This window comes from Typopeltis vanoorti, chromosome 7, assembly GCF_054136105.1.
Source record: "Typopeltis vanoorti isolate ZY-2024b chromosome 7, IOZ_Tvanoo_1.0, whole genome shotgun sequence".
NCBI classification, from domain to species: domain Eukaryota; kingdom Metazoa; phylum Arthropoda; class Arachnida; order Uropygi; family Thelyphonidae; genus Typopeltis; species Typopeltis vanoorti.
The window spans coordinates 148,382,344-148,526,522 of NC_143555.1; the positions used below are offsets into that span (position 1 = coordinate 148,382,344).

At 35.8% G+C, this 144,179-nt stretch overlaps 2 protein-coding genes and 1 pseudogene across 2 annotated transcripts in view; 2 read left to right on the top strand and 1 right to left on the bottom strand.

Moving 5' to 3' along the window:
* The first annotated feature begins 23,465 nt into the window (after nucleotides 1-23,465).
* LOC150105181 (U2 spliceosomal RNA) lies at nucleotides 23,466-23,627 on the top strand (annotated as a pseudogene).
* An 8,135-nt stretch (nucleotides 23,628-31,762) lies between these two features.
* LOC150105182 (general transcription factor II-I repeat domain-containing protein 2-like) lies at nucleotides 31,763-93,615 on the bottom strand. The gene is made up of 2 exons (XM_090395133.1): nucleotides 93,173-93,615; nucleotides 31,763-31,820 (listed from the first exon to the last, which is right to left on the bottom strand). The coding sequence occupies exons 1-2, from the start codon at nucleotides 93,613-93,615 to the stop codon at nucleotides 31,763-31,765; spliced, it is 501 nt and encodes a 166-aa protein (XP_090251259.1).
* A 7,671-nt stretch (nucleotides 93,616-101,286) lies between these two features.
* Nucleotides 101,287-144,179, top strand: part of LOC150105183 (uncharacterized) — a 53,398-nt gene continuing 10,505 nt past the window's right edge. Inside the window, exons 1-2 of the mRNA XM_090395134.1 lie at nucleotides 101,287-101,488; nucleotides 124,198-124,378. Coding sequence (XP_090251260.1) covers nucleotides 101,287-101,488; nucleotides 124,198-124,378 — 383 coding nt within the window. The remainder of the gene's footprint in view (nucleotides 101,489-124,197; nucleotides 124,379-144,179) is intronic.

The following is a 144,179-nucleotide window of genomic DNA, read 5'->3' on the forward strand; positions in this document are numbered from 1 at the left end:
CTAAAGAATGGATTTAAATGTAGCTAAAGTTTTACTTTACCACTTATGCAAAATTTATTTTTATTTTTTTATAGTCCTTATAAGGACTAGCTTAAAGGGGCGAAGCTTAGGGATAAGGTGTTATTGTGCTATTAAAGCTCTGATCATGGCAGGAGGATAACAGCAATAGCCAAGCTTCGGTTAGAACTTCATTGGCTACAGCGTTGCCATCCATTGCCCTCAAGGGTATTATTAATCACCACATCTCACGATCGATTCTTCTACCAGTTTATATATATATATATATATATATATATATATATATATATATATATATATATATATAAATATATATATATATATATATATATATATATAAATATATAAACATAAACATGTCAAATAGTTCTTAAAAGAACTGGGCGATGGACTGAGTCCTTGACTCTTTATCCCGTCATCTGAATGAAGAAAAACTGTGTGGAGAGTCTTATTGAGCTAAAAAGCTCTAGTCATGGCGGTAACGGCAATAACCTATAACCTAGCCTCAGTTAAACTTCATTGGCTACAGCATTACCATTTGGTTGCTTGGAAGTCCTAAAAAGGACTTTTTACATAATCTATTTTAAATTTCTTTATTGATTTTAAAAAAAGGTGTACTTATAAATTTGCATTATCAGCATTCTTAGTTATTGTAAATGATAGTTTTATTTTTTTTTATAGTTTACAGTTTTTATTTTTATATTTTTATTAACCTAAAAATTATAATAAACAGATTACTACTTTAGACTTTTCTCAAAAATTCCAAACTTTTTCCAAAATTAGACTTTTCTCCAATTGATTCTAGCTTAAAATAAAAATGCATTCTGGGAAACTGTCCTTAAACTGTAGCGTGAAACAACACGAGATTTCTAAAGGGAAAATATCTAAATATAATTTGTCTCTAATGTGGGTTTTCTTTATATTTGTTATTCTGCAGCATAATTTGATACATTTCTCTAAAATGGTTTATTCGCAATGACATAAAACATTAAAGAAAAAATTCTTTCTTAAAATACGATTTATTTATTTATTTTTAAACAGTGAGTGACCTGAATCTAGAGTCATTATAAATAAATAATTCGTAAAATAGGGATGTTGATATACGATGCACACTACAATGAAAGAATTAATTGTAATGGTCGCTTTATATATCATCTTTGTGTACATTACGGGAAGCCACAGACAATTAGCATTTATTACGAGGGAGTTTGCATAATAATGTTGTAGATTAAAAGGACATGATGACCTATTCGTCTTCACTCCACCGCTAAGTGAGATATATGCGGCAATTTAATTAGTCGCTTGTTTCTTGACTGTCCAGTTGTTGAGCGGTATTGCCCTATGCCTTTATTTAATGTTGCTTGGATTTAAATGAAACGTTAACTATTTACGTAAAGAACGTAAATCGTTAAACTAGTAACGTTGAACGTAAATAGAGAACGTAAAGAACCCGCATATTGTTTGCTTCGGAATGTTTTCTGCGATCGGTACGTTGGCTTTACGGCGCATGCTGTAACTGCATCGTATGTTATTTATTGATATTTTAATACATAACAGATTTACGAGATATAAGAAAAGCCTAAGGTGCTTTCTTGTACGAAGTGACCCACCATTTTATGAGGTAACAGTTCCCTTTTAAGTCTTAAAATGCATCAAAAATATGTACGAAGTGATCATAGACGATTCTCAAAGTTTGGTTTATTTTTTTCTACGGCGAGTCCACTTCCGAATGTATACGCAACCGTAAATACGAAAATTTATTTGAGTTAGGTCTTCATCTTGACTCATCATTGTCTTGCTGAATTGGCCGCGTGAAGATGGCTGCTTGGTTGACTGTCAAAGCAAACAGTGTCCATTTTTCGGAGTCATGTGTACAGAAATTCGCATGTTAAACACAACACAATATGGATCCGGGATCTTACCTGAAAAAAGAGTGTACGAATCAATTCTCATGTTCAAAATCGGTACAAACACATCCACATCAACGGCTGATAAGTACATGGGCTTTTCAATGTTCTCACTAGGCGTCACTATGACAGAGATCAGTGCATGCGTATCACTTGTCGGCACCCGATATTTATTTCATTTCATTTATTTATTTTTATTCTTACAAAAATTCGTCATTTTATACTCAAGATTGGACCAAGTGTATTCAAAACGTGGGAGAAGGCGGGGGGGGGGGGATTTTTTAAAAATGATAAATACATTCCATATAGCTGTTATGCTAATAAATGCATTGAAGATATTCTGAGGTATCCTCATATATATCGAGCTGTGTATTTTAAGAGCAACTACAAAAGAGAAATAAACCTCAACGAATGAACTCAAAGGACTTAACTGGAGCTAATTCTATCTCAAGAACTGATAACGCTAACACTTTTACTGGAAAATCTAGATTAATTAGTTTTGGTTGTCCGTAGCACTAATTTATATCATGGGATTGTTCATAAACTAATAGAAAGAGCGTTGATAGAGTTATGCATGATTAAACTCATACAAGGAGCTTGTCCTCTTATGGTTTGAAAGTCACGCACCCTTTCTTCCATGCTGGCGTAACCCCCGGAGTCCCAACTTGAAAGCTATACTAAGAAAAGCCTTGGCTGTAGAGATAAAACGTACACGCCGTACGGATGGGACTTTGTATTCTCTAGGAATTAAACTGTACCTGAGGGATACTCATCCGTTTGGTGAAAGACCGTGGAAGAATACGATAAATTAAAAAAAAAATGTAAATCTATTAGTATATTATAATATATAATATGCTATGATTTATATAATATGTTTCTTTCTTATGTCTCCCATTTTATTTAAAGTTGACAATTTACAACTTAAACAGCAAATTAACGCATGCGCATAATGCTTAATGGAAGTAGAACCAATGGTGTCTTAGCAACCAACTTTCCTTAGCAACCACCGTTGTTTTTTTAACCACAGTTTTGTTATACTTTTCATATTTCGCTTTACTGTTAATTAATATTTATTATTATCTATCTATTTATGTGTTTAAAGTCTTTAAATGTTAACTGCCTGGGTTAATAAGTAGTATAGAAATAGAAAACATGACACAACATAAATAAAAATAATAATTTTAATTAGGAAAAGATTTTTGGAAAATTTTCTAGTGTTTTTTCCTTTTTTTTGAGGGGGGTCCAGGCCCCCGTTCCCCCCTCCTGGGTACGCCACTGCACTTATATATCATGGTCCTTAGGTTTTTCAGTTTTTACTTTCCTTCAGTCTTTCGTGTATATACCAAGGTCAAATACAATTGAAGCTTCCTAAAAAATAAGTATTCCTTTGTGTATCCTAATTTAAAGGAGTTAACCTTCGTTCGTCGTTTCATCTTTGGCCTCCTTGAGAGAATGGTTTAAATTTAAGTCCTTCAGCGGCAGTATTTAGTAGGAACTAGCAAGCTGTCGCCTAAAAAACAAGCTTTGTAGATAAGAAAACCCTAATATCGTGGTGCTTACAGATTTCCTTTGGAGACACGGTATTTAGAATTACGAGTTAAGTTTAGCTCAGAACTTAACAGCTGAGTTAAGTTCAAGTCTGAATGAGGCAGATTCTCTACAAAATTATGGAGTGTTAAGGGAATTAACATTAATGACAAAAATATCGAAAACAGTGCACGATTTAGCTAAGCCTACTTACTGCTTGTGTTAGGGTGGTCCATCTTATATGCTGTCTGTAAATTGCGTGTGTTCTTCTGGCTAATTTGACTGTTTTATGGAAAGAAACACTCGAGTTTCAGTAAAGATAAAACCCTTCCAGCTAACTCACCTTAATTGAAATTGTCATGATAAATGTTCTACGCCTTCTTGACTGGATGCAAACCCGGGTTTTCGCATCCAAAGTGCATCCTTGATATTGACTGATCTACGGAGACTCCCTTAGGAAACTTAAGTTTGGATAATTAGCCTACCTTCAACATAACCGCTCAAATCTTGACAAGGGCTGCATATGGGCTTTTAGTGGCCTTCACAACTCCAATCTGAATCCGACAAAATACTTTGAGAAGGACCTGCCTGATTATGAGCAGAGCATAATTGCTTTTTCCATTAGTACGAAAAAGAAGTAGAATACAATATAACCACTTATTACCACCGCACTTATTACCTCCGGAGAGGACATCATATAATTAATTTCTGTGAATAAGAACATTTTTTGTTCACATCTTCACGTGTCCTGTAACTTTTGGTAGGATAGTGTGTGTATGATTCACTAGAGTGCCGTTTCAGGTCTGTTTGAACGCTTATACGAATTCGGGTAAATGTATTTAGTATTTTCTAAATTTGCATTTAAAAACAAGTTTATAATCTATTACAAATTCATGAATATTTCGATCTATTTTTCTCTGTCATGTTTCATCTTAAGCCTAATCTATCCAGAAATGGAGTCTTACCTTAGTCTGCCGCACACAAAAGCGCATTCCTTCCTTGTGTTTCGCTAACAAACGAATTGCACGAGGAGTTCACCAGTGTTGATGCTACAGGTCTATTAAAGGAAAACCCGCACGCATTTATTCGGCGAACATCCTTCGCCCCCCCCCCCCCCCCCTCGCAATCAGACACTGGAAGAATTTTAACCAAGCTTGCGTTTCCCGGATTGTAAGTTTTGTTCCGATGTTCAGTTTGCGGTTTAAACCCGTAAAACGGAATCTAAATTCTCATTTAAAATACTCTTCTCGAAGAAAGGTAACGATTGTGTCCTAAAAGATTTTCCATCACCGAACGCGGCCGTCGGAATTTCAACTGACACGAAGTGCGGCATAAATATTTCGCTCCGTAATATGGACATAATGTTCTTTCCCCAATCTGGCTGCGGAATATAAAGCTTACTCGGCTTCTTCGAGTCGTGACTAAAATATAAACAGTGACAAGAGGTCATTAATGTGTCGTTTTGTCGATGCTGTCACGCGCCGAGTTCGCGTTTCTCCACTCCGATACATTCATCGCTTGTATTTTGCCGGAAGAGATTTGAATATTCTTGTCACCCGTCTGGCATTAATTTCCACTTATAAACACCAAACGAAAGCTGAACTGACAGAAATAACATAAATTCTACTTGCATGATAGCGAAAAAATAATAATAATAAAAAAAGATCGTGTGAGCCTTTCAGTGAATGAGATCGACTGCATGGAATACTCGGAAAAGATTATTAAACAGTGAGTAAGAATGACGTCATACCTTGGATATTTCTTAATGTCACAAGTCAGGTGACAATTTAACTAGCATAGTAATCTTTATGTATTAAAATTCTTAAAAATTATTTGCCAACTTATTACTATAATAAATATTTTTAAATATTTTACAGAATTATTAGTTAATTTTATTATTAATGCTAAATAAATGAACACAGTATTTTACTTTATTCATACTTTTTTTACTAATTTTAAATAATTAATTTTTTACTAAAGTTTTAAAACGTGATAGATAAAAAAAATAATAATAATAGCTAGCTAAATAATAAATATAAAAAAATAATAATAGCTAACTAACTAAATAAATATAAAACGTGATAAACGTGAAAAATATTTTAAACGTAATAAATAGAGAATTTATAATATAATAAATTTTCCAGAATATTATTTTTTTAAAAAAAGTTATTAGACTGGAGACAGCGAACTTTTAGCAATGGGCTAAATGTGGCCCACTGAATATTTTTAATCGGCCTTGAAGAATGCATACATAGAGAGAGAAAGTTAAACACGAGCGTCAAACAATGAATTGGTTGTTCTGTTCTTAATTTTTATAACTGTTTTTATTCATGAGCTATTCACTAATAAAAACAGTTAAAAAAAGAATTAAAAAATTATTTAATGAGGGACTGCAAATAATTTAAAAAAAAAAGCTTATATGTTGAGAAACTGACATTTTATTCTAGCTTGCATTAAATAATTATAGTCATTTAATAAATATCACATTTCGACTTACAATGATATTCTGCTTTTTAGAGGTCAAGATAAATATGACTTTTAAAGAAAATAAACAAGCATTTCATAAATAACAATAAGTAATCTGAAATAATCTGAACAATTTTCATTGATAATAAAGAAAATACATAAATTGAAAAATAAAACTGTAATTATAACAATTATGTAAAAAATATTTTACATAATTAAATTATATGTGGGTTATCGACCGTAAGATGCGGTGATTGATTCATTCAATCCAATTGATTCATTCAATCCAATATCCTTGGAGGGTAATGGATGGCAATGCTGTAGCTAATGAAGTTCTAACTGAGGCTCGGCTATTGCTGTTACCCTCCTGCCATGATCAGAGCTTTAATAGCTCAATAACACATTATCCCTACACTGTCCGCTACAGATACAGATAACGGGGAAGATGAAAAGCATTCTTACTTGGCCCCTTTAAGCCAGTCCTTATATAAGGACTATAAGTAACCTTATAACATTTATATGTGTGAGATTGCAAATTTAACGTTATTATTTATATATCAGATATTTTGATAAATAAATTGTATTATATTATATGATGGGCAGTTATAAATAATTTGTGAATTTGAAGCTACTACTTTTTAAATTATTTCGTACTTTATAGATTGTACTGCTACTGATCATACAATTAAATATTATTTTATGGATACCACAAACGGACTTTTGCGATGAAATATCGTGTTTCAAACCATCTTTTTTAAGGGTGGATGGGGAGTACGGGGTGTGTTTCACTTTTAAAAACTGTCTCTGGGTAGTGACCTCTGGGAAAACGATAAAGCAAATTAATAGCGCCTCTCGTCGTTGTCAGCCAGGTTATTTCAATTAATTAGTAACCACGCGCCAGATTCCTATACATTCACGATGGCATTTTTTAATAGCACCTCGTGCTATAATCGCCTCGCGAAGCGATAACCACGCTTGGCGATAAGGATAATTAGTCGTAGCACAGTTAAAGGCGAGGTAATTATGGCTGTGAATGGCCAGGAAAAGAGAAACTTTATGGCCACAATTACACACTGATAACTGTCCTACGGCCTGGAAATATTGAAATAATCACGCTGAGACAGGTGACAGACTCGTCGTCGTACCATTACACTGGATGACTGCGACAACAATGGCTGTACAACTGGCGCGAGACACTTTCAAACCCCGACACACGCCGGAGAGTTGTGGAATGTCATACAAAGAAAACTTCCCATCACTTGTTAGCAGTAGTGTCGGGTGCAAACTTAATGTGGCGTGCACTGTTCGTATGCCTACATAATATTGCGAGTCCCATAATGCATTGCGCCTCAATGCAGGAAATCGTTTGCGACAACAAACCTTCAGAACATGCAGTTTATAGTGTAATGATGGTCATGGCTTCCTCTTTAATGCGAAATAATAAATTAAAATTCACAATAAGCGGTTATTGTCTGATATAAGTAATGTCACTACTATTTCAATCGTCTCTCTCCATGTCTGGATTTGTTATCGATTTAAACTATCTAAAATATACTTAGTATTTATAAGTATAGATATACTCTGCGTTACTAAAATATCATTCCATTAGCTTTAATTTTAAGAATGTCCTTGTTAGGTCTTGAAGGGATATGTGAGTCCTTTGATCAGAGAATGTTGCCTTGACTTTTCATGGGTCTGTTCTGTTCATATTTCACAGGCCTCTCCAGTTTCTATATTTACTCGAATATAACTCGCGCTTTTTTCTGCAAAATTAAACTTAAGAAATCGTGGTGCGAGATATATGGGGGATTTTCGAAAACTAAAGTTTTTAAAGGGAAAAAAAATTAAATTGACGTTTATAATTAAATCCTTAGTATTCATTATAATTTACAATTGCACACATTATTTATAAAATTAATGTATTTCAATTTTATTCAGCAATGTTATTTATGCGATCGGCGGCTCACCTTCATCAAGCTATATATTTGAATCATTTAGCGACACTGCTTCTGTAATTAAATTAATTCTGGCGAAATCTTGTCCCAAGCTCTTAAAAATCCATTTGCGAAACAGTTCTCGTGATGGTTTCTTAATCTTAATCCACCCCCAAGTAATCCAAGATCGAGAAGAAGTCAATGCTCTCACTCCCACATTTCCTCTACTGGTTGCTTTCATCTCTATTGGTATTAACAAAAGATCGCAAGACTCAACGACAAAGGCAAGCCGACGATTGTTGAGTTGAAATGCTGATTCTCTTCAACCGAATTCCAAAATATATTCTAAAATATCTGAAACTGCCATAACGACATTCACTATCTATTTTTTTAAAGTTTTAAACTTTTTTCGTGTGTGTACTATATGCGAAACCTTTTAATTTCTTTTTTTCGTAAAGTAAAATCAGGGGGTGCGAGGTATAATTGAGCGAGAATTATATTCGAGTAAATACAGTATATGAAGTTTGTGTTCCAACAAGTAATACCAGTTAGCCGAACAAATCAAATAGTATCTTTAAACCAACCTGTTATTGCTGTTAATAATAATGTCAATTAACTATGGGATATTTACAAAAATATATTTAAAATATATATTCTAAAAATAATATTTTTATGTAAGTAATAATATATTGTGAAATTTCTTAAAATAATTAAATTTATTTCTAATATTTTTAAATTTGGTTTAAATATGATAATATACCACTTAGATTTTTGAATTAAAATTAATTAATTTCTTCCTGTTTTGCTGTTAGATTTAGGAATCAATCGACCGTGAGATGCGGTGATTGATTTATTCAATCCACTATCTTTGGAGGGTAATGGATGGCAATACTGTAGCCAATGAAGTTCTAACTGAGGCTCAGCTATTGCTGTTACCCTCCTGCCATGATCAGAGCTTTAATTGCTCAATAACACTTTATCCATACACTGTCCTCTACAGATAACGGGGAAGATGAAAAGCATTCTTGCTTCGCCCCTTTTAGCCAGTCCTTATAAGGACAATAAGGTTAAATGGTACGAATTTTATTTTGTTTTAGTGTGTTATCCTTAATGTTTGAATAAGTATATTTCGTTTTTGATGTTTGATACAAAAGTTAAATATACTTAAATATAAATCCTTAATGTTCGAATAAGTATACAGTAAACCCTCCTATAACGTGGTTTCCATATAACGCGGAGCCAAAATTGCGACAGCCCTCCCATAACGCGGTTTCCGTTCAACATCATTCCATCAACTTAATTGGTTTAAGAAGATTCTCTATAGCATGAATTTATCTATGTGTTAAATTTTTACGGTTGAAATTAACGGGGAATTCCCTTCTTTTTGGTGAAGGTACATCACCATTTTCCAATTTCAGTTATCAGGGAATTCCCCTATAAGAGAAGAAACGATGCGAGATTGTTCACAGTGCTCTGTTTTAATGCTTAAAATAGACCGTATGATTGGCTGTTGCGTATTTGCGTGAATTTTTTTTTTTTTTTATCCAATAGCGCTGCCGAACTTTCGCTGTTGCAACCACCCACTTTGTCATCAATTTTAAGTGCAACTTAGTAGGAAACTGTCTGTAAATCCGTGCAGACGTACATATCACGATTAGTGTTCAATAAAGTGCCTTTTGCTCGCTTAATTTGTGTTATCGTAATTGGACAACATTACACAATATTGTAGGTAATATTTTTTATTTGTTGTAAAATAATTGTTAACCCCAGGTTTGCATAATGTCAGACACAAAAGAAACAAGAAAACAGTTAAAAAGAAAGTTTATATCTCTTGAATACAAAATCCAAATTTTAAATCCTTTAAAGGGTGGAGAAAAAATATCGTCTGTTGCAAAATCGATAAATTTGAATGAATCTACAATTCGAACCGTAGAGAAAAATGCGGAAAAGATAAGGAAAACTATGGCAGATAGCTGTCCGTTAGGTGCGAAAGGTGTCACCCGCGCGCGAAACATTAATATGGTTAAAATGGAACGAGCATTGATGATCTGGTTGGAAGACTGTATTGCCAAAAAGATTCCAATGAGTGGAAATCTTATCAAATCTTACGCAGAACGAATCAAACTGATTAACAAGTGATTTTACTTACTTCCGAGTTTCACTTCACGCGGTTCCCATATAACGCGGTACGAATCAATCTGATTCGTACTAATTCTGAGTTTCTTATAGCGCGGTTTCCATATAACGCGGTACGAATTAATCGCGTTATAGGAGGGTTGACTGTATATACTTAAATATTTCGTTTTTGATGTTTGATACAACAATTAAATATACTTAAATATAAATCCTTAATGTTCGAATAAGTATATTTCGTTTTTGATGTTTGATACAACAGTTAAAAGTACTTTATATACTTAAATAAGGAGCCAATAGGCTTCATTTCGGCGATATAAACATTATTTAAATTAAGGGGATATTAAATCCCACATTGTTTTAAAACCGAATAAGATTGTAATCAGAGAGTTTCATGCAAAAGTATCTGCGACTACTAGCGTGAGCTAATGCACGTAGTCAAAGTACGTAGTACAAACATAGCTCACGCTAGTAGTCGCCGATATTTTTATAGTTTACTATATTCGGCATGAAACTCTCTGATTCCAATCTTTGAGTTTCTTATTCGGTTTTAAAACAATGTGGGATTTAATATCCCCTTAATTTAAATAGTATTTTTTATATTTCGTTTTTGATGTTTGATACAACAGTTAAAAGTACTTTATGATGTATGCAAAAATAAAAAGTACATAACACTGATCGCGCATTAGCATACTAATATATATCTATCATTTTTATTTTTATTGTGTACATTTTATTTTATCAGCGGCCTCATCAGGCTGTTAAAATGGGGGATGGTGAGATACTTATCGGTTTGCTCAACATAACTCTGAAAACTTCTATCCGTTGCAATTGATCCCATAGTCAGTGTTACTGGATATGACAAGTGGCCCACATATTTCGCCATCCGGAAGTGGCAGTGACACACTTCCGGAAATAAAGAAAGCCTAGACCAAACACGTTAAAAGAAATATCCCTTGAAGAAAGTACTTAATAGTAGCCATCGCTTTACCACGGCGAATTTGCCAAGAAGAAAGACCACTTAGTTTAATGTACGTGTGCTTGTGTAGCGGGCAAAGGTCACCGGATAGTTTCGCTCCAACGATCCGACCGTCGTGTGGTGTGCAACTCAATGGTGCGAGAAGTAGAAAGCCGGCCTTCCAAGCACTCCGAAACGCATAATTCAATGGGTGTTCAGAAAAATCGGATAAAAAGAAAGTAGGAATAAAATAGGTCGAGACAAATAAAGGTTTCTCGAACGGTGTTTAAAATTACTTTTGCGTAATTCTAGATCTTATTTACAAACGTGTGTGTGTGTGTGTGTGTGTGTGTGTGCGTGTGTGTGGTTGAATGAACGGATGGGTCAAATAAACGAATCATTTGTAAAAATATGGAAAACTAAACTGTGTCGGTTGTTTGATAGTAATTTTCTTCATTGTCGTTTCCATGACAATGAAGGGAGCGCATGCGCTGTTCGTCCATTGAAAATTTTCACCATATCAGAGGTAGTTTAAAACAAACTTTGTCACTCTCAAGTATGAAGGATTGGAAAGGTGAAATTTTCTTTTATAATTAGTAATTATAAGAGCGTTTTTGCTATTTTCTATAAACCTATAGTACATTAGTAGTATGGGTGGGCTCAGGATATTTCTTTTCACTTTTATCAATTATATATAAAGTAATACTCGGTTTACGACGTTCTGCTCATACAACGCTTTTCAATTATGACTAGTGCCCAGTTATACGACGTTGCGCTCGTTCATACGACGGTTTTAGCAACATTCCACTGCCGTGAATTCAGTTTATTTACAACTTCGTTGATCGTTAGATATTTTGGTCAAAATTATAAACTGTTTATAACAATTATTTTATTTTATTGGTAATAAATGGCCGATAAAATTCAAATAGTGACGATGGCGTATTGGACACTGAGATGGAGATAGCAGGCTTAACCTCATGTCGCACTGTTGTTACAATTGTATTGTTAAAAACAAAGATATTGAAAAGTGAGTTAATACTACAGTTATCCGTAAACGAGACAATAATATTGCTGAAATGGAAAAAAATTTAATGGGAGTGGATTGATGGCCAAACTTGAAGTGTTCCTTTAAGCCAAGATATTCAGAACATCAAGTATTTTCGTTTGCGAAAGTTATTGTAAATTTTTGTGTATTGTAGAAGTTAATCCCATTCTGGTCAGCGTACTAGAGATGCATCTCTCACAAGCCACCACTGACAATCGCAGCTGATTATCGACATTACTTCTCCTGATCTTGTTGCATGAGCGATGTCTTCCCATACCTAAAACACAACGTGGCTGTACCTATTTTCTCGGATAATGACGTCATATATGCTATGGAGGAGGGTTTTTGACATGCAGGATGGCAGCTTCTTACCGATGTGATCAGAGCACTGCAGCATCGTTAAAAGTGTTTCGACATACAAGGGGATTATATTGAAAAAATAATAGGTTACCATTCGGTTTTATACTTAGGTTACGAATTCTTTATTTACCATTAAGCTGTTACGCTGGGGAGAGAGAAAAAGGGTTCACAAGAGTAGTTAAAATTTAAAAACATACTGAATAAATATATTTTATCCTGCTTATAAGATAGGAAAGCGATCTGCCTTGTTTCTGCTTCCAGGATAAATCACCACGGAAACGGTTCAGAATACAAATAACTGAAGTGATTTCATGAATTAATCGAATCTCACTTAACACTCTTACTTTGTAAATAAATACAGACACACAAATTAGAGACAAGTATTCGAATACTAAATTAATAATTCTTAAACTAAAATTATGTAGAAATAAAATAGGTGTATTAACACACATCTAGTATTTCAAAAAGCCTATTAATTTTCTCAAATTTTACTAACAATTCTATTTCTAAGTTTTTTTTTAATTTATTTTTTAAAAAAGTATGATAAGATCTAAAAATATAGCTCTTTCTATATATATTCATATAATTCTAACATTAGGATAAGAGTAATTTTGATTAGTATCAAAGAATCTAGCTCCACGTAGTGTACCTCTTATGAACTAAAATAATGAGTTTACTCACTCGTATTACAAGGTCCTTTGTGTGTGCGTGTGTGTGGCTGTTTGTTGTGGCGGCAATATTTTTAACAATCCTCTTTGTTTGTTTGCTTGCTTGCTATTAGCTCTTACATGGAAAAATTGCTGTGGAAATGACGCAGATTACTGAAAATTCAGCTTTTACGTTTTCTTGTGTTTCCAATACGCTCTTTAATAATCAACGGCCATCATTGCTATGCAAGGAGGCAGGAAGAGCTATTTTAGCAGCAGAGAAAAGCGAAAAATTATGCATTCAGCAGGCACTGTAAGACAATCCCACGAAACCTACTCGGTTTGGTACTTTATTTCCTTAAACATACACATTACCCTTCCTCCCTCCCCCGTACTTCTGAGAACGTCTTGAAGAAGCACAAGAGCAAGGAAGGTATTTGCACAAGCTTCAGAGACATCCCGGAACGAGGAGATTGTACAAAATCACTTCTGTTCGTCCATCTAGGTGTCCTTAAGTTATACAGACAAGGCACTTACGGAATGTGGGCTCCCAAGCCTTTCTTGCGTCTCTCTTTAAGCGAAGATTTACAAAAATACCTTCCTTTCAGCGTATTGATATTCCGCACTCATTGAATAGTCGGTCGTTCATCACAGACTCAAACCAGCCTCGAATGTCAGCGATGGCCCTCTTTTGTATTAACTAAAAATAAATAAAATACGAGGAATTTGTTGGATTCTCGTCTGTTATTTTAGAAGTTGTTTACCGTGGTTTTAACGATGAGGCACAATTGACGTCATTCATAGGGTTGTGGGGGTGTTCGCTACATAGTTAAGTGGAGGACGATTAATCTTGAAACGCGAGCAAAACGCTCACGGCAACAGTAAGGGAGAAGACGGTGTAATTTTGCCCTAATGAAAGTTCAAGCAACACGGAAAGATAATTTAACATCTCACGTCTGCAAGGAACCGAAGAATATAGCGGGCCACCCACGACAGAGAGCGTGGATTCTGTTTCTAGTGTTGGCAAAGATGACGGGCGCGTTTTCAGGTTCGCAAGGATTAAAACTTGTAATTAACACAAAATGTATTCCATTCTGAGTTCTCTCTCTCTCTTCCAAGAACGCTTACGAGGAGATCGGCAACTACAATTAACTGGGCTGCCATCTTCATTAAGCCAACGTGTGCACCTTAATTAAAATCGGTTGAAAGGCTCTCTTTTCGGGGCTTTTGTTCGAAAATAAAATATTTATCTGCCTCGCTCGTGCAAGACAGAGGATTCGCCCAAGTGCGCATGGAAATGTTTTTCCTAACGAAGATTTAAGCAACACTTGCAACGAAAATAGTTAGCATGAATGTCACCAGGGGTCTAATTTGTAATTTCGTTAAAAGATTAATTTGTTGTTTCAATAAGTTGCTTGGCAGCAGGGGAACTCATGAAGATAATTCCAAGTGTTTAAAGATTTAGCTCTTGCGAATTGTATATACACTAGCTGCGCGCACACACACATGTACAATGAAAGCCTCTTTTGTACTAAAATGTTTGCCTTAGTAGTTAAATTAAAATGGGTGAAGTGACATGCAGGGCTGTTCAATGTTTCAACGTGGAATAGTTGCTGAAAATGCTAATTATTTGGATTTAATTGAAATCATGTGAGTTTCTACGTCTCGAAGGATTTCTTGAATTGTTTTCTTTTTTAAAGAATTGCATTTATATATACAAGCTGTAAAGGATGTTGTTGAAACCATATTAACAACGGGATTAGCACTATGATGGTTTCTTTCACTTTTGGCACGTTCAAGTCATGATAACATCCTGATAAAAAATTTTATTATTATTTTATATTAAGGTATTATTATTATTTATTTCTTAGTTTATATTATTTTATTATTATTTTTTATTAGTTTATATTAATTACTATTATTTATTTACTATCTTTTTTTTTTCAAGCAAAGGTGAGTTTCCGGTTTCGTACAGAGATAGCGGTTTCAATCTTTCCTTCCGTCTTTTTTTTTTTCTTTTTTTAAACCCCAAAACACCATTTTCCTTCCGTAAAACAGACAAATCTGATACTGAACACAGGGCGCAAACAACGTAATATATTACGTAATACAGTCTTAGTTCCTTTATTCTTAATTCCAATCAATCCAGATTAAATTTCATAATAGCTCATTTATTCTTTAACTTGAGAAGAAAGCAGTGTTCTAATTCAGCTGAACTAATTAGCAAGTTCATTTTTGAGAAGATTATCTAATCAAAACAAACCTATATAGCCGCTCCACTCATATTTAAAAACATTTCATGAATATTTTCAGCCGTAAAAATATTAAATAATTTTTAAAAATAACTATAATTTATACTTTGTTTATTTAAACTATATTAATAAAGTAAAATGTTTAGAACTAATGTTTATTAAGATTTTCAAAGAAAAATAGCTCACAGAATTAATACACCATATATTTTAAAGACTACAGTAACTATAAGAACTGCTTTTTATATTCGTTGCTATTGCGACATTATACGGGTTGATATCCATACCCTTGGAGGGTAATGTATAGCAATCTGTAGCCAATGAAGTTCTAACTGAGGTTCGGCTATTGCTGTTACCCTCCTGCCATGATCAGAGCTTTAATGGCTCAATAACACCTTATCCCTACACTGTCCTCTACAGATAACGGGGAAGATGAAAAGCATTCTTGCTTCGCCCCTTTAAGCCAGTCCTTATAAGGACTATATAAGGACGTTGCTATTGCTATATAATCTATATCTATATAATCTACTATATATCTATAATCTATCTATATCTATATAATCTATCTATATCTATATAATCTATCTATATCTATATAATCTATCTATATAAGCTATATCTATATAGGATATTTATATCTATATAGGATATTTATATCTATATTTATATTTATATCTATATAGGATATTTATATCTATATAGGATATTTATATCTATATATCTATATCTATATAATCTATATCTATATAATCTATAGATATAGATATATATATATATATATATTTTTATTCAACTTGTTAAAATATACATTAGACGAGAGGTAACACGGACTATTTACATATTATAAGTGTATAAGTATATATATATATATATATATATATATACAGTATATTACAGAGAAAGAAAACATTTTCCTTTCGGGTATACAATAGAGAATGCAATAAATTAATTCAAAGTTAACAGTTCAGTTTCAGTCTGAGTTATCTTTCAGATGAAGCGTATTGTCGCCGTCAGTCCAGAGAAGGGTACCAGTTGGATTCCACTCCTCTATGAATTTAGCGACATTTCTTGTTTCTTTGAAGTATTCAAGTTCCAATATAAGCCTGCTTTTTAGTTTCCGGCGGAGGATATACATGAGGGTTTGTGCAGTTTCAGTGATGGATGGGTACTGGTTATTTCTTGTGTGTTTTAGGTAGAAGCTGTAGATGACGGCCTTAGCGCAGATGAAGAGGAAATTGCACATTCGGTGTCTGTTTTCTTCTGTGTGGACTAAATTCCAGTAGTCTTCTTGGCTGTGTGCGTAGTTACAGGCGTTGGAGGCAGTATTCAGGACGTAGGTGATCATCGCTTTGTTTGCGGGACAGGTCAGATATGTATGTTCCAAGGTACCTGAAACGTCACAGAATAGAAACAGATCCGTTTCTCTTAGCTGAAATTTGTAGAGCTTAGAAGGAGTTGGCAAGATGTTATGCCATAGTCTCCACTGTATGTCGGAATCTGGTTTGGCACACTTTGATTTATATGGCAGATCCCACTGAAAAATGAGTGGCATATGCAGCCTTGTAGATGAGAGGGTTAAGGATGAATATAAGAAGGGCGAGGATGGAGACCTTGACATGAGGAAGTGGTATATTTTCTTGTAGTTGGAGGGAAGAATTGGAAGTGAAGCTTCAGATTGTACAAGATGAAATATCGGCCCCAAGCAGTTTCTAGAAGGAATACGGATTTCCTGAGGTGTAGCGATATCTGGATAGGCTTTTATAATGGAAGCTTGCAGCTGTTGATATTGCTTTTCAGTTTTGGGGTTCTTCATTGGTAGGCTTGTGAATGCTTCCCACTTTAGGGTCTGGGTTAGGAGGTCCCCTATGACTCTTATTCCTTCCCAGTTTCATAGATATAGATATCTATATAATCTATAGGATATCTATATCTATATAATCATATACAGGGTGTTCGGGATAAATTTGACAGTTTCGTAAGGAAAAAGAAAATCTTCTTTGTATCTATTAAATTTAATGAATTGACAAAAAAACATTACAGGCAGAGTTAATTACAATACTATCAACAAGATTTACTCAAAATAACCACCATTAGCATCGATCACAGCTTCAATTCTGCTTCGGAACCTCGAACAAGCTGATGCTACAGTCTCCCTGGGAAGGGCCGCAAAAACTGTTTTAATTTTATCCATTAACTGGGCTTTTGTATTACTGGAAGTGCGATTGGTGTCTTTTTCAACTGCGCCCCATACAAAATAATCCATGGGGTTAAGGTCTGGGGAGTTTGGAGGCCAAACATTTGGACTGGTGAAGTCGTAGAAATTTTCAGACAACCATTTTTGACTTTTCCCAGAGGTGTGGCAAGGGGCCGAATCCTGCTGCCATACATACGGCCTACCATTGGCTACCCTTGTTATCCAGGGCTTGACTACAGTTAGCAACTCCACGAACAAAGCCCGAATTCCAATGCCAGGGTTCTTCAACACCTGTTCCTGCAGATTTGCGAGGAATTCTGCTGTACGAACGCAATCAGATCGTCTGCTAGGGATCTTTCTTCTTGCTACATCCTCGTAGTCACCATTGCAAGTCTCTAGTTCATGCCTGATTGTTTTCACTGTATTCAGGGAGCATTGGGCAGCAGTCGTAATATCCTTATTTTGATGGCGGGCACGAATCATCATGATACAAGTTATTATCTTCCATGATTCAGGTGGGTTCCAGCTATCCATCCTTTCTGACATCTTGTATATGAATGAAGAAGGGTCCAAACTTTTAAATGAAGAGAAGTGTGTGTTAATACATGTAACTTACGGAAAAATATAATTAATTATAAATATGTCAAATTTATCCCGAACACCCTGTATATATATATATATATATATATATAGTCATATCCTGAAGAATTCCTCTACCACATTCAAAAGGAAATCAAACGTTTCCTCTGGAACAAAACTCACTGAACAACATACCCTCAACTCTGCAAGCCACTCAGCAAGGGAGGTCAAGGCCTGATTTCCCTTGAAAATAAGATTAGATCTTTCAGGATAATCTTCCTCCTATAGACACTTCAGTGCAATCACACTTATGTAACCACCTTCGATTACATCACGAAATCATCCACCAGAGGACTTACACTTTCCACAATCCTCCGAATGGCCAGTCCTGCACCATCTCCTCCGAAACTACCTCATTTTTACAAAGATACTCTACAGCGGTGGAAAAACACAGGACTTCATCACACACTTACAGGATCAACAGAGTCAGCTGTATACTTACAGAACCACTCTTTTCGAACAGAAACATCACAAGTCTCACAACTGGCTAGCCTTTTCTTTTCCCTACATGGAACTGGGCAGGAATAAGAGTCATAGGGGACCTCCTAACCCAGACCCTAAAGTGGAAAGCATTCACAAGCCTACCAATGAAGAACTCATTGGTAGGCAAGCTGCTATTATAAAAGCTTATCCAGATATCGCTACACCTCAGGAAATCCGTATTCCTTCTAGAAACTGCTGGGGGCCGATATTTCATCTTGTACAATCTGAAGCCTCACTTCCAATTCTTCCCTCCAGCTACTAGAAAATATACCACTTCCTAATGTCAGTGTCTCCATCCTCGCCCTTCTTATATTCATCCTTAACCCTCTCATCTACAAGGCTGCATATGCCACTCATTTTTCAGTGGGATCTTCCATATTAATCAAAGTGTGCCAAACCAGATTCCGACATACAGTGGAGACTATGGCATAACATCTTGCCAACTCCTTCTAAGCTCTACAAATTTCAACTAAGAGAAACGGATCTGTGTCTATTCTGTGACGTTTCAGGTACCTTGGAATATACATATCTAACATATCAAACAAAGTAATAAAAACAGACTATATCTATAGATATAGTCTGTTTTAGGTAGAAGCTGTAGATGACGGCCTCAGTGCAGGCGAAGAGGAAATTGCATGTTCTGTGTCTGTTTTCTTCTGTGTGTCTAAATTCCAGTAGTTTTCTTGGCTGTGTGTGTGTAGTTCCAGGTGTTAGAGGCAGTATTCAGGGCATAGGTGATTATCACTTTGTTTGCGGGACAGGTTAGATATGTGTATTCCAAGGTTCACTGAAACTGCACAAACCCTCATGTATATCCTCCGCCGGAAACTAAAAAGCAGGCTGATATTGGAACTTGAGCACTTCAAAGAAACAAGAACTGTCGTGAAATTCATAGAGGAGTGGAATCCGACTGGTACCCTCTTCTGGATTGACGACGACAATACGCTTCATCTGAAAGATAACTCAGACTGAAACTGAACTGTAAATTTTGAATTCATTTATCATTCTCTATTGTACCCGAAAGGAAAATGTTTTCTTTCTCTGTAATATATATACTTATATACTTATTTATAATATGTAAATATTCCTTCTTACCTATCATCTAATGTATATTTTAACAAGTTAAATAATAATAATAATAATAATATATATATATATATATATATATATATATATATATATATATATATATATATATATATATATATAGGATATCTATATCTATCTATATGATAATTTCCACTATCTATAGGATATTTCTTCGGATTACACTACGCAACGTTCCACTTCATCGTGAAAAATATAAACGTTTGATGTTGCATTCCAATCTATTTCGTGTTGGCGGCCTTCATCGTGGAACGTCGCATAGTTGATTCCAAAGAAATTATCTTAGACTCTTCTCACATGAACAGCAACCTCAGTTGTAGTCTACCTGACTCGCATAGTTCTGCCATTAGATACAGGCGTACGCGTGAACTCACATTCTCGCGTACGAACAACAATAGAACTCTAATGACACGGACTATAACGTCAATTCAAACTTAACTTCAGTTTACAAGTCTGTTATTATAATGGTACAGTGTTTTTATGGTTTTTTTTCATTTGCTTTAAGTGTTCCCACACCTGAAGAATTTATTTTTGACGAAACATGTTGTGTTTCTTCATTAAATTAACTTGTCTGTTTTCTCGGTTTCAGTCAGTCAAAAAAGCCTGAATATATATATATATATATATATATATATATATATATATTTTTTTTTTTTTTTTATTTTATTTTATTATTATTATTTTTTTTTTACAGAAAGTAAGAGCCTCCGTAGCTCAGTCGATATAGACGAAGTTCTTTAGTCGGAAAGACCTGGGTGAGGAACCTTTATCTGGTCTCTTTCGATTAAAGGTGAGTTAGCAGTCTCATACGGACGGGAGAGGGTTTTTCCTCCTTCAGGCAAACCGGCCCATGAACACACTGCTACAATCACAAAATACATATACTTAATCCCTCATTAAGAGAATTTAACCAGTCCTAAGGGATGGTCGAGGAACGGGGGGGGGAACCCCACACGAATAAAATTAAAAAAAATTAAAATGTTAATATTTGTTATATATTTATAATAAGCAATTTACTTATTATTAATATAATTACTTATATTCATACTAAAATTATATTCAATTTTATTAATGATTTTTATTTAATTATTTTATGTTTATTTATTATTTTTTTATTATAATTATATTTGCCACAGAGTCAGGTGCAGACTAGTTTCTTAAGATCGTATAGTCCTCGAATGGAAATATTTTTGTTATATCAGAGAGACTAAAAACATCGTTTTCAGTATAGATTGATATTTTTTGTTATTTTTCATGATTTCCTAGTTCTCCGCGTTCCCATTTTTGCCCACTCAACCGCTGGAGGAAGAAAAATAGATCGAAGTTTCAATATATATTAAATAAGCTTTCTTTTTAATTTTGCTTTCTCATGCTGATATAATTGCGAACGGTGGATAAAAAATGAAAGATCCACGCTCTTAACTGAACGGCTGAGGGGAGAGAGAGAGAGAGAGAGAGAGAGAGAGAGAGCAACTGCCTACACTGTTCAAAACGACTTTCACAATCAACATACCAGAAAAATATAACTGTATTCTGCTTCCTATCAAAACCCACATCGATGTCTGGTGTTTCTCATCCGTTGTTACTTGGTTTATTGCTTTTTCTCACCATTGTAAAGAATTTTTATCCTTTTGCGTAGTTTACTTCCATTAAATAAACATGTATGTGATATTTTCGTTATTGGCAATATGTTTATAATATAATATAATGAATAAGAAATATATAATTTTTAATTTATTTATAAACTAGTTGCAAAGATCGTCATAAGTACTATTCTAGTCTCAAGAAAAAGAACCATATTGTGAGGGTTTTTTTTTTTTTCCCTGTTTTCCGGCGGGAAAAGTACAAATATTTTTAGGCTTTAATATATATATATTAAAGCCTAAAATATTTATTATTATATATATATATTATATATATATTATATTATATATTATAAAAATATATATTATATATATATATATATATATATATATATATATATATATATATATATATATATATATAATATATATTTTTATAATATATAATAATATATATATATATATAATACATTAAAGATACCCAGAAATTTTATACTTGGTTTTAATATTTTTCCCAAGTAAGCAAAATAAAGTTTTACGCGTAAAATATATTCACGTCTGAGCTACTTGTATATAGAGGCTGATGACTTCATATCACTTGCCTTAGTATGTATCCCATAATGCAAAGCACACCGAACAGACCTCTGGCTCCCACTTAAAAGGGTTAATTGAGATGCATAAGTTCAGCTAAATTCTAAAGAAAATAGTTCTTGAATTATCATTCGCATTATTTATATTGCTTGGTGTCATTTCAGTTTCATCGATTACAATATTTTATTTAATAATGTTGTGTTTAATCTTTAACAAAAAATAAAATAACCTTTTCGAAGCTCTACAAAAAGTTTTTTCTTAAATGTTTTAATTGTTTTAAAAGATATTTACAACATTATATAAAATATTTTATAAATATACATGTATCAATGTTTGATGCAAAAAAACAGTGGGAGGGGGGAAGAAGGTATCGCTTACTCACAGCTTAAGATTCATTGGTTTAGAGACTCATGTCTACTGCTGCCTTCTTGTGGTCATTATGGAAAGATTTAATATACTATACTTACAACAGAAATGGGCAATTTATGCTGAGGACATGAACAGCTCGGGTAAAGTAGGATAATACAATTTGACCTATATGAAATTGAATATTACACAACATCTATATATATATATATATATATATATATATATATATATATAGATGTTGTGTAATTATATATATGTTGTGTAAAAAAAAAAAAAAAAAAATATATATATATATATATATATTTATTTATTTTTTTTTTACACAACATATATATAATTACACAACATCTATATATATATATATATATATATATATATATATATATATAAATCTGTTATACAAATTTATGTAATATAATATTAATAATTTTACTTAATATCTATTAAGATTAAAGAATAAAAAACAGTGATATACACCTATAAAAAGAATTGATGTAATTTATTTATATAAATCAATTCATTGCAATTTGTTGAAGCGGAGGTAGACATTGGGAATCAATCGACCGTGAGATGCGGTGATTGATTCATTCCATCCAATACCCTTGGAGGGTAACGGATGGCAAGGCTGTACCAATGAAGTTTTAACTGAGGTTCGGCTGTTGCTGTTACCCTCCTGCCATGATCAGAGCTTTAATAGCTCATTAACACCTTATCCCTACACTGTCCTCTACAGATAACGGGAAATATGAAAAGCATTCTTGCTTCGCCCCTTTAAGCCAGTCCTTATAAGGATAAGATTTGTTGAAGCGGGATCTCAATTGGGAATTGGGGTTTGTTGAGGTGAATAAATATTTTTATCTCGTAAAACGAATAATTATCTGACGTTGAATAATTGCTCATAAGCCTTTTGGCTATCTGGCGTTGAATAATTGCTCATAAGCCTTTTGGCTAAGGTTAAAGTGTAGTTGCTGTTCTTACAAAGTTTTCGAGCTAAGCGAGAGAGTGTAGCGTTGAATAATCGTTCATAAGCTTTTCGGCCTTTTGGCTAGGATCAAAGTGTAGTTCTGTTCTTACAAATCTTAAAATGAATTTTAATTAATATCTATTAAGAATAAAAAAAATAAGTGATACATCTAAAAATAATTGATGTAATTTATTTGTATAAATCGATTCTTTGCAATGTCTTGAAGTAGAACATTGGGAATTTTATTTTTATCTAAAAATGAATACTTACCTGGCGTTGAATAATCGTTCATAAGCTTTTCGGCCTTTTGGCTAAGATCAAAGTGTAGTTTCTGTTCTTACAGAGTTTTCGAGCTAAGTGAGAGTGTAGCGTCTGTTCTTTCCAGTTGATATCAGATACGGGTCCCATAGGGGCTCGAGAAGATATCAAACTATCTAAGTACAGGCACTTTAAATCCCAGACTGGGGTAAAAGTAAACACGAGATAGGGATAAGGACCTTATAGGCCCCACCCTCCAGGCCATCTTCCAACGATGATATCTGTGGTTCCTCGTGTCCGGACCCTCGGCTTTGAGGTGGATGCTTGAACACTGGCAAGGAAGATAGCAGGAGCTATTATGAACTATGTAGGCGCTGAAAACATATTTGGGTTTACCCCTATGGGGGCGGAAGGTACCAAGTAGTTGTCAAGAACATAGTAAACAGAAATAAGCTACTTGGCGGCTTCGAATGTGGAGGAAAAAAACTGTCCTTTCATGGTAGGGAGCATCTTAAAAATGCTCAAAATACAAAGATTCCCCCTAGAATACACGGAGAATGAAGACATCATTCGAAGTGTGTTCTCAAAGTGGGGCGATGTAAAGGAAATTCAGATTCTTAATGATGCTGACAACCCAGAGTGGAAATCAGGGGAAGTAAACATCTCCCTTGAGATGAAAACTGAAGTCCCCAACTTCATTCTCATAGGATCTGCCAGGGTAATGGTAAACTACCCTGGCGTGAAAAAGCAATGTTTCAGGTGTGGTGCCTTCAGTCATCTTGGGGCAGACTGCCCTCGACTAAAATGCAAAAATTGTCTCAAAACAGGCCATAAACTAGATAAATGTAAAACAGCTTGCCTCAAATGTGGTGCCATAGACCACAAAGTGGCCACCTGCCCATTCAGAACCCACGCAGAAAGGATGGGAGGTATCATAAGGGCAACAACAGTTACGACAGAACAAGAGTCGGGAAACCCAGACTTTCCAATTCTAAAAGAAGCATATGGCAAAACAACGGCGGAAGAAGAAGAGAAGGCAGCCTCCACAGAAACCTCACCATCCAAACCTAAGGAAGAGAAGAAGCGAGGCACACACGAAAAAGAAACAGCCAAAAAACAAGCTGCCACAAATGATGAAACCACTGCAGAAGAAGAAGAGAAAGAAGATGAAACAGAAAGCATGGAGACAAATAACACCCCTTTCAAAAGACCAATCAGTCCAGAGGAAATGGAAACAAAAAAAAAAAAATCAGATGAACCTTAAAAAGCAGATATTGCCCACCAAGATTCCCCTCATGGGAAAGCAGGAAAGACGCCAAGGCATCTGTTTAAAGAAACCCCTGTGCTCTCAGAAAAGTTCCAGAATGCAATAGCAAAAATAGGAGACCCTGTACTCATGCTCACAAGCCAAAAAGGCCCTAAAGTTGTGAGTGTGAAATGGGGTGACCTATACATAGACGACATAAGTGAGATCACTCCAGAACAGATAATTGGAGTTCTGGATATAGAGGAAGAAGCAGAAATAGCGTTCTTCAGAACTCTCCAAATGATAACTTTGGCCAAGGGAGGTAGGTTGGCAGATGAAATATTGACAACACGCAACAAGAGGAAGTAGACCTTGTCAATTCCTTGTACAGTCTTTAAGTCCACACAGGAGGGGGTGGACCTGAGAACCCGAGCGGAGAAGGCTTACAGCGAGGCAGTGCAGCTCCTTCTGAGCTGCATCACTCGGGCCAGGTCCTTCCCCCACTTTTAAGTTCATCTTTCCATTCTCTTTCCAGACCTTTCTGCAGGTTTACTATCTCTGTACTTTATTCATGTTAAGTTTTCTAGTTTTTGGTTCCTTTTCAGGATTTTTCCTTTTTCTAAAGTGAAAAATCAACGACCGTTTTAGAAAGCTAAAACAGGTCAGCTGAGGCCTCTTTTACCTACTCTACCACTATGCACTCTATCTTTATTTCCTCTTCTACTATCTGCTGAATCTCAGCATCTATTCTCACTCCACAGGCCGATGATGAGATTTTGTTGAACTCACAAAATATCTTGAATCTTGAAATGGAACATTGGGAGTTTTATTTTTATCTTAAAATAAAAAGGTGTGAGTTTTATTTTTAAAGAATTTTTTAAAAAAATCTCCTTTATTTATTTAATGTCTTTATGCAATTGAAAACAAAATTGAATTTATAATTAAATATTGAAGAGTAATTGGTTAGCATTTTTCATAGCAATCTCTACTCCAAACAAAAAGCTATTTTGTGAATTTGAACTTTGTGGGAGGTGGGATAGAAGTGGGGGGGGGCCCTACTTGCAAACATGGTACTGTAGAAAGGCTCTTAGCAGAGACTCAATAGAATGGTGTCTTGGAAGAGCTTATAGTCGACACACGGAAAGACAGTTATTCTTGTATGAACATCGATTTTTCCATTTGTTTCTGTTGGCGCTGTCTCCAGACAGCAAAACCACTCTTTTCCCATCAAATGAAACGACAGTCACGTGGTACAATGAAATGGACAAATTTTTTTTCTGTCCTCATGATATTAACCTCAGTCTATCAATAAAAAAAAATCAATTTATATAACAAGGCGTATGAATATTACAAACATCTGCTGGGAGCTTCTAAAGTGAGCAATAGATTGCTAAAAACAAATATTATTAGTACGAGAATTTTCTATGCGTTGTTTTGGGAAGTTTATTATTTCAAAAACAAATACGGAATATTTCATGTCACAGCTAATCTTTATTTATTTTATTTTTTTGCTGGCTGAATGTTTTCCCCTTTGGCTGTCTACGTAATGATAGATCAAAATATGCTCACCTGTTTCGAATGAGGATATTATGTTACGATTTTTTCGTTGGACATCAGCATCTAAATTAATTAAGGTTGTCACTAATCTCGAGGCTGCATACGTTAATTAAAACGCACGCACAAATTTGCATCATCGTTTAAAATTGACTTAGGGAGAGTTGGAATGCTTGGTTTGTTTTCTCTTCTGTCGAGTCCCTTGGTGGGTCTCGCTGATTAGCAAAATAATCGAAGCTAAAGCCATAATTTATACGGAAAGGTAACTCCGTGTTTTGTTTATTTTTTTATTTTTTAATTTATATCCGCGTTTCCTACCGCTTCCTGAAGATGTGTAGAACGAGTTAGACAGTTGGGGACGTATCCACGAATGCGGACAGCAGATGTCCACTCTCGACACCTGGAAATCAATTGAATGGTCACTACCAAGAGGCCCACTTTTGTCCGTGTCGGCTATTTTTAGAGAAACAACCGATCGGATGAGATCGATTTGTAATTAACGCCTTTGAGGAGAACACACCCTGCAGGTGTACACTTCTTGGTCAGATGCAGGTGACACGCAATCAACATGAACAGTAGAAAGGATTGTTCGACTTTTTCTACAATTCTAAAAGCAATTCTCCACTTCTTTAATATCATCTTTTGTATAAAGTCAGTTTTTTTCTTTTTGCCTCCTTCGCTTGTATTTTGAAGAAAAAAGTTGTACCTTGTCTCCTGTTCATTAACATAAATATATAGCGAATAAAATTCTAAACATTATTAAAATATTCTATTTAAAAAATCCAGTGAGCTACCTGCAAATTTGCATGTTATTAACCGGGAAGTAAATCAAAAGCATTCTGTTGTATGAACGTATTATTTTATTTGGGTTCGAATCCCGGTATGAGCATCGATGGTCTTTAGATGGAAGATGAATATCATCGTCAGTTGTGAGACCACCTCCTCGCTTACTGGAGGCCTGAAGTGGTTTGAAAAATTCCATGTTTCCTCTATTGAGCAGTTTCAGTACTATGTAAAAATGAATGAAAAAATATATAAATTAATAAAAAATGGAAAAAATCGATAGCCCACCTGCGATAAGAATGTACTATAAATTTATATTTATAGGCCTTTCATGAGTGGAAGCCACATAAAAAAATACATTTTTCATATAAATTTATATATAAATTAATAAAAAAATCGATAGCCCACCTACGATAAGAATGTACTATAAATTTATTTCGGAAAGAGTGTAATGTCGCTCTTTGAACGACATTACACTCTTTCCACATAGGCTTTCAGAACGTCTGCAGACGGACTCAACATGATCAATTCACACTTTTAGCATTTCGAAAAATCACTGCACTACTAAGCTGTGTTGGTGACGCGATGCTCAAGTCTTGCGATTTTGAATGGGACAGAGGCTTTTTAGACGTTTAAATAGTAAACTTATTACAATGGAAGTAATATCAACACAAATTGGTTATAATTACTTAACACTATAATTATCATGATCTGTTGATATCAATAATAAACAAGATATTAATATTATTATTTTTATTAAGACGGTTATCCCAGCATTCGTTTTTCAGAGACAGCGCCACTCATCAGGCTAACATAAGTTAATCTTTTATTTCCTTGGGGTTCTAAGGGATTTTATGCCTATTTTAATTCTATTTAACTTGTACTTTCCTACCAGTGTTTCCTGAATCCCACGACAACAATAAGCAAGACTATTGAATGATAGTCTCACCCATTTGTTAAAACTGTCTGTCTGGTGCTTATATAAAAAGCATCTGATTTGCATTTCTCCACTAAGTAGAGAGAGGAAGTTAGAGAACTATTTAGCTACATCGATAAGAAACATTTAAAGTATACGTTTCGGTTTACAGCCACTTCTTTAAGTAAGTTATCGGTATTGATCTGTCAATCCTTTGATAGACAGATCAATGTCGTTTTACAACCAACAGGCTGCTGGTTTCGAATCCAGTGGGGACTTTGGATGTTGTGGATGTCTTCAAAGCCCGAGGATGGAAAGAATACGATGTTTAATCTCTAAGGCAAGGTCGCTGATTTATTTCATCTTTAGTCCACCTACGGTTTTAATTGGAAATAGGTTACCAACCTTTCGTGTGGCGAGATTCATTTAAAAAATTAATGCCAAAAGATCATAACCACCTAAACCATCTAGCATCCTAGATGATAGGGTTTTTAGAAAATGACCTGATTTAGCGGTTCTCATTTGACACCAGTTGCTAAAGTCATTTATTTATTCTTCGATATCTAAGATGCAACTTAAAGTCGTTTGGCCAATAGACCTTTAAGCTGTTTTCTCATACCATGAAACGGCCCTGTCGTCTTTAATCATCTACAATTAGCAAGTGCCACAAGCACCTTAATACAAAGAATCTTTCTATTTCCTCTACGAAGCAAATCTTGTTAAAAATTCTCAAAATGAAATTGGGGTTGCTTTTGTTTTCTGGCGATCTAGTTGCTTATTTAAATACGTTGCTGGGATGGAATTGAGAACTGTGTCGTCCATCCAGGGATTTTCATTTACTAATGCGTCTTCGAATTTCTTTTCTTTCCTTTCTTTGTCTCACTTCCTCGTGGCTGGTTGGGCAACGCACGCGCTAACACCAAGAAAGCCCGAAAAGAACGCCAGGTCATGCGTCTCCTCATCCCTCACCCCCCAATTCATCGAAGCCTTGGAGTGGACGATAATGGCGAACGCCTCCGACTATACTCCTATCTACAGTACTTCCGCTGATTGACAGTTTACAACAGTTGCCGAGTCTCAGATACTGTCGACCGGGTGATTGATGAACTTTGGCAGTAGGTTAACGTATGGTTTTAGAATCCCCATCTTCCAACCCCCCCCTACCCCCCTCCCATAGCCAGCCAAGCTGCGAGCAGTTCCTTGAGCGTGCCGATTGGGTTACGGAGAGACCGCGTACGATAGCGATCATTAAGTGAGCCCAGAAAAACAGTCATTATCCAAAGCAGATATGAAGCCATGTAATGAGCATACAGAAAGGACATGGTCACGTGATCCAATTAATCACCGACTTACATTGTTGCAGCGACTCAGTGATAAATGTACAGACCAGAAGGCAATGCGCGCGCAAGGGAGTCCTGGTGTTCACAAAAAAAAAAAAAAAAGCATGTAAGAGGGAGAAATGCTTTAACCGAAGGAAACACATTTATAAAGATCGCTACCTAGACACAAAAAACAGGAAAGAAAGGCAGGCAGTGTGCTCCGTTAACCGCCTTTGTCATTGTAAAGTACGGATGTAAAATTATCCTAGAAACGGTCGAAATTCTGCTGTTATGAGAGCGAAAAACACGCACTACTGATCTCTTTCAAATCTGCTCGAATTATGCTAAAAAGATACCTATGTAGTTCTAGGTTTCGTTAGTTACGTATTATAAAAAAGTATTTTAAAATCTCTAAATAAAGAATATAAATTTGAAAATGTCAAATATCTATAAAAATCGTTTGGCATTTAATAGGATTGATCGGGTGCAAATAGACATTAACCATTATTTTCTATTGTTTTAAGGATGTGTAGTTTTTATTGTTGCAGTTATCACGTAGTTGTTTCATTGTTAACTTTCTATTGTTGCAGACTACCATTGTTAAAGATTTGTTTTCATGCTTGCCAATTGAAATGTACTATTGCTCAAAATGTTCACTTATGCTCTACTTGCAAGAGTAAAAATGGACGTTGTTAGATGCGTAGATTTATTTTTTGTTCATTGTTGGAACACTCATGAGCAGTTTTTGGTTCATTATTACAATGTCAAGCAAAGTTATGTTGTAGCTGAAAGGAGTTATGTTTCCATTGTTGTGGTTGAAGGGCATAGTTATGCTTCCATTGTTGCAGATGAAATGTACATTTCTATTGTCGCATTCCAAAATGTTTATTTCAACGTGTTATATTTATCAAACAGCGGCTCCTCTGTCAACTAGATATGCGCACACACAAAAAAAAAACGTCTAATTTATAGAAGCGTGACCGAACTCTCCTATTAATTGCATTTACGTAAATCCAAAGGAACTATGCTTAATTCTGATCCAATCAATAGAATACAAGTAGGATTTATTAATTTACAGATCGCCAAAATCATCGAAGATTCAGAATTCTACGCAATTGTTCATTGTCATAATATGGCCCACCACAAAAGATCTCTATTTTATCTTCCGCAAATGAGAGCCTACTTAAGGGAGATTGCTTATGTATTCTATCCTCCACAACAATGGCATCATCAGAGATACGTTGGGTGCTCGTATTGAATAGAAAGAGTGATTATTTTTGATGCCTACTGGGAGTGTGGTGGAACATTTCGAAAGCCTCAAATACACAACAAAACATCGCCACGCATTTGAAAGAGTAATTTATATTAATTATGTTATCGCCAAACCATGTGACGCAAGGGAAGGCTAACTAGGAGAAAGGCACGTGTTAGTCATTTTGCTGGTTAAGACAAGCCACAACATCTGTAATTTAGCATCTAGAATGCAGTTTCAGCAAACTAATCCATGCAGGAGGAGATACTTTCTCTGGTTGCCATGGCGTTGCAAAGAAGCGATTCGTCATCATTAAAGTACAGATAGATTACTTGTCTCCGCAGTCACACAACTTCAGCCGTCAGCTCCTTTGTAATGAAGGTTCGCAGCGGATTTGCAGAAGTAAGTCGTTGTCATCAGAGACTGATGCAGGGATCTCGACAGCCTAAATACCCCCCTCCAACTCCCCCTAGAGGTGCCGTAAGAACTCTTTGAACACCACGCTTGCTAACTTACAGGGAAATTCCATACTTGATGAAATAAAATGTATTTGGATGCTCAGCAGGCACCTTTTGTGGGTGGGGGGGAACTTTTGAGGAGTCTGTCAAAAAACGTTTTTGACAGATTGAGGAAGAGGTACACGATACTACTTCAATCCATTATCTGACTGGGAATGCTGTATTTTTTTACGTTTTTTTTTTTGTGTGTGTGTGGGGGGGGGTCATTGATTAATTTCTTCGTCACTGTCGTCATAGAAACGCTAATGAAAATGGAAATACAGTTCCAATTGAGATTATATTATTTTAAGAATTGCAAAGATAACTCTGACATCTACTGAGTAACAACAGATCTTTCAGAATCTTTGTTTATTGAAATAAACTTCGGTTTCATCTTGTTTGATTAAGCTGATTTCATGTTGTAGTTCGTATACTTTTTTTCTTTATGAGTTAGTGATAGAAAATTATTCCACGTCAATTGAGGGCTCGAAATTTCAAAGGTTTCCAGACAAAACGATATCTTTAAGTGATAAGGCACAGCAAAATTAACACTTTGTATTCTGGCTTTAGGAGCACTCAATAAAAACATGATGACTATCCAAGGGGGGGGGGGGGGTATCTAGCTAAGAGAATTCAGACTTCTATTTTTCTAACAGAAAGAGCACAAAGTATTTAAAGTGCACTCAAAATACTTTGTGAATCACAAACAACCTATTTTAAAAGTAAGACAGAAAGCACCATCAAAGATAGGAACACGCCTGACTTAGTCTATATATTTATCCTTTAAAATATTTAACTGCTCTGGTGAATAGCTGTCTTCCCTAAAAGGAAAAATATAAAAAATAAAAAAGAAGTGATTAATGTTAGAGATATTTCTTAAGATTCAAAGATACCGCAGAAATCTTTAAAAAATCTCTGAAGGAAACAAAGCTTGGGAGGAGTCCTAACTCAGAAGGACAACTCACTGTGGTCGTTAGTCTGTGATCGAGTTATGGTCCTCTCGAGGGAGACTAACGCCCTGAATGAACTGACAGAACAACCCAGGCGTTGTCTAAGGTTTCTCCCATTAAGTATGCAAGGGAGGAATAGAAAGATAATCGTGTTTAATTTCGAAAAGACAGATCATAATATTAATACATTTTCCAATACTGCGAAATAGTCTTTCAGGGTTCGTCATCTAATTCTAGTCAAAAGGATTTTGAGAAAATATTGTGGATTAAAAAATCTTAAAAAGCACTTCTCAATCTCTGTTTCCCATGATGTAAAAATAAGAAATTAACTAACGACATTTCAATTCCAGGTCTTACAGAGGTACTAAAGGGAATTAAAATGAGACAGGTGTACAGAATTAGGCCAGAACCATTTTCTTTATTCTAACTAGTTCGTAGCAAATAAGTGTTTACATTTTTAACACGGTTGATATTTAAGTTGTGGTAACATGGATCCTTTCTAAGGATTTTTGTTGGAAAGCATAATAATCGCATAAAAATTGCCTTTTTCTATTTACGTCATGTCTCCAAAACGTAGCCCCATAAAGCAGTTGGAAAAGGGATGGGATATTTATCTTTCGATTGGAAAAGACATAGCTTTGATTTACATCAGAAGTACATGTCGTAGTCCTTATAAGGACTGGCTTAAAGGGGCGAAGCAAGAATGCTTTTCATCTTCCCCGTTATCTGTAGAGGACAGTGTAGGGATAAGGTGTTATTGAGCAATTAAAGCTCTGATCATGGCAGGAGGGTAACAGCAATAGCCGAGCCTCAGTTAGAACTTCATTGGCTACAGCATTGCCATCCATTACCCTCCAAGGTATTGGATTGAATGAATCCATTTTTTTTTTCTCATACATGTCGTAGTTATATAGGTGGATTTATTTATGGTATGTATGTACGGTTAATTAAGTGGTGTAGACGATCGTTTGTGTGGTAAAAAGTGCCCTCCCGCGAAGAGTGCTTGGACTCCATGGAAGTGTCTCGTAATAATACTAATAATATAATTATAAAGCAGAATTTTACAAGACAATGTCAATCCAAAGATCGTACAATTCTTGCAAGACTCTAGGCAGACAGATTTTATTCTAATTGAATAACTTCTTTTTAAGTATTCTGTAATTAAGCAGGTTCTTCTTTTAGTAGCAGAAACTTTCCTTCCACTCTCTTCTGTTCTGAGCCTCCTCTATCAAGGTTGTGTCTCCATTGAGCATATCATCTATCGTTGTTTTCCTTACTCTTCCTTTGGGTCTTTTTCCGTTTATTTTTCTTTCGATGGCATCTCTGATGATTTCATTTCGTCTCAGAATATGTCCAATCCAGTTTCCCTTTCTTCTTTTTATCCTCTTTAACAGACTTCTACTCTTTTTAAGACCTCTTCATTAGTTATTTTATCGTTCCATTTGATTTTTTCAATCCTTCTCCAAATCCACATTTCCAAGCTTTCCAAAATCTTAATTTCTTCTTTCTTCAATGTCCAAGTTGCAGCTGCATAGAGGGCAACACTCCACACATGACATTTTATTAATCTTTTCTTTACGTTTCTATTCATTTTACTTCTGAATAATTTCCATTTTCTATCAAAGGCATCTCTTCCCATCGCTATTCTTGCTTTTATGTCACTTTTGCATCTTCCATCACCTGAAAAAATCTGTCGATTCATTCCCCCCCCCTTTTTTAAGACTATTTGCAAGACTATAAATTAGCAAAACTTAAAGAAATTTTATTTTGCAATAACTATGCACTGGGTGAATGAACTGTAATCAGATTTTGTTTTAGAATACATAATTCTATTCAGATTTTGAATACACATAATGTTAATGTGATCCAATTTTGGTTTCGGTCGAATTATTTATTTATTATTAGTGCCCAAACTGGGCAAACATATCTGGAAACTATTATATGTATTCATATAATATTGAAAAAAAAACGGTTGCCAGAAATAAAACCCCTACGCCCACGAATGACAGCAGACGTTGCAGGGTTTTCCTTCTTACCAAATGAGATGCTCCCATAAAGTTCATCTTCTTCTAGAGAGTACCGGAAAGTAGATTTTCCATTCAAAAGGCATCAACAATTACAACCATTTGATGGGTAAACACGCTAATATTTAAAGTATTCGAAAACACGATTAGTCAACTTACAAAAATTAGTTCTAATAAGAACTGGGCGATGGACTGAGTCCTTGACTCTTTATCCCGTCATCTGAATGAAGAAAATCTGTGTGGATGGAGTGTTATTGAGCTAAAAAGCTCTAGTCATGGTTGGGTAACGGCAATAGCCGAGCCTCAGTTAAAACTTCATTGGCTACAGCATTGCCATCCGCTACCTTAGAAGTCCTAAAAAGGATTATATCCCCTCTTGAACTTCATCAATAATATAGCAAAAATAAAATTAAATAGCAACTCGTATGAAGTAGTAGTAATGTATTTATTAAATGGTGATAAAAATAAGCCAATTTATTGAAAACGTTTTCTAAATTATTAAAACTTATTTTCAAAAAATTAATAAAAAATTAAAGTTTATAAAATATTATATTATTATTTTTGTAGTAATTTAAATTTATAAACTTTTCATAAATATTTCGCCTACTTTATTTTTAGATAGAATTTTTTTCTAGATTAAATAGAATCTAGAAAAATATACTGCAGCTCATTTTTATACTGTTTTTTTTTTTGGATGAAGAATACTTACCTTACCTTTTTCCAAGCTAAAAGCAAACAAAAGTTTGTACTTCTGAAACAAAAGTTAGTTTTTTTTTCTTTATTACACAGGCTTAACTTTCATGGCCACTCTCTTCAGAGGAATGTCTTTAGATTTCTTGAAATATTTTTTTTTATTCTAACTAAATCTTTTGTTTCGAAAACTTCCTTTAGCTTCAAATTGAGAAACCAATTCTTAGCAGTGACACAAATATTAAGTTATACTCAGTAAATTCGAAGCCATGTTTACGATGACCTTGTTTAGGTCACGAAATGTTATAGCCATCAAGAATAAATAAGAAAAAAACGCATACTTGAATATTATCCAATATTCAAGAGTTAAATCGATAGAAATGATGGGTATTGATGGATCGAATCGGTGAGCATTTTTGATGAAAAATGACAAGGTTTACGTAATAGGTTGAGAGGGATTTCTATACTTTCCTGCAGCCAAACAAGGTAAGGGCTGTGGATTTGCACGCTCTGACATCAATATTTCTCTGTTCGGAGAAAGATACAGCAGATGGTGTTTGCACAGGCCTCGCTTAAATAGCAGAAAATTCGAGCAAGAAGGCAAGGGATGCCACCAGAAGAGGACTATAAGGGAGGGATGTTCGTGCTTCTTTCACAGGCTCACACGAGGTTGGAGTCTATTACCTCCACCGTCTGGTTGCCATGGAGATGATCCTTATGTGTGTGCGTATCTTAATGAGTGTAACACAACTTCAATCGTAAAGGGAGATTTCCCTTATTTCGCTTTACGATTTCGTAATCCCGCCATAGACAAAGCTTACCGGGGGAGAACTCATTTTTCTGATAACAGCATTCCCCTGTCGCTTTTCGGCACGGTGTGAAATATTAACGCGGCACTCACCACCCCTAGAATACCTTCCCATCTCTGTCATTAGCTGCTTGTCCGGAAATAGGAGGAAGTCCGCCTCACGCGCAGAAGACTTTGTAATAGCGTGCTTGCTTGCGAATGAACTGGAGTGCAGAGGAGGGGAGAATTAGCTGTTGGGATAGATAGGGTGGAAGTGAGTTCCCTTAATATTACAATCCATTAGGGGGGTGCCACCATCGGAGTTTGAATAATCTGGTAAAACAGATACGATTTAATGCCTGGAGCGAGAAATAGCTGCTTACCCATTACATTAGCTAGCGAAAGGGAGATAGGAGAACAAAATGTTGACCAGGCACATCAGATGCTCTCTGAATAAAAAACAACGTTGTCAAAGTAAAGGGCTGATGCACTTGCAGGAAATGCTCTGGCCGAAGAAGAAAAGAGAAAGAAAGATCGAAAGAAAAAACGACATTTGCTTGCACTTTTCGATGGATATTTCCTTTAAAAAGTCTCATAAAGTTTGGAAAGTTGGTTAATATTTGCAAACGGAGTTTTCGGACTATTTGAATCACTTTTTCTTCATAAATCAAAGTTCAAATTGCACATCAATGTTTATGTACCTTTACTACCAAGATTAAAGATTATGAACCGAATAACATTTTTTTATTAAAATGTGGTTTCTCTTAGAATTTGTCTAAAGCAGAAGTTCTCAAACTTGCATATATTACAATCCTTAAAATATTTTAAAAAGTGAATTTAATTTAGGGAGGGAAACTCATTTTTACCTATATTGTTGTATATAACGTATATATTACTTCCTAAAACAGCAGAGATTCTATGATTCTAAAAATAAATAAATAAACGAGAAATTTTAAGGAAAACCTGTATTGAATGAAAAAGAACGTTATACAATAAGTTAGAATATTATAGATCCATTCATATTTTATAGCTCAATATAGAAATAAACTTAAAGCCTTTGAAATTACAGATAGCTTATGGGCATATTAACCTTCGATGGAGTTTCCCGGTTTTCTTGATTTGCATTAATATCAAAGATTACATTATCATAAACTTTCTGGTAAATTTCAAAAAAACTTAAGACTTTTTTAATATTACACTATAAAATATGAATGGATCTATAATATCTTCCATTATGTTATCTTAATTGTATTGCGATATCAGTGATATCTGGTATAAAACACAAAAATGTTACAAAATCATTTCTTTATCTACTCTGAATCATTTAGCTCCCAAGCTGGGCAATGGAAGAATGAGTACAATCACCACTTGCTGAATAATATCTCAAACACAGAAAGACTACATTCAAAATTTATTGGAAGGAAAAATAATTTTTTACAAAATTAAACAATTTATTCTATACATTTTAATATTATTCTAAATATATATTACTATTATAGATTTGCAGTTAATTCAGAAATAAAAACACTAAACAAATTTTACTCTCTATTTCCAACAGCAAATTTTATAGTATATAATTTCCTTACAATAAAGAAACACCGTCTAATTTTGATGTGATGATATATGTTACTGATTTTCTTGTCACTGAGTTTCTGTGTAATAATGTTTTAGTTATGTTCATTTCGACGGAGGTTCGAACATTCGCGAAGGGCAGTTTCATATCATTTGCTATACCACTTTTAAAGGATGAGAATAATTTCTACTGCAAATGTTATATTTCCCCCTTCCTTTTAGGTAAGTTTTGCAAAATATATAAACAGACACAGTTCCATCCATTAGGAGACCCGCTATTCTTGGATTCTGTGTAGGATGGATTTTATTCATATTTAACACTTGGAATTCATACAAAAATTGAGGAACTGTTTTTATTTTAATCAGACCACGTGTGTGATAAATAAATAAACATACCTAGTGATTACATATATCACCAAAATACTTCTAAATTTCGATTTCAAACCAGTCACTTTTAATGAGAATTGGTCAACACAATTCGTACTAATAGTGAATAGTTTCTTACTGACTGGAAGAGGTTAACGAAATTTGTGATTTAGGATCGTTATTTAAATTTGTTGAATCGTTTTGATTAACTTTGCCAAACTGAAGTCTCTCAGGCGAATTAAAGTTAGATCTTTACAGTATGCAGTACCAAAACGAGTTGAAGTTTAGCAAAATCTGTTATTACGTTTGATGCACTCGTTCAATAGTTGGAAATGTAGCATCGTTTGAGAGAGCAGTTTCATTAGAGAACTTACGATAATTCCAGCATAAATAAGAAATGTTTGCAATCAAACATTAACAAATTCAAACTGCACACATTTTCGGTGTTTGGATCTAGACGATGAACGAATTTTTTGTACTGTTACGAGTCAGTTAGGACTTAGTTATCTATTTAAATTTAGTCATTTCAATCGGAACATTTTAATAATAAATTTACTCTGCAGTAGGTAATCCTAAAAAACAGATCTACGTTTAATTTTAGTAGTAATGGATGCTCATTATGCAGCTACAAAACGCTATATTCTATGATTGTCTATTCCTTTATCTAACTATAGCTTTGTTACATATTTTAGAAAGAACAATCGTTTAATTTCACATTGGCAGAATGTCCTGAACATGCATTAGTCCATATAGTCCTTATAAGGACTGGCTTAAAGGGGCGAAGCAAGAATGCTTTTCATCTTCCCCGTTATCTGTAGAGGACAGTGTAGGGATAAGGTGTTATTGAGCTATTAAAGCTCTGATCATGGCAAGAGGGTAACAGCAATAGCCGAGCCTCAGTTAGAACTTCATTGGCTACCGCATTGTCATCCATTACCCTCCATGAGTATTGGATTGAATGAATCAATCACCGACTATGTAAGTAAAGGTGAAATCTCAAAAAATCGGACGATCTCTAGGCCACTCCATAGTGGGCGAAAGACCGTCCATATCTCAGCGTTGGCCACTCAATGACGGGCTCCCCACTCACCGAGCAGAACCGCTCAAATTCCGAAGAAAATAATTCACCGACAAAGCCCCTCAGTGGGCCGTGCCGGAGAACACTTTCCCCGGAGACTCAAATTGCTCCCTTAAGGCAAAAACCTTAAGAGAGCGAACTCAAACTCTCGAATCTCTGCATCCCAGAGTGGATAACAGCAACAGCCGAACCTCAGTTAAACTTCATTGGTACAGCATTGCCATCCATTACCCTCCAAGGGAATGAATCAATCACCGATTATTTAAGTAAAGGTGAAATCTCAAAAAATGCTGTACCAATGAAGTTTAACGGAGGTTCGGCTGTTGCTGTTACCCCCCCCCCCCCATGGGGCGCTGAGATGAGATTCGAGAGTTTTGAGTTCTCTCTCTTAAGGTTTTTGCCTTAAGGGAGCAATTTGAGTCTCCGGCACTGCCCACTGAGGGGCTTTGTCGGTGAATGCTTTTCTTCGGAATCGGAAAATATGAGCGGTTCTGCCCGGTGGTGGTGTGTAGTGGAAGGCCAATGCTGAGATGGAGTCTTTCGCCCACGATTGAGTGGCCTAGGGATCGTCCGAATTTTTAGAGACGGCTTTACCTTTAAATTTAAATATGGCAATGCTGTAGGCTCGGCTATTGTTGTTACCCTCCTTCCATGATCAGAGCTTTAATAGCTCAATAACGCCTTATCCCTACACTGTCCTCTACAGATGACGGGGAAGATGAAAAGCATTCTTGCTTCGCCTCTTTAAGCCAGTCCTTATAAGGCCATTTATGAAAATGGTTTTCAGAACATCCATGCTTTCTGAAACTTCAATTTGAAAGTTTGTTTATGACTTATGTTTGTTTGAGATATGCTCTAAGGATAAGGATATTATTTTAACTCCACGCATCCTACCAACAAGTCACTCTACCCTCATTAATTAAAATTCCATTAAAATCACCCAAGCACACATTCTTCCTTTACTGTGATAAGTCGTATAACTCCTTGCAACTATTTGTAGTTCATTGTGCTATTTGTTGTCTCCTCTTCAATTCTAGGAGTTGGCAGGAGCTCTCTTTTCATGTTCATTGCCACTGTTCGTAAAATAAGACTTCTAATTAATACCCGCTTTCTGTCTCGATGGAAACAACAACTCTTATTAAAATAATGTGGTAATAAAGTGAAACTAATATCCATCAACGATCCCTTTCATATTCAAACCCCCCTTTTTCGCATAGAATTATCACTCTTCATCCCTACGGAATGTTCCAATACGCTCATAAATCCTACAGCCATGCGTTCCAAAACAGCAATCTATTTAATCTAAGTTATTCGCTCCTTCCTAATTAAATTGTGATGTTGCAAAAATGAATTCCTATTCAGGGGAAATTATCCGGAGATATTGTGTGCTACGCCTGCTGTTAAGGAATCCTCCCAAAGTTAATTCTCAGTAAATTTAACTGTTCCAATGAAAGGGGTTTCGTTCCTGTTATTAATTCACTGTCTGATGCACAACTAGCTCGAGTTATTATTCTGTTTGGTAATCTGGACACATAACATTTCCCCCCGAACTTAGCATTGTTTACATATCATACGTCTGAGTCTTCGTGCACTTCGTGGCGCGCGTGATGTCTTGGGTAATGTCAATTTCCTGCAGATAATGGGCGATCGCATTTGCTCACACAATAGCGCATGAATTTGAAATTGAGTGTTTTAGCTTTAATTTGCCTCGAGTTTTTGGTGAGTGCGTTATTTAATTACAACCGTAATTTATTTAAAATTACAAAAGGAAATTTGATGTTACATATTAACTTTATTACTGTAGCAACAACATAGTTACTTTCCCTCGGAATATCTCTTCTCTGTAAAGCACAGTTGAATGCAGAGAAGCCTTCATTTACTTTACTAAAAATATCTATATTAAATAGTTTTAAAAGTTAGGAAGAAATGCAATTTTATTTTATCTTATTTGTCGTAATATTTATGTGATATTTCTTAAGAATATAAATTAAATTTATATTAAAATAAATGTTTTAGAATTACTAGCTTTTTTATACAAAATATTTTTTGTATAAAAAATTTTAAATTTTTAAATAGTAAAACACCTTTATTTTTTTAATATAACTTATTTTAATTAAGTTAAGATCAAAGAAAGTAAGATATGAATATGAATTTGAAATCACAGAACTTCTGTTTCAGTCAAATATGATTGGTGCTTTTTCTAACATGAGTGAGTTGAAGTTATGACAATGGAACCTAAAGAATAAAAGATTAATAAAAAAAAGCTCATTAGGCAGGAGAGGTACATGATGTCAACGTAAAAGAGACAGAAAAAATTTGAAATCTTTAAAGACAAAAGTAGGGGGAAAGGAGAAATTAAGACAAAGCGAATGATAGAAAGAAATAACGAGAGAACGAACAATGCGACTGGGAGGAAGGAAAGAACCCAAGACTGTCATCTCCTGGCGATTGAGAAGAGTCCTAAAGATGTGTTGGAAGATTTCCAAAGATAACGTAGTAGTTATGGCAAGAGTTTTTTTTTTCCTTTCCAAACGTCACCAGCACACAATGTGAAGGAGGAGAAGGGACAATAAAACAAACCTCAGACACACCCCTGATTGCTTTCTCAAACTTCCAAGTGTCATCATTCATCCCATTTGGATCCACACAGCTGGCCACCAGCTTAGAGATGAACTTAATGAGCTGTTTAACAAAATCTCCCCTCGGTGATCGGAGCTAATTGGCCTGGTCCACAAGCGCTTTGTCACACAATTGTGGAGATTGGAAAAGAAAGAAAAATGTCCAAATTACGACTCTGGAAGGACGTTCAAATTCCATTTTTTTTAAATAATGTGTAGGATTGATGTCCGGCTGAAGATTTCCTAATGTCTTTCGCGGCCATCTCTTTATTTGTGCACAGTCAAACGTGATTAGATTTTATTAAATGAGAATCCACAACTTTTGTCTGCTGATGTCGTTCATTTGTGGAGTTCTGTATGTCATAAGAAAAAAAAAATTTTTACATAGAAAAAAAAACAGATTATTTTCCCCTTGAGTACCGGTTTTAGATAATTAATAGCAGTAGGAAATCTTATCAGTCTGTTTAGAGTAGAAAATTTAAAATGATGAATTTAAGATAGAAAGATATTCCAAGGCACTTCTTTCACAACACAATAAATTAGTTTTGCTTTCATAAGGAGACTAAAACTATGAACGTTTAATTAAATTATGTTCCTGGATACGGAGATGGTATTTGTCTTTAATACGAGCATCTACACACCTCCTGCTGATCCGCTCGCAGAGTCTGAACTGAGTGAAACCATGTTGTCCCACATCCAATAAGGATTTAACGACATTTTGATCGGGAAGTTTTTTTGTTGTTGTTGTTTGTTCGTGCGTGTATATATCTATAGGGACGAAGCTTACTGGTTTTTCCCGGCTGTTTCCTTTCTGTCATCATTCATCATGTCTGTGCAGTATGCTCATAATTTCTGTCGCCTTCCTCTGTTATTACTTTGCTTCATCAGCAACATTCTCATCTCTCATTATTATTCGATCTCATTCTCATTTGTGTTCTGAATTCTCCAGTCAGCAACCATCTGAATTTGTTGATTGCAAATCAGCAAGTTTAAGGGTAGATGCAGACTTGGAAATTCAAACATCGTATTGGAATTTGTTAATTACAGTGACCAGCACTTTAGAGGGAGTGTTTGTTATTAAAAAAATCTAATCAGCAAAATACAACCCACAACATCGAGAAAAAAAATAAACATCTAAAGAAAAATAGTTTTATATTTGACAGAAACAACGATGTATCATCAACATCCTGGTATCATCAAAGTTAACAATATCAGACTTGTGTGTGACGTGTAGGTGGCAGCAGTTGTTTGGCTGGCATCTATCGTCATGCATAGAAAGTGAATAGATAGCTTATTTATATGTGTGCGGTGGTGTAGGACATCACAAAAGATTAGAGTTTAATCCAGCAACTCAAAAAAGGTCGATAGTAGAACTCACTCACAATACAATATCATTACGAACCGAGATGGCGGCAGTTGTCTGCTTTAGTTTCTTCACCTGCAAGTATAAATAGGGATTGGCTGCGTACAAATCTCCAAAATGTTAGGGCCAGGAGAATTCTACCTACTTCCCTTAGATAAAAAACAGAGACGTAAATGACTTATTTATTTAATATTAATTAGGCAGGTGTTTACCTGTGAAGAGAAAATAAAACCGCTTATAAACCATGGAAAATAAAAGTCCCGATGATATTACAAAAAAAAAAAAAAAAGAGTAGCATCAAGTCGTTCATCTTTAAAACAACAGGATGAATTTTAATGAAATTTCTCCTAGAGAAAATTATTATTAAAACATAATCCTGCATTTTGGTTCACAATTTGATTTATTATTGCATAAAGTGAAAATTATCTGCAATATGCCATTTATGCAGTTGAAATGTTCGATATTTAAAGGTGTTTTGTGTTTTTTCTTTTTCTTCACTGTTTCAACGTAGTGCTTTCAACATTACCTGAAAGCTAGGTCTAATCCCTGTACAATAGAGTAAAGAACAATATGTGGTTTCTTTTGTATTGTACTTTTGTTATTATTGTGGATGGCTTAAACATAAATAAAAATAAATCCTCTAACGACTTCCATGCCCGATGACATGGAAGCCGAAGGCGCTTCTACACCCGAAGTGGATAGAGTGGAGCTTCCTTAGCAGCTAGTCTTCAGTCATTAATGTTAGCTGAGCTCAAGTCTATCACAGAATCAAGACTTAAGGGAAACATTACAGCAGTCGAATGCAGCTATCTCGTGGCCTCAAACCATAACGTGTATTACTTTGTTTGGAAAGGCGTGAGTTCTATGATCGAATTTTTTAAGCGATGAGATGAGCCTCCATAGCTCACTTGGTTTAGATGAGCTCTTTGGTTGGAAAGACCCGGGTTCGAGTCCCGTCTATGACTTGGGAAACCCTTATTAGGCGTTATCAACTAAATTGTGAGTTAACCGGTCTCATAGGGGGATAAGGGTTTTCCTCCCAGAAACTCGGATTTTTCTTCCTCAAAACAGGTAAACCGGTCCCTAGAAAACACACACACATCTACAGACATAAGACTCTCCTAGAATAAGGATTAAGCAACCTATTCCGTAGGATTTCGGTTTCGAATGCCTACACGCGGGTCAACTAAGCGTAAATCAGGAAAGAAAAAATATGACGTAAACCTGCAGTTCCCGGAAGGAAAACTCTACTTGTCTGTAGCAAAGATTGACTAACTTTGAACTAACTAATTAAGGAGCGGATTTTTGGAAGTGGAGTGAACAAAGTTCTGATATTGTATTTTTTTAGAACCTTGGCTAATTTTTATGAAACTGAACTTATGTAAGGAATATATATATTGCCTTTAAATGTATTTATTTCTTCTGTGTGATGAATAGGAGGATTAAGAAGGAATTTTTCAATAATTCGTTTAGAATATCCATTACGTAAGAAAGAGTTTTGAGATAGTTGATTTCTTTACGAAGTTCATCTGGGTCATCAAGAAGAGAGCGAGCTCTGTGTTCCAAGCTAGAAATTATTCCAAGTTTTTGGGGAGGGAAGTGATGGAACTGACTATGAAGATACCTGTTATTATGTGTAGGCTTTCTATACATCGAAATTTTAAGTTTACCAGAAGAGCGGGTCGGGTTTACATCTAGAAAAGGCAGGAAACTATTATTTTCAAGCTCGGCTGTGAACTTTATACTTGGGTGTCGACTATTGAGATGTTTAAGGAAATCCATAAGGGAATCATGTCCATGGCTCCAAATGAGGAAAATGTCATCCACATAACGTTTCCAAACCTTAGTAAATATTTGCAAGAATAGGGGATAAAGGATTACCCATCGCCAGACCAAGGTTTTGCTTGTATATAGTATCTTGGAATCTAAAGTAACTGGATTTGATGCAATGGGTAAGTAAAGCCAACATTGTTTTCGATAACTTACCTTTGAGTAATGTTAGGACTTCGTCTGTTGGGACATTAGTGAGCAAGGAAACTATGTCGAAGCTAGCCATGATTTCATCTTCATTAACTGTCACATCTTAATGTACGAAACAAAGTCCGCTGTGTTATTGATAAAGGATGAAGACTTGCCTGAAAAGCATTTGAGGAATTTTGCAAGATGTTTAGAAAGTTTGCAGGTTGGGGAATCACTACCTTCCACAATGGGACGTAGTGGGGTGTTTTCCTTATGGATTTTTGGAACTCCATATATGCGCGGAATAAGAGGATGGAGAGAGCGTAGAGACAGGAGAACGTTTCGAGACAGTTCAGTGGTTGTTTTTAATAAGATGTTGGTACGATTTTCAAGTTCTCGAGTTGGATCTCTCTCAAGTATTGAGTAGGTATCACTTTGTAGTAATTCAAGCATCTTATTTTGGTAATCTTCAGAGTTGAGGATAACTGTTGCATTGCCTTTATCTGCGGGAAGAACTTTTAATAGCTTTGCGTTCTGTTGAAGAAATTTTATCTGCGGGTGGTTTTGCGTTGTTGATAATAAAGATGGATTCAATACGCAGAAGTTTTGCATCTTGTGAAGGGAGGAATGAAGTAGCTTTGTCTATTTTGGTAAAGAGTGATTCTTTTGGGATAAATTTTGGAGAAGATATAAAATGTAGACCTCTACTAAGGATGCTTTTTTCTTCGTCTGAAAGTATGTGAGAAAATTTGTTAATTACGACTTTGTCAAAGTTGACGTGGGATTTTGAGAAGTTTCTATTATTTTGTACTCTTTATAATGTTTCAAATTTCCTGATAAGATTTACTTTATCATATTGTATTTGGGCTGCTTGAGATTCCCAGTTCATATTAAAGATATGTCAACTCTCATTATCTAGAGATTCTTCTAGTATTTGAGCTAAAGTTCTTTTTTTGGTGAACAGAAAAGCGAGAGTACGTTTTGTATCGGAGATTCTTTCAACCAGTAGGTCTAATTTAGCTTTATGATAGACTCTCCTCGCACGTTCTGTTGTTATATTCTCTTTAAAGGAAAGAAGGCTGTCATAAGCCGAAACTAATCGTGTTTTACTATTAAACCTTTTTTACTACATTCATGTCTATTTTTACAACATGTATTTCATTTCAACCGAGTCAATGAATCTCCATTATCTATATCCTTCATGGCGAGGCTTCTATTACTAATACAAATACAAAAAGAAACTTCAAAAACCAATATCCCCGTTATCTGTAGAGGACAGTGTAGGGATAAGGTGTTATTGAGCTATTAAGGCTTTGATCATGGCAGGAGGGTAACAGCACTAGCCGAGCCTCAGTTAGAGCTTCACTGGCTACAGCATTGCCATCCAAGGGTATTGATCACATCTCATGGTCGATTAATTCTTTCCGAGCATACATACATATATAATAATAATTTGTGAGTTCAACAAACTTCATCATCAGCCTGTAGAGTAAGATAGACCGAGAGTCAGCAGATAGTAGGAGAGGAAATAAAGATAGAGTGCATAGTGGCAGAGTAGGTAAAAGAGGCCTCAGTTGACCTGTTTTAGCTGTTTGCCCCCCAGGGGCGTTTCTAAAACGGTCGTTGATTTTTCACTTTACAAAAAGGAAAAATCCTGAAAAGGAAATATGTAGCAAAATCAAACAAAAAAAAGTACAGAAAAAAGCAAAAATTGAAACGTAAACTTAGAGGTGGAGGAAGGATCTGGCCCGAGTGATGCAGCTCACAAGGAACTGCACCGCCTCGCTGTAAGCCTTCGCCGCTCGGGTTCTCAGGTCCTCCCCCACCTGTGATAGCTGAAACCGGTGAAGCTGTGTATAGAAACCCCACAAGGTGGTTACTGTGTCTTTCCTGTGTCTTTCTTTTGTTGTAGGCTGTTATGATTCTTTTTGGCCACCTCACTTCCATTGGCCATGTCTAGTTTGCAGAGAGCTATTTAGAACGCCGAAGCTGCCTCCTCGTCTAAATCCTGGGATACCTCTACTTTCTCAGGGGTGATTTGGCTAATGTCATTAACGAAGATGTCACCCCATTTTGCGCTGACGATGTCAGATCCATGTTCCCCTGTGAGGAGGAGTTCAGGTTCTCCTATTTTTTTCATCGCATCTTTGAATTTTTCCGCCACCCCTGGAATACCTCTAATGAGATGGCTTATAGTCTCCCCTGCTTTAGCGTGAGGTACTTCTGGCTGGGCGGTGTCAGATACTTTTGCTGTTTTGGGCATTACCAACTCTTCGTTCTGTGGGTTTAATGGCCGTTTGGAGGTGTTGGTGTTCACCTCTATCTTTCCTTCTTCCCTATCTATATCTGTATTAGTATTGATGGTTTCAATAACGACTGTTTCTTCTTGTTGGATTTTACTGCTTGTGAAAGTTTTTTCCCCCTTACAGTTTTTCTTAGACGTGGAGGTATGGTTTTCTGTTATATCAGGAGCAGCTTCGGAAGGAGGAGAAGCTTCCTGTGCTGTGTCATTTCCAATGCTTGGTGGAGTTGCTGGCATGATTGCACCACCCATCCTCTCAGCAAGGGTTCTGGATGGGCATGTGTCCACTTTGTGGTCAATGACCCCACATTTCAGACAAGCTGACTCACATTTTTCTTGGTTATGGACTGCTTTGAGGCAGTTTTTACATTTCACTCTAGAACAGTCTGCCCCAAGGTGAGTGAAGGCACCACATCTAAAACATTGTTTTTTTACACCATGGTAGTTTATCATTACTCTGGCAGATCGTTTTCATCTCGAAGGAGATGTGGACTTCGCCAGACTTCCATTTTGTGTACAACGCCCCATTTCCTGAATATTCTTTACATCGGTTTCAATATATTCTAAAGGAATCTGGGGATTCTAAGTAGTTTGGTAATGCTCCCTACCAAAAATGGAACTATTGTTTTTCCATTACACCATTACATTCGAATCCTCCAAGTAGTTTGTCTCTTGTTTGCTCACTCCTTTTGCTCACTCCTTATTACTACATGGAAGCAGCCACCACCAAAGGGAATAACCAAAAAATACATAACCTACATAACCAAAAAATCTGGCAAGCGCCGACGCTTTCGATGAAGGCTTTAGCCAATTTTCTTAAGGTTTTTTTTTAAGTTGTAATATTATGATACAGAATATTTATTGGTGTTTAATGTATATATTTTAAAATATATCAAATACTTTTGATAATTTAAATAATAATTTTTTATTTTAATTAAATAGTTATTTACATTATTATTTCTAAGAGAAAAATAATTTTTATCTCATATAATCTTGTAAAAAATAAAATAAATAAATAAATATCATTTTTAAATAGCATGCAGACGTCACATCCTCCGGAAACGAATTTTGTATAGATTTTGAGCCAATAATCAATACATATTAATATACACACTCTTTTAAATCGTGAATATATTTGTATAACTGGATTCAGCTGATATTCATATTCAGGAATGTTTAAAAAATTTTTTAAATGTCATATGCTTTTCATTTAACCTGAAAATGCAAAATACTTTATTTTTATGACGTGTGAAATTCTAAATATATTCCTACTTCTACCTGCATCATAATACCCACCTCCAAATAATTAAAAAAGACTTCTAGTCATGTTTCAGAATTTATTTAAAACTACACACTCTTTCAAATCTAGATAGTTGCTATTATTCTTTTGAAAACATTTCTCAGATAAATGTATCGCATAGATTTACAAAATTTGTGATGAGACAGATGAGCTATTAGAGATGTTCTCCCCTCCCCCTAAACACTAATTAGTATATAAACGAAAACAAAAGAAAGTCCGCATAGAATTAGATTACCAACGAAGTTATAAGCACGGAATGAAAGTTTGTAGTAACAAAGCGAAGAGACAGAATTTTGCTAATTCTGCGTAGCTGAGTCCGAATGTATTGAATTCAGTCAAATAACTTTTCCCAAGATGGCTTTTAACCTGTCAGCGCTGGCTAGCGTGTGGGAGTACTTAAACCGTTGCTAATACACTCACTACGTAAAGATTCCAGCAAATGATAGTCCGCAACTCTAATTATGCCTTCCGTTCGAATCTCAATTTTGTACAAATCGCCACAAGGGGGGGTAAAGGAAGAGAGAGGGGGGGGGCTTACATACACCAAGTTTCGTAACGAACGCAGACTCGTGCACTCTCTAATGATTACCATAAATCATCCGTAGCTACCAGCGTGCGAGAATGAAGAGCCTTAGTCTTGCTGTTCATCAACGGCCGCCTCGGATATAGACGGACGTTTGAAGGAGCAATCTGAAGTACGCCGAAGATAGGTGGACGATGACGTCACGATGACGTCATCGAAACACACTAATGAAGTCTGTTAAGCCTCAACGAAGTACATTTTCGGTAACTATTAGAAATATTTAGTAGGATGCGTAGGTGAGAAACGATAGACACGACAATCACGTCGCTGCCGGCACTTTATGCGGAGAGAGACTGGAATTATGAATAGAAAATGCAGGTTATCGATAGGAGGGGGGGGGGATCTCGTCTTTAATTAGGTAAACAAATGGTGGCTTATGAAAGCGAGTAGGATGGACAGGGATTGGCGTGATTGCGAGAGATTAAGTCCCTGCACCCTCCCTCCCCCCTCGCCTTCCTTCCGAGGAGAAGTATCTTAAACTAGCTCACTCGCAAATAATGGGATTATTGAGTCACTGAAGCGATCCTTGATTACATTTGCTGCCACTGTCGGGGAACTTTAAATGCTGCTCCGCCACCAGAGGAGCATGACAAAGCGTTCCTTCAAAGGTAGATTTTTCGTAGAGCGTTAGCTGCTCGTATTATCTGCACGTTTGAGGGAGAAAAAAAAACTCTGCAAAGACACACCATCAATATTCTTTATCACGTTCCCTCCTCTGTCATGCTGTTTTTCTTCCACATCTGAGCACATCAAGCTTTGTCGTTCTTTTTTTTTTCGTTCTTTCTTTTCCCCAGCAAATCGAACTACCCCTGGAGGATGCTAGCAGACAATTTGGATGCTTTGAATAAAAGCAAATTATGAGAATCGGTAGGATGTCTTTCCCTGCTTCACATAAGTTCTGAACATTGCTTGAATAGCTGTGAACACTTATTCCTCACTATTCACTCACATTAGACTATTGGTAGAATCTCCCTTTCTTTCTTATATTCAAAACGTTGGATCTAGCGAATTCACGCGCTTATTTCATGTCCCACTTCCTTCGAGAAATTCTGAAAGGATTTACTAACCCTAAAGTTTCTATTTGATGTAGAAACTGACGACTGCGCATAACAATATCCATGTGAATAATGCAACAATGCTATGACACGCGCACAAAAAAAAAAAAAAAAAAACACATTTGAACGGTTAACAATGACCAAAGATGAGCAGACGAATGGAAAAGCATCAGATATTTGAAACATAAAGTGCATTATTTCAGATAATTGTTGGTAGCGAATTTAACACGAAAATGACTATTAGATCCTCATTATTCTTAACTAACAAACAGTGCTCCTCAGAGATTAAATCAGACAACTTGTTTCTTCTAAATTGTTACTTACCTAAGAAGACAAACATAAGTTGAACAAAATACTTCTTGACGAGAAAATCAATACAATTTTTAAAACTTTAAAGAAATAATCATAAAAGTAAACAACTCAGTGACATGTGGGCTAGCTGAATGCTTCAACTGTGTACAACGCAATTTTACGCAGCTTTAATTTTCACCTTTAAGACTAATGACTAAGGAAAACTGTCATCTGGTGGATTTTGATTTTCTTTTTGAAATTCAACTTTCTAAGAATTTAATTCAGATATTTAATACACGCACGGCCTCTGGAGATATAAACGTGTTAAGATCTTTATAAGTATAGTTTTGAGTTATTTTCTTCGTGTGGTCGACATTCCCACTGTTGGGAAATGAGCAGTGCGGAGTTTACTTTTAATGGGTACGAAATAAGTTTTGACTATTTCTCTTTACGGTGCTCACCTTTAAGACAGATGCGAATCTTAAATTTCTATTTGAAAGCTAAATAAAATTTCAAACTACTTCTTAGTGGAGTACTGGGAAAAACAAACTGCGTCTATTCTATTGTAACAATAGCTAACATTTAATTTAAATCGGTCATAATTTAAACAATTTTCAAAGGAATGGCAAAATTAATTTTACATTCTAATATTTCTGTTCGTGTATAGGATTTCTGTACTTGTCAAATTGACAATTTCTTCTCTTTTAGTTCATCACGAGATGGGAACGGTGCTCTGGTTTGTTATGAATCGAGTGGCAACAGTCATCTCCGACCAACAACATTTAGACAGAACTTGAATTTACAGATAGAGACACTGTTTAAGTAAAGATCTCACTCTAAAAATTAGGCGATCCCCCGACCACTCCCTAAGAGTGACTCGAAAGATCGTCCAACTCAGCGCTGGTTCCTCCCCAGTGACAGGCTCACCCCACCACTGAACAGAACCACTTATATTCCAGGGAAAAGCACCCACCCCAGAGACTCAAAATGCTCTCAAGGCAAACCCACCAAAATCCGAACTCCCCCCAGCAGAAACCTAGGGAGCAAAAATTCTCTGTTGTTCATTAGAAGGAAAAGGGTGGCTGCAACAACAAAGTCCTCTGGAACCCCAGTATTAGTTGCATGGTTAGAATATAAGAAACCGCTATTATCACTTGTACTATGCGCGCCCTCAGAAAGGTGACAACCTCGTTACAGAATCCACGGATACAGACCAAACGATGGAGCTAGCTATTTAATTCATGTGTATTCCTTTCATTTAGTGTTACACGGTGATCAGCATTCATTTTACACAAATTATGGACTCTACAGCCGTGTTATAACTAGTTATTTTAATTTCCCGACGTTTCGACCTTCATATTAAGGTCATCATCTTCATCGCACCCGCACACACACACACATACACACACACACACACACACACATATACAGAGTCTCTTCAGCATATTGTGTGAAATGTAATTTAGCTTTACTCTTTATATATGTGTGTATACTCTAGATGATGACCTGCATATGAATGTCGAAACGTCGGAAAATTAGAATATTTTTTTATAAAACGGTTGTAGAGACCATAATTTGTGTAAAATCATGTTTGTTGCAGACTCAATCAAAAGCCTTGGAAATGTGGAAAGCAACCACTTGAGATTCGCTACTTTTCCATGATATTTGTTCAGAAATGGTGACTTAAGTAAGTAGATCCCCATTCCCCTGCACAAATTTTCAGTCCTCTGTGATGTTTCCGACCATTATCATAGAGAAGACTGAGATAAGAAAAATTGAGGGTATTTCGATGGTAAGGATTTGTTACCCCTTCTTAGGAAGGCGTTATGCGTAGGCTAATTTCCAGGCTGTGGAATAGATATCACTTGTTACCAGAACAGGACTCGACTGCGGTGTGTAAACCTCCTGAACAATCGAAGAAATTATGTCTGGAACAATTAGACTTTTTAGGATCTCGGACAAGATTCTTCTGATGTCTTTTTGACAAAGCTTTTTGGTAAAGCGGGTTTGAGACATAGGGTGTTCAGTTGCGAACTGAACACCCTATGTCTCAAAAAAAAAAAAAAAAAAAAAAAAAAAAAAAATATATATATATATATATATATATATATATATATATATATATATATATATATATATATATATATATATATATATACAGGGTGTTCGGGATAAATTTGACAGTTTCGTAAGGAAAAAGAAAATCTTCTTTGTATCTATTAAATTTAATGAATTGACAAAAAAACATTACAGGCAGAGTTAATTACAATACTATCAACAAGATTTACTCACAATAACCACCATTAGCATCGATCACAGCTTCAATTCTGCTTCGGAACCTCGAACAAGCTGATGCTACAGTCTCCCTGGGAAGGGCCGCAAAAACTGTTTTAATTTTATCCATTAACTGGGCTTTTGTATTACTGGAAGTGCGATTGGTGTCTTTTTCAACTGCGCCCCATACAAAATAATCCATGGGGTTAAGGTCTGGGGAGTTTGGAGGCCAAACATTTGGACTGGTGAAGTCGTAGAAATTTTCAGACAACCATTTTTGACTTTTCCCAGAGGTGTGGCAAGGGGCCGAATCCTGCTGCCATACATACGGCCTACCATTGGCTACCCTTGTTATCCAGGGCTTGACTACAGTTAGCAACTCCACGAACAAAGCCCGAATTCCAATGCCAGGGTTCTTCAACACCTGTTCCTGCAGATTTGCGAGGAATTCTGCTGTACGGACGCAATCAGATCGTCTGCTAGGGATCTTTCTTCTTGCTACATCCTCGTAGTCACCATTGCAAGTCTCTAGTTCATGCCTGATTGTTTTTACTGTATTCAGGGAGCATTGGGCAGCAGTCGTAATATCCTTATTTTGATGGCGGGCACGAATCATCATGATACAAGTTATTCTCTTCCATGATTCAGGTGGGTTCCAGCTATCCATCCTTTCTGACATCTTGTATATGAATGAAGAAGGGTCCAAACTTTTAAATGAAGAGAAGTGTGTGTTAATACATGTAACTTACGGAAAAATATAATTAATTATAAATATGTCAAATTTATCCCGAACACCCTGTATATGTATATATATATATATATATATATATATATATATATATATATACAGAGTGGTTCAAAATTCCACTTACAAACTTTGAGGGGGGAGGTAGAGAACATCGAAATCAATCATATTCACATAGGAAACCATGACCGGAAACGCCACCGGAAGGTACTAACAGGGACACAAAGATACAGAAATAACACAAGGCAGTAAGTAGTGTAAAACACTTTATTAGTTAATAAAAAAAACTTTATTAACTGAACAGTTCAATAGTAGTTGGATACATAATATGGTAAACGAGGTGCATGTTTGACATCTCAGCGTTCGTAAAACGACGCATGCTCTTTGTACGACGTCGAAAACTTGAATGAGGAAGCCCCAATTGCTCACCTGGAGCGCTGGCGAACAGCGCCACCTATCACTTTCGGTGGGCGCTTCCGGTCATGCTTTCCTATGTGAATATGGTTGAGTTTGATGTTCTCTACTTCCCCTCAAAGTTTGTACGTGGAATTTTGAACCACCTTATATATATATATATATATATATATATATATATATATATATATATATATACATATATATTAAGGATGCCAAGTAATTTTATAAACTTGGTTTTTTTAAAGCAGCCATATTTTGTCTTGCCATGTTATTAAATTACCTCGAATTGAACGAACACTTTTCTGTCTGATCAATCGTTAAAATCAAAAGAGTTCCAGAACCGCACTCATTTGGAGAGGTTCATTAGGAGGACAGGAGAACTCTTTCCATCCATTGTTCGCATTTATTTGACTAATTACCCGTCATGTTTTCTTTTTCTCAAAAGCTCCAAACCTATATTCAAGTCCAATAAGGGAAAATTCCCATAATTCCAATTAATAATACGTGCAGTAGAATCCAAAGACACAAGGGGTGATTAATCACCCCCATTTTGTCTCTGTCTTGTCACATTCTCTGTTTTGTTATGACATTACTGCATTCGCCAAATGATTAATAGCTGTGGTTGTGAATTGCCAAGTGTCTGAAACCGTATCTAAGCAACAACGTTCTGCTTCTCCGTCCGTCCATTTAAAGTCTTTGATCGCCTCCTGTGTTAGAGAAAGAAAAATATCGGCGAAGAAAATGGACGTTTGTCCAGCTGCAGTGACGTCATCACAGCTGGACCTGTTGCCTGTCGAAAGACAGGGAGAGTGGACGCAGGATTATATCGCCCTACTTGTTTTCACAAGAGCTTATAACCTTCTTAAAGCACTCGCATCCCAACAAAGATGCTCGTTTTAATAGATGCATCAAGCGGAGTCTGTTTTTGCAGGCTAATTTTCCGTTCTTTAAACTACGCCGTATTCCAGCTGCTTCCCAGATCCCTAGACACTTTGATTTTTATTCCCTTCTCTAATCCTTATACATGGCAATATGATGCGTTCATAATTTATTATTAAAGTCATCCTGCAGCCTGTTCACATAATTAAGTTAAGGGAAGGTAGACTCGTTTGAACAATTTCCAAAAGTAGGGAAATGACTCTTAGGATTTACGGAAGCCTCAAAGTGCTACGTGCCGCTTTTAAATAAACATGGAAACTCACACTCATCCATATTTAAATAGCAAGAGGGGAGAAAATCCCTCGGACTTTTCCCCAGTCTTTTAAATACGATAAATAACTCCTTCCTTCTCTCTCTCTCTCTCTCTCTCTCTCTAGTCTCATTAGCTATTCAACAAACAGAAAGGCGAATGTTGTAAATGAATTAATTTTGCTGCAACTTGAGCGGCGAAAAAACTTACTAAAAAAAGGGGCGAAAAAGGCTTGCAAAGACTAATGAACTCTACAAGCCCACCAAGCTATCACCTGCCTCTGTGCAGGGTGACTCACAATGTTCCTGTCTATGAAAGAGGATGTGTAAGATACTGGATCTTTTAAATAAACGGGCAAGTCAAAATAAACGAATTACGATAGCTTTTTTTTAAAGTTCTCATTAAATGACAGATACGTACATTTGTAAAGCAAACACTGTGATTGAGCACGGGGAGGTCCACGGAGAGCCTGAAGGTGCAAAAAAAAAAAAAAAAAAAAAAAAGAAGGAAAAAAAGAACACTCTTGACTTTTCACAGCAGCCTAAGGCAGTTTTTGTACTGTGAAATAATGTTGTATCTTTCGCCAATCGCTTTGACTTCGCCGTTGCCAATTATGCAGTGGTACGTCCAAAATTTTCTTAGCTTCAAGACATTCTAGTTTGTGTTAATAAAGCCTCTTTATCTGATTAACCCTAACGCTTTGTAAAATTCACAACTGGGTGTTTTCTAAAATATTTTACGCGTTAATTTTATACAATTGTGTCCAGTTTTAGTTAGACATCGGATGGAAGGCGTTAAATCGCGCACTCAGCAGTGCATTTTCCAAAGATATTCGGTTGGCTACCAGGTCAACACCACCGAACCTACAGACTATCAGAATGACCCTGGAGACTCCGTAAATCATCTACGAGGAGTACGTTTCACACGCGTTTCACTCTCTGGCGATTAATATCGCTGGCCGGAAAGTAGGCGAGTAAATCAAGAAGTTAATAAGGGTGCTAAAAGGTTCAGAGAAAGCCATAACGCCAACTCAAAAGACTCGTCAGCCACAACACAATATTAGGTCAACATGAATGAATTTGGAGAAATTGAATTGATAACCCTCATAAACCAGTCTTCATTCTTATCATACTCTTCCTAGATCAGTTGCAGTGGAATTTAAATATTATGGGGATGACATTATAAATCGGTACGATTTAAAAATAACTATTAAAATTAACTAATCTTACACAACAATCTTTCTTCCCCTCTCCCGGCTCATAAATCAGGCATCCATTCCTTCTTCTTCTTTCTTTTCCCCTTGTTGCGGGATGAAAAACCCCAGATAAACTGGAAAGAAAAACCCTGCTGTCCACACCAAAGACCGGCTAACTTGGCTATGTCCGAGAAAGATCCTAAACTCCTCGCGTCAGTTACGGGAATCGAACCCTGGATACTCCTTCCCCAGGCATATAGTTGCGAAGTGCATAGAGACTCGGCTAACCGCGCGGACCATGTATTCCTTTAACATCAATCTTTTAAACATACGAGGGATGGGTGGGAAGTTCTGATAAACACCTAGAACAAAAATGATATTAAAGCAACCGATATAACCACAAGATATAACATACGAGGATATAAGAATATATGAACATAAGTTACCTTCATAACTCTACTACTAGTGTGTTCTTTATTGTGGTTATATCAGTTGCTTTGATATCATTTTTGTTCTAAGTGTTAATCTGAAATTTCCAGTTTCCTCGTGTATGTTAAATGAATGTATACTGGAATTGGTAATACCTTTGCCAGTTATTTGTCTCTGTCACAGATACTATGTGTGTGTGTGTGTGTGTGGTGCCGTGCTCATCAAAGTGAAAAGGGAGTGAGGTGATCTCATTACACGAGACAGATGCCAAAGTGTAGGTAACAAGTCACAGTCCACTTAAGCATTTCTAAATTGATCCCTTTCTATTTGGCATCGGCCTTTTCACATGATGCGACTTTACGCGCGCGATCCCAACCGACTTGTCGCAGAGCCTGACGTTTATGGGTTGGACGGTATTTTTGTCTGTAGAAGTGTGTTCAAGGCCTGTTTACCTGTTCTGGGAGACAAAAACCCCGAGTTTCAGGAACAAAGAAAACCCTTCTACCTCCGTAGGAGACCGACTAACTCATCTTTCGTCGAAAGAGACCAGATAAAGGTTCCTCACCTCACGGACGGGAATCGAACTCAGTTTCCGACCAAAGGGCTCCGTCTATACCGACTGAGCTACTACAGAGGCTCTAATGTAACTTTAAAAAAAATAATAATAATAACCTTCACATATATTTTTTATTTTGCACAGCCACAAACAACGTCCAAAATTGTTTTTCTCAAATTATATATAGTTGTACATAGCTAAGTGTTTATTTTTTCGTCCGTCTGTTTTTATGTCATTTCTGTGGTTATTACGATGAATTTCACAAAATTAAAAAAGACATAATTTAGTGGAGATATGTACAGTATATATCTCATTTTACATAAATCAGTGTGGTCGTTCTATTAATACAGCAATTTCTATGCATAAAACTATGTCAAAATAAAAATTAAATTAAATTTGTTAATTAGGTAGTTAGAATTTGAAAACTGAGCTCATAAGATTAGTAGAAATAGAGCTATTCCAGTGTAACCAACCTGAAACGGTATTAATTGATGAAATAAATTAAAATTACTACTTAAAATTTAATTTGGAAAGGATAGCGATAAAAAAACTTGCATGAATATTAATAGAGGTGGGCAAAAGATTGTCATACTTTGTAGAACTTCAGATTGAGTTACTTCAAAGATTTATTATTATTATTTTATTTAGTACTGAATTTATTATGGAGATCTGGAACCCCGTAAGTAGTATTTTTCCTTCCTTCTTCTATAATTTGATGACCGATTTTTCAAAACGGCCAGCACACCGTACTTAACATTGCTGGTATGCCATGAATATTCATAGATTTTTCAGTTCTTATTTTTCTGTACATTTTATATTCACATTTATTTTAAAATTTAGTGTTTTGTTCTCTAATATTCTTGCTACTCGTGTTACTATGTAGATTTCTTGTTCTTCACTTTCTTTTCCATATAATGTTATCTGTGCCATTATAATTTCAGTAGTAAATATAAAAAAATAATAATAAAGAAATCCTTTTATTATTTTGTTGTACAGAGAATATATATATATATATATATATATGTCTACTAAGCGTGTGTGGTGGCGTTCTTGCCACAGTGGATACATTCTATGGTGCTCGCTATATGCGCGGAAACTGACCACAATGGCTTTTAGAACAGTTGTTATCGTAACCAGAAACCGTGTAGGAATGTCTGCAGCTCATTATAGTCGAGTAACAGTGGAAATTCTCTGATCTCAGCGCGTCAAGCAACTCGCTAGGATCATCGCTTCCAAACATTCTTCATAATGCATAGAAATGCCTTCGACCGATTTATTACGTGCGATTAGGAAAAATATATGAAACAGTACAATTTTCATTTATTACTTAAAATGAATATAAAATATAAAATAAAATGACTTTATTATATTATAAATTATATAGTCCTTATAAGGACTGGCTTAAAGGGGCGAAACAAGAATGCTTTTCATCTTCCCCGTTATCTGTAGAGGACAGTGTAGGGATAAGGTGTTATTGAGCTATTAAAGCTCTAGTCATGGCTGGATAACGGCAATAGCCGAGCCTCAGTTAAAACTTCATTGGCTACAGCATTGCCATTTGTTACCCTGGAAGTCCTGAAAAGGACTTTTTTAGGCTCACATTTTAAATTGTAAGCTACTTTTATTTATATTTTATTTTATTTACTTATAGGTGTCTATTTATAATGAATAATTACGAAGATTTTTCTTCATATACTATAATATTTTAAAGAAATTTACTTAAATATTTTATAATATAAAGTTTTTATATCAATAGTTAAACATTTTCTTAATTCTTAATAATATAAAACATAAATTAGGACCAATGTGCAGGGGACTTCTGGATACGAACATACACATATGAAATCCCTACCATCGATTTTTCATTTACAGCGAACAGGATGTCCATTTTCGACGGATATTTGTTAGTCTGTCGAAAAATTCGTACGTGCTTTGTTCCGGATATCACAGAATGCTATTTGCATTAATCTGCATGCTTCGGTTGCTGTACTACCGATTTTTACGTAAAACTTGATACGTCCACGTTATTCCTGATTCCCGGACATCAATATTAAGCTTAGAACTTCTGTGAAATCTCTTCCAAAAGCTGAATAAGAAATCGAAATCCCGATATTGGTTCAACATGCAAAATGTTCCGACTCAATAAAACACTCGCGAAGTTACTACTGGTTTTTTGAGCTCATTATATCAAAATCTTCACAAAGCATAGTATATCGTATTACCTGTTTAGTGCAGAATAATCTTATAAATATTGTTATTATTAATTTTCTGTAGTAAAATATTTTCTTGCTCGTATGCATTTTGAGTCCGCTCGGTTAGCTTAGTGACTTTGCGCCTTGCAACCATATCCCTCGGGAAGGAGTGTCCTAGGTTCGATTCCCGTCGACGACGCGAGGAGCTTAGTGCTCTTCCATAGCCAAGTTAACTGGAGTGGGCGGCATGTTTTTTTTTTCCAGTTTATTTGAAGTTTTTCATCCCGCAAGCAGGCAAACTGGCCCGTGAACACACATACTACAGTCATGGGATACCTCCAGGAATAAGGAGTAGCCAACCTATTCCGTAGGATTTCGGTTCCGAATGCCTACACGGTAAAAAGTGAAAGTCAACCGTGGCCGTAAATTAAGAAGCAAGGAATGCACTCTGAATGTTTGACTTTAAACCTACTTCACAGTAAACAAAATCATGAAGTTCTCTCGATTTATCACGAACAAAACGAGAAAACGTGTGACTTTTCTTTCTCATAACATCAGTAAAAAAAATCTAAAGCTTGTACGTTACAATAAAATTAATTTTATAAAAATTTGAAAACATTTAATAATTTATAGTTTATAGTTATAATAATTTATAGTTATAAAAGGTTGATATTTTATAATTTAAACATGAAAATGAAAGTATAACTTCTTAAAAAAAGATTAAATAATATACTGTACTATTGTTTATTTTAAAACTTTATTGTCTTAACTTACAACAAGAAATAAAATCTATAATAATATTGCATATAAAAATAATTATCAAATATTTAAAAATAATCTTTTGATTCTGGGAATTCCAAAGTTTATTTAAACTATAAAAACACACCTTTTTAATTTTTATTTAAGAAAATTTAATTATGCTGTTTTCAAAGTGTTTTTCCGAATATAGATTTGCTTCATATATATATAATTTCTAATTCATGTCGGCGCAGAGAACATTTTTGGATTTACCCCTTATGGGGGAGGAAGATACCAGGTAGTGACCAAAAATATCGAGACCAGAGAAAAGCTTCTCAAAGGGTTTGACTGTGGCAAAGTAAAAGTATCTCCCTTCATGGTTGGGAGCATCCTCAGAACCCTTAAGATACCACGATTTCCCCTAGAATACGCAGAGAACAACAATATAATTCACAGCGTCTTCTCTAAGTGGGGAGTTGTACGGGAAATCCAGGTTCACAATGACTCAGACAATCCTGAGTGGAAGTCAGGGGAGGTAACTATATCTCTTGAAATGAGGACCGAAGTTCCTAACTTTGTCCTCAGAGGATCTGCCCAGGTAATGGTAAATTACCCAGGCGTCAAAAAGCAGTGCTTTAGATGTAATGCCTTCAATCATCTTGGGGCAGACTGCCCTCGCATAAAATGCAAGAACTGCCTAAAAATTGGCCACAACCAAGAAAAATGTGATGCAACTTGTTTGAAATGTGGGGTCACTGACCACAAAGTCGACACCTGCCCATCCAGAACCCTCTCAGAGAGGATGGGTGGTGCAGTCACATCAGCAACAAAACCAACTAATGAAAAGGTCACAATACAGGAAGAGTTTCCGCCTCTTGAGGCCACTCCTGATCATACCGCCATGTCTAAGACAACGAAAAGGTCCCGTAAGGGAGGAAAACCTACCAGAATTGCAGAGACCAGCAATACGATCCCAACAGAAGAGACTGACAATGCAGAAACCATCATGGTAACTCCCACGGACGAAAGCGAAGCTACCACTGCCAATATAGACATCGCCAATTCAGATACAGTAGAAGAAGCTGTAGTAGAGATGGAGACGAACACCAAAACTTCCAAACGGCCATTAAGTCCGCAGGAAGAAGAGCTGACAAATCTCAAAACAACAAAGGTATCTGAAAACGAACACCCAGAAGTCCCTCATGCAAAAGCAGGGGAGACTCTAAAACATCTCCTTAGAGGTATGCCGGGGTGGCAGAAAAGTTTAAAGAAGCAATAGATAAAGTAGGAGAACCTGAACTCCTCCTCACAGGGAAATATGGACCCGACATCGTCAGTGCAAAATGGGTTGACCTCTTCGTTGATGACATCAGCAAAATCACCCCTGAGCAAGTAGAGGTAGCCCTGGATATAGACGAGGAGGCAGCTTCGGCGTTCTACATTGCTCTCTGCAAACTAGACATGGCCAAGGGAAGTGAGGTGGCCAAAAGAATAATAACTGCCCACAACAAAAGAAAGACACAGTAACCACCTTGTGGGGTTTCTGTACACAGCTTCACTGGTTTTTAGCTCCTACAGGTGGGGGAGGACCTGAGAACCCGAGCAGCGAAGGCTTACAGCGAGGCGGTGCACTTCCTTGTGAGCTGCATCACTCGGGCCAGATCCTTCCTCCACCTCTAAGTTTAACTTTCAATTTTTGCTTTTCTCTGTACTTTTTTGTTTGTTTGTTTTGTTACATGTTTCCTTTTTAGGATTTTTCCTTTTTTAAAGTGAAAAATCAACGACGGTTTTAGAAACGCCCCTGGGGGGGGATAAACAGCTAAAACAGGTCAACTGAGGCCTCTTTAACCTACCCTACCACTATGCACTCTATCTTTATTTCCTCTCCTACTATCTGCTGACTCTCAGCCTATCTTACTCTACAGGCCGATGATGAAGATTTGTTGAACTCACAAATTATTATTCATGTTAAATCCATGGATTTCCCTTTCTTATTCACCGGTTTTATTTATTTATTTTTTTTGTTTTCTTGTAAATCTCTGTTTTCTTTCTAGAAATAGCTTCCGCATAGTCTTTGTGATACTTATTCCTGTTAAGTTTTTGCCTAGTTTTTTTTTGGGGGGGGGGGATCAACAGCTAAAACTTGTTAACTAAGGCCTCTTTCTCTCCTCTAGCACTATATATCTCTACCTTTTTATCTTCCTTCCCTACTATCTGCTGAATCTCAGCATCTTTCTTCACTCCAAAGGCCAATGATGAGAGACTTGAACCCACAGATTATTATAAGTGCTTTTTTGCTTAATGCATAATAACCAATCAAACTGCTTCATATCCAATTCATGGAACAAGTGCTTTTTTGCTTAATGCATAACCAATCAAATTATATTCGATTTTTTTCGAATATAATTTGATTGGTTATTTCGATATATATATATATATATATATATATATATATATATATATATATATATCGAAATAACCATTATAATAACCAATATATATATATAATAACCAATATATATATATATATATATAATATATATATATAATATATATAATATGTTAAAGATACCAAGCAATTTTAACCTTATTAAATAAAAATCTCTGGAGGAGATATAAATGTAGAAAGTATTTTTACCTTGGGTATAAATATGTTAAAGATATGTTAAAGATACCAAGCAATTTTAAACCTGGTTTTACTCCATTTCCCAAGTAAGCAAACAGACTAAAAGTCAAGTTTGCGCCTGCAATTGATGCAAGTCTAACTGATCCCACAGGTAGTGCAGGACCAGGACAACTCGTGGCAAAGGTGGAACAAGCTCCGATCACTAATCTTAATATTTACCCTTAATGCCAAAACACATCTCCAAGAAGGGGATGTATGATGTTTTGTATTAAAGGCAAAGGGCCACTACCCAGAACGGTTTCGACCTTTATTGAGGTCTCGTCAGTGGGAGCTAGGCTTAGAAATACCAAGACTTAGTAATACAGAGCTTGTAAGTATTTCGCCAAAACAAGTTACCATAAGGTGTTTTAACCTTATTAAATAGAAATCTCTGGAGGAGATATAAATGTAGAAAGTATTTTTACCCTGGGTATAAATATGTTAAAGATACCAAGCAATTTTAAACCTGGTTTTACTCCATTTCCCAAGTAAGCAAACAGACTAAAAGGTGTTCCACCTTTGCCACGAGTTGCCCTGGTCCTGCACTACCTGTGGGATCAGTTAGACTTGCATCAATTGCAGGCGCAAACTTGACTTTTAAATAGAGTTGCCCTGGTGTTGTACCATCTTTAGACTTGAACTTTGTTTCAGGCGCAAACTTAATTGTTTGCATACTTGGGATTAGGAGTAAAAATAACCAAGCTTATAAAATTACTTGGTTATCCTAATATATATATATATATATATATATATATATATATATATATATATATATATATATATATATATATATATATATATATATATATATATATATATATATATATATATATATATATATATATATATAGCGCATATTGATTGGTATAAACCACATGAGGATCAAATACACGTAAAACAAGCGCCACCTGGCGATAATCAATGAAAACTAGTATTATGGTATTAAAACAACAGCATGTACCTTTTTATGATAATTTAAAGCACACTTTATTACTTCTTTTGAAAAATAATTTTATTCCTCAATATAAGTGAGTTACGACTTGTCCTTGAAGTCAAGAGTTTTAATGGGTAAAGTAAGAAAATATTCCTAGCAAGAATTTTTCAATTTTAAGTATCTTTATGTACTCGAGCTGTGCATTAGCCTTCTTATAGTTTAACTACCCCCTGGTGTTTCACCTTTCTATTTAAGAAAGAAACACATTTATACATGTGTTTGAAATTCCCTTTAATTAGTGACTGGGGACGTGGTAGCGTCACCTATTTTTAACGCAACGAACAACACAAGGCTCCGATGAGTCTCAACACGGTCTGCACTTTCAACAGCAATTACCAAGAATTCCCATGTACTTCGTGTCTGGTCGGAAAGAAAAGGTACAATCATATATCAGCAGTAATCTTCACTGTTTCGGGACCGAAACAAAGATGTTCAAAGTAAAAAAAAAGCAAAATTTATTTTTCTGAAGGTAGAGAAGTCTTCTTCCACTGCAACCGTACATAAACACAGTTTATTTATTTAGTATACATCTTACAACATTTTAATTCATAAAATATGTAGTTTTTGGTTTTTCTTACAACATAAATAGGCATATTACAATTAAGTAAACTTAAGAAAAATTTGAAGAAAAGTTTAGAAAAAAAAACTGAAATAATACTGAATCTAATATCCACTTGATTTTTATAAATTTTGCATCGCCGAATTGAAGCGTTTTGGCTCTTTATTTCGGTAAACACTTTTACACACCCACCGAGAGTTCGCTTTTTTTTTTTTTTTTTTTTTTTTTTTTTTTTACGGATGGCAATGCTATAGCCAATTAGACTATCGAAAGAGAGTTTCTGCTCTCTCCGGAATTTCGCTCCCGGTGAGGGGGGGGGGGGGTGCTTAAGATTTCGGAAGAGTTTTACCTTGAGTGAGAGCATTGAGTCTCCAGAGAGAGTGCTTTCTGGCTTGTTCCGTGTGTGGTGTGTCGGTGGGTGCTTTTCCCTAGAATATGAGCGGTTCTGCTCGGTGGTGGGGTGGGCCTGTCGCTGAGTTGGACGATTTTCGGTCACTAGTGGGGAGTGGTCCGGGGTATCACCTTTTAGAGAGGGCTTTACTTAAGTATCTACCTGGTTTCTGACAAGAACTAACCAGCTCGAAACAGCTGTCAGGCCAGTGAAACCTTTAAAAAAATGGACCAAATTAGAGCCTGGGCAGCGTGCATGTTTTTTAAGGTGGCCTGCGCCAGGGCGACTAGTAAATGCTGGCGGCGTATTCCTGTATGCTCTGTGGTTAATTTATTTTTACGAAACTTTCATAGTTTCTACATTCGGCTTTGAAATAATGCTGGATCTAATGTCCGCTTGATTTTTATAAATAAAAAAACCATTTATATCGTTACGAAACAAGTTGAAGTTTTTTTTCACTGATAATTTCGTACGTTAGTGTATTTACTGGTCTATAATAGACTTCTCAAGAGAGAGAAAGCTGGCGATAAAAAAAAAAGGTCGCTTTTGTTTATTTTCACCCCCTCTAACTGTCCATCACTAGCCACCACACGAAACACACTAATGCGGAGGTAGAATTCCAACTGGGAGAACGCACTACAGCACGAGATAAACACACTCTTTTAATCCCGCGTATCTCTAGCTTTAATCAAAATGCTATCTGTGGCTTTAATCGTGGTGTTATCTCCTCGTCTAGCGTGCTTTTTTTTCCCTTCGTGCAATCAAAGCTCAATGAAGTAGATGGCATTAGCCAGGATAAAGGGAATAGATAGACAGAAGGAGGAAGAAAAGCCTAAGAAAGATTGACGCGTTAGCAGAATGGGAGATGGCAAAATCCTCTTAGTAGACTTTCATTACATTAAGACTCGCAATGAGAATATATTAGCGAGAAGCATAACAAAAGATTGTTTCAAAAACCCTTTAATTGTGATTTATGTGCATTCTCAGAACTGCGTGTTGTGAAAATTAAAACGATGTGTTCTAAGCATATATGTACGCTCCTCCAGTTGAAGTTTTCGCAATATGCAAATATTGCGTTAAGCTAACAGAATATGCAAATAAACATAGTCAGTTGGTTTAACCTAAGCTTCCAGAATTTATAATTAATTAACACGATATAAATGATTCTCTCTCTCTCTATATATATATATATTCATATTTATATATACTAACTATAACCGAGACTAGAATAACAATTAAATTTATTCAAAACGCAACATGTTTCATTGGATTGTCCGACTTCTTCAGGCGTGGGAACATAGAAAGCAAGTAAACACTATAAGAAGTCGGACAATCCGATAAAACATGTTGCGTTTTGAATAAATTTAATTGTTATTCGGTTATAGTCAGTATATATAAATATGAACATATCCCAGTACCGAGTTAATACTACAAATTGCTATATATATATATATATATATATATAGAAATGGAATTACCACACATTCCTGCGGAATCTTCCTGTTCTGAGACATCCTCGTCAAAGGAATACCTAGTTCAGCAGAACACTCTTTTAGCACACGTGCTGATATCCCACCAGTCCCAATTGCTGAATTCTTATTCAGTTTATGCAACAGCTTAATACCTCGTCCTCATATACCTGAGTTCCTTCATTCAGTGAAGAGGTAGCAGTGAATCTAATGTTGCATACACGAGGTTGATAGCTTTTAGCAAAATGGACACTCATTAGCTGAATAGTCTCTTGTGCATCTGTAACCATCTGCATTCAGTCAAGTTGTTCTTTCATATTCCTCTTTTTTTTTATCAGCATATCGATAGAATTCTTGTGGGTTGTCTTTAGCACGCAGAGTCAGTTTCTTTTCATATTCAGACTTAGTTTTCTGTACAACAGTTATGGCCTTTGTGGCCTGCTACTTATAATTTTCTTAACAGACATCATTCTCTTGCACACGATATTCCTCCCACATCCTCCTTTTCTTACGAATCTGTTGCTTAATAAGATTACACATCCATTTGACTCCTACTCTATTTATTCTTCGAACTCTCGGAATACATTCTGATATTGTATCAGTTAAGTATTGTTTAAATGCTTCCCATGCATTGTCGATATTCTTTCCATCCAGCAATGGACACTATTGGAGGCAGAATAGTTACGTCTTTAAGTGAAACACCTTCTGACTCTATAAATCTAAGACTCTTTGACCTCGATTTCCTTCTGTCACATGCAGTTTGAGAAACTTGTCTTGCAACAGCTCAGTTTCACTCTTCTCATGAGATTCTACTGCTACCCAATCAATATTTAGACAATTAATGTCCCCATTATGATTACTCTTTTTGCACGCACGTCTTTATTTGGTGATGAATTTCTTCATCACTAGCAATCGATTCACCAGATGTGTAACAACACCCCACTATGCAATTGATCATGTTAGATTCCATCTCACACCAGATGGCTTCAAACTCACTGCCATGTGAAAAACAGTTACTAGAATTACAATCATGGGTCTCAACGCTAACTGGATTCAAGCCATCCGATATTCAAGTCACCAGTACGATTGCTGAAATTTGCATTAATAAATATTCATATGTAAAGATGAAAAAGATAATGTTTTTTTAGAAAGAAGTAAAGTGTTTCTACATTCTTGCAAAATTTTGGATTTAATACAGATAAAAAAATTTCTTTACTGAACATTAAAATTAATAAAGTATTAGAATAAAGTTAAATAAGAATTTAAACATTTCTCAGAATCAACTTCCAAAATAACAGATATTTCACTTTTTTCAGAAGAATATAAGGTAATTTTCAAACTTGTCAATACCACACTTATTTCCCTTAAAGCTTAATTTAATTAAAACTTGCTAATTTATTTTAATGAAAATGTTAACGTATAACGTGTACAGAAATGTGAAGACACGAAAACTCGGACCTGCCTGGGAGAGACAGAAAGTTTTCAAGTGACAGTTGGCTTGCATCAAGGGTGACGCGCCTTGGACTGTGTTGTATGCAGATGACATCGTGCTGTGTGCAGAATCAAGAGAAGAAGTGGCAGCTAAACTGGAAAGATGTAGGAAAGTACTGGAAGAGAGAGGTATAAGACTGAGCAGAAGTAAGACAGAGTATATGTGTTGCAAAGTGGATGGCAGCCAGGAGACAGATCTGGAGCTGGAAGGAAATGTCATCAGGAAGGTGACATTAGGTACATTAACATTTTCATTAAAATAAATTAGCAAGTTTTAATTAAATTAAGCTTTAAGGGAAATAAGTGTGGTATTGACAAGTTTGAAAATTACCTTATATTCTTCTGAAAAAAGTGAAATATCTGTTATTTTGGAAGGTGACTTTAGATACTTAGGTTCAACAGTGAAAGAGGATGGAAAGATTGAGAAGGAAGTGTGATGCAGGATACAAGCGGGGTGGAGGAACTGGAGAGAGATGACTGGAGTGCTATGCGATAAGAGGGTGCTGATCAAACTAAAAGGCAAAATCTACAGAACAGTACTGAGACCAGCTATGGAAACTGTGGCCCTGAGGAAAAATAACATCAGCAGGATGGAGGTAGCGGATATGAGAATGCTTGGGTGGATGTGCGGTGTGACCAGAAAGGATCATCTGAGAAATTACTATGTAAGGGGAACGGTGAAAGTTACGAACTTAGAGCAAAGATACAGGAGACAAGGTTGAGATGGTTTGGTCATGTGATCAGTAGGGTGGACGATTATGCGGGAAGAAATGTCATATAGATGGATGTGCATGGGAAGAGAAAGCGCGGATGGTCAAAGAAGAGATGGGGGGAGCTGATAAGGATGAAGAACTTAGATGTGGTCACAGCCCAAGACAGGAGGATGTGGAAGAGACTCACTATAAACAGAGATCCTACTTATGTGGGAAGAGCTGCAGAAGAACAAGAAGTTAACGCATACCAAGCTCTATTAAAAACTTTTCATAAAGATTTTTAAAATTTATTTTCTCAGTAGACAGTAAGGTAATTAACGTTTACTGAGAAAACATTATTCTCCGTAATTAACAGACAAAAGACATAAAAAAGAAAGAAAGAACATCGCGCAGTTACCATAGCCGTTTCTGAATTCACTACACTTTTCAGTCTTGTAAGTGTCACAAAGTAAATTTGCTAGGATTTATTTATTAATTTATTTATTTTTCACTATCAGCCTGTTTATTGAACCGAGTAAAAAATTCTGTAGTAGTTCTTCAGTCGACCTGCAAATAATGCTAAGGATTTATTATTATTATTATTATTATTATTATTATTATTATTATTATTATTATTATTATTATTATTATTATTATTATTATTATTATTGCGTCCGTTGTTCAGTCGGTTTCGATATTACCCTTTCGTCGGAAATACTTGGGTTCGAATCCCGTCTGGAAAGCAAAAAAAAAAACACTTTATATGGACTTTTCAATTGAATGTGAGTTAGCCAGCCTCATACGGGGGATGGAAGATTTTTCTTCCAGAAACTCGGGTTTTTCATTCCGTAAAACAGGCAAATTGGCCAGAAGAACACATGCAATATCTAGAGATAGGAGATTACGGGATTAACCACCTTATTCCGCCAGACTCGGTTTCGAAAGTCTACATTGTATGGTGTAGATATATACGAGTAAGCGTAAAACAGAACAGAATATTATATAATAATAGTAATTATTATTATTAACATTTACTTCTCATTTGCTAAGAAAAACTCAAATCACAAGCCCCTAACTTCGATAGAATAAAGTTTGCCGAGCATCTTCGCTCATCAAGTACGTGTTTGGATCCACACAACTGGAAAAATGGAAGCAGCGAAAGAAGAACGCAAACATCGCACCATTCACGTAGCATTCGAAGCAGACTGTCTGAAGGGCCACTAATGTAATCTTCAAAAGTAAACCTAGCGACTTTCAGTTGGCTGCTAACAAGACACGGAGTAAGAAGTGGTAACAGAAAGAACCTGTATGATGGCTCGAGTATCAAGCACAAGTCACGTAGGTCAACTAAGTAAATCACTGATAAGTAATGGTGGGCTAATGAGCAAAGTTACGAGTGCACTGAATTTTTATTAAATGCAATACCTTAACCAATTACATCGCAAGAAGTACGACAGAAAAATAAGACGTCAATGCAATTCACGCTTGTAACTGCTGTTTTAAAATGTCATTTACAAAAAAGGCATAAAAAAAAAGATGACTTTCTTATGGGAGCAGAATCTTTAAAATCGAGACTTGTTGGTAGCATACCTGAATCGTGTAATCCAGTGCGCAAATGATTCGAGGAATAGATGAATCCAGCATCGCATTTCACTATTTAAAATATTCATATCAAACGCTATTTTGTAAAAATAAATTAAAGTCATTTTATACTAAATTTATCTTTATTTACAATATATGTTAGGGTTCAGGAAACAGATGTTCGCAGCCACGTTCTCTCCTCCTGATGCCTATTAAGTCATCGATAACTTCACACTTAGCTTGCTTTCAGTGATGGCGAAGGGTGTAGATCGGCTGCCCGTCGATCTATGAAAAAGTCGTTTAGGACTAGCAGAACTTAGCCTACTCCTGGTCAGTATAATTAAGGTTGTACAACTTTATTCATAGTGAAGATGCAGCCAGATGATTATTATCTTGCTGAAGGCAATGCGAATGAAAAATATCTGAATGATTATTACAGAATAACATTTTTTTTGGTTAGGTGGGCGAAGCAAGAATGCTTATCATATTCCCCGTTATCTGATTCTGTAGAAGAAAATGTATGGAGTAATATAGAGCTATGGGCTCTGTTCATGGCAGGAGGGTAAGAGCAATAGTCAAGCCTCAATTAAAACTTCATTGGCTACAGCATTGCTGAGTTTCGGCCAACTAAACAAAGAAAATAATAAAAAATATTATATTTGAAATTTAATGGTGTTGCTTGAGTTATCCTTCGGATTTATTTGTTATTCTATAAGCTTCGGTTTCAATTGTTTATTAATTAGAGAAGTTTTTCAGATTATATATATATATATACTGTATATATATAATATATATATATAATATATACAGGGTGTTCGGGATAAATTTGACATATTTATAATTAATTATATTTTTCCGTAAGTTACATGTATTAACACACACTTCTCTTCATTTAAAAGTTTGGATCCTTCTTCATTCATATACAAGATGTCAGAAAGGATGGATAGCTGGAACCCACCTGAATCATGGAAGAGAATAACTTGTATAATGATGATTCGTGCCCGCCATCAAAATAAGGATATTACGACTGCTGCCCAATGCTCCCTGAATACAGTAAAAACAATCAGGCATGAACTAGAGACTTGCAATGGTGACTACGAGGCTGTAGCAAGAAGAAAGATCCCTAGCAGATGATCTGATTGCGTTCGTACAGCAGAATTCCTCGCAAATCTGCAGGAACAGGTGTTGAAGAACCCTGGCATTGGAATTCGGGCTTTGTTCGTGGAGTTGCTAACTGTAGTCAAGCCCTGGATAACAAGGGTAGCCAATGGTAGGCCGTATGTATGGCAGCAGGATTCGGCCCCTTGCTACACCTCTGGGAAAAGTCAAAAATGGTTGTCTGAAAATTTCTACGACTTCACCAGTCTAAATGTTTGGCCTCCAAACTCCCCAGACCTTAACCCCATGGATTATTTTGTATGGGGCGCAGTTGAAAAAGACACCAATCGCACTTCCAGTAATACAAAAGCCCAGTTAATGGATAAAATTAAAACAGTTTTTGCGGCCTTTCCCAGGGAGACTGTAGCATCAGCTTGTTCGGGGTTCCGAAGCAGAATTGAAGCTGTGATCGATGCTAATGGTGGTTATTTTGAGTAAATCTTGTTGATAGTATTGTAATTAACTCTGCCTGTAATGTATTTTTGTCAATTCATTAAATTTAATAGATACAAAGAAGATTTTCTTTTTCCTTACGAAACTGTCAAATTTATCCCGAACACCCTGTATAATGCAATGTATAATGGGAAGGGCCATTACTCAGACCAGATTCGACCTTTATTGAGGTCTCTTCAGTGGGAGCCAGACCCGGGGGAGATACCAAGGTTGAAGTAATGCAGAAGTCATATATATCTCATATACAAGTAGACAAAATGTGCTTGATATTATTAATAAGATCAAGCACCTTTACGTACTAAGGCAAGCCTTAGTATGTGATGCACATACTAAGGCAAGTGATACGAAATGATTATCCTCTACATACAAGTAGCTTAGACGTGAATATATTTCACGCGCAAAACTTTTTGTTTACTTGGAAAAATAATTAAAACCAAGTATAAAATTCCTTGGTATCTTTAACATATAATACACCCAAGGTAAAAAACTTTCTACAAATATTGGATATGTATGTGAATTTACGTAGACAGAAGCTTAGAAGTAGGCATACTTCACGGCGCTGGTTTGTTTATAGGACTAATGGAGACATTCCAACATCATCATCGGAATAACGACAAAGGAAATGCTGGCCTGAAAGAAGTACAAACTTATTATAATAGTAGACTGTTCATTCTGTTATTTACAATGTGTAATAACTTAATATTCTTTTTAATTTAAATCTAACTGGAAGAGATGAATCATGTAACATATTATTCTCTTGTTTCAAGCTCTTTATTTGTTAGAGGTTTTAAATCTTGTGACTAGACGTGACCAATGCGTTTCGCGTGCTTATATGAAACACAAAAGTTGTGCAAGAACCTTGAAGAAGCAACGACCATATATTATAATACTGCGTCTGTGCTTATCTGGGCACAATTTGCAATAAAGATATCTCAGTGATACAAATTCCTATCAGACCCAAATTAGACATTCTTTCTGGACCAGGCAGATAAGGCACACGCTAGATAAGGCGCTGAAAGCGAAGGAGAAGAAAAAAAAAATGAAAAAAAAGAAGGTATTTATTTTTGCACTCTCAAATAAAATCCAAATAAAAAGCCGGAATGAAGGATGTTGCACAGTGGCTATTATTCACGCCAAATCGTTCTCTTTATTCATGAAAAAGCGTTGACTTTTGGCACGTTTCCAACACTGTAAGCAATAAGCACATGTGTTTCTTGTTCTGCTTTCTTAACCTTAAGTAAGTTACACGAAACTGCTGACGGCGTAAAGACTCGGCTTCACCTGCTTTTTATCCACCCCTTCTGTCTCGCCCCCCCCGCCATCCTCTGCTTCTTCGCTGAGGCGTACCAGTCCACAGACTAGCGTTAAGTCTTAAGGTGATAAAGAGGTTTGCGACTGTACACGTTTCTATTAGATATCAACTCTCTCGTAGAGTCAGAGAGGCTTTGGGAACATGTGATCTTCACTTAGAAGAAGATTGCTGATAAAAAACCTTTCTAACAAGAATCGAGAGTTAGGAAGGATCTTGGCACCAATAAATACAGCATTATTCTTTTAGTTGTCATAATGTCCCTCAATATGTCTGCACATGGAGCAGGAATATTTGTTCTGCTACTTTGTTTGCAATCGTTTGTTATATGCTAGAAAGAAGGCTCGGTTTAATCTCTAAGAAAACTGACGAATAGTGTGTCGTTGCTAGGATAAATAATATTTGGAGTCTGAACAATAATAATGATCTATATTCGCAATTGCAACATTTGTAACGTATTAAATTAAGGGGTTAAAAATCCCTTATTATTTTACAGCCAGTATGCGAAAATCTAAGATCGAAAACTACGATCTACGAGTTTCATGCCGAAGAACTATCGGCGAATCCATTTGTAACGTATATTGTTTTACTTCAATAGCTTACAAGACTATAGTAGGAAAATAAATTCTAAAATAATTGCTTGTCGTTGTTAGAATACATAGACATCTTTTTTGGTAGAATATAACAATGAAGAGACCAACTAAGTATTTGTATTATGGTTGTTACTACACGAAGAATTACTTTGGGAAAGATTTCTTTTTTTTTCCCCTTTTTTTTACGTCAGACCAAACTTTGGAGAAATAAATCGGATTTTTTTTCTTTTTTTTGCGTTTACTTATCTTTTTTTTTACTACTTTGTGAACTGAGAAGGTTCTTAACTTCGTTAGTTGTTTATATGATTTTTTCCCCTTACTGATCTGTTTTCTGTCTTTCAGGAAAAGTTCTTGGACTAATACAAATAAAATTATCTTCAGAAAAATTATTGCGTCGTTTAATTTAAAATTTATAAAAGCGAGTTAATATTTCACTAAATTGTTTTGGTAGAAGGGAAAAAAATATAAAAAAAACTTCAAAGGTCAAACTTCGTTAAATTTAGAGTTCTAGTTAAAGAATAAAAACAGACCTGCACTATCACTCATGGTAAAGTTTGGTTCGCTTTTGACTGTAATAGGGGAAAAAACGATAGAAAAAAAAACAGTTCTAGCAAAAGGAGGAGATTTAACGTCAGTTTAATATCCGAAGATGCTAGGCTTCGGGCAAACATAGACTTACAGAGATAAAAAAATATAATAATAAAAATTCTCGTGGTGCCATCTTGCGGATTTTTTGAAAGTTACTCTTGTCGCTTATTTTCTTGTTTCAAAGGTAACTGAAGGACAGCATTTATTGCAAAAATAACCAACAGCCTCATAAGGACTGGCTTAAAGGGGAGAAGCAAGAATGCTTTTCATCTTCCCCGTTATCTGTAGAGGACAGTGTAGGGATAAGGTATTATTGAACAATAAAAGCTCTGATCATGGCAGGAGGGTAACAGCAATAGCCGAGCCTCAGTTAGACCTTTATTGGCTACAGCATTGCCATCCATTACCCTCCAAGGGTATTGGATTGAATGAATCAATCACCGCATCTCACGGTCGATTGATTCACCCAACCCCTAACAAACAGCCTTATCCTTATTCTTATAAGGACTGACTTAAAGGGGCGAAGCAAGAATGCTTTTCATCTTCCCCGTTATCTGTAGAGGACAGTGTAGGTATAAGGTTTTATTGAGCTATTAAAGCTCTGATCATGGCCGGAGGGTAACAGCAATAGCCGAGCCTCAGTTAGAACTTCATTAGCTAAGCATTGCCATCCATTACCCTCCAAGGGTATTGGATTGAATGAATCCTTACCCACATTTCACAATAAAAGTTAAATCATTAATTAATCATTATGGTGTTTTATGTTATGCTTCCAAAAAATATTTTAAGAAGAAAATAAATAAAAAAATAAGTGTTTATTAACATAATATTAAATTTTCTTAATAATTATTTAAAAATAGTGACGTATTGCAAAAATCTTAGGGAATAGAGTAAAAGCTCAGCCTAAATTTAAATAACCAGGATTATCAGAATTGTGATAAAAGTAATGATTTAATATATAAATTCGATTTTTTAATTGGAAGAAACTGGATGTTCCTTTTCACAATAAATTTTAAGAAAGCTGTTTGGAATTTTGTCGCAAAATTCCAAACAAATACAATTTTTAGAATTCCCTCATAAATTTTTCGTTATTACTGGATCCATATTCATGAATCCCATTCCCGTTTACTTTAGTGCCTTGAACCCAAAACTATAGTTTTTTGTAGTCTAAATCTCATGAAATAATGTTAGTCATAACATTATTTCATGAGATCTAGACCACAAACAACAATATATCAGTGCTAAAAAAGACAGAGAACGATAAAAAAAAAAGAAAGAAAGAAAGAAAATAGGTTCCAAATGCCTTCGATGGTGAATTCCTGTTTCTATCCATCTTGTTCGAAGGAAGAGAACTCGAAATATATAAGTTATGAATTTACTTTTGTTGTTAAATACGAATTCATGCCAACTTATAAGCAGTATGTATTTAAGTCGTGATAACAAATCATAAGATTTACCAAAAATTAAAGAAATTAATTTCAAATAAGTAAATACATTTATTTATTTAAATAAAGTTTATGTACTTATTTACGTAATAATTTCATAAATAAATTTATATATATATATTATTTATAATTATATATTTATATATTATTAAATATATATATTTAATATTTAATATATATTATTAAATATATATTATATATTATAAATTATATATTTATAATTTATTTGTATAAATAAATTATAAATAATTTATATATAACTAATTATTTAATTTGTAAATAAATTATAAATATTTTGTTCCTTATAATCCTTATAAGGACTGGCTTAAAGGGGCGAAGCAAGAATGCTTTTCATCTTCCCCGTTATCTGTAGAGAACAGCGTAGGGATAAGGTGTTATTGAGCTATTAAAGCTCTGATCATGACAGGAGGGTAACAGAAATAGCCGAGCCTCAGTTGGAACTTCATTGGCTACAGCATTGCCACCCATTACCCTCCAAGGGTATCGGATTGAATGAATCAATCACCGCATTTCACGGTCGATTGATTCCGACAAGCCTCTCGATCATTCAAATATTTTGTTCTTAAAAGAACTGGGCGATGGACTGAGTCCTTGACTCTTTATCCCTTCATCTGAATGAAGAAAATCTGTGGGGATGAGATGTTATTGAGCTTAAAAGCTCGTAGTCATGGCTGGGTAACAGCAATAGCCGAGCCTCAGTTAAACCTTCATTGGCTACAGCATTGCCATTTGTTACCCTCGAAGTCCTAAAAAGGACTTTGGGATCATTCTCATACCCATACCTAAATATTTTCTTTATAAATAAATATATTATTTATATATTTATTTATTTAAGATTAAAATTGGTATATAAAAATTTTCAGTTTTTTAGACATTTAATTAATTTAATTTTAGCTGACTTAGTTAATTATAATAAATTTCAATTCATTTACTAGATATTATAAACCTATTATTCAACTAATTATAATACAGAAAATTTTAAAATTTAATTGTAGGTTATTATTACTCTTAGATTCACTCGAATTGAAGGGAAGACTTAACTTTTTTCAGGTAGTGTATTATCTTCAGCACTGCACTGTCACTGCGTAATTGAAACATTTGATTACAGGTTCTCGCATCTTCCTATCTTTGGTTTTATTGGCTTAGCGGCATTAAAAGGACCATCGCGGGAGCAAATAAAATCATGCGAATAACTTCTTTAAGTTGGTCACATGACCTCATGCCAGTGAGTTTTATTTCTTGCCCTTTTTGTAAAAGCTCGATGCTTTTACCAAAATGACAGGTTAAATTCCGTTCTGAATAGCGGCAAAGGTACGTTGCGTCATGGTCTATGGAATGCCGAACATGTCATGTGAATATCTCCCGTACCCCAACCTTCTACGCCTCATCCGTCTCCAGGAGAACCGTTCGACATACCAATATCGCTAACATTACGTTTTGTAGGCAACTTTTTTTGTTAGTCCCAAGTTGCACAAGGGAACATAAAATTCCTTTTGATTTTGCTACATCTACTTGATATCCGTCGTTATTGATTTTTCCCTTCGCTTGCATTGTTCGCGGTAGAAAATGCCTCATACCGACGTCAATCGTTTCGCCTATTACGTACGGAGGACAATTAGCGTGAAAAGTGGTTGGAAAAACTTTCATAATATTTAAATATAAATATCTTGGGCGGATTTCACAACACGCATGCGTGCATTCTAATGTTCTGAAGAAAGAAAACACTTCAGATAGCAACAGAAGCAACTCTGACATCAATTTAGGTTTACATATTCGGAGAATGGAAGGCGTATTTGAATATAAGAAAGGCTTAGTGATGCGGCCGACAGGATGCGAAACTTGATTTCAGATTTCAGCAAATTTTCTCTCGATTTTTTTTTACAAGAAAGATTCGAATTCTTCTCTTAGAGATCACACATCTTGAGAGGTTCCATCGCAGCGTTTTGGAGTTCTGACTTACTCTTTTCCAGTTACGCCAACAACCAAAATTGTTTGATAGTTCACTCACAAGGAACGCACCCTCACCTACATCTCCTAACGATTGGATCAGGGGCAGCTCGTGCATAGGCACTGTGGTGTGCAGCACCCCCAATTTTTCTCGATATATAAATATATTTATTAATTTATTCATATTCGCTTGTAATATTTAATTTTATCATCAACAATCCTATACAATTCTCTTATTTTGTATAAAAAATAATAAAAACATCTTGTAGCACTTAGGAGGGCGCTAGCAGCACTGTGTTTACCACAGTGTCATATTGCCGCGAGGGACAGTGCCGCATTACTCTATTAACGTAATGCGGCACTGTCCCTCGTGCAGTTCCACTGTTGTTTATATGCAGTTTGCGCCAGTAGTAGAGTGTTCGTAGTGCTTATCGTGTTTACTCCGTCTCTTTAAATATTTGGACATTACAATTAAAGGATGTAATTGTAATGTCCAAAAATTGTAAATCCATTCCTTTAATTACAATTAAAGGATTGGATTTTATTTTAAACTAATTTTGAATTATATCAAATTGTATAATTTTATCGATAATAAACAGTAATTTTTCATGTTTAATTTTTTTTTAATTTTTACCATAATTTTGATATTTTATCCAAACACGTATATACTGTACTTACAGTATTTATATTTCGAAAATTGCAGCACCCCATGATTTCAAACCACGAGCCGCCACTGGATTAGATTCATAAAGGCAACTTTTATTTTTCAATTTTAATAATAATAATCATTTATTTATTTAACATATAATAATAATGATGATGATACAACATCCGTGAGGCACGTAGACGGAAGTGAGGCTCCGTCTTATGAAACCATTATAATGCTCTTGGTAGAAGTGTAATTTTTTGTGTAGATTGCGTGTGTTCTTCTAGCCGGTTTGCTTTGTTGCGGAACTAAAACCACCAAATTTTCAGGAGACAAACCATGTACCGTCTTCGAAATGTCCAGATAAAGGTTCTATTAGTCCTAGAAGAATTGAATTTTCATTTTTGCAAATGAAAAATTCAGTTCTTTAATTATAGAGCCTACAGATCAGATAAAAGCTGGATGTTCAGGATGCTGTTCAGAGCAAAGTACTTGGAGGAATACTAAAAGTTTTCATAGAAATGTTTCAGATAAAAACAGGCTCAGACGACCACCAGGAGGGACAGAATACGACGGAAGGTCAATAAGACGAAACTCCTCAATAAGGGACTGTTATTTAGAAACATGTAATATCAAACTCTTCCTTTGAGTGCATTCTCTTTAAAGACCTGCAGAAATATGTGTACATCTTTGACCGGTCTTTCTTGGAAGACTGTGCAGGTCAAGAAGTCACTAGAAATGTCCACGTAATGAAATTCTTAGAATATTCCTTGAAGCAATTATGACGTTGAGTTCAAACGTCGGAGGACATTTAGCAAAATAGCGCAACATTCCACACTGTAAGGGAAATTGCTCAAAGAAATATGTTGTAGTTAAGCTACGTTTCCTGGTCACTTGAATCTCCCGATCTTTCCTCTAGAAGAGTTTATTCAAGAATAAACCAAACAATAGATGTTCTTAAAGATAATATTCCAACGATAATATTCCAAAGATAATATTCCAAAGAATATTTACAGTTGTGCACTAATAATAGTGCATAACTGTAAATATTCGACAGTAATAACAGTTTACAAACTTGTCTCACCTTTGTCACGAGTTGCCTTAACATTGTATATATAAACATACGATCGCGAAAAGATAAAATGAAATTCCTCCTCCCCTCATTTTAAATTTACAGTGTAATTCCGAGGCTATCAGGATCCGCAAAAGGAGGATATTTTACCCTTCGTTAATAAAATGAAAAATTTTAAATTAACTTCTACTTTTATCCAATACTTATTTAAAGTAAACGCAACAATTCATTACTTGTACAAACAAAATCAGAAAGTTATAAATGTATACATAACATATTACTAATAATTTATTCCAGTTTATTTGCTTAATTTTTTTATGTGAATCTCACAGAAAAGTTGTGAATCTGTGCATTAATAATGTGAGTAATTAGTTAGATCAGGACTGTCCTAAGTGCTGTTCGCGGGCCGCATGCGGCCCGAGGTGCGATTTTGTGCGACCCGGCTGTAGGTTTTGATTTTCACGAGCGAAAAAATAAAATAATAATTTGAATCGAATGCTTATTAGATATTTTAATTCTATCACTAATCGATAATCTCAACGTTGGTAATTTTATTTGGTTTTTACATCACTATATACACACGTGTTTTTTAAATATTAGATGTGTCAAAGAAGCGTTCTTACACTGTTTTGTTCCGACGCTCATGCTCCCGGAGCTCACGGGGAACGTGAGCGCGCGATTAGTGCGCAATTAGTGTTGTTCGTTTGTTCAGCTTTCGAGGTTGTGTCGCTGCTGCTCATCAAATTACTAGATACGCATTGCGATGCGGCCCTCGGATAATTTTTTTCTCGTGCGGCCCACGAATTACGTAAGGTTGGATACCCCTCAGTTAGATAATACGGAACCTTGTTCTACAGAGCAACATGGAACTTTTTCAAGCATTTAGGCCTCCACCAAAGAGGTTGGAAGTCTCAGAGTAGACGATAAAACGCATCTCTCCTTGCATATTAATTGGATTTATACGGAGTTGATAGTGTAAATGGTCCAAGGAATGAGTAATAATAATAATAATTTCGTATGCTGATACAACGGCCATGAGTCACTTTTACAGGGAGGTTTGGCGCCATCTCTGTACCCCCCCCCCCCAAATTTTATCCGGGCTCGGAACTGGCACAGTTGATGAATGAGGCCTATGACTGGGTCAATATTCCTGGCTGTAATCTGTGTGTGTGTTCACGGGGCCAGTTCGTCTGCTTGCGGGATGAAAAACCCCAGATAAACTGGCAGAAAAACCCTGCTGTCCACGCCCAAGACCGGCTAACTTGGCTATGGCTCAGGAAGATCCTTAAGCTCCTCACGTCGTGGACGGAAATCGATCCTAGGACACACCTTCCCCAGGCATAGCGAAGCACAAAGCCACTAGGCTAACCGCGCGGACCAAGGAATGTGTATTCCACCATGACCCGCCTTCAAACCTTGATGAAGTAAGGGATAAAATGACATTATATGTCCAGCAGATGTCCCAATCTTTGTTCTCCAAGATGACAGCGAACCTTCGCATGAGTCTACGAAACCAGTCTTGAAAGAAAAAGTGTCATTTCGAACACGTAATCTGCCGTCGTTAATGTGCTTTATTTGACCACGAATAGTGGTCAAATAAGCACATATATTGTAGGGATCGCATACAGAAATAGGTTGACAGAATCTTTACTTTGCAATGAACAGCATGGGTTTACTAAGGGCAGGTCATGTTTTAGCAATTTGTTCACATTCTATAACAATATTACTATTGAAGTAGACAAGGGGAAAGGATGCACTACGATATTATTAGACTTTGCTAAGGTTTTCCAGGATACCAAGTGAAAGTGTATCCCAAGGTTCAATCTTTACATTGATGACAATGGGAAGGATTTAAGAGGAGATATGCTCAATTGCTTGCTAAATGTAAAATCGTAGGAAAATTAAATACACTATGATATACAGCACTTGCAGAATGATTTGAATAGGCTGCAAACGTGGACAAATGATGATGATGATGGCTATCAGTTTAATGTTAATAAATGTAAAGTCATGTACTTGGGCGTGATGAGATTTCCATCGACATATTATATTGGCAGGATTGTGCTTGGAGAAACTGATAATGCTGGGAATCTTCAGGTTATGGTAGATGGATAAGTTGAAGTTCGAAAATCACATTGAAAAATCGAACATGGATTAAAAGATCAGGAAGTTGTTCTTTTCTCTAAAACACCTTGATATGAACGCACCTAACAGAACGTACTGTACTGTTTGTGCTGTGCACAAATTTGGTCTTGGATTTCGTGGAGGATAAATAAACTGTGGAGAGGGGCAAAGAATTGTTACAAAGAAGATATCAGGTTATGGAATGTAGGATATGAGGATAGACTGAAAGTATATGAAAGGTGAAACAGGATATGGCTTCGAATTCACCCCCCCCTCCTTGTTGTCCTGGATATTTGTGAATGTTTTTTAGGTTGGAGAGATGAATGTTAGTCGCTTGGTTTGAGATTACCGTCTCATTTATTGGAGCCCTCAAAAAATTCTTTAACCCTTTTCATGTTTGTTCTCTAGAAAACAGTTTCCTGATTACGTAAAAATAATAAAAAATTTTAAAATGATAGAAAAAAAATCTTACTTTACCCTTGGTTCTGATGTAATCTATATTTACAACCATTCGTGTGTGGGAATGATGAAAAAAGTTTTTCATGTAATATGTAATAATAATAATATGTAAGTAATAATACCATAAAATTAAAATTTTATTTATCTCGTGTTTTTCTCTCAGAAAAATTCGTTTGTAACGTGTTGGTGCACGAGGGTCTTTGAGTATATCGAAATTTGTATTGATAGAGTGCGATAGTATCTCCTAGCCTGATTTTACACATAGGAAAAGTGACAAATTGGAACAGCAAATAAATTTACAATACTCACTATCCATTATTCTTATATAGTCCTTATAAGGACTGGCTTAAAGGGGCGAAGCAAGAATGCTTTTCATATTCCCCGTTATCTGGAGGACAGTGTAGGGATAAGGTGTTATGGAGCTATTAAAGCCCTGATCATGGCAAGAGGGTAACAGCAATAGTCAAGCCTCAGTTAGAACTTCATTGGGTACAGCATTGCCAAGAGTATATTGATCACCGCTTGTATCCATCATTCAAAGTATAATCTGCAATTTAATAATTTTCGTATGCAAAAATCAAAAGGGTGTTTGCCACATTCTGCTCAAACTCTGCATCTAAATAGATTTTAATGGAACGATTACAATAATAGATGGACAAGGAATGGTAGTCTATGTTTTGAATGATATGGTTTACATGCTCAAGTATATTTAGACATCACTTTCTACATATTTTCTACATTACACATTCTCCACATATTAGAGCTATTGAGATATAAGCTGCATATCTTCAGTTACAAATTTGTGTACTAATTAAATGAACTGGTGACTTTTACATAAAGAAAAACAGTAAATTGGCTTTTCCTTCTCTCTTTCTGTTTTCATTTCCTCTGTCGCTTTCACTGCACAGCGCGAGCGCTTACAATAATTTTCTCCCGAAGGTTTCGGCGAGTACCAGATGGAAGTGCCTGGTGTCGGCATTAATGGCGTCTTGTGATCGTACAATCCCCCCTCTCCATGTGGTCCCACCGTTTCTATGTGCTATTACCCCGGCTTTTCTGTCAAGAACGCGTTGGTTCGATACGAGCATTAAGGCTTCTTTTTCTGTATTAGAAGTGTAGCAACGTCTTGTTGCCGGGTGGGGGGATACAAAGGGAGTTCTGGACTATTTAGATCTATGCAGAATACGCTGACTCGACCACGCCGTACTGGTGAACACTCCTTAGGTTTTTCTCCCGTCTAACTTACTTCTTGATAGATTGCATTGTGAATTCCTTAGATTTTTTGGCGTTATTTCTTAGTCGGTTAGTAAGCATTTTTTTCCCGCACTTCCCCAGGCTTAAAAGCAAACATTTTCCGGTATAGATGGTGCATTGTAGATATTCGCATACTCCTGATTTATATTCCGATGCTTAATGCGCAGTCTTCGTATCTCAATCGATGCTGAAGAAGTCCTTAGTTTGGAAAAAGTTCGATTGATTCAATTCTTCTCTAGGGAGAAGAAAAGATTTTCTAAAGGTTTTCCCTGAAGGTGGCTTATCATACTGAGGAAGCTAATTTTCTCCCTCTCTGGAAGTCGAATTTTTCATCCCGAATAAAACAGACAAACCAGCCAGAAGGATTCACACAATTATGAAATGTAATCAGGGGCGAATGCCGGTCTTGAAATTCACGCTTGTCCTTGTTATCATTCAGGGAGTGAGAGGTGTGATTGAAGTCTGATTAGCGGAATAATGAATTACTGACCATTTAAAACTATATATTTAGAAATTTATGTACATTTAATCATATAAATACAACATTTATTTTACCAATGATATTCTGTCTTTTTCAATTTAGCTACTTGAATACAAATGCTACCCTACGGTTCTTCTTTATGAACTGGTCAATAACAAAGTTGGTTGTAACTTAATTTTCCCAATCAACACGCACACTTGTAAAGACTGGCTGAAGCTCACTGGCTAGAGCTACGTTGACTGCGTATGGCCTGTGTTTAAGCAACAGAGTGAGACGACGTGAGAAATGGCTATGCGCGAGCATGAAATCACAGTGCTGCTGCGAGGACCTGGAAGCTCCTACAACCGAGCAAGCCAAAGGTAGCTTTGACTAGACGAGCAAGCATCGACCTTCGATACACAACGCAAAGCTCAATAATTGCCGCGCAAGCTTAAGACGTCTTCTGTCTACAAAAATAAAAGCCTAAATGGAATGCTTATAAATGCATGCATTTATTAACAAATAAATATTACTTCTTTCTCAAGTAATGAACTTGCGCAGCAAGCATAGCAAGCATGGAGAATTCGCTCCTGAATGTAATACACCCTCCTCATCCTTTCTCACACTTGCCTGATACTTGATTTGGCTTCCAACTAAATATCAGTTCTTCTTCCGTAAGACTTTGCAAGAATTATGCAACTTTTTTCCTCCTTTGTTTGGAAAGAACTGGGTTCGATTCCGCGGATCTGAAGAGCTGATTATAATGAGCTTTAGCAAGATTAGATAAACGTAGGGACCAAAAACTGCCAGTTCTATTGAAAAATATCGTAGAAACATCCGTGGAAAAAGCGCAGAGCATATTAATCGTTGGTTCTAATATACACTCAGTGGCTAAAAGATTTAAAGATATTCTTATGGTGAATAACGTGTGACAGGCTCTGGTCATAAATATATGGCAAGCTGCTTCCGGAAGATAGCATTTGCGTTCATGTGTGTGTAGTAATGGCCAAAGGTCATGACTTTAATATCAGGTGGGAGAGATATAGTGTAAACCAGACATTATGAAAGTATCTTGAATACCGTTGTCAATGTTGAATGGTCAAGTGACACAGTATGGAGTGCAATTTTTTTTTTCTTTCAAAGACATCAAGTAGTCAACGTCGGATATCTGTCAAAACAGCTGATCGATGTAAGAGGTACGCTCAAGTGGACCATACAAGTCAATAGAAAGGCACCGCGCCTTTCTTACTAATAATGGTTACAATAAGGGGAGATACATGTTCATTTGCACACCAAAGGATTGGATAAAGGTCTTGCAGCGATAAATCCTATTTATTTCAAGCAGAAGGGCAGGGCAAAAGCAAGGCGACGAAAATTGTGATATGGTCTAGGGCATATTTTACTTACGTGTTTCAGACTAGGAAAAACGAAATGCTGAGGTCAATTTCATCACACGATAAAGCTAATTATTAGCTTCAGTTTAATTCAAATTTGCATTTAAAAAGAAATTAAATTTCTTTAATGTGATGCTCTTAATAATAATAATAATAATAATAATAATAATAATAATAATAATAATAATTATTATTATTATTATTATTATTATTATTATTATAATTTATATATAACATTTTTGTATTACATATTTATTATTGAAATTTTTAAAAATTTTGTCTTAATTTGCTAATTTTTGAAAGAGATTTGTAATTGTTTCTTATATCAGTTGATACTGAAGTAACACACGCCAATTGGCTGTGGACCGTGATTAATCGACCGTGAGATGCGGTGATTAATACCCTTAGAGGGTAATGGATGGCAATGCTGTAGCCAATGAAGTTCTAACTGAGGCTCGGCTATTGCTGTTACCCTCCTGCCATGATCAGACTTTAATAGCTCAATAACACCTTATCCCTACACTGTCCTCTACAGATAACGGGGAAGATGAAAAGCATTCTTGCTTTGCCCCTTTAAGCCAGTCCATAAGGTTTCTGCCTAGTCTCTGACAAAAACGAATGAGTTTGAAACAGCTGTCAGACCAGGGAAACCTTATCGAAATGGACCAATAGGAGGCGAATATACGAGCGCTTTTAGCGTTCGTGCTTTTCCTATTAGGTTCGGTTAGGGCAACTCGTAGTATAGCGGAGGTGTATTCCCGCAAGCTCTCTGGTCAATTTTCGCACGAAACTTTTATAGTTTCTGTATTCGGCTTTGAAATGATGTTGGATTTAATATTCACATAATCACTAAATCGTTCTCCATATCCAATTTAAGTTCATTGATGTGCCTACTGAACCTTTCAATCTCCTCTGGGGTTACATCATCTTTTATTGACGGCAATTCTGGAAACTGATGAGATTCTCTCTTCAAAAGATTATGAAGGAAATTTCGATAAATAATAACACGTTTTTGCAACTGACAAATGATATATCGGTTCATTGAAGCTGCAAATTAATATCATTAAATTTCTTAAAAATGCCTGCCAAATAAAATGCATCATGCTTTATTGTTTTTAATTGTTGAGAGAAATCAGCACCCCCATGATTTCAAGCTAGTGGCTTGAAACCATGGGGGTGCTGCAACTTTCGAAATATACATACACACTGTAAGTACAGTGTATACGTGTTTGGATGAAATATCAAAATTATGGTAAAAATTAAAAAAAAAAATTAAACATGAAAAAATATTGTTTATTATCCATAAAATATCAAAATTATGGTAAAAATTTAAAAAAAATTAACATTAAAAAATATTGTTTATTGTCGATAAAATTATACAGTTTGGTATAATTCAAAATTATTTAAAAATTATTATAACAAATGTTATGTTTTTAATTGCAATGTCCAAATATTTAAAGAGACGGAGTAAACATGATAAGCACTACGTACACTCTACTACTGGCGCAAACTGCATATAAACAACAGTGGAACTGCGCGACGGACAGTGCCGCATTACGCTAATAGCTCGCATCTCACTATGACGTGCATATGCTTGCGCGCGTAGCAATATGACACTGTGCTAATCACAGTGCTGCTAGCGCCCTTCGCCCTCCTAAGTGCTACAAGATAGATTTTTATTATTTTTTATACAAAATAAGAGAATTGTATAGGATTGTTGATGATAAAATTAAATATTACAAGCGAATATAAATAAATAAATTAATATATCGAGAAAAATAGAGGGTGCCGCAGTTCCATAATGCCTATGCATTAGCCGCCCCTGTCTATGACACTCCCATATAATTCAACCAAACGAGTTAAATATGCACTCTTTGAGAACGACGAACTTCTGTGTGTAACAGTAACTTAATAAATTGGTCATTATTGTCCTGGCACAGTTGAAACATTCTATAATTATTTGGCATTCGATTTGATCTTATTTATAGCCATAATTATTATATTTAATGAAGAATGAAGGCTTGTACTGAAATGTTTTCCTAGAAGATGCCGCCTATGTTCCACACAATGAATGCACAAAATGTTTGACCTCCTTCAAATAAGCAAAAAACCCACGATAGCGACATATCATTGATAGGTCAGTAGCGCATGCAACAATATCGTTCAAGGATATATTATTTTTTGCAAGGGACGATTTCACAGCAGTAAATATTGATAATCCTTTTGTATCTGTAATAAGATTTAAAGTGAATAACATATCTTCTTGCAATGTACCGTTTTCTTCAAGGTACCGCACATCTGCCATCAATAAATTATTAACTGCGATAGACTCGTCCAACTCCATGAAAAACAATGAGTTTTGGAGAATAGCTATAAGTCAATGCGTCGCCTTACTGTGGTATCACTAATGGGGCAATGTTTTTATAACTTCAGTTGGATCCTGATGCATTCTTTGATAGAGAAGTGGTAAAAGCCATGTTATGGCTTTTACTACTTTTTGCAATTAATTGTGATAAACTGCAGTTAATCCATCTTCGTTCTTTGCATTTTGTTTCTTGAATGATGCAGTTATTGTAGAACGATGTTGAAATCTTTCTTTTAGTTCTGGAAAATATTCAATGGACTTATCTTTCGGATGCTTCGTAGTAAGATGTTCTCGTAATCGACTTGGTTTCATTGCTTCGTTACAAAAATGTCTTGTGGCACAGTAAACACACTGGAAGCTGTTTGTTTGTAATAGATTCGATGGAACCCATCATCTGATACTCTGCTAAATAGCCAAGAGCATATTTCTTTTCTTTTTGAGACATAGTTTCAATATTTGTTGCATAAATTATTCAAATTTTAACACAACAATAATAACAATACGAAAAAATCAGAAATTTCATCAGTGGCAAGACCACGCACTAAAATATACGTTTCGGTCAAATCACAGAGGCTGTGTGCATCGGTGAACCAATCTCGTGGCGCGTTGAACGAAAACGTTTGGGCACAATCTTATTTTATGTATGTTCAGTACCCGCACATCTGTATGCCCTGCAAGCATTCAACCAACAGCATGGCACGACGAATAAAAATCGTTTTGGAACAATCTTGTACTATATTATTTGTCGTATCTCACAAATATATTTTTAACTTTTTATTTATTATACTAACTTTTTCTTTTCACATACATTCTCTTACAAATTTGAGTTTGTATATTTTGGATGTTTTTAATACAGCATGCAATTCTATATTCTGCCGCCCATCTGAAAACTTAAATCACACACTAGAGGGCGGTACCGTTCAGATTGAAGAGCACTGCTTTAGTACATTAAATGCAATTTCTTAATTAAATTTAGCTTGTGCTTGAATCTCAATGTCTAGTCTCACTATGTAAAGCACTGAATAAGTAATGAATAGAGATTGCGCAGAATAAAGTGTGAAGTCTTTTTTGTTTTCATGGAAAAGCTAAAAAACTGTATTTAAAACTTCCAACGTGTGCATGAGGGTATTTTATTTCCTCCCCATCTTCTATGATATTCTAAAATCATTCCTTCTACGTTCAGTCCTCTTAAACTTTAACTACTCACTCTTCGGAATAGCGAAAAATAACCAACTTTATAGTTCCATATCCACCCTTTTTGATGATGTACACTCCTTTTATATGTGAATTGTGAATTCAATCACCTATCATGTACGAATCAGTTAAATTAGTATTGAAAGATTTAAGTTTAGTTCTAGTCTCCGAGTAGAGAACTTTTTCTAAACCATTTTTCTACCGGTTACCGACTAAGTCAATCTCTGGCGGGAAAGCGGTATAACCCCCACATTATTTCAGACAATAACATACACTGTTAGGGTTAGGTAACAAGAGATGGCAGTACTTGTCTGCCGTCTTTCATTGGATATTGCTTAAAATTAGTGATGGTCTTGGACCAGCTATCTCTGATTTGCTCCCAGTTGAGATTGAACCGCCTACCCGGTCTCTAAAACGTCTTCTTCACCCATAGCTGATGTAGACCGTTGGGGACAATATAAAGGTGGCAGTTCTAACATCCTCTTTCTCTCTTTCCAGGTGTTTCTATCTTGCGATCTCCTTAGTATCTTAATATCGGGACATTGGAAACGACCTAGAATCACCTATCCAGGTGATTCTAGGTCGTTTCCAATGTCCAGCCATTTAGTGCTAATCTATCTGATCTAGCTATGTGACCTAGCCACCGGAGTGTATTTTAGTGAGGATATTTTCTTGTGTTCTGGCAATGGAGGCGATTTTCCTTCTAACCTCGTCATTTCTAATGTGTGCCGTGTATGGTATCTTCAAAAGTTTTCTATAGTACTTCTTCTCGAAGATAAATGATATTTTTTCATCTTCCTTTAGCAATGTCCATCTCACCTCCGTATAATAAGACAGCGTGAACAAGGGTATCGATGAGGTAGAGTCTTGTAGCTGGCTGTATTTTATTGTCCTTCAAAAGTGGCTGTAAGTTCTGATGATGCTTTAGCAATGCGTGCTTTAATGTCATAGATAGGGCTAAAACGCCTACTCCATAAAAAGGGAATAAAGGAGTTAGCTGGGTTTTTTTTTGTTTGTTTGCTTTTAGTTTCGGAACGCTAATGGTATTGACAAACAATTAGCTTAAAATTCTTATATTTTTCTTCTTCCTAACATAGATTTTAGGCCAGGTGGCTTGTTATGGTCTTCTGCTATCTCTTTCTTGGCCTTCCGATTCTTCTTTGTCACTTATTTTATATTTGTATAATATTTTTGGTATCCTGTTGTCCATTATTTAAATGTTCTGTCCATTTTTGTTTATACACTCTTAGGTAGTAATTAATTGGTTTATATTCAGGGATTGTAAAATTTCTTCATGGTCCCACTTGATATATCCAGCAGTTTTTCTCAGAAATGTCATTTCTGCTGTTTGAATTCGATTTTCATCCTTCCTTTTTATGGTCCATGTTTCGCTTTCGTATAGTAGAGTTGGTTTTGACAACACATTATATAGTCTAATTCTAGTGTGTTTTTGTACTAGGGGTAGCTTAAATATATTATATATTATACCATTTACTTTGATATTTTAGTGTCTGTCTTTTTCTTCTTCGTATGATAAATCACATCCCAAGTATTTGAAAGTATTTACTGGTTCTAATATTTTATTATCTGTCACTATTTTACTTTTTATTGGGTTTTCTCATTTGAATGCCATCATTTTTTTCAGATATTGTCATATTATATTATATTATATTATATTATATTTATTGTTTCGAGATATCATTTAATTATTTTATTGTAAACCTACAAAGTAAAGTTCACGATCAGAACAGTAATGAATGTTTTTGCATTAAAACGTTCAGTTAAAAAACGAAAACTCGTTTATCTGTTTTCAAATTGATCCTTATCCTTATATAAGGACTGGCTTAAAGGAGCGAAGCAAGAATGCTTTTCATATTATTTTATTACCCGTTATCTGTAGAGGACAGTGTAGGGATAAAGTGTTATTGGGCAATTAAGGCTCTGATCATGGCAGGAGGGTAATAGCAATAGCCGAGCCTCAGTTAGAACTTCATTGGCTACAGCATTGCCATCCATTACCCTCCAAGGTATTGGATTGAATGAATCCCCGAGAAAAAAGTCGAAATTTAAATTCAGAAATCATATAAATAAATAAAAGGTGTACTTATAAAATATATTATTTTAATTAAACTTTTGTTAAAATTTTAAATTATATCAAAGTTATACAATATACTTAAAATTTTATTTAATGTTTTATATATTAATTTCTGTATTTATCGAATAACACAATTCTATAAGAACTGATGTACCAAAGCTTTCAGTTGAATTAAGCATTTTTTTCAATAATTTCATGGAGTCTTTGAAATACGAAACCTCAAGACTTACAACTAGAAAACGTCCATGTGGCTTCACTGATGAAGAAAGAAGCCGAAATAATATCCGAATCGAAAAAAAAAATGGAACAATATTTCACACTAAATATTTTCAAAAGTGGCGAAACTTCCCGATCTGGCACGGGCAAAAGTTATTATTTATGCGATGTGTGCAACAAGAAGGCATTTTCCCATGATGCACTTCGCCCATAAATCAAACTTGGGTCGCATCAAAAAATTCATCATTTGAGCGATGACATTTCGGATTTTGAGCGTTCTAACACGTCGTGTACTTTGGTTTTGCAGAAAGGTGAAAGCACGTGTCGCTCGACTTCGCAATGCTCACAGCGAAAAGACGGCATTAAAAGGGACATCGGTAGGACTATCGGAAGCAGTGGATGGAGTCTTTTGCTAGTTTTTCGTTTGTTAACTGTCGTAAACTCTCTCCTAGAAAGCGGTCAGGGGTCAATGGCCACGGATTCGTACTTCGGTTTTTTTCTTAGCAGTGCTGGGTCGTGTCGAGCACTTAAAAGCTCGGGAAACCTCAGATGTGCTTCGATAGGAGGTAAACATCAAGGAAGTCGAATAGAAAATCAAAGTTGTGTAAAGAATTCGTTTATTATCTTCACAACTCTGAATATAGGCATCAATAGGGATAAAAAAAATTGAAACGTTTTGATAAGAACCCTTTTTGCGATATTGCGACAATTATTGCAAGTTATGTTCCAAAAATTAATATCTAATTCATCTCAGATTTCATGCATTAAAATGAATAAACATTAAAACAATAATAAAATTTCATTTAAAATTAAATAAAATACATAGTTGCAGCAAAAATATTTATTATATTTTCAAATTTGCAAAGTTTTCTTATAATAAATTAATACACTATTTCATTTTTATATAGAGTAAAATATATATTTTAAATGTATTATTTTAATGATAGTGATAACAGATAAATATTGGGTTCACTTGATCTTACTTATACTTATTTTATTCTCTTACTTATTATTCTTTTAGAGAAATTTAATTTCCTTTCAATTTATTAAACAAAATATCCATCTTAAAATGGTATTAGGATGGTAGATTGGGAATGCTTTTTTTTTATTTAATTATATCATGGTAGCTGTGTCGTTGACTAGATGTAGATATTTTGTGCTTTGACAGCCTTTGGTATGTAATCGGATATTATCACAAAGAATCGTGAGTTTTGCTATTCTAAAGTTGAAAAATACTCACATTTTTCTTATTGGAACAATATTTTAATAAAATCTGTTAATGGTGAATGTTCAGAATTATATTACTTTAATTAAAATGGTTTTTAATGTGTGTGTGTGTGTGTGAGAGAGAGAGAGAGAGAGAGAGAGAGAGAGTAGTTGCTTGAATTACTGTGCTAAACGTAAGTCAGAATAAAATAAAAATTCCTGTTTTGGGCTGATAATAATAAGAGCTCATAAAATATAACTGAGCAAACACAAATATTCTTCAATGGGCTGATGTGATTGCGAAAGATTTAAGGAATAAGCACTTGAACTAAGAAATGGTCAACTTCCTTTTAATATGCTGGTTATAAAAATCCTTGATGACTAGGTTTATACGAGTCATATAAAGGAATTATTATCTGGCGTGTGATAACATAATTTATCCTTTGACGAACCTCAAATTGCCATCTGAACAAATAATGTAATACACTTTAGACCAGGGATGTCCAAAGCTTCCCTGGGCCACATTGGAAGAAGACGAGTTGTTTTGGGCCACACATAAAATACACTAACGATAGCTGATGAGCAAAAAAACGTAGAATGTATAGTTAACATATTTAAGTAATTTAAACTTAATTAAATCATGAATTTTTTATTATAAAAGTAAAAGTCAAGACAGCGACATGAAATTAGTGAGATGTTTGACATTGTTTTTGAGACACTAATGCTTCGATATTTGGCTCGATGGAAGTAATTGCAATTCTCAGTGAGTTCTCAAGGTGCTCATCAGATATTTTGGTTCTAGTTTTATTCTTCGTGTGCTTCATCCTTGAAAATAGATGCTCACAAATGTAGGTGCCTACAAATAGCGATGACATGAATAAGGCATGATTGTGAAGCGAGGGATATTTTTCTCTGGGAAGATGTAGCTTATAGAAGTTCAGTAAAGAGACATGATTAAATGTTTCTTTAAGTTGAATGTCAGATTGTAGCTCTATGCATTCCATTTGAAAATTGGCAGGTAATATGTTTATGTCGACTGAAAATGGAGTCGCAAATATATCAAAAGATTGATGATTTTTTCCGGAAATCTTGAAACCTCTTCTCAAATTCCTGTATCAAATCGAAAAGCAAGGCTGCATATTTTTCGTTGTTCACAGGACCGTGTTTAGCCAACGTGTCGAAATGCATAAAATTGTTTGCCTTAATTTGAGATTGCCATAGATTCAGTTTCATTTCGAACGCTCTTATAGTTTGAAACATTGTATTGATCAGTTGATTTTCACCTTGAAGACGCATGTTTAACTCATTTAAATGAGCGGTCAAGTCTACTAAAAATGCCAAATCTGTGAGCCAGTTTTCATCCTCAAGTTCTGGCACAAATTTTGTTTTTGATTCCATAAACGACTTGATTTCATTTTGCAAATCATAAAATCTTTTCAACATTTTACCTCGACTTAACCATCTTACTTCCGAAAAGTAAATGATGTCCCCCATAGTCAGCATCCATAAATTTAAGGAATTCCTGGAATTGGCGATGATTCAATCCCTTGGCCCTTATGAAATTTACAGCCTTGATGACAATCTGCATGACGTTATCCATCTTTAAAGCTTTTGCGCATAAATTTTCTTGGTGTACTATGCAGTGATATTTCATCATACTTATGGGAGGCAATTGCATCATCTTCTATTAATTTTACAAGTCCATCTCTTTTACCTATCATCGCCGGGGCACCATCAGTAGCTATACCAGATATGTTCACAATGGACAAAGAAAATCGCTTTAACGTATTTTTCATTGCTTCGTATAAATCTCTTGATTTAGTTATGTCTTTTAATGGCACTAAAGAAGCCATTTCTTCAGTGATATTGTATTCGTCATCAATATCTCTAATAAAAATTGCCAATTGAGCTGTATTAGTAGCATCAGTACTTTCGTCTATCGCCAAAGCATAAAATTTAAAATTAGCAGCTCTACTCTCCAAACCTTTTTCGACAGATTTTCCTATTTCATCAATTCGCCTGGCTATAGTCTGGTGAGACAAACTGATTTTAGAAAAAAACCCCTTTTTATCAGTGCAAATTATATCTGCCACGCTTTCCATACATTGCTTAATAAACTCACCATCGGCATACGATTTTGATTTTTTTGCTATCAAGTTTGCAACCACATAACTAGCTTTTACAATAGAATCCGCTTCGGTTGTTATTTTTTTAAAAAAAATTTGTTGAGATGATAGACTTTTTTTCAGTTCCGCTATTTTGTCTTTACGACACATCCCTTGATACGCACTAAATTTCGCAGTATGTTTTTGCGTGTAATGCCTTCTGGCACAAATTCCCTACAAATTAAGCAGATTGCTTTAGTATTTGCCTCGACAAAAAAGTAGTCGTCTGTCCACTTTTCGCTGAACAATCTTCCTTCTTCTATAATTTTTCTTTTTTGGTTCGGTTTTCTTTTGAGACGCTGTGGAAGCCATGCTGGAATAAAAAAAAAAATAAATTGAAAATTAGAAAGCTAGGTTTAATAATCACGAAATCGCCAAATTTTTACTAATGAAAACATTACTCGCCAAATCGCCACAAACACACGTAACGTCTGCACCTTTCTTCAGTGTCAACTCGACTGTTTACAATTCCATACTGAAAGCCGTACCAGCGTACCCATGGCGCACATAGAGAGACATCTATTGCGTGGTAAAAGTAGGAAGCAAGAGCTCTAGCTCCATTTATTATGTCGAGAAGTAATTCCTCGCATGGGCGGCAATTTTGAATAAATACAATTATTTGAGAATAATTTTATGAATCTCTCATTGTTAAAGAACGTGTTAAATTCAAAAGTTCATTGCTTATAAATTAATAGTATGTTAAAATTGTATTTGTAGTATTATTAATGGTATTTGTTTAGTCACAATCTCATAAAGTTTGTAAGTTTACGATTTTTTGTTGGGCCGCATTCATAGCCGTCCTGGGCCGCATACGGTCCGCGGGTTGGACAAGCCGGCTTTTGACTTTAATAATATGTAGTTTGTTTCATTGTAATCCTTTTGTTTAACCACGACATAACGGTAGATGAGATCAACAGCCCATTGATTCTCTTAATATCATAATAATCGTATTAGATTGGCTGAATACATATCTATTAACGCTCTTGTATTCATTTATCAATGACATTGACAATAAGGATCACTACTACAATTTGTTGATGTGTTTGAATTTCACTCCATATAGGACAACTTTAATTGTAATCTATAAATTGTATTCTGTTCGTTGAAGTCTCGTTAACGTTTGAAGTTTTATATCACTTTATTATGTACTGTATGTTTGAGAGAGAGAGAGAGAGAGAGAGAATGCTAATTGGGTGATAATTAGCTGCATTATATTGTTGAGAGCTGACAACAAAATCAAAATAATCAAATAATAGACACAGATAAAATCTATTGTTGCATGTTGCAGTATAAATATTATTAACAATCATTTGATTCTTGATTGGCTTCCGAACCAACATTATTAAAATTTTATCTTAAGTACTGTCTATTGGACAACAACAGTCACTTGAAAAGCAATAATATATGAAAATCGACATGCAGTTTTACATGATCACAAATAAACTGCTTTCGACCTTTCTCAAAATCATATATGCAGCATTGAAACAAGAAATATGTTAAAAATCGAGATGCTATGGCCATTTGATACAAATGCTCGCTGTCAACATCAAACTATATGATATAGGCATCAAGTATGCATTTTTACGATAAGTCGATCGATTCTAAATGTTGGGTCCCCGGAATGCGAGGCCCGAGAAAAATTTCCCTGATTTTCTCTGTTATGAACTTTACAATATGGTTCTTCTAGCTACTCAAGTTGTTTTAGTTTTCGTTGCCATGGCAGCGCAATTTCCATGACAACCAAAATTGCTTTTTTTTTCTTTTTGCTTCAAACATGTTTATCTCAAAAAATATTCAAAGTAATATACAAAATTGTGTGAAAGTTTTGTACGCTAAATTTTATTGAATATTCTTATTTTGTTTTCTTAAAAATATAATTTAAATATCAGTAATATGCTAATAAAACATATTATACAAAACATTTCTTTCCAACACCATTTTATGACACACATAAAAGCATAGAAAGATGAGTCCATGTAATACGCATGCGCCAACTGACTGATAATTTTTCTGGTTTCTTTTCCACCTTTTTTTTTAACGGCTGTCTTCTCTGCAACCATGGCAAACAACTGAAAATCAATTCTGTGTTTTATTATAAATAGCAGCATAATATTTCGTTTACCAATTCACTCCAAAACACGTAAGAAGGATTGTAATCCATTTATTTAATTTTATTTTTTGTTTTCGTCATCCACTCCCTTCCGGCGGTCCCTTTGTTTCACCTTTGTGCAGATGACATAAATCACACCCGCTCATCTGTCGTGGCGAATATAATGGAGATATTTATTGGTCTGCGATTTGCAATTTGCAGTTTATAAGCGAAGCAAACCTCCGTGCACATACACACGAAGGAATCCGCCATGTCTAATCCATTATGCACGATTAGTGTCGTTGACGTCCCCACTCTTAACTACCTAATTTATTATTGCTACTTGGCGCACGGCCAACTCGTGCTCCTTCCTTCTTTTTTTGCTCTTTTTTTTTTGTGTTCTTTTAAGTATACTCCGACATCCAATGGGGGTGTTATGTCTGGCACGAATTGCTTCCCAAATCAGACATTCACGTCAACACTCCACAAAGCTACCAGATATGGCAACAGTCGATCACAACATCCGATTAACGAAGCTTGTGATTCACTTTCACAACTTTTAAGAAGAAATGATATACTTTAAAAAGGAAAAAAAAAAGCTAGTTTTCAAGTTGGCTATTTGTATTCTTAACTGTTACGAAGCTTTTTGATTCATCTTTGCAGCCTATTTTAACTTTTCTTAATAAAATAATTGATTCTCTACGTAATAGAATAGTTTTGTGCGCTAAATTGACTATGATGATGACACACAGTTTCGTGTTCCCATGGCAACAAGAAGTTCTGCTTACGTGTACCAGGTGGCAGAGAAATCGGTGCATGTTTACATTGTTGTGGAAATAACGTTATGAAAAATGCTAACAATAGATTATTTATAAAGAGAAATACACTGATTTATATGACTGTAAAAATGTAAAATTGAAAATCGACTAGTATTGTCACAAATACTTGTGGCTTCTTCTGGATTAGAACGAACAAAAAATACAATTATTTGTTGCGGAACTAGTCGATTTTCATTTTTATATTGTTTTATAAGACTAACATGAACTATAACAAACATATAAGAACCATTGCCACATGACAAACGTAGTTAAATTGGAACAGATGGAGATTGGATGGTATAGTGCGTTGGATTGGAGATTGGCTAACTGACAGGTATCAACAAGTTGTGTATGAGGGAGTGATATCCCAGAAGAGTGGTGTATCCCAGGGGTCTGTTTTGGGGCCATTATTGTTTAATTTGTATGTAAATGACATTGGAAAGTGCTTAAATGGTGATATACAGTTGTTTGAAGATGATGCAAAGTTGGGAAGAGTTATGAGAAGTACAGCAAATGTAACTTTGCAAGAGGACCTAAATACCCGTAGATTGTTTGAATGGGCGGGTATATGGGGATATCAGTTTAATGTTACAAAGTGTAAGGTTTTAAAATTTGGGAAGTATAAGGTGGGGATATTTTGGAGGAGGAGATGAAGATTTGGTAGTTGTGGGGGATAGAGGTTTGAAATTGTGTGGATATTTTGCTAAAATTGTAAGGATGACAGCGGATTATGGGAATGTTGTGGAGAATATGTAGAAGTAAGAATGTTTTGATTCCATTATACAAGACTTTTCATGATCATTGTACAAGACAATACATGATCAGGCCGCATATGGATTACTGTGCACAGATTTGATCTCTAGATTTTCAAAAGGAATATGAGATGTTGAAGAGGGTCCAGAGGTGATTGGCTAAGTTGGTATTATCTCCGGAATATGAGGACAGATTGACAAAATGCAAATTACAGAGCCTATTGAATGAAAGGAAGAGGAGGGGTATGATCGAGATGTATAAGTTGATAAGGGATAATTATCAGATTAGCGTGGATGAGATTTTTCATAGAATATCTGGAGAGAGAGAGAGAGAGAGAGAGAGAGAGAACGAGAGGCCATCCCTGGAAGATGTATAAGGTGGGTGTGAACAAGGGGTGAGGAGTAGATTTTTTGCATTGAGAGTGGTAGTTGGTTGGAATGCATTGCCTGAGAGTGTGGTGAGTTCAGGAACAGTAAATGCATTTAAGCCGAGATATGATGAGCTGTGCATGCACGAGTGGGACCTCCCACAATGAGTCTCTTGACTCCGTAGAGGTCTGTTGATGATGATGATGATGATAATAATAATAATAGTTGAAACGGAAACCAAGTGGAACATGAGAGCTGGCTTAGCTAATTGTTCAGTAATATGTGCAAACCTAAAAAGTTAAAGTCTGACATGCGGAAAGATCTAAGGAGATCTCCAAATATTACACAGGATCAATCCTTGATTTCTATTGACTGTGCCTTGTGAACGAATGACCACGGTAGATTCTTCTATGTTGCGAGCATTGAAGTTGTCATCTATGTAAAGCATGGCGCTCTTACCCATTCAATGTTATGATGTGTGGGGAGAAATTAGGCCCAACCTGTCTCATCTGTTGTTATTTTCATCTCCAATGTGTTATTTCTGTCTAATTTTCAAACTTATAGATGTCTACAATATGTCAGAAAGTCCCCAAGAACATGGAATATTATAAACCCAAGGATGTTTTTAGAAAGAGTTGTCTTTAGACAAACTAAGTAAACCTCGTGTAATTGATTCATATTATTAATATTAGTATTCTCGTATCTTGCACACATTACTCAACAATGGCTAATTCGTGCCAACTCGTAGGCTTCACGTGATTTCGTTTCAACTTATATTATTATAATTCCTACATGTTCTGTGTTTTAATAATAATATAATTTATGTTAGCCTTTTATTGTATTTTTGTTCGTTCTAACTTATAACAAGCGACAAATATCTATGGCGATACTATTCGATTGACATATTTATATTGTTACGGACAAATGAACCCACTATATTTCTCTTTATACGATAACAGTATACGTATACAAAGTATAGTTGATAATACGTGTAACAGTCTCGTTTTCATCGTCTAAGTTAAACTCTCAACTCTAATATTTCTAGTGAAATTAGTTCATCAATCCCAGAATAGTATGTTGTTGTCTGCCACCTCAGAACAAAACGTAACATTCATAAACATGAGATAAATATTCTGATAATATTATTCAAATTAGCATAAACTTAAATTGTCTCGTGTGTTTGTTCTTTTATAACATTTATTATTACCTCTCTTATTTCAGCCTGAAGCTTGTTCGTTTTTTTTTTAATGTTTTCCTTGTAGCCTTTTCTTAGTTTGATGAGTTAGCATGCCAACCCATTCATTGCATGTTTATCTTCTAGGTGTGTTCTTAGGCAAGCCTTCGTGTTTTCCTTGGAAGAAAGTACACTCTCTGCCTTCCTATTTATGGTCCATTTTAGGCTCTGGATAACGTGTGAGAAAGCCCACATGAATCAATATTTTTTTTTGGTTACTTTTAGCATCCTTCCCACCTGTTTTGTGCATTAAATTCAGCATCACGTTACTATACAACGTATGCTTGCGTTACCATAGAAACGTCCACATGTTAGCAAAACATTGCCAACAATTAGTATGTTACTTTTAGCGTAATCATTAGTATAGCTCTCTTAGTAAGGAGAAAAGGTATATATTTTTCTTCTGTATATTCCACATTTGTCTCATCTTGTTCTTTTAAATCTGATTTTATGGAAATACATTCGCTTACATAACTGCATTATAATTCCAATGAGCCTCTAAGAAAGTCTACCAGAGTCAGATTCTTCTGTTGTATGATTAAATGGAGAATGAAATATAAGGAGGTTGCTAACCTCATTCAGATAGGAAGACGCATGCTTAAACCTTGTTACTGAGGGCGTTCAAGTCTTCGTTATTATTTTTCACTCTAAAAAAAAAAAAAAAGCAAGGTACGTCTTATAAAACACATTTCTTGGGTTCATATTTCCAGTGCAGCGCGGACGGACTCATAATCAAGTGTATGTTATACAGTGAGACACTAAATTACTTGTAGAAATAAGAATCCAGTAGGTAATCTTGTTATCAGGGTAAGAATTCGATGTTCTAGGGAGAAAAATAATAAAATAAAAGATATAAATAATCAAGTTACGTTCTCGTAGCTTTAGATCCACGGTACATATTGAAATTGTTAAAATCTCCAAGTTTGTTGTTATCACTGCAACAGTGTGATGTAGGCATTCCATTAATATTTTCTAGTGGTGCGCTTCCAAAAACGAAAGAGAAAGTAGAAAATATTATAACACTATAAAATATTATATTATAGTGTTATAATATTTTAATATATATTTATTACATCAATATTTATTATTGGTGTATTTTCAAAAAAGAAATAAAAAGTGAAAAATTTTCAATATAACTAATTATTTCCAAAATATTTTTTCTAAAATAATGAATTTCAATTTTTTTATATTAGAAATGATGAATTTCTTTAAAAATTTACTTTTACATCGGCTATTACAGATAAAAACACATTAATTAACTTTATACTACGAAGTGTGCTTAAATTTATACTTATTTCTAAATGGTGTTGCAAAATTTCATAATTTTACATTCAAAATTACAAAGTATTATAATCTAAATTGTATTTAAATATGAATACTATATATATGTATGTAATACATTTTTTGTATGTATTTAATATTATTTAATCCTAATATATATATATATATATATATATATATATATATATATATATATATATATATATATATATATATATATATATATATATATATATATATATATATATACAAATTACAGAAGACGAACATTAAGTGAATGCTTAAAGAACTTACATATACGACCTTATATTGGGATATTGCAACTTTTTGGATTTTTGGATTTATTTAATAGAGTTATTGAAACTATTCTGGTTTTAATTTAAATTGTTAAAGGAAGTACATGGACATGGCGCTCGATTATACCAAGTTATAGAAAACCTATCGTTGGAAACAACAGCTGAGATTATGCAGTTATTAGGATAATCAGATATGTTACTGTTAGCATCATTTCATTCATGAAAGTAATCTCATCAACAATGATAAAATTAATTGTGTAATCTAGACACCATTATTGCATAATATAACAGTTATAGATTGCCTCTAATTAATAAATGATATGTTAATAACCAAATAAATAAACATAGTGGAAAATGAATAAATCATATCACATAAATAGTAAACAAATAAATAATAAATAACGATATAATGAATAATTTAAGATGCAAATATGACATTCATTGTTCCACCTTTAAATTCATTGCCATATTTACCATTTTAACAAAATTACCAACAATTTGTTGTCACTTAGAAATGTTCAATTGTCTAGCAGTTGCCAACAGTCTCTTCCACTACTAAAATATGTTTGGGATGGGTCGTTTCCGACTTGTTTTTATTCTGTTGCTTATCTGAACATTATAATATGTGTTATCATTTGCTTTATCTCTAATATTTTATTCTGTTTTTTATTAATATTTTCAGAATGAAGAGATTGTGGTCCTTTGCGCCATCTACCGGAGGAAAGACATGATTCTAATGCCTGCGTCATAGACAGGCAACAGGGAGACGATGGGATGGATGTCCTCTCCATCGGTCTTGTCTCTTGTGACCTTCGTCGTCTCTTGGATGTTCACCTCGTGTCCTCTGTCACTAGCGCTGTGTCGTCTGTCGGAGTTCGCTTGCAACAATGGCCATTGCGTCAGCGTCAGCCGCTTCTGCGACGGAACTGACGACTGCGGTGATAGGAGCGACGAGTTCGTTGGATGCACAAGTAAGTTGAGGCCCTCGAGGGCCGTGCAAGTAGTGGATTGTGATGTTCGCGTCACTCAATGATTTCGGGCACCGCCTGGGACCGAACGGTTTTGACAATGGATCGGAATACAACATTTGGCTCTTTAAGTGGCAGCAACCCTGTAGCTAGAAGGAGGGTTGGCTTGTCGCTAATAACGTCAAATAACTTCGCCGAGCTACACGCCAAATCGGCGCTGTTGTTCCACTATCTATCTATCTCCCATTTGACTACTTTAAGTGAATCGACCTTCAGTAGAGACTTGAACAAGAAGTGTCCAATCAACTTCATTAAATCCGATGCTGCGTCTTAAATGTATTGACTGCTACATCAATCTAGAAGTTTAATTAAAGTTTCTTTTTCTTTTCTTTTTTTTTTGACATTATGGGCTTTTAAGCCATCATTGCGCCTCATCTTGACTTCAATAACCCTCTTCCGAGGCAGCTGAATTCTTTATGGAGTTGGCGTCAGTCATACACGTTATAGTTTGACTCTTTGGAATTACTTTGCTGCCTGTTTGAAGGCAGTTACTGTCAGGCTCAACATTACCCAGCCTAAATTAACACTGTCAATTCATTATTCAAGCCTGACATTTATATGTTGGATACCACTTAATTTTTAAATCCAATTTTCTTGTTTTCATTTGAGGCATTTTTAACGATTCAAATTCCTTAAAGTTTTGATTCACATTTAATATTTATTCAATGTAGCAGTTACAGTTTATTAGGAAAAACTGCTAAAAATTTATAAAAGTAAACATTAAAATATACTTTTAATTAATTTATTTAATTTTAAAATCAATAAGTGAATTACATCAATGTTAATTAAAACAGAACTACAAAATTATTAAAAATTTATAGATTAGTATTTAATTAAAAATTTTAATTCCACATTTATTATTTTATTAATTAGTTAACACAATTAGAAAAAAACGTATTGCAATGGTTACCATAACTATAACATCACTGGCCAGAGGGGTAAAGCAAGATGCTTTTTTATTCCCCGTTGTCTGATAGGGACGAATTGAAGAGGAAAGATTTATGAGCTGTAAGCTCGCTCTGGGGGGGGGGAGAAGATTATCGTCATTGCTAGTATTTAGGATGGCTTTTGGCTTCTTGTGTTTGAAGAGTTCAGTTTCGTCGTAGCTTGCTGCATGTTTTATTAGATTGTTGGAGTGTGTAGAAATGTTTGAGAATTTTGCCGCTGTAGTTTGTAGGAAGGAGTAGATGTAAGGGATGTTTGTATCTCTATGCAGTTGGGCGTTTCTTACAAACCATGCTGCTTCTAAGATCATGCGCAAACACTGGTTTTGCACTCTGTAGCTTGAGGATGTTGGTGTTGGATGTGTGGCTCCAGGCTGCAGATGCATATGCCACAATGGGGAGGATCGTCAGTAGGTAGAGGAGTATTTTGATTCTGGTATTTAGCTTGCTTTTTCTGTTTATTAGAGGTTAAAGTTGTGCAATGGCTTTAGATGCTTTAGCGCATGAAGCTTTGATGTGTGGGTTGAAGGTTAATCTTTTGTCTAGAATTACCCCAAGATATTTTGTTTCTGTTTGTCAGGATATTTTGGTGTTGAATAGGTAAAGGTCTCCCTTGGGAGATACCAATCTTCTGGTGAATAGCATCGCAATACCCTTTTGGGGATTCACTTGCAATCTCTATTTGGAGAACCATTGCTCTAGTTTTAGTAGATTTTCTTGCAGTTTTTGTCACGAGATGTGGCTGTAGAGATCTGGCGAGTATTGCTGTGTCATCCGAATAGAGCGCTAAGATGGATGACATTGGGTTGTGCGGGATGTCTGCCATATATATATCAATAATAAGATCGGTGCCAGTAGGGACCCTTGGGGGACTCCCGCTGAGATCCGTCGCTGATTTGAAACTGTTCCATTTATTTTAACTTGTATGTGTGTGTCCTGGAGGTATGATTCAATTAGGTGGCTCTTTCATGTTGGTATGCCAGCTGCGATGAGTTTGTGTGGTAATCCGAAATGCCATATCTTATCAAAATCTTTCGCTATGTCGAGGAAAACTGCTCCAGTGTGCTGGTGCCAATTGTAACCGGTGGTGATGTACTCAATTATCCTATGAATTTGTTGAGTAATATTGTGATGTTGTCGAAAGCTAAACTGTTCCTTTGGAAGGATATTTAACTCACTTACTGGGGCTTGGAGTTTGGAGAGAATGATGTTTTCGCCAATTTTGCCTAAGTTTGAGTCGATAGCTTTCAGGCGGGTGTGGATCTTTACCTGGCAATGGCTCTTTATCTTTCTTTTTTTTTGGGAATGGCTACGCATGCAAAACGATACTGGCTTGATGGATGAAGCAGAAATGCTTTTCATATTCCCCTTTGTCAGAGAAGGAAAGTTCTTTGAGTGGAGAATTATTGAGCTTTAAGCTCGCCCTGCAAGGGCAGTGAGATTAACTGTGTTCAGCTGAGAATAGAATTGACTTTGGTCTTTTGTATTTGCAGAAATCTATTTCATTGTAGTCTGAAGCTTGCTTGATCAGTGGGTTCGAATGATTAATTGTCTTAATGAAGAGCGTTTCTGCTAGGTCATGAAGGAGGGATGTGATGCAGGGAATGTTGACTTCTCTGTGAATCTGGGAGTTTCTGATAAACCATGGGGCATCTAAACTCATTCTCAGACATTTGTTCTGTATTCTCTGCAGCTTTTGAATATTTGAATTCGAAGTATGACTTCATGCAGGAGATGCGTAAGTGATGACCGGGCGCATTACCATCCTGTATATGAGTAGTTTGTTCTGAGTGTCCAGTTTACTTTTTCTGTTGATCATCGGGTAGAGCTGCGCAATTACTTTGAATGTCTTTGAGCTTATGTGTTTGCTATGACTGGTGAATTGTAGTTTTTTGTCGAGCATCACACCGAGATATTTGACTTCGCTCTGCCATGGAATCTTAACTCCTAGCAGATGTATATCTTCCTTGATCTGAGGCATCTTTCTAGTGAACAGTATGGCTGAACTCTTCTGTGGGTTTGCTTGGATCCTCCAGTCCATCAACCGTTTCTCTAATGTGTGAATGCTGCTTTGTAGTCTTCTGATAGCTAGTTTGGGGCTGAGAGATCTTCCTAATAATGCAGTATCATCTTCATATAACGCAGTGATTGTTGAACTTGGGTTTTGAGGGATATCAGCTATGTAGATAGAAAATATCAGGGGGGACAGGAGTGAGCCCTGCGGCACACCTGCCAGGATCTTGCGCCTGGTTGACACAGTTTCGTTTATTTTGACTTGCATGAATCTGTCTTTGAGGTATGTGTGAATTATTTTTACTAGATTAGTTAGTATATTGAATGTCATGAACTTGTAGAGAAGACCCTGATGCCACACTTTATCAAACGCCGTCGCATAATCTATAAAGAGACAATGGCTACCACTTCTTCAGAAAATTTTATGCTTAGTTTATTTTATTTATGTTAAGGTAAATTTCTATATAACCGTTTTTAAATGTATATGGATTTTTATAAGAAATATTTTTTATTAATTGAGTTTATTATAATATTAATATTTTTTAGAAATAATAGATAATAATGGATTAAAAAGAAAAAGAACAATATTTGTAATAAATCTTGACGTATGTGATGTCCTAAACAAAAAAAATATGAATAATAAACGAAAACGCAGCTTTGTGTGCCTTCTCTTAGAAAACGAACCGATTTTTTCATTAAAAACATCCAAAATATGTCAGCTCTTTAACTTGCAGTTGGTTTTAACAGATAAAACATTACATGAGATGATACATTGTTGGCTGGACGTATCACGTGATCTAAAATATTTTTCAAGTTAAGTATTTTTGTTAAAATATCCGCGAATGATAAATTGGAGCGTGCTGTTCTGTGGTACATTTCCAAGTTAAAATTTAAAATGCTTAAATATTTTTCTTTTTCCTTCTCCAACTCATCACGCGCAATTATTTCACCCCCTGCAGTTTTAGTTGAGCATCGCACTTCGACTCTAAAAATTCTACGCATTTTATCATATCTGCAATTTTTACAGAAATGTCGTAAATGAGCGTGTCCATTTTCTTTTGTGGACGTTGTTAATTAAACAAGACAGCAAAGCAGAGATTTCAAGTGTGTTATTTTTCGCATTTCAGTTTTATTAAACAGTAGGTCTTGATTACTCTATTTAACTTGAGGTCAAAATATATTGAATTGTAATCTTGTTAAGTTATTAAGTTAAGAAAGTGCATCGTAGAATAAACACTATTTTGCAAGATAAAAATCTAACTTCAGAAAGAGCGACAGAGCTTATACCACGAAATCCAAGTTCTCCAGATCCAGGTATACTTAAAAGCCAGAAGAGACATTCATCGTCCCAAAGTACCCATCTGCAGTGATCATGAATCCAATGTTTGCGGTTTAAGCACCGCTATAACAGTCTATTTGAATTTCATTATGAAACTCAAAATCGTTAAGCCTACGGATCATTTTAATTCAACCCTAATATTGCGCTTTCTGACATCTTTCTGTTTCTTACGTTTTCTTTACGTTTCTTTATGTTGTTTCACTTTACTCCTTAGCATTAATACTATTAATATACAATGATAATATTAATATAATAAATATTGATATTATCATTGTATGAAAATTGTATGAAGATGAAAAGCAAGAATGCTTTTCATCTTCCCCGTTATCTGTAGAGGACAGTGTAGGGATAAGGTGTTATTGAGCTATTAAAGCTCTGATCATGGCAGGAGAGTAACAGCAATAGCCGAGCCTCGGTTAGAACTTCATTGGCTACAGCATTGCCATCCATTACCCTCCCAGGATGGAGATAGATCTCATATCTTCCCTCCATTAATATAATAATAAGTACTTTCACTGATAACATATATAATACAGATCTTCAATATATTTAGGTGCATAAGAGGAACCTATCGTACAACAATATTTTTAGTCTTGTTTTTATTCTAGTTTATTATAAATAAATAATATTTATTTATATCATTATATACAAATTAACAAATTTAGGTAAAAGCTCTGGAGGCCTACTCTGAGGTATCGTTCAATTGTTTCTACGCCCACTCACCAGTTTTCGTGATTTACGGTGCAAGTAGAAATAAAAACAGATTTGTTAAGATCTTCTTATACATCTGTGCAATGCAGAACTGAATTTTATTTTCCATCTATTTAAAAGCAATTAAGTATTATCACAGGCTACTTATTGTTTTTATAAAATATATAATATATTTAAAAATATAAAAATATATATAATATATTTAAAATAAATATTGTAACCAAAGACATCAGGATTCAGATTTGCAAAGATCGTGCAGTTTTAATTAATTCAACATTTTTTTTTTTTTTACAAAATTTAAAATAATTTTATTTATTTTATTTTTTTATCTTGATGTCTTTTCCTAAAGTAGTGTATTAAATCTTCAGCTGAAATGATATTTGCAATTATTTTTTAAGCATTTTAAAAATGTTTTAAAATATTTAAAAAATATATATTTTTTAAATTCGTGAGAATATTTTGTTAATCCCATTGAATAATTCTAAAACGTAATGTACCATCCATGAATGATAATGGTCTCTGGAGAATCAGATGCCACGATGAGTTATATCATCTTTATAAAAGAATCCATAATATCTGGTGTCATCAAGTCAAAAAGTTGCAGCCGACAGGACATGCGTTTCGTATTGAAATTGACAGGATTCTTATGAATCAGCAGTAAAATTATTGGTAAAAGATCAAAAGGAAAAACTACAACAAGATGGATAGACACCTTTAGTTCAAGATAGCAAAAATCTTACTACAGTGTCCAAACTGACGAAAAACGTTTTGGAGAGACTGGGTTGGAGGTAACAAATCCGGGAGCTCAAGGCTCGATTTGGGCTGCAGAGCCATAGGTATAAGAAGAATGTACCATCCAAACGGATTCCACTTCATCTGTCTAGAACCAATCGTAAATCAGAAAGCAGTCACGCTTAATATTGGAGATTGCTGATGTTGTTTTGCTGCACCTGCATATTTATTCTCATAAAGTTATTCTTATGATGCATATTTTTATGGGAATGCACATGTACCTTTTTTAAGGGATACCCAAGTAAGAAATATGCCAGTCTCTGATAAAAGCATCCTAGCAGACGTTTTTTGAGCTCTTTCACAGCTGGAGATTAAAAAGCATACCTGGCCTTTTTTTGTCACATTTATCACGCTTTGGTTTGATGGTTAACCTCTTCAAGTCTTCTCAATATATTTTTCTTCACATTTTAACATTTCTTTCTAATATACCTTTCCAACATACATATTCATTGCTGAATGATGCGTTATTTTATTTAGATTGGAATTCCGTCAACATGGAAAACGTTCATAAGAGCATATCAACTTCAATTGAATTCGCCGGTCTCATATGGAGAAGATATTCCTCCCATAAAAAAACAAACCAGCCAGAGAACACACGCAATTTACAGACATAAATCACTGATCTCACGCACTTTGTTTCTTTTGACGTACTTCATTTACAAGAGAAATGTATCATGTAAATGGACACACAGATCATTCAAAAGTCGATATTAGAAAGGAAATTTGTACTTAATATCTTGACAGATCATTCAAAAGTCGATATTAGAAATTAGAAAGGAAATTTGTACTCAGTAGCATAATTAGGCAGTTGCATTCTTTTTTCTTGAAAAGAACTTAAACATTCTGGTAGCTATATCTTGCTTCTTGTTTCTCTGAGGCATGACGATTCTCTGCAACACGCACCAAATTTTTGTCTGACCATTTTATTAAAGATCAGTTACAGAAAATATAAAATGGTTTATTAAAAAAAGTAATCAATAATTATAAAATATATTATAAAAATAATAAATAAATATAAACAATATAATGATTTTTATAACTTATAAATTATTATTATTATATAATAAAATATAATTATACTTTTTAATGTTTACTGGTAAGCAGTATCTAAAATTTTGAAAATGAGAGACAGATTTTGAGAATAAAACTTCTATCCAAATAACTTTGTGTAGCATTTAATAAGAAATGCGTAAAATTGTAAACAGAAAGTCCCAAAACAGACGTAATAAGACATATTAATGGGATCGATACTGCAGTTACAATTACGAAGGTTATAAATTGTACAATTTGCAGGAACATTTGCAGGAACATTTGCAATTAATCATGAATGCGAACAATAAAAAATTAGATCCGTAATTTAAAAATTAAAAAAAAAGGTACACTTATTTTTATGCGTTTTCAGATAAAATGATACATTTTTAATTGTGTAGAGATGAAAATCACTTATAATAATAAATGCGATAATGTGCTTAAGCGAAACTGTTTTAAGTGACAGGAACGCGCCGGCCATATGTGCAATGTGTGCGACGCACACAGGCGTCAGGTTAGTAAAGGCGCCAAAGAAGAGGAAATACTTAAAAAAAAAACGTTTTTTTAAAAGTGATTTTTTTATTGACGGGGGAGGGATAGGGGCGCCAACTAAAGTTTTGCACACAGGTGCCGGACACTACTGGCGTGCTACTGGGTATAGGGGCGCCAACTAAAGTTTTGCACACAGGTGCCAGACACCACTGGCGCGTCCCTGTTAAGTGATAACAGAATTAATTGAGTTCTCATCTCTTAGAAACCTTTATGGTTATTTACCACTTAACTGTAATGTTATCAATTTTCGTAGACTTCATTTAATCATAAGTAAATGGTACTTATTACTTTTTTTTTGCTAGATGGATGAAGCAAGAAGGCTTTCATATTCCCCGTTATCTGTAGAAGAATATGTATGGATGGGGTAATATAGAGCTATAAGCTCTGATCATGGTAGGAGGATAACAGTAATAACCGACCCTCAGTTAAAACTTCATTGGCTACAGCATTGCCATCCATTAGCCTCCCTGTGTACTCGTTTTAGTCGTCTCGTACGACATGCTTGGGCTACAGTGGGGGCTATTCTTATCCCGGCCACCACACAGGTGGTACTTACTACATTACACGTGGCGAGCAGACTCAACTATTAGAAAATACAAAGAAAAATGGTGTGGTAATTGCTTTACATAACAATAAATATCGACTATAATATAAATCATGAAAATAAATTTTTTGGAATTATTATTACAAATTAGTATTAGAAATATGTCAGGTTGGTGCAGCAGATGTACAGAAATGTGACGACAAGAGTTCGACCTGCCTGGGACAGACAGAAAGTTTTCAAGTAACAGTTGACTTTCACGAAGGGTCAGCATTAAGTCCGTTTCTGTTTAATATAGTGATGGAGGTAGTGACGGAGGAGGTGAGAGAAGATGCACCTTGGACAATGTTGTATGCAGATGATATCTTACTGTGTGCAGATTGAAGAGAAGAAGCGGGAACTAAACTGGAAAGATGGAGAAAAGTACTGGAAGAGAGAGGTATGAGACTGAGCAGAAGTAAGACAGAGTATATCTGTTGAACAGTGGGCGGCGGACAGGAGACAGATCTGTAGCTGGAAGGAAATATCATCAGGAAGGAGAGGGAATTTGGATACTTAGGTTCAACAGTGGAAGAAGATGGAGGAGCTGAGAAGGAAGTGGGATGCAGGATACAAGCGGATTGGAGGAACTGGAGGGAGATGGCTGGAGTGTTATGCGATAAGAGGGTGCCGATCAATCTGAAAGGCAAAATCTATAGGACAGTAGTGAGGCCAGCTATGACGTATGCTTTGGAAACTGTGGCCCTGAGGAAAAATAACATCAGCAGGATGGAAGTAGCCGAGATGAGAATGCTTAGGCGGATGTGCGGTGTGACCAGAAAGGATCGTCTGAGAAATGACTATGTCAGGGGAACAGTGAAAGTAACGAACTTAGGAGCGAAAATACAGGAGGCAAGGTTGAGATGGTTTGGTCATGTGATGAGGAGGGAGGACGAGTATGTGGGAAGAAGGGTCATGCAGATGGATGTGCAAGGAAGGCGGAAGCGTGGGCGGACAAAGAAGAGATGGAGGGAGCTGGTAGAAGAGGACTTGAGGATGAAGAACTTGGATGTGATGACAGCCCAAGACAAGAGGATGCGGAGGAAACTCATCATCAACAGTGACCCCACTTAAGTGGGAGAAGCTGCAGAAGAAGATCACAAATTAGTATTACAATTTTCAAATTAACAGATTATTATTATAATTAAAATAGTGTGAAGTGTGAAAAGAAGTGTGATAATATAGTTAATCAAATTATTTATATTTAATTTGATATGAATCAAGAAAATTAGTTTAACACATTATAAACGTAATTCGTAACATAACTTTAATTTTTATTAAACAAAAATCTAATGTTCGCATTCATTTTAACTTTAGATTAAAATGAAATATATGAAGTTTAATTCAACTCAAAATTTGTTTATATGTGTTTATATATATATGTGTTTATATATATATATATATATATATATAAAACAGTACAAGACTCAGCTTTCTGAATCCTTAAAAGGACTGGCTTGCTTAAAGGGGTGAAGCAAGAACGCTTTTAATATTCCCCGTTATCTGTAGAGGACAGTGTAGGGATAAGGTGTTATTGAGCTATGATCATAACAGCAATAGCCGAGCTTCGAACTTCATTGGCCACAGCCTTGCCATTCATTACTCTCCCAGGATTTTTGCCCACTCTGGAACTCAGAAAATTACTACTAACTTTTGTCTGAATTTATAAAATTTTATTTAATAAAAAATATAATGTTAATGTATTATTCATTATTAAATAAAATATATAAGAAATAGTATAAAATAATTTTATTTATCGTTAGTTAAATTAAGATTAACAATTAATTTTTAACTTAATTTAATAAAAAGAAATATTAATGTAATAAAAATATTGATAAATGAAATGCACAACACTTTTACAGGAGTTTTACGATTAACGAATGTCATTATGCTTCAAAAGACATCAATGATTTAAAACGAAATGCTATTGTATTGCAACGTAAAATGACAACTTTAGTGACATTCTTTTGATATGCTGTTGTTCTGCAGATCTTTAAAAATATAATGTCTAAATTTATCTACAGTTAGTTAAATTTGTTTCGTATGTTGCTTTCCGGTAACAGTGCATCTAAATCTATTGTTTGGCATTTGCCATCTATCCCAGGTGCAGCTATTCGAGTCTGCTTAATTGCTTCAAGTCGCTATTACCGAAAACTTCACCTAAATCACACAACTCTTCTCTAATGGTGCGTGTATCGTAATCATATCAACTTCCGTAATTTGCGCTGTACCGTGAGTGTCATGAATAGTTTGTTCGAGTCTTGCAAACACTCGAAGGATTCAAAATGCACGCAGTTAAATGAATTAATCTTTCATTGAAATAAAAGAGGATTATTAATGAGATCAGGATTATTGAAGTTATCTTACATAGAAGATTATGTCAATTTAATTCTTTATTTATTATTAAAAGTCTTTAGATGTATTTTTATCATTGAAGGAATTTAAATAATTAAATATTAAACTTAATTATTAATTAAAGACTGCGTGAAGAAATCATTAAATTTAATAGAATTTTAAAATTAATATTTTATATTAATAAAAATATTAATTTAGGATTCTTGTCATGCTATTAGAGGATGATAATAGGGTGACAGCAATTACGCCATATAAATAGAAATAACAGGCTTAAAATTAATTTTAAATTAATTTTAATTTTTAATCTTAAATTTAATTTTAAGTCTTGCCGATTACTTAAATGGTTAGCTGCTTTCCCACTGATCTTATCTCTTTTGTATTACTGTTTAAAGAGTTATATCAAAGTAATTTTCAGAAATTCAAATCATTGGATATATATACGAGTATATCGATATTTTTAGTTTTTATCTATAATAACACAACAATTGCATAAATTTTAAATTAAAAACTTCTGTTAAAATCATTTCATATCAAGCGTTTAATCAAAATGTGGATATATACCACTTTTTTCTTTATATAAAAATGATAGAATAGGAATGCCAAGCATTACACAACATTGAGATCAGGATTCATTCAATCCAACAATACCCATGGAGGGTAATGGATGGCAATGCTGTAGCCAATGAAGTTCTAACTGAGGCTCGGCTATTGCTGTTACCCTCCTGCCATGATCAGAGCTTTAATTTAATAGCTTAATAACACCTTATCCCTACACTGTCCTCTACAGATAACGGGGAATATGAAAAGCATTCTTGCTTCGCCCCTTTAAGCCAGTCCTTATAAGGATATAAGGACACAACATTGAGGAGAAGACATTGAACAATCGACCGTGAGATGCGGTAGATTGGTTCATTAAATGCCCTTGGGGGTGATGGATAGCAACGCAAAGCTGTACCAATGAAGTTTAACTGAGGTTCGGCTGTTGCTCTTATCCCCTTGGGCGACTAGTTTTTGAGTTCGCTCTCTTAGGGTTTTTGCCTTAAGGGAGCACTTTGAGTCTCCGGGGAAGGTGTTCTCCGGCACGGCCCGCTGAGGGGCTTTGTCGGTGAATTATATATATATTTTCCTCGGAATTTGAGCGGTTCTGCTCAGTGGTCGGGGAGCCCGTCACTGAGTGGAACCAACGCTGAGATTAGGACGGTCTTTCGCCCACTATGGAGTGGCCTAGAGATCGTCCGTATTTTTGAGATTTCACCTTTACTTACATAGTCGGTAGATTGGTTCATTAATGCCCTTGGGGGTGATGGATAGCAACGCAAAGCTGTACCAATGAAGTTTAACTGAGGTTCGGCTGTTGCTCTTACCCACTTGGGCGATGAGTTTTTGAGTTCGCTCTCTTAAGGTTTTTGCCTTAAGGGAGCACTTTCAGTCTCCGGGGAAGGTGTTCTCCGGCACGGCCCGCTGAGGGGCTTTGTCGGTGAATTATTTTCCTCGGAATTTGAGCGGTTCTGCTCAGTGGTCGGGGAGCCCGTCACTGAGTGGAACCAACGCTGAGATTAGGACTGTCTTTCGCCCACTATGGAGTGGCCTAGAGATCGTCCGTATTTTTGAGATGTCACCTTTACTTACATAGTCGGTGATTGATTCATTCAATCCAATACCCTTGGAGGGTAATGGATGGCAATGCTGTAGCCAATGAAGTTCTAACTGAGGCTCGGCTATTGCTGTTACCCTCCTGCCATGATCAGAGCTTTAATAGCTCAATAACACCTTATCTCTACACTGTCCTCTACAGATAGCGGGGAATATGAAAAGCATTCTTGCTTCGCCCCTTTAAGCCAGTCCTTATAAGGATATAAGGACACAACATTGAGATATATAAGGTTTTTGTTAGATTGAATCAATCGACCGTGAGATGCGGTGATTGATTCATTCAATCCAAAATCCAATACTCTTGGAGGGTAATGGATGGCAATGCTGTAGCCAATGAAGTTCTAACTGAGGCTCGGCTATTGCTGTTACCTTCCTGCCATGATCAGAGCTTTAATTGCTCAATAACATAACACCTTATCCCTACACTGTCCTCTACAGATAACGGGGAATATGAAAAGCATATTGCTTCGCCCCTTTAAGCCAGTCCTTATAAGGATAAGGACACAACATTGAGGACAGGAGAAGCGGATTTGGACAAATCAATCGACCGTGAGATGCGGTGATTGATTCATTCAATCCAATACCCTTGGAGGGTAACGGATGGCAATGCTATAGCCAATGAAGTTCTAACTGAGGCTCGGCTATTGCTGTTGCCCTCCTGCCATGATCAGAGCTTTAATAGCTCAATAACACCTTATCCCTACACTGTCCTCTACAGATAACGGGGAAGATGAAAAGCATTCTTGCTTCGCCCCTTTAAGCCAGTCCTTATAAGAACTATAAGGACACAACATTGATATTCACAGTTTAAATGCTGAAATCAATATATACAATATACAATACATCATCTCTAATTGCAGGAAGAGGAAGAAACGAAGACCATAACAGAAAACCAAGAAGAGACTGCAGGATCAAGAAAAGGTAACATAACCCCAACCGAGGAATCTGAGGAAGAATCCATCCTCGCAGCGGACGCCCAAAGAGTGCTAATGCGCTTATTCCCAGAAAAATGCGAGGAGGCCTTCCAAAGGGCAGTAAACAAAATAGGGACACCTCTGCTCCTCCTCACAGGTCCTGAGACCATAAGTTTCGAATGGGAAGACCTCTATATAGACAACTTAAGTGAACTGAAACCAGAATAGCTAAAGGGAATCCTGGAACTAAACGAAGAAATAGAAAGGTTTCTGTGTAAAGCTCTTCACCAAATAATAAAGGGCCGGGAAAAAAACAGTAGCTTCTCAAATCATACAGAAACAAACAACAAAAAAGAGTTAAGGGCTAACTAAAACTTGTCCTCCTTTCAGGTCAACTAAAACTTAGTTCTATTGTACAACTTACTGGATTTCTAGTCCACAAAGAAGGGGGTTTGGCCCGAACAAACCCGAGCTGCGAAGGCTTACATCGAGGCGGTGCAGCTCCTTGTGGGCTTCATCATTCGGGTCAGCCCCCATTCTTTTAGTTCCAAACCTGCAATTAACTTGTCCTTTTTTTTTTGTCTTTTCAAAGTTACTTTAGTTTTTCCCTCAGATCCATTTCAGTGTTGTTTTATTATCTTTAGTTTATCTGTGTTCTGTTTTATTTGTTTTTGCTTTTTTTCGTCTGTCAAAGATCTTAAAAGATGGTTGAGAGTCGAAAGCTGTAAGAACGGATATAGGGAGATCTGTTTGGCCAAAGACCTCTTAATAGGTTATGTGGCCAAACAGGTAGACGGAGGCCTCTTTATTACCTACTATTATCCTACTCTGCCTTTTTTCTCTTCCCCTCTCACTACCTGCTGACCCTTAGCACAACTAGTAGACTCCATGGGCCGGTGATGAAAGATGTGAACGCTCATTATATCTCTAATTGCAAACAAGGGTGCACAGATCACAACCCCCCCTCTCTTGTTTCAGCTGTTCACGGATTAGCATGGGTTCCAGTCACAAACTCAACCGACAATATTGGAACTTCAGTACTGAATCTAGAAAAATAAATTTTAAATCTATTACTACGTCTACTCCAAGGTTAACTGCTGATCGTCTTACTGAAGAAATAAAATATCTTATACATGAAGGAAAACGAATTAAGACGGCCCTGTCATAAGACTATGCACCGGTTAATCAATATGAACTCAATATAGCCAAGAACCTTGTTCGGTACGAGTTCAACGGCTTTCGAAATTAGCAACAGGAGTCGAAACTCCAATTCCTGACGACATCTCCCACCAATTCACAGAGATCAAGGAATCGCACACAACCACGCAGAAATGGCTGAGGGTTTCGCTGATAGTTTGGAAAAACAATGCCTCCGCCAATTTGAATTTCACAGAAAAAGCTCACATCTGCGTGTGCAGTGAAATTAAGTTATAAAAATTTTTCAGTAGTAATAAAACTGCCTGACCAGATGGGATCTCTAACCAACTACTTAAATGTCTTCCTCGCAAAGGGGTTATGCACATGGTTTCTACTTTAAACGCAGTTTTATGCTACGTTTACTTTCTATCACGCTGGAAACTCTTAGATGTTTTTCTTAATCCCAAATCTGGCAAAGCACTGTAGTTTCCGCAGAAGTTCATTAACCTGTTCTCGAACCTAGATACGATCTCTGAGAAAGAAATCTGAGCAATTTTTCAGAAAACGTCACTCTGTGACACAGCAGATTTACAGAGTTATTGAATACATCACGGTGATTGGCAGCAGCATCCCAGCACGATATTTTTAGGCATTACCAAAGCCTTCGACAAGGTCTGGCATTTTGCCTTACTCTACATATTATTCAACACCGAATTCCTGACAGCTCTCATCATATGCATCAAATCGAGAAGGTACCTTAATAGCAGCAAATTTAGAGTTAATATTAATGTAACAAGATCTCAAGAGCAAACAGACACCAAGAATATAAGCAGTTTACAAATATAATACCCTGGTCTCAAAGCCTTAGCTGCTTCAACCGTTAATTGGAAACAACCAATTCATGTTTGGAACTCTCATTGACTGGCAACGTCGAACTAAATACTTGGGAGTTCAAAATACAATTCGCCACTTCAAAGCGCACACACAGACTTTGTTTACACAATTCTGCTTTCTCCTAAACAAAAACAGCCTTGATCACAAAAAAAAAAAAAACAATTTATTGATCTACAAAACTGTTATAAGACCCATTCTAAACTACTCTTCACCAACTTTGGGATACACATCAAATTATAACAACCGATACATATACCTTGCAAATCTGTTTTCTTTATTATCCAATCAACCTGCGAACTTTTTGAGCAGCTGTCAACATTGGCATTACCAACATTGATCGGATATATATATATATTTTTTTTTTTTTGCTAGATGGGTGAAGCAAGAATGCTTTTCATATTCCCGTTATCTGTAGAAGAAAATGTATGGATGAGGTAATATAGGGCTATAAACTCTTATCATGGTAGGAGGGTAACAGCATAGCCGAGCCTCAGTTAAAACTTCATTGGCTACAGCATTGCCATTCATTACCCTCCCTGGGTACCCATTTTAGTCGCCCCGTACGACATGCATGGGCTACAGTGGGACTATTTTTATCTCGGCCACCACATGGGGTCCTGGGTGGATTTTTTTTTTTTTTTTTTTGCTAGATGGGCGAAGAAAGTATGCTTTTCCCCCTTGTCTGTAGAAGAAAATGTATGGATGGATCATATAGATCTATAGGCTCTGATCATGGCTGGAGGGTAACAGCAATAGCCGAGCCTCGGTTAAAACTTCATTGGCTACAGCATTGCCATCCATTATCCTCTCTGGGTACCCATTTTAGTCGCCACGTACGACATGCATGGGCTGCAGTGGGGCTATTTTTATCCCGGCTACCACACGGGGACCTGAGTGGATGTGACTCAATCCATTACTCATAGTAGTTAGATAATAAAATGAAAATGGTCCATACCTTGAATGTATTTAGATATGAGTAAAATCGTAAACTTTATCTCATATTATCACTTCATATTTCGTTTTATTTGTTTATTCATTAATATAAAAGCTTTAAAAAACTTAATAGAAATAGAAATGTACTTGTTATAGAAATTTCTTTCGTAAGAATATCTATCTCAAATTTTATTACAAAAATATATAAGATGAGACTAAAATAGATACTGCGAAATCCTTACGAAATTCATTCATTCTCTCTGCGAGACATTGATTATTAAAATTTCAGAGTTTAGTATTTTATTTATATCTATTTACCTTTATTATAGGGAAAAAATCCTCTTGAAAGTCTGTTACCTTTTGTAAAAAAAAGTTCTTTTGTATTTTATTTTTGTTTTTGCATTTTGCTTACTCGGCAGTAATTGAGAACTCTTGCTAGTTTATGCCTCCTGTGGTTAATTCAAGAAAGAACGCCAACCTTATTTGGAAATGGCTATTTATTATTTTCCTTTTTAACACCACGCCACTTGTTTTTTGCTAGCCCTCTGGGGAAAAAAAAAGTTCACTTTTTAATGTGTCAATTTTTATACTTGTAAACATCTTATACTTAGTGGTTTCGAGCTGCAAACTTTGTAAATAAATGCAGCGCCCTCTAGGTAAATAATGTGCATTAGTTACTCTCAAAAAAAAATTTTTTTTCCCCTCGTTATTTCAGAGAATTTAACGTGGCAGAATTTACCAGTTTGTAATGACCAATTTTCGTTTAAAAGTTACTGGCCAATTTCGACTTCCGACAAGTTATATGTTTACTACGCTTTAAACTGAACTTTTATTTTTTTTAGTCGTTTATTTGACGAGTAGAAACGACACAAATTCTACCATTTTGAAAGAATTCGAACATAACTCGTGGGTATTTACCTCAAATGGTTCATCTCTTTAGGAAATCGTCAGCATTCTACTGCAAACCACGTGATCTCCCTCTGGCAGTGGAAAAAACTTCGAATCTTACAATCACTTCATGTTCTTCCTTTTTTCTTCTTTTTTTTCAGGGCCAACAAACCGTTTGTATTTGAAAGGAAATATCAAAGAAATTCTTTAGATACGACTTGCAAGAGAAAACAGAAAAACCAGTTTATTGTTGGTTTGTTTTATCAGCTTTTCTTTACTTGGTATACGGATGGAGTTTCTTTGAGAAAAATTCACCCCCAAGAAACAGTTTGAATTGTTTCATTTCTTTACGAAATCTTCTGTTAGGAGATATAAAAAGGGGTGTCCTGTGTAACCAAGATATCCCTAATTGGTGTTGCTACCATGGTAACCTGACGAAAGTCCACACGAGCTTCGGATTAAGTTAATTAAGAAAGATAATTGAGCAATTCATGCCCTAATCTGCAAATATAATTTTTTTTACCAAACCCTGTTATTTCGGTTAGAGATTACCTTGTGGGATGTTTGCGGTTTTCTCTGTGTTTTATCAACTCCAAATTTGCACTCATTTGGGACTTACACACACGCTTAGTTGCAATAAAAGAGTGGTTTTGATGTTATTTTGCCATGTTTGATCTCAAGAGAGTTTGCCATAATGCTTTTATCTTTCGTCCGCTGTTGGAAGGATTAGTAATTGTGCACGTTCATACTGGGTGCGTGTTATCCTCATAAGATCGCTTATTGTTATTACCAACACTTTGCTCTATAAATATGAATTCAAATGCCAGTAATGAGCAGTTCTAAGTCTGTTAAATGCGGTACCACAAGCAATTCGAAGATAAAACTTCACTTTTATTTAAGCCTTAACTGAAATAAACTTAGAAGAGAACTGCACTGGCTTAGTTGACTAACACTTCTTCAAAACACAGAGTTTAGTAAGCTAGCATATAAAACTATGATTTCCTGCGAATGCTTATGTCCATTTAGTTCCAAAGAACGGAAGTTCGAATCCTGTTTTTGACTTAATGATCTTCCATCAGGGCTTTTAGACCAAATGTGACTTAGCCTCTCATAAGGAGGTGAAAGGGATTTTTGCCAAAAGAACACACGAATTTACACACAAAAAATATATTTGGCATGAACCTTATCCTAAAATGGATACGAAAGCCAATCTGGGAGGGTCTTCTGCCTTAAGGGATCTAAGTACCGTGGATTATTATTGTTATTACTATCACTTGGACAAATGCTAACAAGACACTACAGTTACAATAGAAATACCTAAAGCTAGAATGCTAATATATTACGTCTGTTAATTACGTGTGTTTTGTGGACGGTTTGTCTTTCGTGATAGAAAAACCCTCCCCTATCACATTTGACTGAAACAGTGAAATTTGAAGGATGTGTAATAACAGTGACATCTTAAAATACGCTATAATAGAAGGCGACATGTCTTCCAACAGAAAGTAAGTCTTCCAATTATTGTATAATACCAAGACAATCTTATGAGTTGTCTTGGTATTAGATAATACCAAGAAACTCACGAAAGGTTTGAATCTGTTTAAACTGCTTCAGATTTCTAACAGAGTGGTTGGGGGTAACACCGGTTGATGGAATTGATCGATCACCTAAAGACATTCGATTCACCGCGCAATCTGTTGGTTGGAGAGCAAACCCTCTATCCACTTGGCAGTCAAAGTGCCACAGTCGAGTTGGCTGGAATTATATCTGATGCGATGAGTTCAGTGTATTATGCCTGAAACTGCATTTATTCTCAATACGTTTTGGTGGTTTTTATGAATGACAAACACCCGAATTTTAAGATGAATCACAAAGTACTATGGTGTAGCTTGAATCTTGTCATTAAAACAAATCAACGCAGATTTAGGGGAAGGCTAAACTTGCTACTTTTATATGAGACTTCTAACTCAGTTTCCTTACATAAGTCCTTGTAAAGGTTCCTGGTGTCGTGGATGAGATCAGAGATTGAATATTTCCAATCGAGGGATAAGTCGCTACTGGTGCTAAAGAGATCATCATACCAATAGTTCTAATATTACTAATTTTGCCTAATCCGATAAAAAATCTCCCCGATAATGACTGAACAGGAGTTTTTTCCCATTACACATATATTTAAAAGGGTGTTCACATACCCAAATTAAAGGGTTCTGCATATGTTCAACATCGAAAACCCACGCGATTGTTAATGTGTAGAATTCAACACCGATTGGAAAGCTTGTGGCGCCGTCTGGTGTTCTCAGTCAACATTTTCCGAAACAGAAACAAACAAATCTTTACCCTAATGGGAAAGGACATTAAATGGAAATTTTGAGTTCCTATTAGGACAATGATGTTAGCGCGCGCTTCGTTCAAGCATCACTTCTGATGGAAGAGAGAGATGGGATCATAACTGCATGATAGATTCTAGTGATTACAGTTTATCTGACTGTATCTATTGATATGATACTCTGCAACAGCCTCTCTCCCCCTAACAAGAGACGCCATTACTATAATGAGTGCTGGAGACCTTTTTGAAGTCCACGCTCCAGCGATTTGCATAACCACCTCGCTGTTCCTCCGTTCGCTCAGTTGCACAATTCACTTCTGGCCTTGTTACACAGTCACATGCTAAGGGTTCTCATTACCAGCCGTTTTTGCAGCTGTTCTCACAACGAGAGAACAGATCAGTGTAGGGAGAGTTATCTTAATACTGCTCTGCAAAACTTCTTACACTTGTGCACAGTTTATTGAAGCGTATTTGTTAAATTCTTCGAACCTACACGGAGTACACATGACGATTGTTTCTTTGAGTTCTGAAAGACCTTTTTCTAAGTATATAAATGACAGTCAAAGAAAATGATTACTATGATCGCTAAGAACACCGAAAGTTACAAAGGCATACGAAAGCAGCCAATAACACTAAATACTTCGACATTCATGAAAGGATCTTCATCAGAGATCACGTTATAATTTACCTCCCCTGCTTTCTCGATTCGTAAATTGTAGATCACTTCTTAGCAAACAGGAAGAGAGATGGCAGATATATAAGAATTAAATCACAGCTACTATATTATTATATATTATTATATTACGCATCATTTATAAAACTATAGCTGCCGATTAAATAGATCTCAATTTGTAATTTTTAATCATTTGCCTGACCTTCACAGTGAATAAAAGCAAGCAAAGTTGGTGCAAGTTTTTAAACTTCACTATAATAGTTATATAAATAACTAAAAATAAACCACGAAATTGTTCCCTAATTATGACAAACTAGTACACAATTATTTTGAGATATATTTTGGTTATTGCATCAATATTACCTTACCAACGTTCATTTAAAGAGAATGAATATGAACATTATTCTTATTCTCCTTATAGTCCTTATAAGGACTGGCTTAAAGGGGCGAAGCAAGAATGCTTTTCATCTTCCCCGTTATCTGTAGCGAACAGTATAGGGATAAGGTGTTATTGAGCTATTAAAGCTCTGATCATGGCAGGGGGTTAACAGCAATAGCCGAGCCTCAGTTAGAACTTCATTCGCTACAGCATTACCCTCCAAAGGTAATTAATCACCGTATCTCACGGGCGATTGTCCATTTGTAACCACCCATTCTTATTCTCTTAATACGTTCTCTGCCACGCTATTTCGGCATGGTCTGTTCCCGTACGCCCAGCAATTTCACTTCAAGGTCAGTACAGTAATCTCTTTGCCGGCGGTAAGCGTCATACGAGTATACTCGTAGCTGGCTTGTGTAGCTAGTTTACCAACTAGCTACACAAGTTGGCAGCGAACGTGTAAGTTCTTAAAAGAACTGGGAGATGGACCGAGTCCTTGACCCTTTATCTCGTCATCTGAATGAAGAAAATCTGTGTGGATGAGGTGTCATCTATGCGAATGGGGTGTTATTGAGCTAAAAGCTCTAGTCATGGTTGGGTAACGGCAATAGCCGAGCCTCAGTTAAAACTTCATTGGCAACAGCATTTCCATTCGTTACCCTGCAAGTCCTAAAAAGGACTCTTCTTGATCTCTTCTTATTCTCCTTATATTGAGCTATTAAAGCTCTGATATCTGTGTTGATGGGGTGTTATTGAGCTAAAAGCTCTAGTCATGGTTGGGTAACGGCAATAACCGAGCCTCAGTTAAAACTTCATTGGCAACAGCATTGCAATTCGTTACCCTGGAAATCCTAAAAAGGACTCTTATTTTCCTTTTGACTGGCTAAGGAGCGAAGCAAGAATGCTTTCATCTTCCCCGTTATCTGTAGAGGACAGTGTAGGGATAAGATGTTAATGAGCTCTGATCATGGAAGCAGGTAACGGCAATAGCCGAGCCTCAGTTAGAACTTCATTGGCTACAGCACTGCCATTTGTTGCCCTCTGTTTAAGTAAAGGGTAAAATCTCAAAAAAATCAGACGATCTCTAGGCCACTCATTCGTGGGCGAAAGATCGTCTAAATCTTGGTTCGTGACGCGAAACGTGTAACCATAGATACTAGTTTGGTTTACAACTTTTTTTATGTTCCTTTTAATCTGCATTTACTTTCATATCTCCGTAATGCCTTGAAAAAGCCAAACAGTTTGCTGGCGAAACTGGTAGGTTTTAATAAATGTTTATTGTAAAATACTGGTCTGTATCAATAAAATTGTATTTCTATTATAAAAACGACCAAAAATGTATACTTTAAGTAGTTTAATGAAACAGAAAGTTCGGTGTATGGAAAGAGAAAAATGCAGAAAAGCCAAACTTTTGAACCACTTAACGTTCCTTAAACGTTGCAGGGAATTCTCCATAATTCCTAAGTTCCTTATAATCAGAGGTCATATCAACTCTATATCAGCTAAAAAAAATTATCTACGCACTTCCTTAGCGCTTGTTAGAGAAAGGATACAACACACGAGATACGAACTTAATAAAAGTGATAGTAATTTCCGCAAGTTATTTGATGAAATTTCCAACAACATAGAATACACCATATCCTTATATCCTTATAAGGACTGGCTTAAAGGGGCGAAGCAAGAATGCTTTTCATCTTCCCCGTTATCTGTAGAGGACAGTGTATGGATAAGGTGTTATTGAGCAATTAAAGCTCTGATCATGGCAGGAGGGTAACAGCAATAGCCGAGCCTCAGTTGGAACTTCATTGGCTACAGCAGAATACACCATATGGAATTAACTAGAACTATGAATAATTATTTTATCTAAATCAGTTTTTCGTGTGGAATCAATTCCCTCGTATTATAAAGAAACAAAAATGGAAAATACAAAAATAAATTTAAAATATTTGAAATATATTAGAATTCAATATTTCGTATAAGAATAATTTATTAATTTTAAATAAATAGTAAAATATAACGTATTTTCCTCTCTCCCAAATGTGATTTATTTCTTTTGCTGGTTTTCTTTCAATCAATGAATCTTTATTTGCTGGAAATAGAATACTTTTAAAGCAGGTTATATTTATCGCATTTCGCTGTTATTTTACTCATTATTTATAAATTTAACAAGAAAACTACAGTAATACTTAATGTTTCGACATTAAGGAATCCTCATTAAGACATGAAATTATAAATTTCAAAACTGGATGAAATTTTTGGATTGCGCAGGCCCCCTGTCGTAATGCTGTCGTGATATGTGGATTACTCATCGTTTTCATTAAATATTGTACATGTTAACATTATACTTAATTATTGGTTAGTCAACGTTTCGACACTTCTAAAGTAATCTTCATCAGACTAAGAAAATATGAACATCAAATTCGCTATAACTAGTATATTATAATTAACATTATTCATAAAATATAAATATAAATATAAAATATAAAATTTAAAAATATAAATATTTTTCAATCGCAATTAACTGTTATTTATTTTTCTTTCAGACTGCAACAGAACCTTTCACGGGGAAGTCAGTATCAAGTATCCTTTGCGTATCACCGAGCCCTTTCAGCGCCACCTGCCGTTCGTTTGCAAAATCACTTTTGCAGCACCTGGCAAAGAATATGGTGATATAATTCAACTCACGTTTCTCTCTTTCCAAGTCGGATCTTTGGAAATGGATAGGTGAGTCAGTCAACTCCGCACTGCCTTTATTAAATTCACACCAACCTAACAAAAGAAATGGATTTATTTTGCTTTTCTTTCTTGCTTGCTTCACCTAAAGATGGATTTCTTCCACTATTGAAATGATGTTTTTCTTTCTCAGTATGCACAACACTGAGAGAAAGAGAGAGAGAGAGAGACGCTATTCTTCATCTCCTAAAAAATCGTTCTCTCTCTCTTTCTATTTGATGCCTATAGCAATTCATTCATGCTCATGTGCACAATCCACGTTCTGTCCTTTGAGCTTGCCTATCAGCGTACACTTCAAAGGCTTCCCGTTGTTAGCAGGGATAAAAGATTCAATTCACGCCAACAAGCTCTTAAAATGAGTGTTTTCAATTCACTATCAAAAGGAATCAGCACTGGTAGAATAGGGTAGAGTAAAATCGTACGAAACAGACTTTCGCCTCGGTGATTAACTAAGCAAAGGCACATTAAATAAACGCTTAATTAGCTTGCAATGACAGTGGATAAATATTTTTCCATCGAAATGTAGGAAGATTAAAAGAATTTGCACTATTTATAACAAGGTTTTGTAAACAACAACCATTCTTTTTTCTCTCACAGCCATTAAAACCTCTTCTTTTGAAGAATATCGTCCACCTTTAAAGTGAGACTTGTCGAGAAGCGGTGTAAGCCGATAAATATCTGACGGGCGTTCTACACGTTTATCTTTCTTTTTTTTATGTGTGTGTGTGGCAAGTAATGACCGGATTTCTATAGGAAAATGATGCAGATATTCTTGTATGCTTAAATCTTTCTTTACTCTGCCTCGCAACTTCCATATAAAACACTCAACATTGAAGATATCGAAATGATAACTTCAGAGTTGTTGTTGGCTATGCGTGCATTTATTCTGCACCATATCTCTTTTCTGCATGTTTCCATCTTCTGTTATTCTTTCAGACAATCTCCGCTACTCAGACGATTTCTCTCTGATATCTACACCCGTTCTAGCATTTTTTAAATTCTTTTTATGCATCTTAACCATCTTATTTAATCCTTTTCACCCAGTTTTTCTAGAGAATAGATTATTTATCTCCTTCCATCCTTCCTGTTTATTCCATCACACAACTTCTGGTATGTCCGCGCGGTTAGCTTAGTGGCTTTGCGCTTCGCAACCATATGCCAGGGGAAGGAGTGTCCTAGGTTCGATTCCCGTCGCCGACGTAGGGAGCTTAGGACTTTCTCAGCCATAGCCAAGTTAGCTGGTCTTGGGCGTGGACAGCAGGGTTTTCTCCGCCAGTTTATGTGGTGTTTTTCATCCCGTAAGCAGGCAAACCGACCCCTTGAACACACAAGGATACAGCCAGGAATACTTAGAAGCATAGGGATGACCATCTTATCCTCGTACTTTGGTTACGAAATTGGAAGGTTATGGGCCTTAAAGGCCTGTTAAAGCCATTGGGATAGGATAGGATAACTTCTGGTATTTGTTTCGCTATCCCCAGATTTCATTCTTAAAATCCACTGTTATTTACAATGCCTTTTTTGGATATTTAAACATGATGGCTGCCAGTAAAATGGCCATTGATGTAGGTCTTTTCAAAGCCAATATCAGAGCTACATTTCTGTGGCATTTACTGTCTTTCTATTATCCAATATTCGTGGTTTACGGTCCGTCAGCGCAACTAAAACTTTGGTGGCAGAATGGATAACTCTCCCGTATACAGAATCTGGGTTTGCATTCCACTCAAAGCTCGGATGTTTGTAAACGCCGTAGTGGTTGTTTTTCATCGGCCGGTGTTAGACTACTTGTAGTGGAAGTCTCTATTGTGGAGTTATCAGCAATTACTTGAGATATTTTTAGTAAAATTAAGACTTAACAGAGTTAATAAGAAGAGAATATGCAGTCGGATCAGCAATAAAAACTGAAAGAGGTATATATAGGTGCTGGTAAAACTCAGTTCTTGCCTTTCGTATTGTAACAGGCTGTGAGGAGACTGCATATGAAAAACATAGTTTCCGTTTATTTTTCTCATCATTACAATACTCTTTCCTTTTCACGTTCCTAAAACTTGTAGTCACATCCCTCTTGCTGCTTCATCTTCTTTTAAATATAACTTTAAGTATTGTATTTAATGATTTGATTTACATTCATATTTTGCTCATCCTTCTGCACCACCAATAGAGATTCAGCCATACCTATGAGATGCCTCATCTCATCTTCCTTCCCCCCTCTTTTACCTTGTGGTGTCGAGGATTTATTAATCATCGGACTTCAAGTAGTACACAGGATAAGGTGGTCAGCTCTACTCCCCGGTGTATCTTATGTCCTGTAGTGTTCAATTCTCAAGGCTGGTTTGCCTGCTTTGCGGGATGAAAAACCCCAGGATAAACCGGGGAAAAACCCTACTGTTCACGCACAAGACCGCCTAATTTGACTATGGCTGAGGAAGATCATTCAGCTTCTCACATCACCGAAGGGAATCGAACCTAGGACACTCCTTCCTCAGGCATATGGTTGCGAAGCGCACAGCCACTAGGCTAACGGCGCGGACCTATGAGATGCCTAGTATTATAATTAGCCTAATTAATACTTGCTCTTTCTTTTTTTTTTCTGTCAGATTGCATATAATCTAAACATAAGCTATAAATCTTATGGAGCCTTGAAGTTCATAAAACTAAAATGCTACACACACACATAATGTTTTGAATTGTAGAATAATGCGATGCATTGTAATCATAAAAAGTCATTCTATTGCTGTAATTACTGTAAGAAGAACGGGAAAAATGAAATCTTCGTAGATTTTTATTTTTATTTCTCATTTATTAATATTTTATTATTAATTATTATTTATTTAGTATTATAGATCGAACTGGAACACACGAGGCTGATTTCGTGAATCGGTATGACCTTAATTGTTATTCAAATAAATTACACTGAATCAAATGCTTGTGACGAATCCAAGTTCATCGAGATCAAAATGGCTCTCGCCTTTATGAGCATAATTAAACGTTCACAAGCCCACTCTGTTGGTCAAATAACTCGGGAATGGACCAAAAGCGCTAATAGGAAATCAGAGCCACTGCTAGCCAATGAGCTGTTTGCTGCTCAAACAGAAACCTCATGATTTCTAAGCCTACTGCTGTTTTCACACGCACGCCCGACAAAGACACGTGATCTGACAAATCATTTTGCGCCTTCTCGCTTTGTCAAGTTGTGTGTACGTGCAGAGACTGTGTCAACTCCGGAATGCGTTCCGTAATAGGAACAAACACACACGAGGTATAAAATGGAACGTGAAGTCAGTAGGCGTACATTAGCAGTCCAGTGTTTGTAAATAATGCAGGAATATTTATTGATCTGTTGATTAATCTTCAGAAATTGATGCTACGAATGCAATAGAAATCTAATCCGATACTTTGTTCAGTATTGTTGTTAAAGTCATGCGCATCTGTTTGAGGATAACAGAATTTCAGTCTCCTTTTTTTATTCAAATACAGGTAACCCTCGTATAACGCGGTACTTATACAACGCGGTTTCGATATAAGACGGTCTACAAACTGTAGTAACCCTTTATGTTTTCATATATTTTTCAACGCGCGACTTAAAAATCAAATTTTATCTTCGTTAAATTTGTGTCTGCCCGTATCGCGCATGTAGTTATAAGTAGCGAATTTATGTTAGGGGAAATACTCTTCAGCACACGTGTACGTCAATTGTTTACCGTACGAAGTGTTTATTGTTGAAAATTGTCTTCGTGTTCTGCCAGGAAAGCGCATTGAAAAGCATCAGTGTGTTCATCTCAAGCTGAGCACTTTATTTTCTGGTGAGTTTCATACAATATGTAACTTTTTTTTTTTTTCATGTAAAAAAAAAAATATAGTAATGGCGATAGCGTTGAAAACGAAATTAGTGAAATAATTGGTGGGGAAATAGATTTAAATGAGGAGGAACTGGTAAAGTTAATAGATGTCGTCGAAGAACCAAAAGGCGGGGAAAGTTCTGCCGAAGAATCTGATTGCGATGAATCCGTTAAAGAATTCAGTTTAAAGAAATTAACAGAAGGATTGGACTTGGCAAGAAAGTTAGGAAGTTATTTTACGGATAATGATCCCTCAATGGAGCGCTCCGGAAATTTCACAAGACAATTGGATATTTGTTTAGCTTTATATTAGGAACTTAATAAAAAAAATTACAACATAGTGGTAAGCAAGGTCTTATTACAGACTTCTTGATAACTAAACCAGCCGAAGTATGCAATGAGAATTATACAAATGATGTCCAAGAGATTTCGAGTGATGAGGACGTCCTGCCTCTTCTAAAGAAAGAACATAAACGAAATGTTAGTTTTGAAGAGAGTGATGACGATTAAAATATGCACTTTATTTTATTTTGCCTAAAACATTTATGCATTATGTGCAATGAAGTTTACGTACAATTGATAATTTTTAATACTTTTATGCTATGTATTTGTTACATAATTTATATGTTTTCTTAGCTTACATGAATTACCTGAATTAAATAAAAATATTTTTTGTTGGATATGTCATTGCTTATATAATCTTAAAAAAAGAGAAACGATTTCTGAACCTAACCCTACTTTTTCTATGTGATCTGAGTCTCGCGTGACGCGATTTATATAACGCGGCATTTCTATGGAACCTAACATCCGCGTTATACGAGGGTTACCTGTAATATACTATAACAAATAAAGTTACTCAAACTATAAATAAATATATACAATAATAAATATAAGTAAACATAATTAATATAAATAAATATATAAAAACATAAACACATATGAATATGAATATCAATGTAGCAGATGCTTTTTTTCTTTTCTTTTTTTTTTGGCTAGATGGACGAAGCAAGAATGCTTTTCATATTCCCCGTTATCTGTAGAGAACAAAGTAAGGATAGATAGGGTGTTATTGAGCAATGAGCTCGGATCATGGCAGGAGGTAACAGCAATGCCCGAGACTCAGTTAGAACTTCATTGACTGCAGCATTGCCATCCATTACCCTCCCTGGGTACCCATTTTAATCGCCTCGTACAGCATGAATGCATCTCTAAAAATTGGGACGATCCCTAGACCACTCCATAGTGGCCGAAAGACCATCCAACGCAGCGTTGGATCCACTCAGTGACGGGCCTACCCTACCACAGAGCAGAACCTCTCATATTCCAGGGAAAAGCATTCACCGTCCCCCATGGAAAATGCCGAAGAACACCCTCCCCATAATTAAATGCTCTCCCATGGCAACTCCCCCGAAATCAAGCCCCCCTCTCACTGGGAGCCAAATTCCGGAAAAAACCTGAGAGAGCGAACTCTCGAAACTCAGCGTCCATTTAGTTGCTTCTTACTATATGCTTGGATTTGCATTGGGGCTATTCTTTCCGGGCCACCACACGGGAGAATGTATCACATATATATAATCCTTATAAGGACTGGCTTAAAGGGACGAAGCAAGAATGCTTTTCATCTTCCCCGTTATCTGTAGAGGACAGTGTAGGGATAAGGTGTTATTGAGCTATTAAAGCTCTGATCATGGCAGGAAGGTAACAGCAATAGCCGAGCCCCAGTTAGAACTTCATTGGCTACAGCATTGCCATCCATTACCCTCTAAGGGTATTAATCACCGCATCTCACGGTCGATTTCACTCTCTCGAATGTATCACATAAGTTAATTCAAAGACTTAAATATATTAATTAACAATTAAATAATGCTGTATCCATAAAGTTGCATTATTTTTAAAATATATTTTACAATTTTGAAAGATTTATTCGAAAAAATAAGTTATTAATAAATTAGTATTATTAATATATAAGTAAATTAGCGAAAATTTTATATACCAGATAAAAGTTTTTAATTAATTAATCAGCAATCAATTAATACAACATGAGATGAATTAGTCAACAACAGCTTTTGGGTGAATGCTTTGTTTATATGCTATAAGACTATTTTGGCTAATAAAAGGTAAAAATCCTATTTCTGTTAAATTCGAATAACGATTATGTTAGAATTCTTTTTAAATTTAATAATTCGAATACTTTTAGCGATTTTTATGAACGATTAGCAAAAAATAAAAAACGGATTAAACAAATACTTTTTATTATTTTTTTTCTGTACTGTTCGAAACTAACACCTTTGATAATGTCCAAATTTAGGCCGATGGCTTGTTGAGGGTCAAGTAAAAGGGGTTTGTGAATCACTCAGATATTTTTATGAAAATGTTTGCAACAGATTCATTTTCTGCTGTTGATAATACTATATAAAATTTTGTAATTACATAAATCGATCATCATCATCATCATGATCATCAATTTCCTAATATGTACCTCCAAGGGATGTTTAGTTACTATGACGGCACTACATGATTAAGTTTACATTATTATTAATCTCCTATCAAAGTTTGCTTCAAATCAATCTATTATTGTGAGCACATCAATATTGTCATATTTAACATTTCGTGGCACTCTTGATTGAATCAATCCACCTATATCTTGGTCTTCCTTTGGGTCTTTTTCCTGCCAACCTGGCAGAGAACATTTGTTTTGCTAATCTTTCTTCGCCCATTCTGTTTAAGTGACCATACCACATGAGATTAGGTCTGCAAACGCATTCCTGGATGCTGACAATTTCAAGTTCTTTCCTAATACCCTCATTATAATATGATATTGTCACTGATGCCATCTCTTCATCCTCCCCCAATCTTTATCAGGACTCTCATATACGTGGTCTCCAGTCTTCGATCAAGAGTTTTATTTCCAACTCATCTGTCAGATTCATAACTTAAAACTGGTTTGAACACTGTCTTGTATACAGCTAATTTAGTGTTTTTACTAATTTCTCTCTTATTCCATATAAATGTACTCAGCTGGCTCTCCAATATACCAGCTCTGCTTATTCTGCTTTTATTTCATTTGCCATCTTCACTAAAAACTTTGCCTAAATAGCTGAAATATTTTGCCTGTTCTATAGGTTCCCCATTCAGAATACAGCTTAAGGCTTCTATGCTCGTGTGCCTATTTTCTTAGCTTTGCTCTTCTTATTTATGATTTTCATGCCACATTCGTTACAGCTGTTATTCAATTTAGTTAGTAATCCTGGAGACTTGCACTAGATGTGTTTAGGAGTACAATATCATCTGCATAAATCAAAGAGCTAAGTTTGACATCTCCATTTCTAATATTCTCCAAGCCTAATGCCACATTCTTTCATAATGCAAACCATATAGATGATGAATAACAGTGGAGATAATGTGCATCGTTGTCTTGCCTCTGATTTTACATCAAACCATCTTTCTGTATTTCGTTCAATTCTAACTGCTGACTTAGACAACTTAAATATGAACAATGGATTGATCTATATAATGTTCCATTCACTCCCTTATAACTGTAGTGTTTTGAAAAACTTTTCTCTGGACACCTTCTCGTATGTCTTTTCCAGATCTACAAAACTTAAGTACTGATCCTTGTCATATTCCCACGATTTCTCAACTATCGATCTTAAAGTGAAAATCTGGTCTTGATAACTTCTATTTGGGCTGAACCCCCTTGTTCTTCTCCAAGTGTTTCTCCCATAATCTTTCTCAACCTCTTTTTCAAGTATGCTTGCATAAATCTTACGAACTCTTAATAGAGAAATTTCCATGTAATTCTCACACTCGGCTTTATTCCCTTTTTATAGATAGGAACTATGAGAGTTCTACTCTCATAGTTCCTATGAGATTAGGAACTATATATATATATATGAAATGGAGAAATGGGTTTACTTGAGAAATGGAGTAAAACCTGGTTTTACTCCATTTCTCAAGTAAACAAACAGACAGACAAGTCAAGTTTGCGCCTGCACGTATTGGAAGTCTAACTGACCCTCAAAGTAGTGCAGGACCAAGGCAACTCTTGGTAAAAGTAGAATAAGCTCTGATCACTAATCTTAATATTTAGCCTTAATGCAAAGCACATCTCCTGGAGGAGATCTATGATGTTTTGTATTAAAGGCAAGGGGCCACTACCCAGACCGGTTTCGACCTTTATTGAGGTCTCATCATCATGAGGTCTCATCCCCTCAATAAAGCTCGAAACCGGTCTGGGTAGTGGCCCCTTGCCTTTAATACAAAACATCATAGATCTCCTCCAGGAGATGTGCTTTGCATTAAGGCTAAATATTAAGATTAGTGATCAGAGCTTATTCTACTTTTACCAAGAGTTGCCTTGGTCCTGCACTACTTTGAGGGTCAGTTAGACTTCCAATACGTGCAGGCGCAAACTTGACTTGTCTGTCTGTTTGCTTACTTGGGATATGGAGTAAAATCAGGTTTAAAACAGCCTGGTATTTTTAACATATATATATGTATATATATATATACTTCTCTTTGCATTCTTCTTGAAAATTTTCTAGTATGGTTTTGTCACTGCTTGATTCATTTAACAGTCTTTCAAAGTAATTACTCCAGATATCAAGAATATCTTTATCCTCAGTTTTCATGGCATCTTTTTCATATTTGATTTCTTATACAGTACTCTTTCCTCCCTTTCTGAACTTCTACAATACCCTCCAAAACATTTTGCCACCTTCCTGATATTTATTTTCCATACTCTTACTAAAGTCTTCCCATGACTTTTGTTTAGGTAGTTTTATACGTGCTTTATACGTGTCTTAGCTGTCTTAAATTTGGCTCTGTATTCTTTTAGGGCATGTACCAATTTATTTTCTAGGCATGGGTTTTTGACATGGGTTCTTCTTTTTCAGGATTGCTTCTTTAACTTCTTGTGTTCGTCATGGTGTTCTTAATTATTCTATTCTTACAGACAACTTCACCACATACCTCCCTGGCTGAATCAGTTAGTGTCTTTTCAGGGTCTGCAACTAAGAATCCAAGGTTTGGTTTTTGTTTTCAATTTGTTTCATTTTTTTCTTCAATAATGTTCTTATAGTCGAGTCTACAATTTACTTGTAAACGCCGTTCAACTTTAATTCTTTTTAAAAGTTTCTTACATACTGCACTTCTTCAATGTGATATCCATTTTTATTCTGCTTAGCACTAAGTAATGGTCCATATCAATTTCAAATCCTCTGTGGACTCTTGTGTCTTGAACCTGCATGAAGATATCACTATCAACAAAGGCGTAGTCAATGAGGATTTTCTTATTTCTTTTGTATTCTCTCCATGTGAACTTGTGCACATCTTTATGTTGAAACATGATATTAGTAATGACTAGTCTGTGTCTTGAGCAGAAATCCAGAATTCCTTCTACACGTTCAATTTCCTTTCCATTAATACTCCTTATATTGAAGCTTCACACCTTCAGTTCTTCTGATGCTGGGTTTATTCTGTTCTTCTATGTGTTGAGTTGGAGCTTGTTCCAGTAGCTGACTTTTCACTGTTCGCCCTGGTTCCCTTACCAAAACGATAGGAGTTTTGTTTAAAAGGGCGACGCTCCATCCGGCATGAAATCTCATCATGTTGTACCATCATATGCATTTGTGGTTCAAGCCAATAGTAAGTACGATTTGGTCGGCAAAGTCCCAAATTGCCAGTCTATCCTCGTTCGTTCAGTCCAGTACAGAAATTAACACACACAATATTTCTCGTTCCCCATTGTTGGTTTGTTTTGAGTTTGAGAATGAAATGCAGGGAGATATTTTTGATAGTCGGACTAGTTAAGACTATTTTCTAACATTATCCTACTTACAAATTTACTTTCTCTTTTTTTAATTAAATATAATATAATTACTTTTATTGTTTTCTATTTTGACTGAAGTAAAATTTTTCAACGTTTTAGAAAATTCATTATTCTTAGATGATCTAAAGTACACCATTTAAAATATTAATTACTATAATTATATAATAAGTAGAAAATTTCACATTAAATATAGAAAAGTTCTTTTTAGGATTTCCAGGGTAACAAATGGCAATGCTGTAGCCAATGAAGTTTTAACTGAGGCTCGGCTATTGCCGTTACCCAGCCATGACTAGAGCTTTTTAGCTCAATAACACCCCATCCACACAGATTTTCTTCATTCAGATGACGGGATAAAGAGTCAAGGACTCAGTCCATCGCCCAGTTCTTTTAAGAACTATAAGAACATTAAATATATATGAGAATCAATCGACCGTGAGATGCGGTGATTGATTCATTCATTACCCTTGGAGGCTAATGGATGGCAATGCTGTAGCCAATGAAGTTCTAACTAAGGCTCGGCTATTGCTGTTACCCTCCTGCCATGATCAGAGCTTTAATAGTTCAATAACACCTTATCCCTACACGGTCCTCTACAGATAACGGGGAAGATGAAAAGCATTCTTGCTTCGCCCCATTAAGCCAGTCCTTATAAGGATAAGGACATTAAATATATATTAAATATATATATATATATATTAAATGTATAAATATAAAGGTGTAACCTGAAAACACCAATTTGGTCTTTTATTTTATTTATATTTTATCCATTACTAGTTAGATTCGATTCAATTTGGTTAGCTGATGATATTCAACTTTGTTGAAAGTATTTTACCTTGGGTATAATTGGGTATAATATAATAAATAATGTTAAAGTTAGCTATTTTAAACCTAGTTTTACTCCATTTCCCAAGTAAGCAAACAGGCAAACAAGTCAAGTTTGCGCCTGCACGTATTGAAAGTCTAGCTGACCCTCAAAGTAGTGCAAGTCAAGTCATGGAAAAAGTAGTATAAGCTCTGATCACTAATCTTAATATTTAGCCTTAATGCAAAGCACATCTCCTAGAGGAGATGTATGATGTTTTGTATTAAAGGCAATGGGGCCACTACCCAGACCAGTTTCGACCTTTATTCAGGTGTCCTCAGTGGGAGCCAGGCTAGAAATACCAAGATTTTAGTAATACAGAGCTCATAAGTATTTTACCAGAACAAGTTACCATAAAATCTCCTCCTGAGATTTTTATTTAATAAGGTTAAAACACCTTATGGTAACTTGCTCTGGTAAAATACTTATGAGCTCTGTATTACTAAAATCTTGATATTTCTAGCCTGGCTCCCACTGATGAGACCTCAATAAAGGTCGAAACCGGGCTTGGTAGTGGCCCCATTGCCTTTAATACAAAACATCATACATCTCCTCTAGGAGATGTGCTTTGCATTATGGGTAAATATTAAGATTAGTGATCAGAGCTTATACTACTTTTACCATGAGCCTTGGTCTTGCACTACGTGTAGGATCAGCTAGACTTGCATCACTTGCAGGCGCAAACTTGACTTGACTTGTTTGTCTGTTTGCTTACTTGGGAAATGGAGTAAAACCAGGTTTAAAATAGCTTGGTATCTTTAACATTCAACTTTGTTATTCCTGTGCAGATGCAGATGCAAACATCTGCAGTGGGGGATCTGTCCTGGGTCAGTCTATCTCGAATTTGATCACGAGTTTATAGTAGTAGTCAGAAATGTATTACTGGAGACAAAGTGAGCCCAATTTGTTATATTTTTATCCGCCTCGGACATGAACTGCAGATCTACTGATGTTCGTATTATCAATTAATCGCAGACTTCGCCTTAAATCTCTATACAGTGACCTAGGATACGTGTGTAAACCTCGAGGGATTTTCGAAAGCGAAAAAAAAAAAAGAAATGGAACAAAATTACCACGAGTGGGACTATAGCCTGTCAGCAATGAACTGGATTCCATGAGTCAGTTATATGTAGGTCTTATCTGATCTGTATATACAATCAGTGCTATTAATGTTTGTGGAGTTGCTAAGTAACAGCAAAATATATAACGTGACTGTTTGCAATATCCCCTGAACAGCACTATGTAGGAAGGCATCATTACAACACTGTTATTACTGCCAAAAATTTGGGCCATGACCAGCGCTGTTGCAAAGTACAATCTCGTTGTGTATCGTGTGGCAACAACCCGATTGCCACCTGCAAAAAACCAAGTTATGCTTGCCGAACTATGGCGTCCCTCATCCCGCAAACGACAAAAGGGTATTAGTAATATCTGACTAATCAATCAAAAAACAGCGAAGGTTGCATGAAGTATTCCAATGACCGTACAAGAGGAGACTGCAACCACATTTCGTGCTGAAACTCACACAACTAGCGGCCCAACTAAGTAAGGTAGCAGCAAGCAGAAGTAATTTATTTGAGGATAAAAAGAGCTCGTTCTGAACAACTTGCAGCCAGACACACAAAGCCGCTATAGTGGCCGCTACTTTTGATCGAGATCATCAAGGCAAATCCTACCCATTAATTCACAAAAAGAAAGATTTGTGAGACACATTCAAATAATTCTCACTGCTCTCAATAATGGCGAAAGCAGCTAACTCCTTACAGATCACATACCAGAGTCCAAACGGTTTGGTAAACGGTCAAGTTTACCAAAATTCACGGACTGCAAGAATTTGCCAACCAGTTAGGTGAATCAAATGGATTACAAGTCCTGATCAATGAATCTCACCTCCTTCCATCTGAACAACTCCTAAGCTCAGGAAGTACTTCCTATTTCGACAGACCAGAAGGGGTGGTACGGCCACTTGCATTAAACGAAACACTAGAGTGGGAGATTCCTATATTCCAGTGCTGGGGGTGTAAATATCTGCTCAAGTTTTAATTCACCGAGTGAGCAATTTAATTCTCAGATCTTGCTCAGATACTCCATACTAATGTTGCAATGCCGATTTGAATGCTCAGCACACGCAACCTGGAAAAGCAGACCACCACTTACTAGACATTGCTATCACAGGTCCACTTGAGCCTATACATTAAGAAATTACGGGATGTCCAGAAACCCTAGACATTGTTATACTATGAAATGTTGTGCATCAGTATCTACTGTAGGTGGTCGACAACTTTAGTTCGCACCACAACCTGGTATTATCGCATTTCAAGAAACAGACTATTGTCTTCCCTGACTGTACATCATCTGGGAAACTTTCCTGCAGCAGCCTCATGAAAACCATTGGTTCAGTACCAACACAGAAGGAGGAAATTGATCTTATAGCGTGGATAAACAAATAATGCCGCCCTTACGACGGTTACTTTCACTGCAGTTCGAGCAAATTCTAACCGTTAATTTTCAGAGGAAACTATAAATCTCATCCGTAAAAGAAAAATGCCACACGTCGTTACCACAGAACTCTGACATCTCAAAATTATCCCGTAACATTAAACAAGGCCAATAACCTGATCTGTTGTGCTTTCTTGATGTCTGTCCGTACGAATGAGGAATAGCCGTAATGAATACTTTTGCCGTCCTAGAGTTGAACTGTAAAGAATTCGTGAAGATTTTCCTTCTCACCTATTTCGTTAACTTTAAACTATCTTGAGGATTTCTCAATTTTGCTTGTAATAGATGACGATCTGATTCTATTTTGCACCACTAAATACCCTGCTCTGAGTATTTTAAGTTATTACGTGTGGAGAAATCTCGAATTCTGTTTCCATTTCTATTGCATGTAGCTTCGCTATTTGTTCTTATATTTGTGGAATGTGCCCTGCTGTGATTCTTCACTCCCTCTTCCAATGCCTTGAATCGTTTTCTTTGTCAGGAAGTTCCATTTTGGATCTTAAGTATTCTTGACCGTAATTCGGTTGTTCACAGGACCAGTTTATTTCCATAAATATGGTTTAGTGATGGGCTGCCATCGTCTCCTGTCACCCATTTATACATGCAAAAATCCGAAGAAGAAATTCTGCTAAAAGTTAAATTTAAATCACACGTATGATTACGATGGTGATATTTTTATTGTTTGGAAAATGCTCTTAAAAACCAAGGGGGTTTTGTCAGTTTCTTTACTAACCGCCACTCTAAAATTTAACTTTCATTATTTCTAAGAATTACATTTGAGAAGAGCAGGAGGGGATTCAATCGCATGGCCCCTTAAGCAGGAACCAGGGTCTCATACTTCATGACATTTGGAAGTCTCTTATACGTTTATGTAACTTATCAGATGTTCATTATGCCAACAACTATCTAAAGACCTTGTATGTGTGGCCCTCTCTATACAACTGCTGCTCTTATTGTATCAGAAGGGCGCACCTTCGGGTACGTCATAAAATGATTCAATCAACCCAACCAGCTTCCTCAGCTGAAGTTTAAAGAATCAGCAAAAATCTCAGTAACAAAAAAAGTATCGTCCGGAGAGTCTCCGACAAAATCATCAAGTGCATTCCGCACAGAACAAACTCAACTTCAACTTAAATTACAGGATGTTAATTTCTTAATATTCAAAGTCACAGATGAGAAGCCCTACATCTTGTAGGGCTTCTCATTATCTTCCATATTCTTCACCATCTATATGGACGATATTTTCCGCATGACCTCGAATATCGTGGCCTTTTATGCAGATGATATTGTAGTTCTTGGTTACCTGATCTTTGGATCTGGATCTCGTATTCATGAGACTACAATCCACAATCGTGGAACTTGAGATGTAGTGCCCCGGAAATTATGACTGACTCATAGATGTAGATATTGATGAAATCATGCTAGTATTATTATTTACAAGAAGGCAAGCATCTTCTAAAGGGGAAATGTTCTTTTTCGATACCTCCAATTTCATGGTGGTCAGAGAGACCAAGTATTTGGAGATAATCATTGACAGAGATCTTCGAGTGACAACCCATGTCATCTTTGTCTGTTCCAAAGCAAACAACACTAATACTTTATACGTCAATGATCAGACCAACACCTGACATGCGGTTAACCAGATCTGGGTTCACATGGTGAGATCCAATCAAGAGGGTCCGGATCACTCAGAATAAATGACTACTCATATTATTCGATACGCTGTAATTCGTAAGCAACGCACAACTACGCCGCAAAAACGGTATTTTAGACGATGCATTTCAACATAAACCTAATCAGCTGGTCCGTCTGACAATTTGGCACAATGCTGGAGATGTGTGGAAATACAAACGCCAAAAGCTTCCCTCTCTACCTCGCTTTCATTTCTATTATTACTATTCGCCCACAATGGGCAACCCAGTTCTTTACTAATCAAACTTACACGGCTCTCTACTTAAAAAGAAACTCATCCACCAAAGGAACTAAGATCTCATAGTGTCATACATAGTCTAGAATACATCATTATATTACTTTTATTTGAATTAAAAACGAAAAACCTCACAACCCTGATTAGGCGAGCTGATTACTGCAAACCTGATCTCTGTGTAAATCTTTATTATTTACGAATTGTTGACATTTAAACGGATATAAACAAAATTCTAATTGGATCGGTAGAGGTCGCTGATTACACATTCCAACCTTCTAGCGAACTTCACTGATGGAATAAATAATTTGTGAGCTAATTACAAACCGTTATCTCATCCTAGGATTACTTTCAAAACACATTCAGGTGGGGGAAATCCTCCGATTCATTTCATACAATAAGAATTACTCGGCAGTGTGCCGACTCGTACGAGATATTTCTTGATTCCAAAGAGAAAGTGCGCAAAATTGCAATTATAAAATAATTAGGCTCTTTCGTGTGGATTAGGTCTCAAGACATAAATATTTATTTGGATACTAAGCTGGAAGCTGTGCCCATGTTAGGAATCACCGGCATAGTTATTTAACTTAATTCTTCGCTTTAATAAGTAATTTGTAATATACATAACAAATGGTGTTGTGAATTATAAACGAAGGAACCTCATTTCTCTGTACGAAATATCTCTCGCAGTGGAAGCAACAATTAATATTAGCATGAGAATGGAGCCACGTGCTAGTGAGTGATGGGATGGGAAATGGGGATGCTGGAAATAGATTTCCACGCGTCAGAATAGTTTGAAAATGATTCACGAGAGAGAGAGAGAGAGAGAGAGAGAGAGAGAGAGAGAGAGAGAGAGAGTCTACATGGACAGCTTTATGCAACTTAAAAATATTGCTAATTTTTCGCGTGGACGCAAAATCATGTGAATATGTTGTTTAAACATGTGGAAAGTATTGAAAATAATAGGGGTTCGAATAAATATTTTCAAGGGTTGAGGGGGGGGGTTTACCGTTCTTTTTTAAATAATTTTAACTGTTTTAATTTCAATGCCTACCTCCGTTATCAGAGTGTGAACAGAAATTAAAACATCCTTTCAAGCATTCTGTGTTATAATTTTATTTGCATTGATCGTTAAGGAAATGAATTTATTATTCATTTCGTAAATAACTTTGTTACTTTGAACTTTGACCTTCTTTTTCCGTAGACCTGTACAAAGAGTTAAAGTTCGTGTTTTGAATAATTACAGTGACTTGTTTCGTGTTGAGAAAGCATTTGCTTAACTTTTACACACAAATCCATCATTAAGCCATAACGATTTAGTTGAGATGCTTAATGAATCTCCCGTTCAAGGTGTATTAGCATTTTGGTTTCCTTGACGACCTATAAATATTTTAGCACGATGGTAGCGCTTAATATTTTCTCATAAGGTTTAATGTTGCGTGAAATTATCTACAAGAAACAGTCGTGTTGTTAAAATTGACAATAGGAAGTTGATCAGAATGTTGATTTTATTTTCTCATCAGTTAACTTCTCAGCTCCGTTTTAAAACAGGAATTAACAAAAAAATCATGTGATCCACGGACGTCATTTTGTAGCTTCCTCAGAGCTGAGGCAGCCCAACATTCCTGGCTCCAGTTATAAAGGCAATTATAGAAACAGGTTTACTTACACTTGTTTAGCAGATTTTAAGCATAAGCACCCACTTGTCGCGCCTCCCCATATACTGTACGGTTCATCGTGCTGAATGGGATAAACGAGTATACACCTACACTTGTATATGGTGGGTAATCTAATTATAGATTAGTAAAATTCAAATATGGCAAGTTTATTGTCTACGATAGGAGAAGGTGTGAGCGAAAGGGTAAGCTGATATCAAAGCAGCAGTTGAAAATGAGTGAATGCAGAGATTGTGTAGGAGGAATCGCTCGCGGTTCATGTATGTAAGGAGTGAATTTGAGAGAAGAAAACATGGATTTGTGGCTTTGGAGAAAGTGTTGATCAGAAAGACGACACAAGAGAAAGACAACAACAGAAGAAGTGGAACCAAGTGTTCTGGTTTAGTAGGATCGAGAACGTCATTGTGCATTTAGGTTATCTGCTGCTATTGGGGGATGCATTGAAAAATATATGGATGAGATGCATCGGTACGTTAATACGTACACAGCGAGAAATTATTGTGGGGACACACACACTGGAATGAAAAGAGACGCGATGGGGTTACGAGTGTAGGATGTGGCATCTTCAGAGGATTTGTCCATAATCAAAGTAGCCACTTTTCCTCCGATTCGGACAGTGATCATGCGGCCTTGGAAGAAGTTAAATATATTAAATTTAATTTAAAAGGGCACATGTGGAACTACGAAGCTGGTGATTACGTCAAAACTCAGGAAGCACTAAGGAGCAGTACCATGAGATAAGAAACGACAAGGGAAGGATGTTAGTGTCCAATCTCCTTCACTATCTTCTTCCACCTTTCTTTGTCCAGTGTCGCAGTTTCTGTATGATCCACGATTGTTTCAAAGAAGCCTGAAGACCAGAATAAAGAAAGAGAAATCACGTGAGAGTTAAATCAATGAGCAACATCATTAAGTTAGTCCGAGAAAAAGAAAAATGTCGTGAAAGGCATATAAGTAGGACGGCATCAGAAGCAAATGACCAGTTCATCCCATTCCATCTTCACTTGTATGTTAGGCTCTATGGATTGTCACGTGGCTTATTTTAAACCCATTTATGGCTGTCAATTGTGTTTGCTTCTTGGGGATGAAAAACGCTTCCAACTCCGTATGAGACCGGATAACTCACCGTCAGTCGGAAAGTTCCGATAAAGGTTCTTCACGTCCTAGTCGGGATCTGAACCCGTGATCTTTCCAAAGGGCATTGTCGAAACGGACTGAGCTTCGGAGGCTCTACAAAGCAAAGGCCAGAATGGTAAGAACACAAAATAGATTGTGAAATTAGTCAACCAGGCAAAAGTAAACCTCAACGTTTGCTGCGTAGCAAGCTAAAGGAAGAACTAGAAGACTTATGGAAGAATAACTTTAATGAGAGGATAATTTAAAGAACAGAATAAACAACTGAATTACTAATTGATCGCTTTGCGAGGGGATAACATCCAAGTAGAGATAATGAGGTGACTAATGTGACAGGAGTCGTCATGAGATTCGAAGTAGATGAATTGAAGGTGCCAACGAATTTACAGCGACTTAAATGCGAATTCTGCTATGGGATTAGATGTCATATCACAGCGTGTGTGTTAGCACTAATAAAGTCCCAAATGAGTGAAGGAGGGTGAGATAGTTCGCTAACATAACAGTGGATGTAAGACAGAGGAAGCAAATTATAGACTTACTAGTACACTCATCAGGGGACAGGAGGAAAATGCAACTATGGTGACAGATTTGTGGAATATTCTTATCAGGATAAACCTTCGGTGTAGTTTAAACAGTTGGTTGATAGACAGAAAAGAAGGGGGAAGGACAGTAACATATAAGTCGCTAAAGAGGTTCTGTAGATTAGATGTAGCGAAAATTTTTCAGCATATCAGCAGGAGCATAAAAACAACACGCCATCTTTAGAATTAGAATAAAACTGTCGTAGCAGGGATATTATGCAAAATAGATTTTTGCTGGGGGGGGTGCAGTGAGCGAGTAGATGAATTGCTGGAGGTGGATGTGAATGCGTTGTCAGCAGATTAGTTTCAGGAGAGATGTGATAAGTAGTCTCCATAGATCAGTCAGTATATACGAAGTCCTTTGGTCGGGAAGACCTGGGTTCGATTCCTATCAGTGACGTGAGGAATCTCTATCTGGTCTCTGGAACGTTTATTTGGTCTCTTTCGACCAAAGGTGAGTTAGCCGGTCTCATACGGTGGTAGGGAGTTTTTTCACCAGGAAACTCGGGGTTTTTCGTCCTCCAGAACGGGCAAACCGACTCTGTGAACACATATGGATTACAGTCATGAGAATGACCAGCCATATGCCGGTCCTGAACCCGGATAAAATTGGCGGGATTGAGGAAAGAAATGATGAACTACCCTGTAAAAATCTCACCAGGAATACTTTGTGGGCAATGCCTACAAAGTCACCTATGGTCGGAAATAACTGAAAGGGAAAATCCAGTCAGAGATGTGATAGGCACATTGTAAATAATGATCAATATGGATCTCACTATAAGTCTATACACTGTGGAGATGCCCAGTAAATAATAATAATAATTATAATGGTGGTGAATAATGAACGATTCGGAGATATTAACATTAACCTTGGAATTTTCCAAAGCGATTCCTTGTCATCATTGCTCTTCAAGAGATCTTTGATACCTTTGTCTATGATTCTAAAAAAAAAAAAACTTGAATACGAAATTCCTAAATGTAATAATAAAATTTCACATCTGCTATACATGGATGACTTGAAGTTATATGCAAAATCGGCACAGAAAATAGACTCTTTATTAAACACAGTTCGTATTTTCAGTCAAGATATCAAAATGGAATTTGGTATAGATAAATGCGCAATTCTATCTATTAAACGAGGAAAAATAAATGACACTAGCAATTTGAATTTTGATCAAGAGAAATATATAAAAGCAATTTCAGCTGACGAACACTATAAATACCCAGGAATATTAGAAGCCAGTGATATTCTCCACTTGAAAGTTAAACAACAGGCGTTCTGAAAACAAACCTTGGACTATATCAGTGATCCAATAATGATCCGAATTCTTGGGCTATACCAGTGATCCGATACACAGCTGGCATAACAGATTAGACAAAAGAAGACCTGGACAAACTGGACCGCAAAACTAGAAAACTAATGACTATGCATTGTGCATTACATCCA

Excerpts from the sequence above, each read along its gene's own strand:
- LOC150105182 (XM_090395133.1), bottom strand. The coding sequence starts at position 93,615 with ATGGAAAGCGTGGCAGATATAATTTGCACTGATAAAAAGGGGTTTTTT. Across the intron at positions 31,821-93,172 it reads GATGCAATTGCCTCCCATAA|GGAAGACAGCTATTCACCAG; the intron begins GTATGATGAAAT and ends TTTTCCTTTTAG.